The following is a 101,275-nucleotide window of genomic DNA, read 5'->3' as shown; positions in this document are numbered from 1 at the left end:
AAAGGGGTCAGATCTGAGAAGAATGGGGAAAGAACTTCCCAGGCAGAGAGGAGCTGATGTGATGGCCCTACGGCAAGAAGGACTCACTTTTGAATGGCCTTTGTGACTACAGGGTGACGGAGATTGATGTTGTTTGTTTCATTAATAGGAAAGATAATGTTTAAAAAGGAGATGCCTCCATTGATCCTTGCTGGGTATATCACCTTGAAATCAGTTCTCAGAAAATCAGAGGAATTCAGTCACCCTGAGAAGGAAAGCAATTCACAGGAAGATGAAAAGGAGTGTTAGCTGGGCCATACCGAAATAATGGGACACGGAGAGGACTTGTAACAGACTTTGCTAGGTTCCTCCCTATTCCACACCTAGTTCATATTGCCCTGTAGTTATTGATGGTGATAGCTCTCTTCCTGGAGCAGGTCCTCGATCTAAATTCTTTCAGGCAGTTAGGGGGAAGGTCAAAGTTTCTTCCTTAGTCTTTGAGGTCTTGCTGGTGTTCAGCTCAAGAGTCATCTGCGTGCCAAAATGGCTGCCTACAGCAGCAATGGTGAGCCATGCCGAAGTCTTTTCTGGAGTACCAGGGGTGCCACGGGGGGCCTTCCTGCAGGAGCATTACTGGCCTTCACTTGGAAACTCACCTGCAGACAGCCATACAGAGATCCAGAGCAGAAAAGGAGGAAAATGCTGGTCCCCACATGTTTATGAGGGAACACGTGCATCAACAGATATGAAACATTACTGGGAGGGGGTAGAGGAGGTGACTGGACTCCTCGTGATTTCAGGTAGTCATGAGGGAGCAGAAGGCTAGCTGAAGACAGAGCAGAAGCTGACACCCTGCAACCTCCCCCACCCGCACCCTCCACTCCTGGGTGGGACATGTGTGACATTCTTCCAGGAATCTCCCAACTATCTTAATGTTAATACTTTGCTAGAGGGGAAAACAACCTTAACATGACAATGGCAAGACCTCTGGTATCTTGTAGGTATCTTGTAGATCTGTCCTCTTTAGCATATGAAAGTTCTTTTGAAACCTCCCTTTTCCTTACTTCCCGCAACTCCCGAGTATATAATCACCCCTCCTCAAGACCCCGGTGCAGCGCTCTTTCTGCCCACAGGTCCTGTCCCCGTGCTTTAATAAAACCACCTTTTTGCACCAAAGACGTCTCAAGAATTCTAGGTCATCGACTCCGGACCCCACCCCACTGAACCTCACCTATATTCCAAAACCCCATCTGTAGGGTCAGAGTCCGAAATATATACGGTTTTGTGACGTTTGAGTTTCTGGTTTTAGCCCTTGGCTGCCGAAGGATGTATAGAGGAAGAGGATGCGGAAACACCTATTAGGAAAAAGGGCTGGGGGAGGGAAGGCTTCCAGGAGAAGGTGGTATTTAAACTAAAGCGAGCCAAGTGAAGGGAGGATAACAGAATAAGGCAGAGAACCACAAATAGTTCCTTAAAACCTGGAGGAGAAGGTAGGAGGGGAATTACAGAGAAATGAGGTTAGAAGAATTGTTAATTATATAGTACATAACTGGACATTCATTCACTGTGTGTTTATTCCCCAGGATTCATATTAGAGTGAACCCAAGGAATGATGTTGTATCTGATGGTCTTTATTTGAGTTGCTCGGTGTTGGGAGATAGTTCTCCACAGAGCTCTCACATTTCTGCATGTCTTGGGAGCAGAGGCACCAACAGCTTTTGTTCCAGACTATCTCTTCAAGGATGTTTGTAGCCAAGGACCTTGGATGGCAGAAATAATGTCTCACTGGAACAGAGGGAAGGTTTATTTACCATCCAGTATAATAAAGTTTGGGTTTCTTAAGCTCAGGGGTCCTCAGGTGTGAGGCAAAACCTCTGTGTATGTGGCATCTATCTGGACAGTTCCATATTGCCATGGAGGGCAAGGGGGACCCACCTAAACAGGAGGCTTGTGCTACTTGCTGTGCTTGGAGTAATAAAGTCCTTTGCCTCAGAGCTAGGAGTCTTCTGCCTTCTGTCAAAGCTCATGAAGCTGTGGTAAGCTAACCTTCAAAGCTCTTGACACTAGGTGTTTGCCTTCTTGAGAAGCAAAAAATTAGTTTTGGGTCTGGCTTTTTTTTTTTTTTTTAACATCAAGAGTTAATGAATCTTATCCATATTGGGCACTTGTGAAGTCCTAGCTGAGGTAGGATTTTAGGCCAGCTGAATAATCCATATCCCTTCTAATACAAAAATACTCTGGTTTATGAATCTGAGCTTTCTGTGGAAGCAAAGGGCAACTAAATACAAGGTGAATATTTCACTGATGTAAAGACAAATGCCAAGAAGCCAGGCAGTGCTTGGCTTACCAAATGGAATAGGCTATGACCTCAGCCTACAACATGGAACACACACCAGCTTAAAATCAAAAAATAGTCTGCTATCCAGGAAACAATGACACAGAGGTGATGGTAGCCAAATGGGGTTTGGCCACAAGATGATTCTGGCAATGCCCACTTTGGAGCTGGGCAATGAAATAGAACAGAAGTCTATAGGCACCTTATATTACCTTCTCAAGTATGTACTTCTTCAAATTATCAAAATCGCAGCTTTAACAGAGTAAGTTAATGCAATTACGCAATAGAAGCAAGTGTTAGCTTTGAGAAACTTGAGTCTTCAACTTGACTAGTGGGATTGGTCAACACATCTACTAATTTCAAAAACAAGCTATTTAAACATTCTAGGTTAGGGGCACCTGGCTGGCTCAGTTGGAAGAGCATGCGACTCTTGGTCTTGTGGTTGTGGGTTCGAGCCCCATGTTGGGTGTAGAGATTACTTAAATAAATAAATAAACTTAAAAAAAATAATAAAACTTACAAAAGAGAAGATCACTGTAAAGTGAACTTTTTGGTCATTCATCTTTGAAACTATCTTTAATCACTCAAAACCTTTCCAGAACATCCCAAGTCTAAATAATGGTTTGGAATGAATAAAGATATGTTTTATGTGACAATAAAATGTTTTCTTGGTGATCCAGTGAATAATTTTTTTTGCTTCTTTTATAATTAATATTTGTAAATAAGACAGACATTGAAGGATCAAAGAGATTATATTTCTTTGTGTCTCTGGAGATGCACTTTATCCAAATATGGCATTATCTGAAAAATAAAAAGAAGTAGTTATTGATAACGTATAATACATTTCATAGTTCCAGAATAACCCTAAAGGCAGAGAGGATGAGTACTGCTTCACAGATACAGAAAGGAAGGCTTAGAAACATTAAATGACTAAGCGCATGACATTAGTCAATGGCAGAAGTAGAACTTGAACCCAAGTGCAATGGACTGAATGTTTATGCCCCCCCCATCACCCCAAATTCTTATGTTGAAACCCTAATGAGAGTGTGATGGTGTCAAGAGCTGGGGCTTTTGGGAGATAATTAAGTCATGAGGGTGGAGTTCTCATAAATGGGATTAGTGCCCTTAGAAGAAGAGGCCAGAGAGCTAGCTAGCTCTTTCTGCCGTGTGACAACACAGCAAGAAAACAGCCCTCTCTAAGCCAGGAAGAGGGCATTCGTCAAGAACCCGACCATTTTGGCACCCCAATCTCAGAATTCCAGCCTCCAGAACTGTGAGAAATAAATGTTGTTTCAGCCATCCCATCTGTTGTAAACTAACAGCCTGAACTAAGATACCTGCATCTTCTGTTTTTAAGGCTAGTATGCCCCTCTTTGGGCCTCCACATCTCCAAGTGGAAGACTGAGAAGAGAGCTTGGAGATCTCCAGCTAAGAAAACCTGTTCCCTGGTCTTTATATCCCTACTGATAGAAGCAAAGAGGAGTCCCCAGAACCCCAAGCACTCTTAGCAAAGTCCCAACCATTCTCAGCTTTAACACTCATGGCCTCACCACTACTTGAGACCATTAAGACTAATCTCATTCTGTTCTTTTTTTTTTTTAAAGATTTTATTTATTTATTTGACAGAGACACAGCGAGAGAGGGAACACAAGCAGGGGGAGTGGGAGAGGGAGCAGGGAGCCCGATGCGGGGCTCCATCCCAGGACCCTGGGACCATGACCTGCACCGAAGGCAGACGCTTAATGATTGAGCCACCCAGGCGCCCCCTCATTCTGTTCTTTATCCCTGTTTACTTGGGCTACCTCAAGAAGCCAGGAGTTCTGAGAGAGAGACAAACCAAGAAACAGACTCAACTATAGAGTCATACGATATGGATACCAGTGGTGGGGGGATGCTTCAAATAGGTGATGGGGATTAAAGAGTATACTTATCATGATGAAAAAAATAATAAAATAAAAATAATGGGGAAAAAAGGAAGCCAGGAGTTCTGGGTTGCCCCACATCTCCTGATGCTAACCACATAGCTCTATGAGCAGCAGTGCAACCCCTACCCGGCACTTCCTCTTCACTCCCATCCTGCTGCTTTATGTTCCTCCATATCACTTACCCACTTATAAATTCCCTGCCTCTATCCACTCAAGTACCCACTGAAATCTAAGTTTTATGAGGCAGGGGTTTTATCTATCACTGTACTGCCAAGCAGAGAACAGTGCCATAAAAATTTGCCGAATGAATGTGCTTCTTCCTCTAACATAGGTATGTACGAAGGAAAAGAGCGTTTTCTAATTCTTACTGTATATATCCAGCAAAATGTACCTTCTTATTATCCTCTTCTATTTCTAAAGATTATTCTGCAACAACAAATGTGCCATGGGAAACTCTAGGTTTGTGAGCCATCGCCCAAGGGCACAGCTACTGGTCTCGAGAGGAATGAGGTAAGATTTACCATTACTTCTGGAAAAATACATTCTATGTCCCAGTATTTATTCAGTCATCAAATGAATATTTTCTGAGTGCCTAATTAATGCCAGACACCATTCTAGGAACGGAATGGATAAAGCAGTGAAAAAACAGACACCATCAAGGAGCATAGGGAGTGACAAACACTGTAGCCAGGTCTGGTGTTACAAGATGGGTGTCTCCAACTCAGGAGAAAGGTCAGGGCCGGAAATAGAAATGTGCAGGATAGAGATGAGATTTTCAAGTTCTGTAACAGTTGAAGACCAGCAATCTGTCTCATTGAGATCACCTAAAAACTAAGTGTAGGTGATGAGAAGTGGACCATCTTACAGAAAAAGGATGTGATTTTACAGTTAATGATGTTTATCATTCAACTCAATACATATTTGTTGATGGTTTACTGGAGTAATATGTTCATCAAATTTTATAAGGAATGTCCCATCTCCTTATTTTTACAAATGAGGATTTTTTTTCTGGCCTCCTGGGGGAGGAGGTATTCTCTCATATCTGTTCTCAGTCTAGTGTGGTGGGGCTGAACTTTTGGTTTGGAATGTGGTAAGTTCTCTTTTGGGCTGAGTTTAACTTTCACTGATTTTAAGCCAATTTCTCCAGTATAGATAGTTTTCCAGTGACAAAGTGACAAAGCCAATTTTTACCTCCATCCGTCTCTCAATTGATATAAACTGAGGAATAGAAGGATATTATTGTTTTTTCAAGCCTCTACAGTATTCAGAATAAAGTAGACACTCAAAAAAATGTCAGCACCCTTCTCTATACCCACATACTTTCTACTTGTGGGGGGAAAAAAAAAAAGCCCCCAATATCTCTTATTTATCTAAAGTTGAAACCAGAGACCTTAAGTTTCAAGTAGAGATTAATGGGGAAAAAATTCTAATGAGCTTTTGAGAATACACAGTACTGGGTCAATAATTACCTACCATTTGTTCAAACAGGTGGTTCTCAAGCTTTTTGGTCTCAAGATCCATTATATTCTTAAAAATTATTAAAAACCCTATCAGGGGCGCCTGGGTGGCTCAGTCGTTAAACGTCTGCCTTCGGCTCAGGTCATGATCCCAGGGTCCTGGGATCGAGCCCCGCATCGGGCTCCCCGCTCAGCGGGAAGCCTGCTTCTCCCTCTCCCAGTCCCCCTGCTTGTGTTCCCTCTCTCACTGTGTCTCTCTCTGTCAAATAAATAAAATCTTTAAAAAAATAAAAAAATAAATAAATAAAAACCCTATCAAAGTTTTGTTCATGTGTGTTGTACCTCTCAATATTTACCACATTAGAAATTTAAATGGAGAAAAAATTTAAAGCTCAAGAATACAAGTCAACATTCCATTTAATGGTCAGAAAAATGATGTGATTGCATATTATACTGCTTCTGGAAAACTCTATTGTACTCCCATGAGAGTATAAAAGGTAAGTAATATCTCAGCATTATTATGAAAATAGCTTTGACCCTGTGGGTCCCTGAAAAGACCTGAATACACAGGGGTTCCCCAGACCACCCTTTCAGAACTACCAACTTAGACTAAAAAAGAAAAAGCATGTATTTACATGCCAATTACCATAACCTTTAAATTAGGTCTATGCTGTGCGTCTGGGTGGCTCAGTTGGTTAAGCAACTGCCTTCAGCTCAGGTCATGATCCTGGAGTCCTGGGATCGAGTCCCACGTCAGGCTCCCTGCTCAGCGGGGAGTCTGCTTCTCCCTCTGCCCCTCCTCCCTCTCATGCTCTCTCTCATTCTCTCTCTCAAATAAATAAATAAAAATCTTAAAAAAAAAAATTAGGTCTATGCTTATTCTGTATCTCATCATCATAAAATTGAATTTCTGTTTGAGTCTGCTTACTTAAAAGAAACAAAGAGCTTTTCTGCAATATTTAAAGGTTTGTTTCAATGTTCCAGAATTGTTGGTTTATAACCTCGATATCATTAATGTTGGCTATGGAAATTATGTTTGTTAGACTCTGTTTTGTAGAAAACCATATGTATTCACGTAAAGTGGTAAACTATGTTTGTCATAGAAGGTGGATATTACCAACCACCATTAAACTTGTGAGAATTAACCTACTAGTTGTGGCTTACCTCATCTAGTTCCAAGTAATTCAAGCAGAATAAAAGATTGTGCAGATCCACTTAGAATTAGAACACTAGATGCACTCCTCCTTGTAAAGAGTTATTTTTTGAGTAAAATAAACACATGGCTGTTACAGATTAACTTTGAAGCACAATGGAGAATCTCAGTTTCCCATGCCACACTGTATCACCTCTCTATCCCATTTACTAAGAGCTTGGGGCAAATGAAAAGTCACAACTCCTTCATCAAGTTAATCTTTTTGAAGTTAAATCTCTAAAATAGTGATTCTTGGGGCGCCTGGATGGCTCAGTCGTTAAGCGTCTGCCTTCAGCTCAGGTCATGATCCCAGGGTCCTGGGATTGAGCCCCACATCGGGCTCCCTGCTGAGCAGGGAGCCCGCTTCTCCCTCTCCCTCGCTCCCCCTGCTTGTGTTCCTGCTCTCGCGCTCTCTCTCTCTCTGTCAAATAAATGAATAAAATCTTACAAATAAATAAATAAAATAAAATAAAATAGTGATTCTTTTGTTTCTGATCTAACTTAATCATGTGTTGTTTGTATTTAATACAATTACACTCTTTTTTCTTTTTACATAAATGACAAAATGCCATCAGTTGCTTATCTTGACTTAGGAACAAGTGTTCCCAATCAATAGTAGTTACCCTTTCTCTTCCTCCTCCTGCAAAATAATATCACTACCACCACAAACCCCCATGCCAACCTCCTTCCACACTTTATTATTGTGACTCAGGGCTTCTTGTTTGATATTTGTCATCAAAATAGTTTCTATTGTATCTCAATTTTGCATGTGAAATTTTTGCATAGGCAACAGAAATTGGTGAGAGGAGGTCTCTGGAGTTTTTGTGGTCTCTTATAATTATCTACAACGGCTTTTCTCTAAATATGGTTCTCAGGCCATCAGCATCAGCATCTCCTTAGCCTGCTGAAAAATGCAGATTCTGGGGACCAAAGGAGAGCCTACTGAATGAGTCAGTCTGGAGGTGGAGTTTGGGATTCTCTAAGCACAAGAAACTGAGAATCTCTGATCTCTAGTAGATCTTATATCAAAGAACCTTGTTTACTGATGCTTTTTACTTCAGACAGATTTCCTTTAAACTATCCCAGAGAGATACTTCCTGAAACTCTCTCAACCCCAGAAATTCTCCCCAAGTTTACTTATAAATCCCTCCTGTCAATTGGGTGGGAATCCTACCACAACAACTTACTTTTTGCAGGAAAGTGCTTTTTCTCCGTGTGAGCAAGGAGACTCAGTGTGAGCCAGGAGCTCCTGCCACTATCAGGAACATATTCTTTGATTTGGGTGTGAGTTGAGGGCATATAGGCACCACTGAAATGCCTCTTTTGAACTCTCAGTAAACTGACTTGATTGCTTCTTTCCACAAGGCAGTTGGATTCACGCTTTTCATTTATCTCCTTCAGGAGACATTGTTCGCTTTCTTTGAGCTTTGTAATTATTTCACTGGTTCTGTTCATAGAAGTCATTATGCTGACAAACCAGTCATCAAGTGATTCTTACTGTCCTGCAAACAAATGACAAAATACTATCAGTGGTTGCTTGACCTAGCGGCCAGTCTTCAGTCAGTTCCTCTTTCTCCTCCTGTAAAATACCACTACCGCTGTGCTGTGCCCCTCACTCCATATCTCACTCCATTTTTATTATTGTTTCCGAAGATCTTTTTGGTTTTTGATGTTTCTTCAGGAAAAAAAAAAAATCATAAAAAGAGGATTTTACATTGAACACTACATCAAAAACTAATGATGTACTATATGTTGGCTAATTGAATTTAAGTAAATAAAAGAAGAAAAAAGAGGATTTTAGTAAGAGAATATATTTTGTTTTTGAAACTAACGCTATGTATTGATTCTTGCTTTAAGGGACAATGAGAGTCCCTTAAAGCGTATTGTAATATGACTAATACATATTCATTGTAGAAAATTAAGAAAATGCATAAAAGCATAAGGTAGACAAGCTAAAATCACTCTCTTTTTTTTTTAAAGATTTTATTTATTTATTTGACAGAGACACAACGAGAGAGGGAACACAGGCAGGGGGAGTGGGAGAGGGAGAAGCAGGCTTCCCAAGGAGCAGGGAGCCCTATGTGGGGTTCCATCCCAGGACCCTGGGATCATGACCTGAGCTGAAGGCAAACGCTTAATGACTGAGCCACCCAGGCGCCCCACTAAAATCACTCTTGATCCAGAGACAACCAAATTAACATTTTGGATGTTTCTTTCCCAATAAATATCCAAAGGGATTTTATTATAAAAAGTACAGAAAAAGACATTAAAATGGCTATGGCAGAACATAAACTTAAAAACGTAAAATGTTAAGTATTTAGGAAGATTTTGCTTGTTAGGACTATCAATTTGTCTTTTCAGACATATGAGTGCTTAAAAATCAAATATGTTCAATTTACAAAGGAAGTTTAAAATATTTAAATATTTAAAGCATTAACTAAGTTTGTAAATGGACTAATTACTTAGAGGTGTTTAGTCTTTTCAACTTGGTTAACTGAACATTAATTTCAGAGAAAATGAGGATATTCTATATATAAAAATAACTCAATTTATAGATAGAATATAAGAATTATATGTTGAAATCAAAGGCTGACAGAAAGGTTTTTAATGTTTTAATTTTATAAAATCAATATTAATTTGAAATCCAAGTAACTATATAGTCCTTTCTACACACAAAGGCTACTCTCAGACATTAAAAAAACAATCTCACATAAACATTTTATATCGATGAACAGAACTTTCTTTTAAGTGACTATGGTGGACTCGATTATTCAGACATAACTCCCAGTGAAAACTACTAAAAATTCTGGGGAAAATTTTTTTTTAATTTGTTAATAATGAAATGATAAGAGAGTTAGAAAATATCAGGTCCAAAATGAAGGAAAGCAAGAACAAGGACATAGAGAGGTAGACAGAACCTGCGCTTGCCTGAGGACATTTTCTAATCCTGGAGGTTAAAGAAGTCATTTTGCTAGCCTAGAGGGCAAGGGACAGAAAAATCAAAGCTCAAAGCCTATGCACAGTGGAGACCCTAAAGTAGACCTTTTCCATATTAAGTTGGCATCCAAAGGGCTACCCCCTCAGGGTGAGAGTGAATAAGAAATAAACTCACATTCCATCACGAACTTGCAGGAAGAATGTTGCTTTAGCACTAGGCACAGCTCTGGGGGAAAATCCCTCCATGAAAAGTTGTAAGTGCTTCCTGACTCTCACATTGATTTTCAACCCAAATTCAAAGCTAGGGCGGTTACAAGAAATGTCAAGCTGAAAAGCAAGAATGGTGCAAGAAACATCAAGCTGTGAAGCAAGGGTGGTAACAAGAATTTAGCTAAAGGGGTTCCAGGCTGGGAGTACATCCAAGTGACTGACAGAAGCAAACTCAAATCTTTTCTGGAAGAACTTCATCCTAGGCCTCGGGGAATCCCCAATACTTTTTCAAAGACAACAAAGAGCACACAGCCAAGGATAAGCAATCAAGCACAAGGGTAGATGAGGCATCATAAAGTGAGAACAACAGTAACAAAACCATGAAATCTACATACGGGAGAAGCATCAGATGAATTATAGAACAATTACACAGACTACATCTAAAGAAACGAGAAAATAAGTTTGCAGCTATCTTCAGGAAACAAGAAGCCAAAAAGAATTTCTAGAAATGAGAAAATGTTATTAAATAACACTTCATATAGGTTTAGCAGCAGATACGGATTCAGATGAAGAGATAATTAGAGGACTGGGAGATAAATCAGAAGTCATTATCCTGAATGCAGCATAGAAGGACAAAAAAGGACAAAAAGTATGAAAAAGCTAAATATGTGGAGGACACAGTGAGAAGGTCAAACCTACAGGAGATGGGAAATCCAGAGAACAAAAATGAGGCAGAGACAAGATTTAAAAAGATGTTTGAGAAATATCCAGAACTGACAAATGATACCACTCCAGAGACTCAAGAAGCTTAAAGAATAGCAGTCAAGATTTTATTTTATTATTTTATTTTATTTTATTTTACTTTTTTTAAAGATTTTATTTATTTGACAGAGAGAGAGAGGTAGCAAGAGCAGGAACACAAGCAGGGGAGTGGGAGAGGGAGAAGCAGGCTTCCCGCTGAGCAGGGAACCCGATGCGGGGCTCGATCCCAGCACCCTGGGATCATGACCTGAGCCGAAGGCAGACGCTTAACAACTGAGCCACCCAGGCACCCCTAGATTTTTTTTTAATCCACATTTAAATTATAGTGGAATTTGGAAAAAAAGGAAATCTTATAAGCAATGAGAGAATAAAAGGAAGGGCAGTTAAACTAACAGCTGACTTTTCAAAAAGGAACAATAGAAGCCATAAAACAGAGAAATTATATTTTCAATGCGGTAAAGAAGTTATACAGATGGTAAAGTCAGCACACAGAGAGATGCTCAGCATCATCAATCATTAGGGAAATGTAAATCAATACTACAGTGAGATACTGCCTATCAGTAGAATGGCTGAAATTAAAAAGATCGACCAAATCAAGTGCTGGTGAAGATGTAGAGGACTGGAACTCTCAGACACTGCTAGTGAGGTTGTAAAATGGTACAACTGTTTGGAAAACAGTGCGGTAGTTAAAAAGTTAAACATTGGGGGGCGCCTGGGTGGCTCAGTTGGTTAAGCGACTGCCTTTGGCTCAGGTCATGATCCTGGAGTCCCAGGGTCGAGTCCCGCATCAGGCTCCCTGCTCGGCAGGGAGTCTGCTTCTCCCTCTGACCCTCCTCCCTCTCATGCTCTCTGTCTCTCATTCTCTCTCTCTCAAATAAATAAATAAAATCTTTAAAAAAAAATAAAAATAAATAAATAAAAAGTTAAACATTGGGCGCCTGGGTGGCTCAGTCGTTAAGCGTCTGCCTTCGGCTCAGGTCATGATCCCAGGGTCCTGGGATCGAGCCCCACATCGGGCTCCCTGCTCTGCGGGAAGCCTGCTTCTCCCTCTCCCACTCCCCCTGCTGTGTTCCTGCTCTCGCTGTCTCTCTCTCTGTCAAATAAATAAATAAAATCTTTAAAAAAAAAAAAAAAAGTTAAACATTTATCTGCCATACGTTCTAGTCCGGAGTATTTACCCAACAAAAGTGAAAGTCTCTATACAAGTGTATGAAGAAACTATTTGTACACAAGAAAATTTATATATGAATGTTCATCACAGCTTTATTTTTATGAGCCAATAAGTTCTACCAACCCAAATATCCATCAACAGTTGAATGGATAAACAAATTATCGTATATCCACACAATGGACACTACTCAGTTATAAAAAAAGAATATATTATTGCTACACACTATAACATGGATGAATCTCAATGTAATTATGCTGAGTGAAAAAAAAATCCAGACAAGAAAGAATATATACTATATGATTCCCTTCATGTAAAATGCTAGGAAATGTGAACTACTCTACTGGGACAGCAGATCAGTGTTTGCCTGGGAATGGGAAGGGGTTGAGGACAAGGGCAGCAGACAGGGGTTATAAAGGGACATGAGTAAACTTTTGGGGGTGATGACTATGTTCATTATTTTGATTGTGGTGATGGTTTCATGGGTGTATATATATGTCAAAGTTTACAAGATTGTACTTTAAACATGCACAGTCTATCGTATGTTAATTACATCTCAATAAAACTGTTAAATAAAATTGGAATCAGCACCTAGCACATTGCCTAATGCATATCAGGTGGTTAATAAATATTTGTTGAATGAATGAAAAGTATATTACTTATAAATCTTGACTCCTATTCACTCACTATTATATCATGAGAATTTTTCATGCCATTACATATATGTCATTCATAATAAAAATGAAATATTTGATGACAGTGTGGTAGTCTTTCATATGGACTTAAAATAATATATTTGATTAGTCCATTTATTGTTAGACTTGTAGGTTGCTTACACTTTGAACAATACACTTTGAAACACACTGAAGTGACAAAAATCACGCAAACACACACTATTTTAGGAAACCTGCCAGAGTCATCGTTTGTCATTCCTGGATACACAAAAGGAGAAGAGGTATGTTTCAAAGTTCTCTGGCTAACACATAAATCTTACATGTGTTTGTACTTGCAGAAAATAGTTGTCCCTAAACAAAAGGAAATGGTTTAAGGGAGAATGGAATTTGAACTTTTTTCCCCCTCCCCCTGTCCAAAGCCCAAGGAAGACTAGAATTTTCTGAAAGATGGTAAAGAATTGTCTCAGGCAGTTATTGCCACAATAATGCTGCAAAACGCAACAGCATACAACAATAAACATTTATTCTCATGCTCAGTGGTGGATTGAGCTGGGCTGGGCTCACCTGAGAACTTGGCTTCTGGCTTGAAGGTCTGGCTGGGCTTGGCTCCCCGGTGAAGGTTGAGCTTAGGTCTGCTCCCAAAATTTTAGGACTGGGAAAAACAAGAAAAGCTATTTTCCTTTAATCCAACATGTCAGATGGGATCTAAATCTCTTATCCTTATTTTGTTTCTAGGAATTTTAATAGCATAAGAGAATTTTTTTTTTTTTTTAAGGTAAAGTATATGAGAAGAAAACAATTTTTTCTTGAACTGCAGTTTCATTTTCCCACCTCTGGCAGGCACATCGTTTCCATTTCCCATTTCTGTTTCCTATCTCCCTGAAAAATCCTCAAGCTTAGGCAGCATATCTTTCACAATAAAATTGGAGTTCAAGCTCATATAATGTAGGAGCCCAATAAAAAGCAATTGAAAAATTGACCTTCTTAAATATATAAATCCAGTAATATTTGCTCACAAATATAAAAGATAATACACAACCCACCAGAAAATGATCCCTTGGTATTCAAATGATTTAAGTAAACTTTCTCTTTAGACAAGATGTCAATTGCAGACATGAAAAGAGAAAAGATGCCTTTTCAGCATTGGATCTAGCAAGTTTAAATTGAAGGAAGACAAAATATTTTACACACTCAATTAACACTAAAGAATTAAATTGGCCTCAACAAAGCTAACTCTATTCCAATCACCAATTATTATCCAGTGTAGTGGAAACAAAATATGGTTTTATTCAAATAGTTTAAATACCTGATTGTTGTCATCAGTTTCAACTTACTTTTACTAGAGATACTAATTTATCAGAATTTAAACTTTTTGAATTATATCCTCTCTAACACTTTTACTGTTTATCCTCTCTAGGGGTTGAAATCAAATTGGGACATGACTAAAGGAAAAGAAAAGAAAACAAGGTATGTTTTTATATGTCATACAAAATAACTGTATGACCTTAGTTAAGTGACCTTCTCTGGGCACTCAGTTTCCTTATATGTTAATTGGAAATAATATCCAACTCACAGAGTGTCATAAGGATTAAATGACCTAATATAGCCAATCCTCAATAAATGGTAACTTTAATATATCAATTAGGCACTGTGAAATAAAGGATTTGTTCAATTGGATAAGTTGGGGAAATTTGTCCCTCCAGTTATTTTTTGTCCCTCCAGTTATTTTTTGTTTTGTTTTGTTTGTTTGTCCTTCCAGTTATTGATCTGTTTACTTGCTATGCAACCAGGATCAGCTACATAATTTGTGGGGCCCAGTGAAAAATGAAATTGTAGGGCCCTTTATTGAAAATTCATTGAAAATTTCAAGATGGCAACAGCAGAGCATTAAACCAACTGTGGGGCCCTTTTAGGCATAGGGTCCCTGTGTTAGTGCAGAGGTCACATGCCTATGAAACTGACTCTGTGTATTATATAGTAACAGGATGACTTCTATGATTAATTCACCCAGTTTTAGTCTTTTAAACAGAGATAAGTAACGTGAACAACCTATGGCTCTTTAAAGGGCTTTGAGTGGCGCCTGGCTGGCTCAGTTGGTGGAGCATGTGACTCTTGATCTCAGGGTTGTAAGTTCAAGCCCCACATTGGTTGTAGAGATTACTTAAAAAAATAAAATAAAATCTTTTTTTTTCTTTTTTAAAGATTCCACTTATTTATTCATGAGAGACAGAGCGAGAGAGAAAGGCAGAGGGAGAAGCAGGCTCCCAAGGAGCAGGGAGCCCGATGTGGGACTCGATCCCAGGACCCTGAGATCATGACCTGAGCCGAAGGCAGACGTTTAACCGTCTGAGCCCCCCAGGCGCCCAAAATAAAATAAAATCTTAAAAAAACCCAAAAATTAAGAAAAGGGCTTTGAAAATATTAAGGATTTACAGAGAGAACATCTTCATTATTCATGGAGTCCATATTAGCAAAATTGTCTATTCATAAAAATTTGTTATCTCAAAATCAATACTTGTGGCATTTTCATCATCATTCCCAGAAATGCACAGAGTAGCAAAAATTTTAGTCTCCTTGATGTGCATATTCCCAGCTAAGGTCAAACAAGGGGATACTCTGCATTCTTGCTTCAGCTTTCATACTGTAAACAAGTGTCCTTTTCCTGATCTATTTAGTGTCATTATTTTTTAGGATGCCCCCCAAGTATAGTGCTAAAGCGCTGTCCAGTGCTCCTAAGCAGCAAGAAGGCTGTAATGTGCCTTATATGTGTTAGATAAGCTTTGTTCAGGCATGAGTTATAATGCTGTTAGTTGTGAGTTCAATGTTAATGAATCAATAGTATGTATTAAATAATGTTATATACATAAAATAAGGTTACGTATTGATTGGTTGACAAAAATGTTATGACCAGAGGCTCACAAGAACCTAACCCTGTATCTCCCCTAGGAGCAGTGGCTGAGTATTTGATAATTCGATGTTTGGGGCCACTTTATAGAACATACCTACTGCAATAACAAGAATCAACTGCATATATATAGAAAATATACTACTGTTTCTACAGGTATGTTATTATAAATTACCTTTAATGTGCAGCAACCCAAAGCCTATTTGAAATCCACTGGTTTGGATCAGCCTACTGAAATGTTACCCTGGTGATGGAACATTATGATCTAAGCCATTCCAATTTTGTTCTATTCATAGAACCCTAATTAAGAGAAATTTTGGAAGTAGAGAGACCATTTACTAACCAGCCATGTATCCTTGAATAAATCATTCAGTTTCTCTTAGTATCAATTTCTTCATCTGAGATAAAGATATCTATTCCATTAAGTTGTATGTTTGTGTGTATGTGGTAGGAGGTAGGGAGGGAGTTGGAATTAAATGAGATATACATGTAAATTAAATGAGATATTACATTTTTACATTGTGCCTGGTATCAATTTATTACATGTACTGATATTTCTTGAACATGTACTCTGTGCCTGGCATTGTTCTGGGTACTAGGGACAAATGGGTACCTACCCCCATGAAGCTTAGAGTTTAAAGGTTTAAGGTAGGTACTTAGTAAATCATAGCTATTTTTATTGATTTTATTAAAACTTCATATTTTACTTAGGAATTATTTTATTCATTTATCTTTTTTCTCAGAAGAGGAAGCCTCCCACAAAAACAAATCTTCAGAAATACATTTTAGAAATACAAAAGTCATAATTTCTTTCTCTCTTTACAAGAATTTGTGATAGAAGAAGTAAGATTGGTATTAAAGAAAGTAGTTCACAATACCAGAGAAATGAATTCCCTAAAGAACTATATGAAGGGTCAGCAAAAAAAGACCACCCAACTCTGATGAGACTGTAGTAAAAAAAACAAAAACAAAAACACAACTCTTGAGCCTAATGCAGGGCGGCCCCTGAAGATGAGAAGGTATTTTGCCGATGTTGGGTTTTTTGTTTGTTTTTTAGCAAAGTTCCCAGATAATCCAAAAGGCTTATCAAGAGACCTACTTGGTTGGGCACAACCCTGGCACCTGAGGGCTTGGGGCTATATTCAAATCCTCTCTTCTTAGAGTGCAACCTGGAGGAAGATTTCTACATCTTTGGACTTCAGTGTCCTTAGCTGTGAAATGGGCTGATATCACTACAGAGCTATTGTGAGGATTAAATGAGATAACAGATAAAGGGACTTGTAAACCATAAAGTATATAAAGCAAATGTTGGGGAGAAAAAATTTTTCTCTACCCTCAAGCTTCTTCTGGCTGGTCTAAGAATTAAATTGACATGGACAGTTAACAGGAAAGAATCAAATTTAATTTGTACATACGAGGTCCTACAGATATGACTAAGGCAGGCAGCTTTTTTTAAACAAAGAAACGATAAATTGCAATTGACAGGATAAAGAAAACTTATGTTTGGGAACTTCAACTAGTAAGGAATTCTAAACAATTTGGATGGGGGTAGTCAGTTAGTAAAAGTAACAAGGTTTGTTTATATAGGCTTCTTCATCCTAAATTCTCTCTCTGATGATAAGGATGTCTCTCTACATCCTGATACAGGGAGGGAACCATGCACATGGGAGGTTAATTTCTTGCTTTCTGGAGACAAAGGAGGGTCAGTGTGTCCTTTTTGCACGGGCTGTTTCTTTCTTCTTTTTTTTTTTTTTTAAGATTTTATTTATTTGACAGAGAGAGACACAGCGAAAGAGGGAACACAAGTAGGGAGAGTGGGAGAGGGAGAAGCAGGCTTCCTGCGGAGCAGGGAGCCCAATGTGGGGCTCAATCCCAGGACCCTGGGACCATGACCTGAGCTGAAGGCAGACACTTAACAACTGAGTCACCCAGGAGCCCCGCACTGGCTGTTTCTTAAGTAACTTTAATTCAAAATAATCAAGATGCCAACATAGCATATTTTAGGGTCACCTACCCTGAGCCCCAACACAAGCATTATGAGTTTTTCTAAAATGTACATTGGTTAGATTAGATTATTAATTCAGAAAGTTATGTGTGTGTTGTATCCAACAGTAATTCTCCATCATTATTTTACAATGCAATTATTTGTCACATAAGAAAGCCAATTTGAATAATTCTTAAGCCAACAATTTTCCCTCACTCAAAGGTTACTCTCCCAGTAAAGATTTCAGGCTACATTCTAAGGTATCCTATCCCCATTTTCCTGGATTCACTCTGGTTTGCTATCATGAGTTTAGGGTAGGCCACCACAGGATGTGATGCTTTAGCGTGAGCATTATTTTGAGCCCCAAACAATCAGTGCACATAAGCATGAGGGCATACCCAGTGCTATAGGGTCTAACTGGCATGAGAAATATACTATAGGTTGTACCTGAGAGGCAAGATTGTCATAGAATGTTTATAGCAATGCCATTATTTTCAGGGGAGTATAGATGTAAAGGTTTGTTAAAATTAGGTAAGCCTAGAGCTGGGGGTGTTGACAATATTAATTTCCAGGCTTTAAAAGATGGTAATGTCTCTGAAGGCCAGGAAATGGGCTGGGGGCGGGGTAGGGGTTCTCTGGGAGAAGAGCATACAGAGGTTTAACAAAGTCTACAAAATCAGGAATCCATTGGCTGCAATAGTCAGCTGCCCCCCAAAATTTACATAATAACCACTTATTTGTTTTGGGGAGAGGGATGAACAAAATTGACTCAAGGTGTTTTGGAGTCAGCTTTTGAATGCCTTGAGATATCTCAGGTCCTAAGTAGTTAACAGTTGTTTGCACCCATTGAAGTTTAAATCTGGAGGCTTTATGGCCTCATTCAGCCTTTAGGAGGATGAGGGCGACTATAAGAGCTCCCTGCTTAGTTTGATTCCCCCTGATTAGAATCAGAGGTGACAGGTAGAGATAAATCCTCTGAGCAGATGGTAGAGAAAGTCACATGAGTGCCAATTAAGAAATCCAATTCCTGATCCTCTGTTTTAAGGTTAATGGTGGGCTTTGGGGTGTGACTGAGGCCTGGCTGACACTGTCATTTAAGGGGGAATTGTCTCTCAGGAGAAAAACAAATTTTCTCAGGATGATGGGGTTTAGGGAAATTGCTTCTTAAACTTTACTTTTTCTTAAGTACAGGACAATTTCTCTTCCAGTGACCTGCATTTTTGCAATATCTGTGATTGCCTAGAGGCAAATAGGGAGAGCTCTGAATGGGCCTTGAATTACTCTCAGTCATGCTTTCACCTTTCCAAAGACTCAAGTTGCAAAGCAAGAATTGCTGCTATGAGTTCTTTTTTCCTCCTGCTTTCCGGCAAGCTCTTTTCAAAGAATTAAGTAGCTGCCTCCATTATTATGCTTAGTGGTTGCCCTGACCAACCGACCATGTGGATTTGTTATTTAATATCAGGGAGAAAACTTCTCACTAAAGCAGAAATTAAAAGATTCCTATGTTCCAGGGCTTCTGGATTTAACAGTTTGCCTTTGAAAAGTTTGTATATACATTCAACAAAGGCTTTTATGTGCTCTTCTTTCTAAGTACATCGTTCAACCTCAGACCAATTTACTTTGAGGGGTAACACCTCTAATATAGCTCCTATATTGAGGCCTTGGATATCAGCCTCCGGCTGAGCCGTTTCTGGGTCATGCGCAGGAAGGCCTGGGAAAGGCTCAGGCCGTCTGTTTCCTCTCTGAGGGGGTTTTCTCCAGGGACCATCTAGCTTGTCTCCTAACCATCATATAATCATGGGTAGGAAGAACACCCCTTCATAGCCAGTCTAGGTCCCTGGGAGTGGGGTTGTAAATAACCACTAATCTTTCTAATTTGTCTTTAAATTTGGTAGGATCCTCCTGATGTGGAGAACAAAGGCAAAAGAACAAAATTAAATTTACTTACAACTTACAGTCCATTGACAAGTCCTTGATATAGGCAGAGTGACATTCCTCTTGGAACTCAACTGCCTCCATGTTAATACTTTGATATGGGCAAAAGGCAACCTTAGCTTAACATTAACTCCAGGATCCTATAAGTCTTCCTATAAGTCTTCCTTAGAGACTTAAGCTATCCCTAACGCCCTCCCAACTTGAAAGTATATAATCAGCCACTCCTCATGACGCCAGTGCAGCTCTTTCTGCCTGCGGGTCCTATTCCTGTGCTTTAATAAAACCACCCTTTTTGCACCAAAGACATCTCAAGAATTCTTTCATGACTGTTCGCTCCCGAACCCCAACATTTTCACATCACTCCAAGAGCAGAGGTAAAGGGATTTTATAATTTAAAAGATCTGCTGCTGTCCTGGGGACGTGAATTCTTTGCCCTAGGGGTCCAGGATACATCCACAAAGGACTTGGCATAGGAATGCCTGAAACTGGCAGAGGTTGATTACAGAGCCCTGGAAAGTAGGAGGAATTGAATTATAAGGGGTAGCAAAGCAAGCCTTGTTGCTCTTCCTGGGCACTTTTGCTAAATTCACTTCCTGACATTCAGTATTTACATAAGCAAACTGTATTCCCTGGGCCTGGAGATCAGGCAGAAGTGCTCTCTGCAAATCTCATGAAGAAAGGGAAATTATAACAGGCAGCTGGTTGTTAGAGGTTTTTTTTCTGGGGAAGGTGGAATTTCAGGATTTAAGGAAATTGGCTGAGGAGATGGGGCTGGGTTTTGAGAAAGGGAGTTTAGACCAGGGGCCCAGATCCAAAATATCTAGAGGGTCAGGGACAGGGAGTGGGGGATAAAGGAGAGCAAAAGGGGGATTTATGTCAGATTTGTTTAATTTCTGTTCTGACTTTTATTCTTTCATTTTATTGATTCCCTGAGGCTAGCTGTTAAAATTTTATTGTGTTTTCCTTTAAATTTGATCCTCCCATAAATACCGGAAGGGCAACTGCTTGGAATGAGAGTTCTCTAAAAAATTTTCCAAATATAGAAGTTTTTCCAACTCAAAAGACCCATCATCTGGCCATTAATGAGTAGGATCTCCATTAGTATATTTATTCTAATAGTGACACAATCCAATAAGCCTTTTTATGGGAAGTCCTGGAGCTCATTTCCAAAGCTTAGAATAAATCTTCATTTTATTTTATTTATTTATTTGAAAGAGAGACAGCAAGAGCGAGAGAGGGAACACAAGCAGGGGGAGTGGGAGAGGGAGAAGCAGGCTTCCCGCCAAACAGGGAGCCCAATGCGGGGCTCGATGCCAGGACTCCGGGATCACGACCTGAGACAAAGGCAGACGCCTAACTACTGAGCCACCCAGGCGCCCCAGAATAAATCTTTACCATGGACGCAAGAGGTGGCCCTGCAGTGACTGCAGACAGTATAGCCCCCGTGATCCAAAAACTTCACTCCCAAAAATAAACTATGATAGCAAAGGCCTTTGTTGTTGCACAGGCAATAAGGATGGTGTCATGAAAACGGTGTCTCTAGTCTCCCACAGGAACATGGAACACCTCCAGTCACAGATCACTAATCTGTGACACGAGCAGGTGCTACTGAAATGGGACTTTTCCAGCACTAACAAACAACAAAGTTTGAGATAACAAATGCCCAGTATGTTCTGGGACCCCTTATGACAAACTCCTCTGATTGCTGACACAGCCAGCCCAAGAGCATGTCTTGGAACCCCACTCTATTCAACTGGCTACCAGGTACACCCCAGTAAGTGCACCCTCCAGATGGTGAAGACTAGAGAGCGTATTTTTACTAGTCATAAAAATAAGCAACAAAGGCCTTTACTTCATAGTCTATCTTTGGAAATGAACTCTCTAGATCTTGTGAGGGCGGCATATTTTACATTCTCTTGTGGGATGCCTCTTGTATCCTTGGTTAAGCCATAAGAAGGCTTAGGTTTGACTCACTATTGAGATGAATACATCCTACTCATCAATGGCCAGACAATGGATCTTCTGAATCAGAGAAACTTCAATGTTTGCAAAATGTAACAGGGCTCTCTCATCCTAAAGAATTGTCTTAATGGCATCTATGTAAAGACCAAATTCAAAAGTGGATACAAAAGAATGTAACAGGCTTTTACCAAGGGAATCCTTGGAATCCTTTTTCCAAGATGAAAAAAACAGAAATTAGAACAAAAATTAAAGCTCCACATGTAACATAGGCCTCTTCCCTTCCCTAAGAAGGATGCCTCCTTCTTAATGATGAGGGAGCAGAAGGCAAGCTGAGGACAAAGCAGAAGCTGACACCCCACAACCCCCGCCCCATGGGATATAGGTGACATTCTTCAGACACTCCTGGTTGCCCTAAAGTTAAGGAAAGGAAAAAAAAAAGTTAATTTATAGAGATCACAATCCTGCAAGACATGAGTCTCCCTCAGTTTACAAATGTCTTAGCAATCTACAAGAACAAAGCATTTCTATCAATAATGTAGCTTCCAGAAGGAAATGTAGATACAATTTAATGTCCTTAAAAAGGTGTGCCAGAAGATGGTGCATTTAATTGTTTGGATCTTAATGATGGGGTTTTGGAATATAGATGAGGTTTGGTGGGGTGGAGTCCGGAGCCGACGACCAAGAAAGAATTCTTGAGACGTCTTTGGTGCAAAAAGGTGGTTTTTTTAAAGCACGGGGACAGGACCCGTGGGCAGAAAGAGCTGCTGCCCCGGGGTTGTGAGGGGTGACCCTGAAATAAAAGGTTGCTTTCAATTCCAGAGGTCACCCCTTTAGCTATGGCCTGCGAGATACAAATGAGAATGTTATCCTTCCCGGCCAACGCCAGAGTCAAGCTAAGGAAAAGGAGAAAGGGTTTCATGTTTAGTTCAGGTGTGAAGTCTTGACCTGTTGTCTTGGGCAGAAGCAGTTTACCTCGGTGCCAGCTACTTCTTTCCTTGCCAGTGTGACTTGGAGATCCCCAGCATCTGTAGAGGGGTCGGGGGGGGCCTTCTTCAGCTGTGAAGTGTGTACCCAAGGCTCAATGCCTTCTACTTTTGTAGCAGTGTTGGTCACCAGGAGCACTTGCTAAAGTCCCTTTCAATGGGGCTCAAGGGCTGTCTTTCTCTGATAACATTTTCAGAACACCTAATCATCAGGCTCTAAACTGGGACCAACAGAATCCTTTGAATTGGAATCTGGGGAGCCCCCTTTTTAAAAAAGATTTTAGGGGGACCTGGGTGGCTCAGTCGTTAAGCATCTGCCTTCGGCTCAGGTCACGATCCCGGGGTCCTGGGATCGAGCCCCACATCGGGCTCCCTGCTTTATTTGTTATAATAAATAATTTATTTGACAGAGACACAGCGAGAGAGGGAACACAAGCAGGGGGAGTGGGAGAGGGAGAAGCAGGCTCCCCACTGAGCAGGGAGCCCGATGCGGGACTCGACCCCAGGATCATGACCTGAGCCGAAGGCAGATGCCTAACGACGGAGCCACCCAGGCGCCCCCAGGGAGCCTTCCTTAACCTGTGGATGACAGACATTAGAGACTTACAGTAGCTGGTCATGCTTTCATGAGACAACCAAGGTCAGCAGAAAGTAGTACACTGGTAGAATTTTAAAAAGTTTGTAAGGTTTTTATTAAGGCTCATGTGATTTGCCCGGTGAAGTGCCCCAATCACCAGAGATTATAGAAGGTGTACCCCAAGTGGGAAGTACATTTTTTTAAACATTCTTTTTTTTTTTTTTTAACCCATTTTAAAGGCACCCGACTTGCCATGGGGAAAGGCTTCAACCCATCTGGAAAAACATACAAACAGTAACAGGAAGATATTGATCACCCCTACGAAGTGGCAGTTGAATGAAGTCCAGCTATAGGTGTTCAAAGGGTCCAAAGGGAAGACGTCTGAGGCCTCTGGAGACAAAAACAATTTTTTTAGGATTATGCACCTGACAAGTCAGATATTGCCTGTGGACTGTTCTTGCAATATTATAAAGTCTCCCCACCATTGTCTATTTATAACTTGCGTCATCTTAAATTCCTTATGGTGGGTAAAGGAATGCAAAACCCAAAAAATGGGATTTGCCAGGGACCTGGGAAAAACCAAGCAGCTGTCTTGGTTTTCCCATATCCCTGACAGTTTAATTTACAGCCATTGTTCAATTTCTCAGATTCAGGATTGGACTATTGCTAAGTTACAAGGGTATCGGGATGGCAAACGTCTGGTAGTGAGGGGCCATTGTTTGTAGAAGCAGAATGGGCTTTCACATGTGCCCAAATCTTACAAATACAACATAAAGAAAACTTAGTATTACTTCTTATTTGGCAATGCTTCCTATATAATTTAACATATCAAGTGAGCCTACTTAGTTTAGGAAATCTTTTGGAATGTTCCAGGTTAAAAAGATTTAAGCAGACCAAAAGTCTAAACAAACAAACCAACAAAAAATACCCTTTGTCCTTTTAACAGAGAGAAAACCAAATTTTTATTTTGTACCAACTTACTTTTGATATTAAAACATACTCATTTTAATCTTAGTCAGTCCTGACCACCCATAAAATTCCTTTCCAACGATTCCTTTTTCACAAATCTTCTGCAACTTTGTTTTTTACATTTGGATTTTGTCCTGAGGTTTCCATCTTCAAATAACCAGCCTCACTTTAGGACGGGATTACTTTCTTCTCCCTCAACTAAAATGTATTCGCATCCCTCTTATTTATTGTAACCAAAAATACACATCTTACTTCTTTTGCATGGAGTGTTGTTTCCCTTACTAGAATTTTTTAGCTCTTAGAAACCTTAGTTTCGGGCGCCTGGGTGGCTCAGTTGGTTAGGCAGCTGCCTCGGCTCAGGTCATGATCCCGGAGTCCCAGGATCAAGTCCCACATCAGGCTCCCTGCTCAGTGGGGAGTCTGCTTCTCCTTCTGACCCGCTCCCCTCTCATGCTCTCTCTCACTCTCTCTCTCTCAAATAAATAAATAGAATCTTAAAAAAAAAAAAGAAACCCTTAATTTCTAGTGAAAGCTAGTAAGTAAGCAATGATAAACTCTGTTACACCAGTATTTTTTTAAGTTGGTATACTGATGAATATATTTCACAATTTTTAGAAATGTACTTTTTCATAGTACAATCTTTTTCTTTTTGAAGATTTTATTTTTAAGTAATCTCTACCCCCAACATGGGGCTCAAACTCACAACCCTAAGATCAAGAGTCGCATGTTCTCTTCCAACTGAGCCAGCCAGCCACCCACCATCATATAATATTTAATAAATCCCAAGCATGTTTACTAACAGACCCAAACATATCTTTAGTTTCTGTGTAATAAGGAAGCCAAAAAGTAAATAAATCTATGTCTAGTAATTGATATTTCAGTATTTTATATTATTTAGAAATGATCTAGATATTTAATGAATTTAACTAAATTTATCATTTAATGTAACTCAGCAAAACTTTAGGGTTTTAGGTTACCAAAAAGATTTGGGAGACTACTTAAAAGTTTACCTAAAATTTTATTTTATTTTGTTTACACCTATTTAATTTACTTGTTTTTAATAATTATGTTTAGATTACCCCCCAAAAACTTCATGAGACATTAAGGTCAGTTAATTCTCCCAAGCTGGGTTTTTCTTTTCTTTTCTTTTCTTCTTTTTTTTTTTTTAAACATTTTATTTTTTATTTTTTTTTTAAGATTTTTAAATTTATTTTTGAGAGAGAGAGAGCACGTGGGAACACAAGCCGGGGTTGGGGTGGGGAGGGACAAAGGGAGAAGCCGACTCCCCGGCTGAGCACGGAGCCCCATGTGGGACTCAATCCCAGGACCCTGGGATCATGACCTGAGCTGAAGGCATACGCTTAAACAACTGAGACACCCAGATGCCTTTTTTTTTTTTACATTTTATAACAGAGATCACATCAACTTATTTGACTTTTTGTAAACCCAGGCAGAATTAAAGTTTTAATTTTAATGCTGTTAACTCTAAAGCCACATCTATTTCAATTAAACCAAAACCCAAACCAATATTTTTCCAGATCACGAGAACTTGAAAAAAACACATTTTGGTTAGTTTTTATCTGAGAGTTTTAGAATGTCCAGTCCTTATAAGCTCTTGCCTGGGCAAATTAATTTTAGCAGTACCGTCCGGAGGTAGAATAGTAACTCACATTTACTACATATATACAGAGAGAGACATATACACAGATAGTTGCAAAGACCCTACAGTGGAGGATCTTTGTGGAGAAAATTTTTAAGATTTCTATGTGTCCCTGGAATTAATCTTTTTTTTTTTTTAAGATTTTTATTTATTTATTTGACAGAGAGAGACACAGCGAGAGAGGGAACACAAGCAGGGGGAGTAGGAGAGGGAGAAGCAGGCTTCCCGCCGAGCAGGGAGCCCGATGCGGGGCTCGATCCCAGGACCCTGGGATCATGACCTGAGCCAAAGGCAGAGGCTTAACGACTGAGCCACCCAGGCGCCCCTCCCTGGAATTAATCTTAAGGAGACTCTACTAGAGTTTGGGCACAAGAGCCCTTTCAGCAGTTTGTATGTGAAAAGGGCCTCTTTCCCCTTTTTCTCTTTCAGTCTCAGGTAATTGTGAGCTGTGTTTATATTTTAAATACGTGATAAGATGTATAACTCTAAGCGACAGAGAAAGAATGCAAGTTGTTTTGTTTGTTTGGTTTTTTTTTTGAAGGACTTTGGTTTCCTAAAGCCAATAATTTAAAGTCATGTAATAGGGGAAGTTTTGGGATTGGTAAAAGAATAGGTGAACTTCGAATTGCCTTTTGAGTTGCATTTCTAGTTTTGTAATCTATTCAACTACATTATCTTCAATTTACTTTTTCCCTCTGCGTACATAGTGTTAACTTTAGATATTTTTGGCAGTATTGAATAACTCCCCTTTGGTGTAAGAGGGGTCCTCAGACAGGGTGCAAAGGATATTTATTACTTTCCCCAAATCCAGAGTTGCTCCCAATGAGAGCCAAAAGAGAGAATCAGCAACCTGCCTGTCCCAGGCAGGTAGAAAGCCAGGCCCCGTTATGAAAATGAGTCAAGCAAGAAGACAGTAGCTTTCCCTGGGAGAGAAAGGATCAGTAGTCAGTAGGTCTGGATTTGGAAAGGAAGGGACAATGGAAATGTTATTGTCTTCTCTTGACTGTGCACCACAGACAGAGATTAGGAAGAGCAGATTCTGATAAGGAATTTCGCCCTTTGCTGGCTTCTGCCAGTTTTTTTGGGATCCCCTCTGCAGGTATTTACCAGTTTCTCTTTGGCTGTTTAAGGAAATAACATAGCAGTGTTCCAAAAAATTCCTCAGTTTTGACAACTCTGGGAGGGACCCATATAGGGGCTCTACTTTGAAGGGAGATATGGGGGTGTCTATAAGGCCATTCACTTGGTGGACTTTTGTTCATGGTTGTGTAGTCTGTTTAGAGCTGGAAAAACAATTTAGACAGAGAATTAGTAGAATGAGCACTCCAAAGAGGAAAGAGAGAAGCAGTAGGAGTTACATCAGTCTTACGGTCTTTTGTTTTAAGTACCATTTACAGCTTTAATTTTTCATTAGCCTTTTGCAACGAGAGTCATTTGATGAAACTACTTTGGAATTTTGATAACCTTTTGGAGGCTTCTGCTTGCCAATGAAAACAGATGTCCCATTTTGCTTAATTTGGGAACCTTGCTTTGAAGTGCACTTCTTAAATGATTGTAGCTAATTGGAACCTTCCCCATCATGGCCATTGTGCTTCTCTGTTGTAATTCTCCTAAGGGCTGGCAGCACTTTGGCAGGACCTTGGCCGCAAATGGAGTTAACCAACATTTTTGTCCACGCTTATTTTGGGGTCTTCAACCTGATGGTTACTGACCGAAGTTCCTCAGGACACAAAACCAGCTTAGTAAGATTTGCTGTTTTTGCTACACATCTACACTTCCGGGACTATAGCTCTTAGACATAAAATGTGCTGAAAGGTGGCACACTTGACTCTAGGATTTAAGGATCCCATTAGCTAAGCCTTTGGGTTTCTTAGAGCCGAAGTAATACTTAAAAGGAACATGCCACTGGATTGGGGGTTGTGTTTGACAGTGTACCTCATTGCACTGAAATTTTCTTGAGGTTGGCAGGTGACCTAGTGTCAGTCTAACCCATTCTGTGACCTACTTATCCTATCACAGGAGCCTTCTTGAGGTGGCCAGAGTTCCAGCAGCCTTTAAGTGCTTGACCCATGCCCACCAATTTTTGTGGCTTTTTGGCCTCTGAGATCCCCTCTAGCAGTAGCCTTTATCTCCATAAAACAAGACAAACAAACATGTGCACCTTAAAGTATTGGCAGTTACCAAGAGATGTTACTTCATCTTGACGACAAGAAGGCCCTGTGCGCATACCATCAATTCCCATGGAACCTTGCTGAGGGTTTTCCCCCCGGGGGATCTATGGTCTGATAGGCTAGGGCCTTGGCTCTGGGCAGACCTTTCTGCCAGCTCAGTCAGTCTTCCAAGCAAAACTGCCAGCCCTCGTGAGCTCTAGGCAGAACTGACAGCTCAGAACCAAGAGGAACTCACCTATAGCCCTTGGAAATGTGAGAAAGAGAGTGAACTCAAAGTGTTTGTGGGTACCACACCTGTATTTCTTGTTGTCCCCAAATGCTGCCAGAAGTTCACTTTGGATCCCATAACTGCCACCAAATCTGTTAATAAACAAAAATTCAACTGAGGAAATTTTTGAAGGTGTAATTGGCTTTATTTAATCAATTCATGAATCTGGCAGCATCCCATCTAGCAAGTAGAGGGGAGCTCCAAAGGGCTGCAGAAAAGGAAAAAGGTTTTTAAAGGGAGAGAGGGAGTGGGAAAAAAGGAAATTATTAGCAAAGAATCCATTGTTTTAGGCAAGGTCACCGTCCTAAGTAAACTTACTAGTGCTGACCAGGAAATTCCCATGTTGACTGGTTAAAAATTCTGGGGGGTTGGGGCGCCTGGGTGGCTCAGTCGTTAAGTGTCTGCCTTCAGCTCAGGTCATGATCCCAGGGTCCTGGGATCGAGCCCCGCATCGGGCTCCCTGCTCAGCGGGAAGCCTGCTTCTCCCTCTCCCACTCTCCCTGCTTGTGTTCCCTCTCTCGCTGTATATCTCTCTGTCAAATAAATAAATAAAATCTTAAAAAAAAAAAAAAATAGTTGCATTTAAAAAAAAAAATTCTGGGGGGTTAAAGAAACTGCAGTCAGGTTAGGTATTAAGCCTTGGTTTACTGACGTGGGGCCTTAACCTATGTAACACCATTTTGGGCCTGTGGTTTTCTTTTTAACAATCCAGAAAAATAAAGCAAATTGGAGCTAATGTAACTGGGTGGGCAGATCAACCCCTTGTTATTCCTTGGGGAAAAAAATGGAGAGCAATTATCCTTATATTACAAATCTTTACTAAATTAAAAAATGCAGCTCTAGATGCAATGCAAAGTCCATCTATTCCTTTTTACCAGTCCTAAAACTTCCCCTATTTTTCTCATAAGGCTTGTAAAATTATTGGCCTTAAAAAACCGAAGTCCTTCTTGGAGGAACTTACATTCTTTCTCTGTCCTTTCAAGATATGAATCTTACCTTGTATTTGAAATATAAACACCCTGGGAGGTACCTAAAACAATGCCAAGCCTCAGACTACATGGGGGACTGGGTTAGGGACCTTACAAAATACAAAGTGCTCCACAGCTTCTATAAGATTACTTGTCAAGGACAAATATAAATCATGTGCCTTCTCCACAAATATTATGAGTAAAAAGCTGTAGCTATCCAAGCAGATAAACTTAACTTACAAACTAGTGAGTTTTTATATTGTTATACCTGATTCATAGGTAAAATTTTAAAATGGAAAGCTATAAAAACCTCTGTTTTATATATTATAAATATGGTATTTTTCTTTTTTTTTTTAAGATTTTATTTATTTATTTGAGAGAGAGAGAATGAGAGAGAGCACATGAGGGGGGAAGGGTCAGAGGGAGAAGCAGACCCCCTGCCGAGCAGGGAGCCCGATGCGGGACTCGATCCAGGGACTCCAGGATCATGACCTGAGCCGAAGGCAGTCGCTTAACCAACTGAGCCACCCAGGCGCCCCTAAATATGGTATTTTTCTACCTCCTGATAGTATTACCAAAATTAATTAGTAAGAGAGCTCTATTTAATTGGCCTAAAATTAAGCATTTATAAATCAAGCATTTCTAAATCTCAAAAATATAATAGAAGGTAACCTGTTTTTCAAGTTCCTGTGATCTAGGAAAATTTTCAGTAAATAAAATCTAAGTTTAAATTTGTTGGTTTAATTAATATAAGAAATACAGACAGCCAACAGACACATGAAAAGATGTTCAACATCACTCATCATCAGGGACATGCAAATCAAAACTACAATGAGATATTACCTCACCCTATCATAATGGCTTAAATCAAAAACATAAGAAACAACATGTGCTGGTGAGGATCTGGAGAAAAAGGACCCTTCATGCATTGTTGGTGGGAATGTAAACTGATGCAGCCACTGTGGAAACAGTATGGAAGTTTGTCAAAAAATTTAAAATAGAACTACCATATGATCCAGGAATCACACTACTGGGTCTTTACCCAAAGAAAATGAAAATGCTAATTTGAAAAGATATATGCACTCCTATGTTTATTGCAATATTATTTACAATAGCCAAGATGGAAGCAGCCCAAGTGTCATGCCATAGATGAATGGATAAAGAAGATGTGATATATATGTAATATATACAATGGAATATTATATAACATACAATATATGCAATGGAATATTACTCAGCCATAAAAAGAATGAAATCTTGCCATTTGCAATGACATGGATGGACCTAGAGGGTATAACACTAAGTGGAATAAAGTCAATCAGACAAAGACAAATATCATATGATTTCACTCATATGTGGAAGTTATGAAACAAAACAAATGAACAAACAAAAAAAGAGACAAACCACAGACTCTTTTTTTACGATTTTATTTATTTATTACTATTATTTCTTAAAGATTTTATTTATTATTTGACAGAGAGAGACAGCGAGAGAGGGAACACAAGCAGGGGGAGTGGGAGAGGGAGAAGCAGGCTTCCCGCCAAACAGGGAGCCCAATGCGGGGCTCGATCCCAGAACCCTGGGATCATGACCTGAGCCTAAAGCAGGTGCTTAACGACTGAGCCACCCAGGCGCCCCCAAACCACAGACTCTTAAATACAGAAAACTGATGGTTACCAGAGGGGAGGTGGGTGGGATGGGTGAAATAGGTGAAGGGGATTAAGAATACACTTATTGTGGGGGCACCTGGGTGGCTCAGTTGGTTAAGCGACTGCCTTCGGCTCAGGTCATGATCCTGGAGTCCCTGGATCGAGTCCCAATTCGGGCTCCCTGCTCGGCGGGGAGTCTGCTTCTCCCTCTGACCCTCCCCCCTCTCATGTGTTCTCTCTCATTCTCTCTCTCTCAAATGAATGGATAAAATCTTAAAAAAAAAAAAAAAAAAGAATACACTTATTGTGATGAGCACTGAGTAATGTATAGAATTGTCAACTCACTATATTGTACACCTGAAACTAATGTAACACTGTATGTTAATTACACTTCAATTAAAAAAGAGGAAAAAAGTGTGATGCAGATGCTGAAAAAAATATATAGACATGTCTTTAGAGTTATTGGCATAAAGTATGATACTTTTCCACTTTGGTTTACTAAAAGTCAAACAAGTTCATGTTATCTTTGTTACCAAATGCGTCAGCAAAAAGTAAATAACTTAAGATGATGGCTAACTGCTTTAATGTCTCATGAAATTTTCATAAGCAATCTAAGTATGATTATTAATAAATGAATTAAATAGATGTAAATATCCATAAAACTGGGTAAATTTCCTTAACCAATGAAAAAACTGAATTCAAGCAGAACAAGAATTATATGGGACTAAATGAACTGATGAGGACGATTATAATTTTTATGACTTTTTATTTAAAATATAGTTGGTTCTTTAATGTTCTCTTTTCCAGATAGAAGGAAGCCTTTCCTCTTAAGCTAACTATGACTTAACAGCAATTTGGTAAAATGCACCTTTGTAAGCAGAATTGAAATATCTTTTTCTCCCTACCTGATCTCTCCAGAATTCAGAAACTCTCAGTGAATAGTCTTATATTCTATGGCTATATAGTTATTTGCCCAAGTTCAATAAGAATCTGTTCTCCTTGTAACAGGACACAATTGGAAGCTGGTTATATTACCGAGGCTTTGCCTGGACTGTCATATTTAAAAGAGGCATGCATAGACTCAGGTGTGACCAGATAGCTTTAAGGGACTAAGGTTGACTTTATGGAGTCAATTAAACCCCTTGGAAATATCAGCTTGGTACCTTGCTCACAGGGTTCCCAGCAGCCCTATCAGATGAGTAAGGAGGTCACTTCCTGGCAGGTACAAGTACCTCAGGATATTTGGGAGACCCCAAGAAGAGAGGAATTAACCCAAATCTATAGGTATTACAAGACTGATGGCAAGTATTTGGTTTGACCTCTTCACCTTGAAAAGTTGTTAGGAGTTCAACCTGGAGATTCCTTATGAAAAGTTCCAGCAAGCAAATTTAAAGGAGCCTAAATGATCAGTTGCTATTCTTGCTAGTCTTTATGTAAATAATCAGGCCAAGTTTATTCAAAGTAGACTTATTTTGCAAACAGATTAGTCTTAATTTGGCTATCTTTGGTAGAAATGACAGTATTTATAAAGAGAAAAATTATGTTTCAATAACACACCTTTGTGGATATTAGAAGCTAATACTATTCATCACAAACTGGACTGGATCCAAAAGTCTTCTAGCTACAAATCTCCAAACTCATATTTCCAATTTTTCTCCTACTATCCTGTCTTAGAATCATTAAGAGCTAAAACTGTGCTTTTCCTAAAGCCATGCAAACTAAATTTGGACAACTTGATACATGAACTTCAGGGGAATTACCACAATAGCTCATGTATGGACCATCCTTGTTGCCTGTTGCTGTGGGGGCCACTCAGAAAAATTACCAGAAACATTCAAGCTGCAAACTAGGAAAGTCTATCAGATGACCCCTGGCTGCCTTCACTCTATCTCGAAATGCGTAAGCCTGACATCTAGAAATCTTCTCAACTGGTTACCCTCAGAACTCAGAAACTGGTTTAAAATTTACTCCAATCATTAACCCATTAACTGTTGTTTTTCTTTGTTCCCACAGAAATGCCTCTTACTCAATACTTTATTGTTTGCATAGTACAGGCCTAACTTTGGGAGTCTATCGGCAAGATGACCTACTGAAAGGAATTTAACTGAACTGACCTATTGTCAGGACTACGAGTCTAGTTCGATGAGATGAAACAATCTACCAGTTCAACTTCTGGATGATGAAACTTCTTGGGGAAATTTCAAAGGCAGGACTGCAGGGGAGCGAAATCTGCCACCCCAAAATGTGTCTCTAGCTCAACAAGGAGGAATTTGTAATCATGGGTGAAAAATGTCACTTCTATGTCTAACTTCAATCTGTTAAAAGAAAGGATTAGTAATTTTCATCAGATAAATTAAATTTACCCACTATATGGGACTGACCTATTCCCAGGAGTACGAGACTTGTCTAATGGGGTGTGGGGTAATGGGCTTCAATTTGTTCTTTTCTGTTTGTTTATCCTTATTCTATTTGTTGTTTTCTCCCTTTATGGATCTCTTGCCACTCAGCTACTAACTCTCCACACTCACCAGCTCAGCTTTCAATATATGAAACTTCTAAGAAAGCCTCAGAGGAAGAAACTATTGAGGTTCAGGACAGGCCACCCAGGATGTGCTGCTTTGGCATGCGGATTATTTTGAAATCAAGGCCCAAAAGGCACAGGAAGAACCTTTGACCTTCCCCCTGTCAACCTTACAAATAAAATAGTCAGTTACTTTATTTGGGAATGGCAGAGGAATTGCAATTCAGGACAAGCAAGCTATGGTGAACCACAGGCAAGTCCAAAGAGACAAAGGGAAGGTTAGCTTTTATTAGGTTTTAGAAGGAAATTGGGGAGGGTTGTTTTGAATAAAAGTTCATGGGAGAAGAACAAGAGTTTGGGGTTGTGGAGGGCTCTCATTGGCTGTACACAGTGACTAACGCGTTGTTGCTGGGGAACAGAGGGCTCTTTCTTATTTTTCTTAAAAGCAGGAGATAAATACCTAGGCAGAAAATGTCCTCCCTTATCAAGATAATTCTTATCTCTCTTCTTTTCCCCTACTGGTTATGCAGGCTGCAAGGACGTGTGAGAGCTCCCCGCCCTTCCCCCACCCCCAACAGTGCTTCGAGACTCCATTTGAAATGAGGTTTCCTTTACTCATTTTCACACCCCTAACTTTCTAAAAGAATTGAGATAGAGGACCTGCTCCACAGGCAACTACATTATAATATGGACCAGGTGTGGTAGGAAGGGAGGAACCAAGCCAAGATTGTTAAAATTCCTGTGTCCCAGTGTTTCTGTATGGCCCAGGAAACATCTGCTCACCAGACATTTGCTCTGTTTCATCTTCCTGTGAATTACTTCCTTTCTTTTGAGTTACTAAACCCCTACCCCTTCTCCTTGGTTCTGGATGGCATATACACCTCGTTTTGTCTGACTGTCTTTGGAATCTCTTATGTTTATGTGGATTCCCCATGTGCACATTAATTAACTTTGTTTTCTCCTGTTAATCTGTCTTACATTGTTTTAATATTTTCATATTTTTAACTAAGAGGGTAAGGGGGAAATTTTCCCCTCCCCGATAGCTACTCACTTCAAACCTCACCAAGGCCTTACTTCATTCCTCCTCTAAGGTTATAAGATACAACACCAGGCGTGCACAATCATGGCCAAATATGTAAAATTGAATTTAAAGTGTGTTTAGGAGGGAGGGGGAAGATGGTGAAAGAATAGGGGACCTGTGCTTCATCTGGTCCCTTGAATTCAGCTAGTTATCTATCAAATCATTCTGAACACCTGTGAACTCAACCAGAGATCTAAGAAAAGAATTGCTGCAATTCTACAAATAGGAAAGAGACCACTTTTTGCAAGGTAAGAGGGGCGGAGACGTGAATCTGAGGGGAAGGTAAACGACGGAGGGGATGGAGCCTCCAGAAGCCGGCTACCAGAAAGTGATATAGCCCTGGAGTGCAAAATCGCAACTTTTAGAGGTCTGCTTCTGTGAGGGACATCCCTGCCTGAAAGGTGCTCAGGTGGCAAAGTGGGGCAGAATCCTAGGTGGGACAGTGTGGTCTCAGGATCCCCGGGGTCACAGGAAGACCGGGGGTGCCTGAGTGTGGCAGAGTTCCCAAGCATTAGAGCGGGGAAACTGGCTACAATTAGTGAGCCCCTGAGTGGCCTCTCACCTAGGTGTAGCCATAAGCTGGGAGCGCGGCATGATTGTGCAACCGCTCTCCAAGCAGAGGCCCAGCAAGCGACAACCCCTGGGAGACCCTGCTCCTTCCCCCAGGGGAGCGGCCGCGCAGGTGCGTGCAGAATGCGGCAACCGCTTCCCGAGTAGGGGCCTAGGCAGCCGTAGGGCCCCGGTGAGACCCCGCTCCCCTCCCTGGGAGGATTGATGCAGGTGTGCATCGCAGGACTCTGCGGAGTTTGGCGCACGTGAAAGGGACTGACTGCCTTTCCCTGAGGGTGCACTGAAGAGTGGGAGCCACGACTGTCTAGCTCCGGGGCTGGAGATCAGGTGCTACCATTTTTACTTTTTTTTTTTTTTCATCCTCTAAAGCGGCAGGAAAAGCCTTCAGGCAACAAAAGCCACATAGAGCAGCGAGAAGCAGCTTACACTGAGCCCAGCCCCCTGGGAAGGGGTGCTGCAACTCTGCCCAGGCAAAGACACCTGAGAATCAGTGCAACAGGCCTCTCCCCCAGAAGATCAGCAGGAGCATCAGGCAAATACCAAGTTTACGGATCATTCAGAACTGAAAAACTCCTGTGCTGGGGAAAATAGTATATAGAAATCGAGGGTTTTTTTCTCATGAGTCTTTAGTCTTTCAGTTTAAATTTTTCTTTTTCTTTTTCCTTTTTTTTCCCTTTTCAACTAGTTTCTTATTTTATCAACTCTTTGTTTTTAAGTCTTTTTTTTAATTTTCATTTTTACATTTACATTTTATAGATATATTCTTCATTTTTGGCTTCCTTTCGCTGCTTTTATATATATATATAAATATATATATAAATATATTCTTTCTTTATAATTTTGGGATTTAGTATCTTCTAACAAACAGACCAAAATACACCCAGGACCAAGTGGATCACCCTGTTTTGTCCACCTGTGAGGTTATATTCTCTCTTTTTTACCTTCTTTTTTTTTTTTCTTTTCTTTTCTTTTCTTTTTTGGTTTCTGACCTCTTCAGATTTGTCTAGGGTGTATTTCGCTGGGGTTGTGATTGATATTTTTGACTATGTTCTCTTCGTCATCTATTCTTGTCTGGACAAAATGACTAGAAGAAGTTCACAGCAAAAGAAAGAACCTGAGGTAATACTCTCTGCCATAGAGCTAATCGATATGGATATAGGTAAAATGTCAGAAATTGAATTCAGAATAACGATTATATAGTTACTAACTGGGCTTGAAAAAAGCATAGAAGACACTAGAGAATCTCTTAGTGAAGAAATAAAATCTAATCATGCCGAAGTTAAAATTCCTTTAACTGAGATGCAGTCTAAAATGGATGCTCTAACAGCTAGGGTAAATGAGGCAGAAGAGAGAGTCACTGACATAGAAGACAAAATGATAGAAGGGAAGGAAGCTGAGGAAAAGAGAGGAAAACAACTAATGGACCATGAGGGGAGGCTTCAGGAAATCAGCAATACCATAAAATGAAAAAATATTAGAATTATTGGGTCCCAGAGGAAGAAGAAAGAGAGAGAGGGAGACAAGGTATATTTGAGCAAATCATAGCTGAGAATTTCCCTAATCTGGGGAAGGAAACAGGCATTCAAGTCCAGGAGACACAGAGAATCCCCCTCAAAAATCAATAAAAATAGATCAACACCCTGACATATAATAGTGAAGCTTGCCAATTTCAGAGATAAAGAGAAAATCCTGAAAGCAGCTCAAGACAAGAGCTCCCTAACCTACAAGGGTGGGAACATTAGACTGGCAGCAGACCTATCCATAGAGACCTGGCAGGCCAGAAAGGGTTGGCATGATATATATATTCAGGGCACTAAATGAGAAAAACATGCAGCCAAGAATACTTTACCTAGCAAAGCTGTCATTCAGAATGGAAGAAGAAATAAAGAGCTTCCAGGACAAACAGAAACTAAAAGAATTTGTAATCACTAAACCAGCCCTGCAAGAAATATTAAAGGGGATCCTGTAAGCAAAGAGAGCCCAAAAGTAACATAGACCACAAAGGAACAGAGACAATATACAGAAACAGTGACTTTACAGATAATACAATGGCAATAAATTAATATCTTTTGATAGTTACACTGAAGTAAATGGGTTAAATGCTCCAATCAAAAGACACAGGGTATCAGACTGGATAAAAAAGCAAGACCCTTTGGGGCACCTGGGTGGCTCAGTCGTTAAGCGTCTGCCTTCCGCTCAGGAAGTGGTCCCAGGGTCCTGGGATCGAGCCCTGCATCGGGCTCCCTGCTCAGCGGGAAGCCTGCTTCTCCCTCTCCCACTCCCCCTGCTTGTGTTCCATCTCTCGCTGTGTCTCTCTGTCAAATAAATAAATAAAAATCTTAAAAAAAAAAAAAGCAAGACGCATCAATATGCTGTCTATAAGAGACTCATTTTAGACCCAAAGACACCTCCAGATTGAAAGTGAGAGGGGTGGAGGACCATTTACCATGCTAATGGACATCCAAAAAAAAGCTGGGGTAGCAACCCTTATATCAGACAAATTAGATTTTAAACCAAAGACTGTAGTAAGGGATGAAGAGGGACACTATATCCTACTTACAGGGTCTATCCAACAGGAAGATCTAACAATTATAAATATTTATATTTATATAACTTGGGAGCAGCCAATTATATAAACCAATTAATAATAAAATTAAAGAAACACATTGGGGGCACCTGGGTGGCTCAGTCGGTAGGGCGTCTGCCTTCGGCTAGGGTCATGATCCCAGGGTCCTGGGATCAAGCCCTGCATCAGGCTCCTTGCTTGGCGGGGAGCCTGCTTCTCCCTCTCCCTCTGCCTGCAGCTCCCCCTGCTTGTGCTCTCTCTCTCTCTCTGTGTCAAATAAATAAATACAACCTTAAAAAAAAAAAAACACACTGATAATAATACAATAATAGTAGCAGACTTTAACACCCCACTCACAGCAATGGACAGATCATCTAAGCAGGAGATCAACAAGGAAACAAGGACTTTGAATGACACACTGGACCAGATGGACTTCACAGATACATACAGAGGATTCCATACTAAAGCAACAGAATACACATTCTTCTCAAGTGCACATGGAACATTCTCCAGAATAAATCGCATACTGGGTCACAAATCAGGTCTCATCTGGTACCAAAACATTGGGATTATTCCCTACGTATTTTCAGACCACAATGCTTTGAAACTTGAACTCAATCACAAGAGGAAATTTGGAAGGAACTCAAATACTTGGAGGTTAAAGAGCATCCTACTAAAGAATGAATGGGTCAACCAGGAAATTAAAGAAGAACTTAAAAAATTAATGGAAACAAATGAAAATGAAAACACAACTGTTCAAAACCTTTGGGATGCAGCAAAGGCGTTCCTAAGAGGGAAGTACATAGCAATACAAGCCTTTCTCAAAAAATTAGAAAAGTCTTAAATACACAAGCTAACCTACACCTAAAGGAGCTGGAGAAAGAATAGCAAATAAAACCTAAACCTGGAAGAAGAAAAGAAATAATAAAGATTAGAGCAGAAATCAATGAAATAGAAACCAAAAGAAGAGTAGAACAGATCAAGCTCTTTGAAAGACTAAGATTGATAAATGCCTAGCCAGACTTATCAAAAAGAAAAGAGAAAGGGCCCAAATTAATAAAATCATGAACGAAAGAGGAGAGATCACGACTAACACCAAGGAAATACAAACGATTTTAAGAACATTTTATAAGCAGCTACATGCCAACAAATCAGGCAATCTGGAAGAAACAGATGCATTTCTAGAAACTTATAAACTACCAAAACTGAAACAGGAAGAAATAGAAAACCTGAACAGACCCATAACCAGCAAGGAAATTGAAGCAGTAATCAAACATCTCCCAACAAACAAGAGTCCAGGGCCAGGTGGCTTCCTGGGGGATTTCTACGAAACATTTAAAGAACTAATACCTATTCTTCTGAAAGTGTTTCAAAAAAATAGAAATGGAAGGAAAACTTCCAAACTCGTTCTATGAGGCCAGCGTTACCTTGAACCCCAAACCAGAAAAAGACCCCAAAAGACCAAAAAGGAGAACTACAGGCCAATATCCCTGATGAACATGGATGCCAAAATTCTCACCAAGATACTAGCCAATAGGATCCAACAGTACATTAAAAGGATTATTCACCACGACCAAATGGGATTTATTCCTGGGCTGCAAGGTGGTTCAACATTCACAAATCAATCAATGTGACACATCACATTAATAAAGAAAGGACAAGAACCATATGATCCTCTCAATTGAGGCAGACAAAGCATTTAACAAAATACAGCATCCTTTCTTGATTAAAACTCTCCACAGTGTAGGGATAGAGGGAACCTACCTCAATATCATAAAAGCCATCTATGAAAAGCCCACAGTGAATATCATTCTCAACAGGGAAAACCTGCAATTTTTTCCCCTAAGGTCAGGAACAGGATAGGGATGCCCATTCTCACCACTGTTGTTCAATATAGTGCTAGAAGTCCTAGCATCTGCAATCAGACAACAAAAAGAAATAAAAGGCATTCAAATTGGCAAAGAAGTCAAATTCTCTCTCTTAGCAGATTACATGATACTTTGTATGGAAAACCCAAAAGACTCCACCACAAAATCGCTAGAACTCGAACAGGAATTCAGAAACATGGCAGGATGTAAAATCAATGCACAAAAAGCAGTTGCATTTCCAGGGGATGGGATAATTGGATGATGGGCATTAAGGAGGGCATGTGATATGATGAGCACTAGGTGTTATACACAACTGATGAATTACTGAATACTACATCTGAAACAAATGATATATGTTGGCTAATTGAATTTAAATTAAAAAAAAGAAATCAGTTGCATTTCTATACACTAACAATGAGACAGAAGAATAAAAAATTAAGGAGTTGATCCCATTTACAATTGCATCAAAAACCATAAGATACCTAGGAACAAATCTAACCAAAGAGGTAAAGGATCTGTACTCTAGAAACTATAGAACACTTATGAAAGAAATTGAGGAAAACACAAAGAAATGGGAAAACATTCCATGTTCATGGATTGGAAGAATAAATATTGTTAAAATATATATGCTACCCAGAGCAACATACACATTCAATGCAATCCCTATCAAAATACCATCGACATTTTTCACAGAGCTGAAACAAATAATCCTAAAATTTGTGTGGAACCAGAAAGGACCCCGAATAGCCAGAGGAATGATGAAAAAGAAAACCAAAGCTGGTGGCATCACAGTGCCTGACTTCAAGCTCTATTACAAAGCTGTGATCATCAAGACAGCATGGTATTGGCACAAAAACAGACATGTAGATCAATGGAACAGAATAGAGAACCCAGAAATTGACCCTCAACTCTATGGTCAACTAATCTTCAACAAAGCAGGAAAGAATATCCAATGGAAAAAGGACAGTCTCTTCAACAAATGGTGTTTGGAAAATTGGACAGCCACATGTAGAAGAATGAAACTGGACCATTTTCTTTCTTTTTTTTTTTTTTTAAAGATTTTATTTATTTATTTGAGAGAGAGCATGAGAAGGGGGAGGGTCAGAGGGAGAAGCAGACTCCCCGCCGAGCAGGGAGTCCGATGCGGGACTCGATCCCGAGACTCCAGGATCATGACCTGAGCCGAAGGCAGTGGCTTAACCAACTGAGCCACCCAGGCGCCCGAAACTGGACCATTTTCTTACACCATACACAAAGATACACTCAAAATGGATGAAAGACCTAAATGTGAGACAGGAATCCATCAAAATCCTAGAGGAGAACACAGGCATCAACCTTTGTGACCTCGGCCACAGCAACTTCTTGCTAGACACATCTCCAAAGGCAAGGGAAACAAAGGGAAAAATGAACTATTAGGACTTCATTAAGATAAAAAGCTTTTGCACAGCAAAGGAAACAGTCAACAAAACTAAAAGGCAACCTATGGAATGGGAGAAGATATTTGCAATTGACATATCAGATAAAGGCCTAGTATCCAAGATCTGTAAAGAACTTATCAAACTCAACACACAAAAAACAAACAATCCAGTCAAGAAATGGGCAGAAGACATGAACAGACATTTCTCCAAAGAAGACATACAAATGGCCAACAGACACACTTGGCATCAGGGAAATCCAAATCAAAACCACAATGAGATACCACCTCACACCAGTCAGAATGGCTAAAATTCACAAGTCAGGAAACAACAAATGTTGGCAAGGATACAGAGAAAGGGGAACCCTCTTACGCTGTTGGTGGGAATGCCAGCAGGGCAGCCACTCTGGAAAACAGTATGGAGGTTCCTCAAGAAGTTAAAAATAGAGCTACCCTACAACCCAGCAATTGCACTAGTAGGTATTTACCCCAAAGATACAAATGTAGTGATCTTAAGGGGCCCCTGAATCCCAATGTTTATAGCAGCAATGTCCACAATAGCCAAACTGTGGAAAGAGCTGAGATGTCCATGGACAGATGAATGGATAACGTGGATGGAACTGGAGGGTAGTACGCTGAGCAAAAGAAGTCAGTCAGAGAAAGACAGTTATCATATGGTTTCACTCATATGTGGAATATAAGAAACAGCACAGAGGATCATAGGGGAAGGGAGGGAAAACTGAATGGGAAGAAATCAGAGAGGGAGAAAAACCATGACAGACTCTTAACTATAGGAAACAAACTGAGGGTTGCTGGAGGGGAGGTGGGGGGGGGAATGGGTTAATTGGGTGATGGGTATTAAGGAGGGTACATGTGATGAGCACTGGGTGTTATACGCAACTGATGAATTATTGAACGCAACATCTGAAACTAATGATGTACTCTATGTTGGCTAATTGATTTTAAATAAAATAAATAAAGAGAATAAAGTGTGTTTATTTACATTTTGGGCCTGATTTAACTTCTGATATAAATTAAATTTTACAATTTTGCAATAATGGAGCTGGCCATTTTCCTATTAGTCACTGTCACCTAAAAGCATTTGTTGAGTTAGATGCCAGTGACTCTGTATGAAATGAATTGTTGTCCAGGAGCAAAAATTTTCCTGTACCCTTCAAGTTTCTTTTATCTGGTCTAAAAATTAAATGGACATGAGACAGATTAACAGGAAAAGAAAACAACCCCAAATTTTAATTATGTGCACATGGAGGGTAATGAAATTGAGACCTAAGGAAATTGAAACCTATGGAAATGACCACAACAAGCAGTTTTATACATTTTAGTCAAAGAGACAATAAATTTGTGAGGAGTAGACAGGAAAAAGAAAACTTATGTTCAGAACTTTCAATTAGTACGAAATTCTAAACAGAATGCGGGCCGAGGTAGTAAATTAGTAAAAAGTAACAGAGTTTGTTTATATGGCCTTCTTGGCTCTAAATTCCCTATTTCTGGTGATAAGGATTCCCTATCTCTCTACCTCCTGGTACAGGGAGGGTACCTTTCACATAGATTTATTTCCCGTTTTCAGCAGGAGAGAGGAAGGTCAGAGTGTCCTTGCACTGGCTGTTTCTTCAGTAGCTTTAATTCAAAGTAATCAACATGCCACTGTGGCCCATTTTGGGGCGTCCTGTCCTGGGCCCCTACACTGCCATGTAAAAAGTTTTTTTAGGTACTGAGGGTGTTATAAAGTAAAATCCAGTCCCTGGCTTCAAGATGCTAAATTCTAGGTAAGGGCTAAAATATGCAAAGAAAAGCTAGGTAACCACCAGGAAATGTTCAGTGAGTAGCTCCAGGGGTGTTAATAGTCAGAAGAGGATGGTATCTCTAGGGGCTCCAATCATGGAGATAGACTAAGGAAGGGAGTGGGAGTTGAGCTGACCTGGACCATAAAGGATGGGTGGGATTTGGCTAAATTAAGGGAAGATGGAGAGCAGATCATGAGTCAGATTGCATAATAAATGTGAAGGTGGCGTACTAGAGGCACTGAGTGGACTAATGTGGTGTGATTTCTTCCTCCCGGTGCTAGTCCTCCTCTGTGGTTGGTATGGCCTCCGTCTGCACACTCAGCCACACCCAGCTCCTTTGGTAATTCTGACCAAAGGGGTGGTACGTTAGCAACCTCACACTCCCAAGCCTGGGGATCAGGAATTAGCCTTGCTAATTCATACCAGCTACAATGCTGATGTGTTTTTGTGATTTATAGTAAGAACAATATATTTGGCCTTCAGAACAAAGTTTCTTGCACAGAGCTTCTCAAACCTTGGGACTTTTCTGTGATGATTTCCTTGTAATACTAATGAAATGACTTGGAAAGTACCTAGGGATGGGGTTGATTGCCAGGGGAACAAACCAACTGATTAAAGGGTTAGAAATTTCAGTCTCCCACCCCATCCCTTCCATTTGGTTTCTTTGTAAGAACCCAAGAAGCAAGACAAAAATACACAGAAGGGAAAACCCTGGGATTCTTGTCTACAAGTGTTACACACACACACACACACAAACACACACACACACACAATGTCTCGATGGGGAAAATAAAGTACACATGGGAGGATTCTGATTTCCAGCTTCCTCTACTCCTCCATTCCCAACTTAATCCTTCCACAGAGTACAACAGCAGAGATTTGGCCACTCAGGTGGACAGGGCACAGTAATAGTGATGTAAACTGAAGTCAAGGCTGCTAAAATCTACGCCCCTCCCCCTAATACGTGGTGGATTTTACATCTAGTAGCATTGTTCTGGTTTGCATCTTATCCTCTTAGACTGCAGGAAACCTTTGCTCAGGAACAGCCACATCACACTTGATAGCATCTTGGACCTTGGTTCCTGGATGCTATTCAGATCTCATATTGCTGAACGGTTACTTATTCAAGTCTCTTTCAGACTTGGCATTCCACACCCATAATGTAGCTCAATCTCCTCTCCACTCCCAGCCAAGTGATGCTCCCAGTACTGTCCTCTCTGGCAGAGAGTAAGGTTTATGTTTTATACCTCTAAACATATGATATAAAGTATGATTCATACCTAAACTGGTTAATAAGTATCTATCATTGAAGCTTCAAGAGAGAGAAGGCAAGGTTAAGAGACTGGAATGATACTACAAAGAGATACTGCTGGTTTTTCCCTTTCTGTACTCCATTCTTTACTTATGGAACTTTGTCGAACTAAGCATATAAATTTTGTCTAATCCTTTCTTTGGAAATATCTTATTTTACTTTTCATATATCATAGAAATTTAGAGTCAGAAGACATTTTAAATCTCACATAGTTCAATTTTCTTTTCTTCTTTTTTTAAGATTTATTTATTTGAGGGGGAGGGGCAGAGGGAGAAGGAGAGAGAATGCTCAAGCAGACTCCCCACTGAGCATGGAGCCCAAAGCAGGGCTTGATCCCATAACCCCAAGATGACGACCTGAGCCAAAACCAAGAGTCAGATGCTCAACTAAATGTGCCACCCAGGTGCCCCACATAGTTCAATTTTCTATGGAATTCAGGCATCCTATCCACAACACACCTGGTCCAACACAGATAGCATCTGTTGCCTGGATATTGTCTGTTCAAATGCTGACCACCTCTGATAAGAAATCTACCTCTTGTTAGGCCAAGGGTAGTTAGTATACACCACTGTGTATACTAACATTCTCAGAGTACCTTCCAGAGAGGGGCTCTAAAATCATGAATTCAGTCGGAGAGAGCTTGGAGTAACTCCAGGACAATGCAAGCAAGCTTCAATAGGCAAGATGGGGTCAAATCTAAGATAACATGAGAACAAGATATAACTTTGAGGTCAGACATGAGTTGATAATAGCTTTGGGTAACATTTACTGAGTATATTACTGATTACTACAGATCAGAGGTCAGACACTATTTAAGCACTTTGTACTTATTAGCCATTTATTTCTCACAACAATTTCATGAAGAATATGGTCTTCATTTTCTAGTTGTAGAAACTGAGGCACAGAGTAACTGGTCCAAAGTCATCCAGCTGGAAAGTGAAAGAGCTAGGATTTGAATCCAGGCCAGTTGGATCCAGACCCTGGACCACTATATAAACTACCTTAAAAACTGTAACTAAGAATGTCTAAACCATGTGCCAGGCATCATTCACTCCTTTATTCCTCATAATAGCATGTACTATTATAAAACAGCCAAGTAACTTGCCCAAAGTTGGGCAGCTAGTGAGTACTAAAGTTGGGATTCAAATCCAGGTAGCCTATCTCTAGATACGCTTTTCTCCACTACTCTAAACCTCCTTGATGCTATGCTCCTTCACATAGATGGTGATCGTTTCAGATACAGAGCTTTGCCATGGGCAGGAAAGGCAAATGACGAAGTGGGTGAGAGTAGAATAGGTACCAGCTGGTAAAAATGTGGAGGGAAATTAGATGCTGACTGTTATCCAGGATACCCAGAGGACTCTCAACCCCATCCTTCTTGCTAAGGACACAGAAAAGGCAAATTATCTCTAGACGGAAGAAGCCTACACAATCAGAAAGAATGGCCTCCTTGCAGAAGTACATTCAGGAAGCTGCCTCTGTGCAAAGAGGGAAGTTATCGTTCAGATCTAGCAGAAGACAATCGCCAACACACACCGGCTAATGGGGAAATGAGAGGCCTAATATAATCTGCCAGTTTCTGGTTTCAGGAAGCGGGTGGGAAGTTTGCAGATATCTGAATGATTACTGTGACTATCTGGAATGGAGGTATGACTGGCACAAGGAAAGAAAGGTCCATTTAAAATTCTACCCATTGGATTCCCTTTCTAAACAACTTTTCTGCAAGCTATGTAGAAAGTTTCATGGTACATGAAGGTATTTTAAAAATGCTTCTGAATGTTGAATAATAAGTTGTGTGGAATATTAAGCAATTCGATCAGTATCTTTTTCAGAAACCCATAAAACAAACTTCTTAACTAAGATTGAAGTCCTTTAGATTCCACATTAGATTGAAGTCCTTTAGATTCCACATTTAGTTGTTTGTTCATTCAGAGAACATAGCTTCATAATATGAAATATTATCTAATCAGTGTTTAGAAAATCATTTGCAGGGGAAATTTGCATGTTTTAAAAAAAGAAATGGATTCATTTGCAAAGCAAGTAATTATTTAAAATATTCAATAGTAATTCAATGCTTGTTAGCTGCAGTCATTTAAGAAATAGCAATAAATTTTCAGACTTGCCCTCATGGAGCTTACCTTCTAGTGGGGAGGGAGAAAATAACCAGAAAAAAAATAAGTAAAATATAGGACATTTTAGATAGTGGTAAGCACTAAGAAGAAAAATTAAGCAGGGAAGGGGACTAAGAAGGAGGGGGGTGGGGGTTGGTGGCATGTGGCAATTTATATAGGGTGGCCAAGGAAGACATTAAAATGCACATATTCCTTAAAGTTTAGCATTACGTAGTATTTCCCCTGTACTGAGAGGCATCTGATATATATCTGAGGCATATATGGGATATACATCACCTCAATAATGATATTAAGAGGCATTAAAAAGAAGATGCAGAGGGTTTTAGGCTTCTAGATAGCAGCACTTTTTTAGATTAAACCCATAGTTAGATACCCCGGGTTTCAATTTCACTTTAATAATGAATATTTGGAATCTTTCGGTTTGTTTTGTTTCAAAATTAGTTTCCTAAGGAGCAGCAGGCGGGACATTTTCTCTAGAAGACTCTCAGGGCTGCGTATACGTACTCTTGAGAGCAGAAACTTTCATTCCCTAGGGCACGACAGTGTCTGGAACATACATAACAAGGCTGGTACCTGGAATCCAGAGCCCCCTGAATGTGCGTGTCCAGTAAGTACTAACTACAGGAGGTGGTTCAAGTCCAAGCGAGAACGCTGAGTCACAGGGTCTGCTCAGGCACAGCCCGCCTCACCCGCCTCCGTCACCAGCCGGGTGGAGGATTCCAGCTTCACCACGGGCAGATTTCTGACGAATCTCTTCATTTGGACTGAAACGCCTTTTAGTATTTTTCCTCTGCCGAGGTGGCACGAATTTCTGCAATGTGGTCCTGTCTGCTCTAAAGGCGGGGTCCGATCTTGACAGCCAGCTGTGCTGGGGCGAGGCCAAATTCGTCCTCTGCCCGAGTGTGGACCTGGCCCTAGGGAGCCCCTCCGGGTGGAGAGGCCGAGGCCTACCTCTTGGTCTCCCCGGTTTCTCCCAACCCCTCGCTCCTAGTTCCGAGGGGCCGAGTTGCCCCGGCCGCCTCGCACCCTCCCGCTCACCCTCCCCTCCCCCTCGGCACCGCCTCCCGCCCTCTTCCCAGGTAGGTTACTCTCGGCGACCGCATCACTCCACGGGGGTGAACGCAGGGCCTTACCCTTCCAACCCGCCTTCCTCCTCTAGTCCCAGCAAATTTGCTCCGGCCTCGTCCCTGACAGAAGCGCCCCATTGGCTCTCCCGCCGATTGGTCGGGTGACGTTCTTGGGGCGGGGCCTGGCTCAGGTTGACCGCGGGCCTGGAGGGGCGCGAGGACTTCTGCTTCGCCTGCGGCCTGCGGCGGCGCGGGCTGCGTTTCGCGCCTTGCACCCAGGCGCACCCGGCCAGGGAAAGGGTCGCATGAGCGGTGGGCCAAGGGGTTGCGGCTGGGGTGCAGGGAGGGCCTCGGGTCCTGGGCCGGGGGGCGCAGGGAGGAGGGCCGGGGCGCGGGGGAGCGCGGGGACATGGCAAAGCTGGACGATGAGGAGGGGGCAGCGGTGGCACCCGGGCACCCGCCCGCGAATGGATACCTCCTGGTCCCGGGGGGCGAGCCTGGAAAGCGGAGCTCCGAGCCGCAGAACGGACCCAAAGCCGGCTGCCTGACCCCGAAGGGAGTGTCTCGGGACCGCCTCGTGGCCGCCGCTGAATCCCTCGGCAGGCCGCAGACTCCGCTGGCTCCAGAGGAGGAGACCCAGACCCGGCTGCTGTCTACGGGCCCCGGGGAGGAGACCCCCGGGGCCGAGGGCTCCCGGGTGCCCCAGACGGCGCTCTCTGCGCGGCGCTTTGTGGTGCTCCTGATCTTCAGCCTGTACTCGCTGGTGAACGCCTTTCAATGGATCCAATACAGCATCATCAGCAATGTCTTTGAGGGCTTCTATGGCGTCTCCTCCCTGCACATCGACTGGCTGTCCATGGTGTACATGCTGGCCTACGTGCCCCTCATCTTCCCCGCCACGTGGCTGCTGGACACCAGAGGCCTGCGGCTCACGGCCCTGCTGGGCTCCGGCCTCAACTGCCTGGGCGCCTGGATCAAGTGCGCCAGTGTCGAGCGGCATCTCTTCTGGGTCACCATGCTGGGCCAGTGCCTGTGCTCCGTGGCCCAGGTGTTCATCCTCGGCTTGCCCTCCCGCATCGCCTCGGTGTGGTTTGGGCCCAAGGAGGTATCCACAGCTTGTGCCACTGCCGTGCTAGGCAATCAGGTAAGAACTGGAGTGATAGATGAAAATCGGATCCTTAAAGGACCAGATAAAGGCATAGGCTGTATGAGCTAGGCGTGTGGATGGACCCTCAGGAGGCGGGTGTGTATAAATGAAGGAAAGGAGACGTGTAGTCATAAGACAGGAGGCAGTCTTGGATTAAAGAGGGTATTTGATTTATTTGTAAGGACAGAACTTCAAAACCAGTTTGAAGTGACCACCTTATCTTCTTGTTTTGAGAATTACCCGTAAAATAATTAACTGAACTGGCCCATATATCCCTAGCATCATAGAAAACTTGTCAGTGTAATAACCAGTGAGACTTAGGTAGGTATTTTTGTCGTTCCTAGTGTATTCTTTGTAAAAGGAAGGTGTTGGATTCTGGGAAGTTTGTTTTCATTTTGAGTGATCAATGTGAACAGCTCCTGTTTTATTTTATTTTGTTTTGTTTTACTTATTTATTTTTCTAAAGTTTTTTTTATCTTTCGTAGTAGTCTCTACACCCAAGGTGGGGCTGGAACTCATGACCCTGAGATCAAGAGTTGTACACTCTTCGGACTGAGCCAGCCAAGTGCCCTTCCTGTTTAATTTTATATGTTAGCAATCAGCAGAGTGCCTGGTACACAACGCTTATAAATGACAGCTAAATAAATGTTCTGGTGGGAAAGACCTCACAACATTACTGAGTCCAATTACCAATTTTTAACAGTCAGAAAATGCAAGACAGATCGCAGATCATGGAACCCATGGTAAAAGGGTGGCTTATTTTGCCAATTCTCCCTTAAAGTGCTTCCTAGTCCTTCTAACACCATAGGTTCAAATTCCAGTAGCATTCCTGTAGCATTACTAAGTAGAATGTTGTGTGTGTGTGTGTGTGTGTTGTAATTGCAGATTGATTCTTTTATCATTTAAAATTTGCATATGGAATTCTGTGATACTTTATGTACATTGTATTGAGTGTTCATTCAGCTTGAAGAGAATGTAGTTAAAAATCACCTGTCTCTATGCCTATATTCCTACGTGCTATGTAACAAAAGAATGTTACTCTCTTACTTCCAGTCTAACACTTGTTTCAAGATCACAATAAGATTTAGCTAAAATCCGTAAAGAGACTAGTTCTACATGTTTACTACTTTATGTTTATCTTCTTTCTCTAAAAGTACAGAAGAAAGGGTAGCTTGAACTTAGTTGTTGTGTATTCAAAATAATTTATAACTGGGGTGCCTGGGTGGCTCAGTCGTTAAGCATCTGCCTTCGGCTCAGGTCATGATCCCAGGGTCCTGGGATCGAGCCCCGCATCGGGCTCCCTGCTCGGCGGGAAGCCTGCTTCTCCCTCTCCTACTCCCCCTGCTTGTGTTCCCTCTCTCGCTGTGTCTCTCTCTGTCAAATAAATAAATAAAAATCTTAAAAAAAAAAAACAAAATAATTTATAACTGATATTTGAGTTGGTTGCTTCCATATATTTAGGTAGGAACCGTTTTCTTAAGGTATTTTTCATTAACAAAATTATATTCCATATTCATACTTCATTGAGCATGGCAGAAATATTATTAACTCCATACCTATGGATTATCTATTTATGGATAATAAATGGAAATGTTTTCTCATAGGCAGATTTCCCTCTCATGTTCAGCCCACCTCTGCCTTCTTCGTACATTTATTGTCCCTAGGTGTTCTTGTCCTTCCTTGGCTGCAGTAACTGTGCACTTTTCATGGCCCTCATTTTCAGCCTAAATTATGGAGTGATCATTTATAATAATATTCCACATTATTGAGCATTCACTAAGAACCTGGCACCATGCTAAGTATTTTACATGCATTGTGTCCTTGAATTTAATAATATAAGGTAGGAACCATTAGTCTCTCCGGTTTATAGATACAGAAACTGAGACTTGAAGGGATGAAATTATTTTCCAGAAGTCACACAGCGAACTGGTGGCAGCATTCACACCCAAGTCTGTCTGATTTCCTGCATCCTGGCTTTTCACTATTCATCTCTATTGCCAGGTCTCTAACCTGAGAAACCCTTCTAAAACATGGATCAGATCCTGTCATTGCTCTGCTTTGGACTCACCAATGATTTTCCATAGTACTTAAAATCTAAACTCTTCACTCTGGGTTGCAAAACCTTATTCAATATGTCTTCTTCGGCTCCTTAAACAACACTAAGCTTGGATTTTGCATAAGGGCCCTTGCAGAAGCATTCTCTCTACCTGGAATGTTCTTCCTCCTAGGATCACATTATTACATCCTTACTGTCACGCAATTCTCAGTTTAAATTCATTTTATTTTATTTTTTATTTTATTTTTTAAAAAGATTTTATTTATTTAATTGACAGAGAGAGACACAGCGAGAGAGGGAACACAAGCAGGGGAAGTGGGAGAGGGAGAAGCAGGCTTCCCACCGAGCAGGGAGCCCAGCGCGGGGCTCGATCCCGGGACCCTGGGACCATGACCTGAGCCGAAGGCAGACGCTTAATGACTGAGCCACCCAGGCGCCCCTTAAATTCATTTTAAATATCATTTTGTGGCATTTCTTGAGGAACCCATTTAGAGTTGCCCAGTCACTCTCTTATTACATCATTATAATTTATCTCCATATGGCGCTTATCACTATCTGATATATTTATGCTTATATATTGTTATTAGTCATTTCCCATCCCCACCATTAGATTGTAAGTTTCATGAAAATAGGCATGTGGTCTGAATGTACACAGTTGTCTCACCAGCATTTAGTATATGTGCTGCCGAAGCGAGCACGTCTCACCAGCATTTAATACAGTGCCCAGCACGTTATAGATGCTCCATACAAATTGGTTGAATAAATGAGTGAGCTTCAGATTCATGTAGATACTGGCTAGCTGATATTTCCATATGCTGCCACCCATCCAAATGCACCTAGCTCATTTCTCTTCATTTCTGCTGCCTCTGTCTTGGCTTTGGCCACCGGCAGCCCTTACCTTGAGATTGCTGGCTGACTTTCCTATCTGCAGCTCTTGCACTTTTCCTATTACTCTTCACATTTATCCACTGTGGTCTTTCTGATGTGCAAATCTGTCCAGGACACTCCCTTGCTCTCTGCAGTGGCTTCCATTGCCGAGTATAAAATTCAAACTGTCTAATGAGACAGTGTGAGTCCTTTTGGATCTGGCTCCTGTCAACTCTCTGGCTTCACCTCTCCACACCCCCCCATTCCTCACATCCACATTTCTTTTCTGCTCTGAGGGGAATTGTCCACTACTTACAGCTTCTCACAAGGTCATGCTCTCCTCCTTCCTTTGTACCTGATGTTCCCTTGGCTGGGAACACACTGATTTTACTTGGCTAACTCCAGTTTCTTCTTCAGATCTTTGCTCCTCCAGAAACTTTTCCTGAACCCCAAGTCTATACAAAGTGCTCCTTCAAAGTAGTTTCTTAGCTAGGGTGACTGTATGTTCCAGTTTGCCTGGGATAATCCAGGTGTGGAGCTGTTCATTAGGATAACTACTCATTTAGTCCCTTTCACTTTGAATAGTATTCTCATTTGGATGATAGATCACATGATCATCCCAGTCTTAGCACCCTCTACCTCTCCATCACTGTATCACTGTACTTACCAAACTCTCTTGTAATTACCTGTTTAATGGTCTCTATCCAGCTTTTTGTAAAGGAGCAAATGAAGTGTTTGGTGACTCTTCCTTTTGGAAATCAATCTTGGGCCCTTCCTTCTCATCTCCATCCCCGTTACCTTTCTCCATTGAGCTCCTTTAATACTTTAATTTTATTTCTTTCATTGTGATTATCATATTCAACCTTATGTTTTTCTTACTGAGGTGAAATTCACATTCACCATAAAATTAACCATCTTAGATTATAGCTCAGTGGCATTTAGTACATTCATAGGGTTGTACAACCATCACCTCTATCTAGATCCAAAATATTTTCATCCACCCTCAAAGAAGACCCAATACCCAACACTAAGCAGTCACTCTTCATTCACCCCTTCTTCTGACCCCTGACAACCACTAATTTGCTTTTTCTCTCCACGGATTTAGCTGTTCTAGATATTTCATGTAAATGGAATCATTCACTATGTGACCTTTTTATGTCTGGCTTCTTTCACTTAGCATGTTTTTCAAAGTTCATCCAAAGATCATCCATGGTAATATTTCATTCTTTTTAGGGCTGAATAATATTTCATTATATGGGTGTACCACGTTTTGTTTATCTGTTCATCCACTGATGGACATTTGGGTTTGTTTCTACCTTCTGGCTATTGCAGATAGGGCTGTTATGAATATTCACGTATAATATTTAATATTTATTTGAATACCTATCTTTAGGGTTTGGGGTATTTATTTAGGAGTGGAATTGCTAGGTCATATGGGAATTCTGTGTTTAATTTTTTAAGGAACTGCCAAATTGTTTTCCACGGTGGATGCACTGTTTTACAATCCTGCTAGCAGTGTACAAGGGTTGCAGTTTTTTCACATCTTGCCAACGTTTGTTATTTTCCAGTTTTTTGTTTGTTTGTTTGTTTATTATAGCCATCTTTGTGGGTATTAAGTGGTATCTCATTATGGTTTTGATTTGGTTTCCCTACTGATTAATGATGTTGAGCATTTTTTTTCACGTGTTTATTGAACATTTGTATATCTTCTTTGGAAAAATGTGTATTCAAGTCCTTTGCCCATTTTTGAATTGGATGTTTGTCTTTTTGTTGTTGTGAGAGTTCTCTATATGTTCTAGATGGTAGACCCTTCTTCGACATAGGATTTGCAACTATTTTCTCCCATTCTGTATATCATCTTTTCTCAGCCTTACTCTGCATATTCTTATTCTTCTTTTTGATTGCAAGCATCTAAAAGGTAAGAACGGTATCTTATATCCTTACAGCAGAATCATTCAAATAGTAGGAGCAACTACCATTTAACAGTACTGTAGTAAAAAACAAAAAAACAAACAACATTAGAACATGGTGGGTTTTTTTTTTTTAAATAGTTATTTATTTGGGTAAACTTTACACGGTGTGTGGGGCTCGAACTCACGACCCCGAGATCAAGAGTCCCTTGCTCCTCCAACTGAGCCAGCCCAGCATCCCAGAACATGGTGCTTTAGAATGTACACCTTACACCTTAAATACACTAGCTGTTCTTCTCTATATTAATTGCCAGTATGTCCTTTTTTTTTCCCTCTTATTAATAATAACTATTAACAGGATTGTTTATTTTACAGCTTGGAACTGCAGTTGGCTTTTTGCTACCACCAGTTTTAGTGCCCAACACACAGAATAACACAGATCTTCTGGCTTGTAATATCAGTACCATGTTTTATGGAACATCATCCGTCGCCACATTTTTATGTCTTTTAACAGTAATTGGTAAGCAAATTATTTTCCCTATTACTTAAATAGATAAATGCATGGCAAACATACGGAAATAAAAATAGCTGACCCTGAACATTTTCATGATAATATCTCCCTTTGCTATTTGCCTGTTTCATTCTTGCTGTTGCACCTGTTCAGATAATGAATGCTACACCCCTAGGGATGTGTTATGGGCAGCTATATCTATTTTAGATATATCGCAAAGGGTTTGAAGACTAACTCATTTAATTTCTCTCCCTACTAACTTTTCTTCCTGGATAACTGTTGTTTCCAACATGCTACCTGCCTCCTGTTTGCATCTTCCTCTACGTGTTCTGCAGCTGAAGCTAACATAGCCAGGAACGAATTCTTGTTATGCTTGGAAATGATGCAAAGAGGCTACCAACCTTTTTCTCTTTTTTAATGAGAAATCCTTCCAAGGATCCCCATTTTAACAATTAACTGGATCCGAACATGTTGACCAGTGAACGATCCTGGGCAGTGGCAAGCTGTTCAGCTGCTCAGCAGAGCTTGTTAGAGCACTTCAGCAAAGCACTGTTCTCTCCACCCGTCCCTGAGTCCTCTCGTCTGGGCCTGTCTCTTGAAGCAGTCAGTCAAAATCAGCTGCAAGCAGCCACATCATCAGTTTGGAAGAAGATTTGGGAAGGTCTGCTTTTTAAAGTTTATTTTTAATGGGAAACAAGTTTGCTTGCAGGGCAAAGGACAGGTTTTTTTAAGTAATGTGGTTGGTAACATAACTGGAATATTGCCCTTTGGGCACTCAGGGTATCGTAACTTGATTTGAGGAAGAGAGCAACTTTAAAGTTGAAAGGCCATCTTTTAATCATTAATATTTACATTAAATTGCATGATAGCTGGAGCTTTACCATTTTTACCATGACTATCATAGTAATGAAAAATTCAAATTTTGTGATCTCCAGATAGGAAATCCTTGGTTTTCAAAGGCATGTAGGTTGAAGACTGTTCTGATAGAGACTGCCTTCATAGATGAACTGCCCATACATTTAATTTCCCTTCAGATAATGAAAAAAATATTCTCTTGGTAGCATAGAAAGTATTCTGACATGCCAAATCTACTCGTGGTTGGTTTCTATGTTTCAATTAGGGGGTGACATTTTTGCTGTGTATAGACTATTGAAAAAGGACAAATTATCCCTGTACTATTTCAGCAGTTTAACAAAGTTTTAGAAGAAATCTACAGTTGACCCTTGAACAACATGGGTTTGAGCTGCATGTGTCCATTTATACATGGATTTTTTTTATAGTACTGTAAAAGTATTTTCCTTATGACTTTATTAGTAAGATTTTCTTTTCTCTAGCTTACTTTATTTTGAGAAGACAGTGTGTAACACATATAACGTACAAAATATGAGTCAATTGACTATGTTATCAGTAAGGCTTCTGGTCAACAGTAGGCTACTAGTTGTTAAGTTTTTGGGGAGTCAAAAGTTATACATGAATTTTCAGCTGTGTGGGGGATTGGTGCCCCTAACCCCCATGTTGTTCAAGGGTCAACTGTATATATATTTTTTTTTAATTTTTATTTATTTGACAGAGAGAGAGACAGCGAGAGAGGGAACACAAGCAGGGGGAGTGGGAGAGGGAGAAGCAGGCTTCCCGCGGAGCAGGGAGCCCGATGCGGGGCTCGATCCCCGGACTCTGGGATCATGACCTGAGCCGAAAGCAGACGCTTAATGACTGAGCCACCCAGGTGCCCCTCAACTGTATATTTTTTAAAAAACAAACTCTTAAGTCTACTTCTCTGGTATCCATATTTGATTTGCTAAGTGACATATAGTTTGTATATGTTTTGTATAAATGGATCCTCTATTAGCAATAGGGATTATTAAAATGTAAAATCCACCTTCCTATGATTGCTTGTGTATCTTCACATCAATTCTGGTTTTCCTTTTTTTATTGTCTTTCATGGCTTTATCTCTTTGGAAAAATATAAGATATCTATACATGTGAAATCATATATATGACACATGTGTTTAAGCATATCTATATGAGATGCTACAAATGTAAGATTTTATTTATTTATTTGACAGAGAGAGACACAGCGAGAGAGGGAACACAAGCAGGGGGAGTGGGAGAGGGAGAAGCAGGCTTCCCGCTGAGCAGGGAGCCCGATGTGGGGCTCGATCCCAGGACCCTGGGACCATGACCTGAGCCGAAGGCAGACGCTTAATGACTGAGCCACCCAGGCACCCCAACAAATACAAGATTTTTATTTGTGAAAGGAAGGGGACAAAAAGGCAGTAATAATAGGTTGACCTTTGACATAGCACCTGTGTTACTTGAGAAATTAAAAGAGACCTATTCATGTACATTATTACTTATTTATGCACTCCTAGCTTCTGAGGAGACCGTGGAGATGGAGCAGGGAAGAAAGGGCTCACTGTCAAGTTTTGCTTGGTGACCTGTAGTCTTAACCTTATGATACCAAGCATAGTATAAAAGCAAGATAATATACAGTTGTGACATGAATGTCTTGGGTTGAAAATCGTGACATTTAAGCAAAAAAAATTTATCTGTTTTCCTTATACTCAAATATTTGCTATTGAGGAAGATAGGGATTATTTTAAAGGTCCTTAATTACTAAGAGACAATCCTACTTCCCTCTGAATACTTCCCATAAATACTTTGGAAGCCCAACCAAATTTTATAAAGTAATTTGGCTTTGCTGTTGCTTTTCAGCAACGTGACATATACTAAATTGGTATTCAGTAGTCTTTCAAAAATACTATCTTGAGGCTTCATGCCATGTAACCCTATTGCCCTCCCTCATGGAGCTTATTCATGAATGTAATCCATCTAGCATTTCTAGGAATTAACCCAAGCCTTCCACCAGATCTCACACTAATACCTCATTCTTCATACCCCACACGATTGTGGCCTCTAACATTTGGTGGTTTGGTAAGTACCAAACATGTTTAAAGTAGGCACACTACATACTGCGTCATCTAATCCTCACAGCCATATGAGGGCGGTACTATTCTCATTCCCATTTGATAGATGAGGAAATTAGGACACAGAATTGAAGTAAAGGTAATCTATCCATGGTCACAGTGGATACTGAAGATGAAATTTGAGCCTAGGTACCCTAACTCCATATTTAAAATGTTATATATAAAAATACGGCATTTTAATTTTTAATTAGTCTTGTTTTTGTTCCAGTTCAAATTCCGCTTGTATAAGTGGTAATGCAGTTGTGTTTGAAAACTATCCTTGTGCAGGAGGGCAGTAAACTCTATCACGTAACTCAAATGTGCAAATTAAAATCCTTACCTTCCTGATTCACTAATGTGAGTGGATGAGAGAAACCAGAAGTAAAGGCAATCAAAATATTTAATGTTAAGGTACTTAAACACATGAGTATATAACATGTATGTATAATTCTACTTTTGATTCTTATATTCAGGGTATTTATAGATAGACTGCTATTGTAAACATTTAACAGAAATATGTTTTACTTAGTCTATAAGAATTTCAAGCCCCTGAGATAAAGTCTCTGACTTTTAAAAGTAGGTATTCCTCGGGGCGCCTGGGTGGCTCAGTCGTTGAGCGTCTGCCTTCGGCTCAGGTCATGATCCCAGGGTCCTGAGATCGAGCCCCGCATCGGGCTCCCTGCTCAGCGGGAAGCCTGCTTCTCCCTCTCCCACTCCCCCTGCTTGTGTTCCCTCTCTCGCTGTGTCTCTCTCTCTCAAATAAATAAATAAAAATCTTTAAAAAAAATAAAAAAATAAAAAATAAAAGTAGGTATTCCTCGGGGCACCTGGGTGGCTCAGTCGATTAAACATCTGACTTCAGCTCAAGTCATGATTTCCGAGTCCTCGGATCGAGCCCCATGTTGGGCTCTGCACTCAGAGGGAGTCTGCTTCTCCCTCTCTCTCTCCCCCTGCTTGTGCTCTCTCTCTCAAATAAATAGATGGATCTTTAAAAAAAAAACCAAACCAAGTATTCCTGAAAATGACACTGTATTCTGTGTAGCATTCAATAATTACAAGATTATTTTGCATATATTATATCATATAATCCTCATGACAACTTGTTATTTCCATTTTATATATGAGAAAGCTATAGTTGAGAGACAGGAATTGACTTCTTCTGCGTTATACAAAGATATGAGGCAGGCCAGCATTCAAACCTCTACATATCTTGTAATAAGTTAATATGTGGAATGTCTGCTTGAATCATACAGGGACAAATAATGAAATCAAAAGATAATGTTATTATTTAATTCCAAAAGTAGAAGTAGTCTTAAACACATAGATTTCCTTCTTATTCATCATGGGAGAAAAGGTTTGAATGTGGTGCCCCAAAATCCTTTGGCTACTTTGGAGAATAACTGCTTGAATAGTTTTATTATTATTATTATTATTATTATTATTATTATTATTATTTATGTAAGCTCTCTGCCCAGTGTGGGACCCTGAGATCAAGAGTCGCATGCTCTACTGACTCAGCCAGCCAGGGGCCCCAATAGCTAGTTATTTTATTGGCATACATTTTTGGTGGGGAGAAGAAAGAAGAAGGCTATTGTTTTCCAGTTTCAAAGGAGAAAGAAAAAGCCATATTCCATCCTTTAAAGGAAGCAGTGCAGAGTAAACAGGGTCATAGACCAGTGGTTTTCTGTTCCTCTGTTTCCTTTTCTTCGTATAGACTGACACCCAACTTTAGTGTATTGTGTAGCTGATAGATACGGGTCTGATTTTGTCCAACAGGGCAGATGACTACCTGAAACGAAAAGATAACACATGTCTTTAGAAAATAAATTCAGTGGAGTTGAAGACTAATAGGCATTGTTTTCTCTTTGCATTTGAGTTCAAATCTGAGCCACTTATACTTACTTTACCAGAGTAAATAAGAACCTAAGTAAGAGACTGAAGACTCAATCCCCACGATTACCTTATAAGCACGGTTTTTACTTTCTGAAACTTTGTTTTACAACCGCGTGAGTTGTGTATTGCCACTATTAACAAAAAGAGATATCTCCTATCTTAACTAGGACCCAAAGAGACTTTCAGGAAAGGACAACAGGCATCCTCAACAGTGCAAGGAGCAGATAGGGTGAACGAAGAGAAGGGATTGCAACAACTTAAACATTTTGTGTCTACCAGTCCTCCAATATAAGAACATTCAAAAGTAAATATTCATGAGTATGTCTCCTCTTGAATTAGTTGTGACATCTGTAAAAATAGAAGTCTGTTTTAGTTTGATAAGTTTTCAGTATATCCTAATTAATCGATGTTTTGGTGAGCTCTGCTCCCGTGAATCTACCTGGACCTTTTCAATTCTAGAAATCATATCTAATTAGATCAGATGATAAATTTTGTAGCAAATAGTAGAAGAAAACAGTTACTAACTCAGGACAGTCCTCTAAAAGGTAACATAGCCCGGTTTGCTCATCTCTGATGTTACCTGTAATTACAAGTTGAACTAAGTTTAGAAATGGAATTGTTGAGTACTTACTAGAATAAAAATTAATCTTGCTTGGGGCGCCTGGGTGGCTCAGTCATTAAGCGTCTGCTTTCGGCTCAGGTCATGGTCTCAGGGTCCTGGGATCGAGCCCCGCATCGGGCTCCCTGCTCAGCGGGAAGCCTGCTTCTCCCTCTCCCACTCCCCCTGCTTGTGTTCCCTCTCTCGCTGTGTCTCTCTCTGTCAAATAAATAAATAAAAAATCTTTAAAAAAAAAAAAAATTAATCTTGCTTAACTAAGAATGGACTGATCAGTTGTGACATATTATTGAGATGGTTTTGCAGTTATGTGAATTGACCAAATCTCTGAGTTGTAGTCCGCTTCAGAGGACTGAGAGGATATTCTTCAGAAATTCATGAAAATGAAAGACTCACTATAAGACTTTCACTACCTCTTTAAGCTTAAACTGATTTAGTCTGCTCACTAAGGAAGATCCATGTATTTAATTACCTTTCCATGTGTGTTTCCAGCATTCAAAGAAAAACCTCAGTATCCACCAAGTCAGGCTCAAGCAGTTCTTCAAAAAAGTTCCCCTGCTGAATACTCCTATAAGAAATCAATAAGGAACCTATTTAGAAACATTCCTTTTGTCCTTCTCTTGATCACTTATGGTAAGTGGTTTTCTTTTACTTTGATTTCTGTATAAAACTTTGAGCATTGTAGATTCTTTTCATTTAATCTAGTGGATTGAGCTTTAATTAATGAGATAGGTTTGTTAACTATAAAAATAATGATGGCATAGTCATAAACTTAAATTTTGAACTAAAAGCAAAATTTCTTAATCCAATTTCTTAATAATTTCTTAATCTAATTTGTTATTTTTTAAAATAAAATATAATAGACAAGCACTGTCTTCTTTTTTGTTTACACCAAGTATTTTAAGTCCTTCATAAACTGCTGTAAGCATATGGGAAATGTCATCAACAATTCCTTTCTCTGCTCCTGTGCAAACTGGCATCTGTTTCGACTGCTCAGTCAAAACTAGACATTAATGCGATCACCTTAACCAGTTCTAACTTGAAAAACAATTCTTATCCTTCTAGGTATTTCAGGATAGCTGACAGATACTCACTCTGATGCTGTAGGTTTGACTGCAGGCACCAACCCATTTGGTTCCATTCAGAGTTTGCTGACAGTTTATTCTTTGTTTTTTTTTTTATATCAACACCGTTTATAATAACTGCCAACACCCCCTATTTCTGTCTTACTTGTCTTCAGAAGTCACTCACTGCTGTTCTTTCTCTTCTTTACATCTTTTTGGGAGCACACACCCTAGTACATAACTGTTTTACGGGTTATAACAAATTATGCCCTGACCTAAATGCTCACTCACCCCTTTACCATGGTTACTTGATCTTTTTTTTTTCTTTTTCAGTGAAAATAATTGAACACAAAAATAAAACATTTAATATAGTGAATTCCTATGTGCCTATCATCACCCAGCTGCAATGGTCAACATTTCACTATTCTTGCTTTATCTCTTTCTTCTGCTTTTTTCCTGGAATTTTTTTTCCCTGGAATATTTTTAAGCAAATCCCAGATGTTATATCCTATCATCATTAAATACTTCACCATGCCATAGTTCCTTTTCTTAATTTTGCTGGTTCCCTCCACTGGTTAGCTTAAACCTAAAACACATAACTAGGAAGTAGAGAAAATACAGTGGGCGGTTATTATTTATAAGAGCAAATTCATTTCTGTAGCCTGTCGTTTAAGGAAGAAAGATTCCTACCTTCTTTATCTCTCCCTGACTCCCAAGATAAGACTTTCTTTGAGCCAATTTATAACCAGCCCCTTGTCACAGACAAATGCTCACACACACAAACATGCCTCCACGGGCATATATGCTGTGAATTCTAGTCTCTGTAATTTTGTGCCATTATTCCTTTTACCTGAAATGTACTCCTTTTTCCCCTTAAGCAGTCCTACAAGAGCTGGCTTAACATTTGCCTCACTTACTCTCTAAAATAAATAAATAAATCTTCAAAAAAAAAAAAATTCAGAAAGAAGGCATTGGGAAACACTGTGGAGAGTTCCCCAGGAGAGTTGGAAAACTTTCTTGACCTCATATTCTTTACTGAAGGGGTGCCTAGTTGGGGATCATGGTTTTGAATGAGTGAGTCACATCACACCTTTTGACAGTGCACCTGTCTCCCTCCATGACTAGTATTATATATATAAAGTTGGAGGGGCGCCTGGGTGGCTCAGTTGTTAAGCGTCTACCTTCGGCTCAGGTCATGATCCCAGGGTCCTGGGATCGAGTCCCGCATCAGACTCCCTGCTCAGCGGGAAGCCTGCTTCTCCCTCTCCACTCCCCCTGCTTGTGTTCCCTCTCTCGCTGTCTCTCTCTGACAAATAAATAAATAAAATCTTTTTTAAAAAAAAATTAAAATATAAAGTTGGAGCAGACTTGCACATGGGATAGTCTAGATAGGGACTATACTCCTAGGACAGGTTTTCAGGATTATATACAGTGTCCAAAACTTAGGAACCAAATAGTCAAAGGTAACATTTTCTTGAGGTAAGGCTATTTGGAGAAAACGCGATCCTTCACAATGCCACTCTTGCTATTTGCTGTCTGAAACTCAGACAAATAGTCTAGGCTCAGATAACAGTATTTCTTGCTCTTATGATCCTTTATCCTCACTCTTGCTATCTTTACTCCAGTCTGGAATAGATGCAAGATCAGCAGAGGGTAGAGTGCAGTAGGGTACCCTTAGACCTGTTTTCCTCGGCCTCCTCAGGCTAACCACGCTGGGTCCCTATATATATCTGAACTCAGTGGGAAGTGAGCAGCCAAGGCCAGTTACTCAGGGTTTTTTGATACCATCTTTAGACAGCTGTATGTCTCATCCTGCAATCTTCCATTTAAACAGGGTTTGTAAGGGAACTTGACTAATTGTAAAATTCCTGCAAAAGAAGTACGGGCCAAGAACAACAAAGATAATGTCAATGAAGAACAAGGTGAGGGACACATTCTCGGATACCAGAATTTATAAAACAATGATAATTAAGATGCCACATATAATCAAGGGATAGACTATTAGATTACTGGAACAGAGTAGCAATCCCATGACCTACTTCTCTGTATCCATTTGCAGGCTAGTTCGTATGATAGCAATGAAATTCTGCTAATAAAGAATCTCAGCGGCCTAACACGTCAAAAATTTACTTACTGCCAGTCAGTCCTGCATGTTCAATGCGAATTGGCAGCAAGGTGCTGCTCACCAGAGTTAACTCAGGGACCCAGAATGACATCTTTGCACATGCTATCATGATTACTAGGGCAGCAAGTGGGAAATGTCACTTTTGCTCACATCTAAAGTCAAATGGCCATGTAAGTGTCTGGAAAGAGAAAAACTAGAATACAGCGATCCTCGTAGTCCTAGTTCACTTTCTCTGGTTTCAGTTACCCGTGGTCAACCACAGTCAGGAAGCAGATGCTCCTCCTTCTGACCTATTACAGTGGGTCAACAGTAGCCTGACTCTACATCACACGGCTTGTGTCATTCACCCCACTTCATCTCATCACGTAGGCACTTTGTCATCTCAAATCATCACAAGAAGAAGAAAAATCACAGTACAATAAGATTTTGAGAGTGACCACATTCACATAACCTTTATTACTGCATATTGCTGTGATTTTTCTATTTTATTATTAAGTATTGTTGTTAATCTCTTACTGTGCCTAATTTATAAATTAAATTTTACCACATGTATGTGTATATATATATATATACAGGAAAAAACATGGTATATGTAGGGTTTGGTACTCTCTGCAGTTTCAGGCATCCTCTGGGGGACTTGGAACAAATCCCATGCAGATAAGAGAGGACTACTGTATTTGCAAACAGCTCTAATGACTAGAACGTGTATATATGAAAACTAGATGTTTTGTATAAGAGAAACTATATAGTAAATTGTCCTGGGATAATTGATTATCCATATGGGAAAAATAAAATTAGCTCTCTATATCAAAAAAATGAATTGCAATGGAGTAAAGACCAAAGGGTGAAAATTAGAACTTCCAAGTTTTAGAAGTACATATAGGAAACTGGCTTTAATATTCTTAAAAGAATTTATTGGGGGTGCCTGGGTGGCTTAGTCAGTTGAGCAGCCTTGGCTCAGGTCGTGATCCCGACGTCCTGGGATCGAGTCCCGCATTGGGCTCCCTGCTCAGCAGGGAGCCTGCTTCTTCTGCCTGCCGGTCCCCCTGCTTGTGCACTCTCTCTCTCTGACAAATGGGTAAAGTCTTTAAAAAAAAAAAAATTTTCTTGGGATGCCTGGGTGGCTCAGTCAGTTAAGCATCTGCCTTAGGCTCAGATCATGATCCCCCAGTCCTGGGATCGAGCCCCATGTTGGGCTCCCTGCTCAAGCATGGGAGTCAGCTTCTCCCCCTGCTTGTGCTTTCTCTCTCTCTCTCAAATAAATAAAGACATAAAATCTGGGTTGTTTTTTTTTTTTAAAGATTTTATTTATTTATTTGACAGAGCGAGAGAGCATGAGCAGAGGGAGCGGCAGTGGGAGAGGGAGAAGCAGGCTCCCCGCTGAGCAGGGAGCCCAATGCAGGGCTCGATCCCAGGACCCTGGGATCATGACCTGAGCTGAGGGCAGATACTTAACCGACTGAGCCACCCAGGCGTCCCATGAACTAAAATTTAAAGTATTAACTCTGATAAATCTCATAACTGTAATATTGGGTGATAAGAGCAAGCTACAGATAGATACAAATAATATATTATTTATATATAGTTCAATTACATGCAGAATAATTCTAATTGTTATTTATGGATGCACATATAATTAATATCTAAATGATAAGCACTGGGGTACCTGGATGGCTCAGTTGGATGTCTGACTCTTGGTTTTGGCTCAGGTCATGATCTCAGGTTCCTAAAATCCAGCCCCCTGTCGGGCTCCCCACTCAGCGGGGAGTCTGCTTCCCCTCTCTCTCCCTCTGCCCCTCGCCCACTTATGCCCTCTCTCTTTAAGATAAATAAATAACTCTTAAAATAAAATAAAGTAAATACGATAAAATGATAAGCACTAGCATGAGGTTTGGGGTTACCTCAGAAAGAATAGGAGAGAAGAACAGGATTAGAGATCTAAAAAATGAATCTGAAGCAAAGATGGCAAAATGTGAATGTTTGACAAAGCTGGGTGATGAGTAAGGGTATTTGTTAAATTATTCTCTGCGCTTTATTCTATGCTTGAAGTATTTAATAATAGAGAGAAATAACAAACTTGCCTCGCTAGGTTAAGAGGCTTACCTAAAGTCCTACAAATGTGGGCGCCTGGGTGGCTCAGTTGGTTAAGCGACTGCCTTTGGCTTAGGTCTTGATCCTGGAGTCCCGGGATCGAGTCCCACATTGGGCTCCTTGCTGAGCGGGGAGTCTGCTTCTCCCTCTGACCCTCTCCCCTCTCATGCTCTCTCTCTCAAATAAATAAATAAAATCTTTTAAAAAAATAAAATAAAGTCCTGCAAATGTGCCAGGAATCCACAGGATTCAAACCTAGTCATATGCTTTCTGATAACCAAGTATTTTTTATTTTTCCTTTTTAAATATTCTGTAATTAATACTATCTTACTAATTGCCTTGAAGTCTTTGATGCAGGGGTGAGATCTCTGAGGCAGAGTTTCTGTCTCCTGTTTGAACATTCACTAGCTCGAGTACATTGTAGGAGCTCAGCCATCCGTTCAGTGCTTCATTGCTGTATACAGTGTTCTGCGTGGAGACAGAAGTTATGGTTGGCATATCTGAGTCTAAATAATAATAAATGGTGTAATGACAGAATTTTACTATTGTAATCTCTAGTAAGTTGAGGTGTTAAATTGATCATTCCAAAGTCTGAGATGGAAGGGCAAGGGTTTTTAGTTTTCTCTGGCAGCTGTCTGAGAAATACGTTATATGTTCACCATTGTCACAGAGTACTCCATATCACGTTATGAACTAGTAAATGGTACGTTTATAATTTTCTGTTTATTATTGTAGGTATCATAACTGGAGCATTTTACTCAGTCTCAACATTATTAAATCAAATGATACTGACATATTATAAGGTGAGTTTCTGTCTATACTGTGTCGCATGCCCGGCCAAGAATGTTTCTTAAACAGTGTAAATCCTGATAGCATGATCATAAGATTAAAGATTTATTGGGCGCCTGGCTGTCTCAGTTGGTGGAGCATGCAACTCTTGATCTCAGGATTGTAGGTTCAGGTTCTATATGGGATGTAGAAATTATTTAAAAGTAAAATCTTAAAAAAAAAAGATTTATGACCTTGTTGCTTTAAAAGATTTTCATTGGGCGCCTGGGTGGCTCAGATGGTTAAACGTCTACCTTCGGCTCAGGTCATGATCTCAGGGTCCTGGGATCGAGTCCCACATCGGGCTCCCTGCTCGGCAGGGAGCCTGCTTCTCCCTCTGCCTTTCTCTCTCGCTCTGTCTCTCACGAATAAATAAATAAAATCTTTAAAAAATAAATAAAAGATTTTCATTTGTTTTCATTGAGAATACATTTAATCCAGTTTATAAAACACACAAAATGGAAAGCAGAAGGTATTATTGCTGTGACAATGCCTGTCTTTCTTCAGTACTTTTTTTTTTTTTAAAGATTTTATTTATTTATTTGACAGAGACAGACACAGTGAGAGAGGGAACACAAGCAGTGGGAGTGAGAGAGGGAGAAGCAGGCTTCCTGCGGAGCATGGAGCCCGATGTGGGGCTCGATCCCAGGAACCTGGGATCATGACCTGAGCTGAAGGCAGACGCTTAACGACTGAGCCACCCAGGCGCCCCTTTCTTCAGTACTTTTTAAAAGAAATGACTGGTTATATGGGAAAAAGAACAAACAATTTTAAAGGAAATCAACCCAAATATAAAGAAGTAAATATCAAGCTGTGACCTGTCTTAGCTATTGAAAGGAGAGAGCAGTTGTAATATGTAAAAACTATCAGATTAATCTCCTTCTCAGACTTCTGTGAATTACCTGAGAATTCTAACAAAAATCATTGTACTTTCTAACCATGGAGGATCAAGAAAAATTTCTTGGGCGCCTGGGTGGCTCAGTTGGTTAAGCGACTGCCTTCGGCTCAGGTCATGATCCTGGAGTCCCAGGATCGAGTCCCGCATCGGGCTCCCTGCTCGGCAGGGAGTCTGCTTCTCCCTCTGACCCTCCTCCCTCTCATGCTCTCTGTCTCTCATTCTCTCTCTCTCAAATAAATAAATAAAATCTTAAAAAAAAAAAAAAGAAAAATTTCTTTTATTTTTCCCACATTTCAGGTTTTCTTTTTTTTTCTGGTTGGAAAATAGAGTGTCTTTGATATGGAAAATAAAGTGTCCTGCCCCCCACCCCCTTCACCCTAACAGATGTACTAAATTTCCTACTGTATTGTATGCTTAATTTATCCGATTATTTCCATTGACTGTGAAAGGTATGGGAATGTGAAAGATCTATTTGAGTTAGAAGTATCTGATTAACTTCTTTTGAAAAATTTTTTTAAGGGAGAAGAAATCAATGCTGGAAGGATTGGGCTAACATTGGTAGTAGCTGGAATGGTAGGCTCTATTCTTTGTGGCTTGTGGCTAGATCATACCAAAACATACAAGTAAGTGGTAGTAGATAAACGTATGGTATACAACCCAGGGTATTCTGGGTTTAATGGAAACTTTGCTTTTTAATTTGAGAAATTTAAAGAGTGTTATTATTACTAAAAGACTTGGATTCTAGACATTTGTAGATTCCCTTCACTTCTGAATGAAGTCTATATATTGTCTTATTTTATCGGACATCCTTATTTCGACTTTGAGAATTTGGATACCTTACGAAGCTTCTTCCCCTCTAATAATAACCATGCACACATATATCTTTAGAAGGGATCATTGCTATTCTACAAAAGCCCTTTCTGAGAAATATTTGACTTCTGACAGAGACTTTATCCTGTTCTTTTCTCATGTTGTAAGCTTAAAAACAAACAAAAAATTTTGTCTCTCCTACCAAAAAATTGTTATTGAGCATAAGGCATTTTTGGTAAGAAGTTTTTGTGTAGGAGTGCCTGGCTGGCTCTGTTGGAGCATGCGACTCTTGATCTCAGGGTCATGAGCTTGAGCCCCATGTCAGATGTAGAGTTTACTTAAAAAAATAATAAAATAAATAAATAAATCAAATCTTGAAGAAAAAGTCTTTAAAAGCCTTTGCCTAAAGTGCTCCACACTATAGCACCACTTAACTATAATATAATACATAATACGAAAATACTGTATTAATCATACATTTATATAATCAAAATGCTAATACAAAAGAAGAACTTAGGGTGGCGCCTGGGTGGCTCAGTCGTTAAGCGTCTGCCTTCAGCTCAGGTCATGATCCCGGGTCCTGGGATCGAACCCCGCATCGGGCTCCCTGCTCCGCGGGGAGCCTGCTTCTCCCTCTCCCACTCCCCCTGCTTGTGTTCCCTCTCTCGCTGTGTCTCTCTCTGTCAAATAAATAAATAAAATCTTTAAAAAAAAAAAAAAAAAGAAGAACTTAGGAATACCAACTGGGAAACTGAAAAGGGGTTTCAGGGGCAGCATCTTTTGCACTGAGCCTTAAAAGAATAGCTATTTGTATATATATTTATGATGTATGATTTCATTTATCTAAAGCACATTTGTTAGAAGTCAAGATAGTGGTTACTCTTGGAGGCAGGGAAGCAGTGACTGGGGGGACCTGCTGGGGGTAGGTAGTGCTTTTTTCTTTGGTTTTGTTTTTTGTTATTTTTTTTTTAATTTGAAGTATAGTTGACTATACTATAGTTGAATATAATATAGAATATTATATTAGTTGCAAGTGTGCAGCATAGTGATTCAACAACTCTATAGTTACTCTGTGCTCATCAAGATAAGTGTGCTCTTTATCCCTGTCACCTATTTCACCCATCCCCCCACCCACCTCCCCCTGGTAACCATCAGTTTGTTCTCTATAGTGAAGAGTCTGTTCCTTGGTATTCTCTCTCTTTTTTTCCTTTGTTTGTTTGTTTTGTTTCTTAAAGTCCACATATGAGTGAAATCATGGTATTTGTCTTTCTCTGACTGACTGATTTCGTATAGCTAGATCTCTTCTCTAGATCCATCCCTAGTGTTGCAAATGGCAAGATTTCATTTTTATGGCTGAATAATATTCCATTATATATTTATACACCACATCTTCTTTATCCATTCATTATCGGTGGACCCCTGGGCTGCTTCCATAGTTTGGCTATCATAAATAATGCTGCAAGAAACATAGGGGAATGATTATTTTCATTACTCAGTGCCCCCCACAGTAAGTGTAGCTGCCGTCTGTCACCATACAAAGGGATTATAATATTATTGACTATATTCCCTATGCTGTGCTTTTCATCCCCATGACTTATTTATTTTATAACTGGAGGTTTGTATCGCTTCCGGTCTTGAAGGAGTGGCCTTATGTAGGAACGTCCCCCATGTAGACTCTGTGCCTGGCTACTTAGGCTCATCAGCTGGAGCTGGATTTGGTCCAGGCCAGAGGTCGTGGGGTGCTCCATGCCGGAGGCCACCCTGGTGGGAGGGCTGGACTGGAGCACATTTGGGCCAGGTGGTCCCAGGGGCTTCATGCCAGGTCCACATTGGCAGAATAGCTCCACCTGGAGCAGGCGTGAGCCGGGGGCCCTGGGGCATTCGTAGGCAATCTGTGCCCTGGCTGCCGTGCAGGGTGGCCGGAGCTAGAGTGAGTGCTGCTGGGGGTGCTCTGCACCTTGACCTGGAGCAGATGCAGTCTGGGAGGGCTCCCCTTGCAGGACAGATGGAGTTAGTGTGGGCTAGTGGACTCTGTTCCCATCTCTCAAGGGGGAAGAGCAATGTAAACAGTGGCTGTTACCAGGATCTCCAACTCCAAAGTGAGTCCCAGCAATTTCCCCACTGTTCGGCAGACACTCTAGGGCTAGTAAATGGATTTCCTTCACTCATAGTCTAGTTGCCCCTTAAACCACTGTTGTTTTGTTTTTGTTTTTAGCTGTGCCCCCAGGGCAGGTGAATCTGCACGGGCACAGCCCAGTGATATCTCTCCCGACTGCAGGTCACTGGGTCTACGGTGGGGTTCCTACTGTCACCCTGTCTCTGTCTCTCCTGCTGTTCTCTGTGTGGTCCCTCTACCCTTTATTATGCAGAAGCTGTTCAGTCAGTCTTCAGTTCTTCTTCAGGAGGAATTGCTTTCTGTGTAGATTCTATGTGTCTGTGGGAGGACATGCATTCAAGGTCTTCCTAGGCTGCCATCTTGGGCCTCTAAGCCAAGAATAGCTACATTTTTTAACAGGTAGAATCTTCCTATCTCCTTGGGAGAAATGAATGAATGGAACTATGAATAAGTGAATGGAATGAAATAAAATGAATGAATGAAATATGGAACTGTCACCTATGTATCCTGTGTACCTGTCAGGGCCCAAGATATGTTTGATATCATTATGTTAGCCCTTCCAAAGACCTCTCATGTTGAAATTCTCCAAGATAGCTCTCCTATAATTTAATACAACACTTGCTGTGGTTTCATTATTATGAAATGGTAGCTTACAGTGAAACCCATTCAATCTGTAGATAAAGGGAACATATGGAAAGGATTAAAGTTATTACGAGCCTTTGATCCACTTTAGAATTAGAAAACTTGATAGGCATAGGAATGTCTTCTTTGTTGTCCTGATTTTATTCTCAGAGTAATTGCCATTCATTCACCAAACCTGTGTTGTGGCCATAGTTCAGCTAGGGATTGTGACAAGCAATATAGGGTCCCTGTCCTTGAGACATTTGTGGTCTAAATGGGGAAAATAAAGCATTCATATATGAGAAATAATAATATAACAGACTAAAATAGATATCATACGCCCAAGAGATGTCTGTCATGTGACAGTTATTTAGATTCTGAGATGATAAGGGAATTTGGAGGAAGAGACAATGTTGTAAGCTGCAGTGGTTAGGAAAGGCATTTTGGAAGAGGTAGAACTTGAACTCAGTCTTGAGATACAGTGAGGGAACTATCCCACTTGGTGGAACAGAAACAATTTGATCCATATGAATATTCCTTCCTGTCTGAACATTGGATATGGTGTGAGTTTTGTCGGTTGCTGCTGTTGAATCTTAAATGTAAGCTTTAAAGTCCATGCTTTGGTGGAAACATTTTCCATACAAGAGAAACCCAATCTTGAAAACCAAGGCATTTATTACCATATGGACAGACCAATGGTTAGTGACATGATTTTTATATACCTAGGAAAATCAGGCAAAATACTAACAATTTTGTTTTTGTTTTAGACAGACTACTCTGATAGTTTACATTTTGTCTTTTTTGGGAATGGTTGTATTTACTGTCACGTTGGACCTTGGACACATTGCCGTCGTGTTCGTTACTGGAGGGGTACTCGGGTAAGCATCGGGTGTGTAGGAGGAATGGATAGTACGCTGTTACAATTCTGAAGTATTACTACTGTGGTTGTACAGTTTTAGTTCATTCAAATGTCCTGTAATATTTTAAACTTTAAAGAATCTATCCTGTGTACGTAAATGCGTAATTCTTTAGAAATTAAAAAGAAGTAGTTTAAAATTGGTTTTTTTTGGTATATATAATAAGTGAAAAATGGATAAGCCTTCCTTAGTCCAGGTAACTTTATTTAGCTAGAAAAACAACCGACTTCGCAAATTAGAGGTAAATTTTTCTCAGAAAAAGAAAAACTTAGAAACTGCTTTACTTCTCAGTTCTTCTGTCCTTGGGCTGATTGGTGAATAATAATAGGGCCTTACTTTCACACGTTAAGTTCAGAATATTCAGTTATCTGATCACTAGAATAGTCCTGAGAAGTAGAATGATTGCCTCAGTATGTGATATTGTCCCTCAGTTAATTGTATCTATAATTCTGGATTTATTTTCCTAGTTTCTTCATGACCGGTTACCTCCCATTGGGTTTTGAATTTGCTGTTGAAATCACTTACCCAGAATCTGAAGGTACTTCCTCTGGTCTTCTTAATGCTTCAGCACAGGTAAACCTCTGACGTCTCTCAAATCTGAGATGATTAGTTTGCTGACTGTTCTAGCGGGTAACAAGTTTAAAAATAGTTCTTGTTTGAAAAATTCTACCTTGCAATGTTTCTAGAAGCTAAATCATATGAATGAAATAGTTAGGAAAAGTTCTGGGGAAAACATTGCACTGATTTCAAAGAAGCAAATTTAACAATTATTTCTCTTATTTTAGATATTTGGAATTTTGTTCACATTGGCTCAAGGAAAGCTCACGTCAGCCTATGGTCCTAGGGCAGGGAATGTTTTCCTCTGTATTTGGATGTTTCTAGGCATCATTTTAACAGGTAAGTTAGGGCATTTTCCTGGCAAAATTACTTATGTCATATTGTCTTTATATTTAATTTTCATGTCTGTTGATTCTCAATGGCTTGGCAGAATTCAAGGGGAAAAAGATAAAAAGCAGGATATTACTTGTCTTTTTCCAAGGATATGAATCTATTCATTCATTTTTCAGATTTTAGCTTCAATACTGCTGTTACTATGCAGAGAAAACAAAACCATTGTATTAAGAGTCGGTAAAGACTCTGGAGTGGACAGACCTGCTTCTCACTGGCTGTGTGACTTTAGCCAAGTTACTTCACCTCTCAAATCCTCCTTTTTTCACTCATATAACAGGGTATCAAACAGTCTGCCCTACAGGGCTCTGCTACACGGATTAACTGAGGTGGTTCATGAAAAGCTTCCAGCATGTGTCTGGCACCTAGAACGTGCCTAATCATGTCAGCAATTATGATAGTGTGTGGTCATGGAAATAGCACATGGAATGATTAGCCAGTTCTTACCCTTGTTAGGGATAATCAGAATAGACACGGGCAGGAGCGAGAGTAGAACCCAACCTGCCCGACCGCCAGAGAAAGAGCACAGAAACGGGCTTTTTTTTTTTTTTTTTTTTTTTTTTTAAAGATTTTATTTATTTATTTGACAGAGAGAGAGAGACAGCGAGAGAGGGAACACAAGCAGGGGGAGAGGGAGAGGGAGAAGCAGGCTTCCCGCCGAGCAGGGAGCCCGATGTGGGGCTCAATCCCAGGACCCTGGGATCGACCTGAGCCAAAGGCAGATGCTTAACGACTGAGCCACCCAGGCGCCCCCAGAAAAGGGCTTTTATTTGTGTTTGTCCGGGCGCATGAATGTAAAAATGGATTTAGAAGCAAAGCTTAATGTCCAGCAGTGTTTCTGCACCCACGTTGCTTCTCCTGTTAGCTCCCTTGGCTGATTTCTTTCTGCATTCCTTTTCCCTATCCAGATGGCAGTGTAAACTGTTTTTATACAATGCACCTACCAACCAAGCCACATACCCTGCCTCCTCCCCCTTGTCCTTGATGCTCCAGTGATCCCAGATACCGCCAGTGCCACATTCTTGGCTCTTCTGCTCCTGTCTCACATTCTGTGCATATACCATTTCCCGCCCGCCCAGAATGCCTTCCTCTCTCTTCTTATCGCTTGACAAGTTCCTACTCATTTTCCAAGTTTCGATTCAAATGTGTCTCCTCTGGCAAACCTTCCGTGATTGTGTCTGGACTGACAGAGGCATTTTTCCCCCCAGGCTCCCACTACACCTTCTACATAACCTACGGGGCTGCAATGACCCTGCAGTATTATAATCGTTTGCATGTCAATATTTCCTTAGACTGGAGGGTGCTCTAGGGAAAGAATTGTGCTTCTCATCTTTGTATCTTTGGTTCCTAGCATCTTGTATTTGTTCACTAATGAATGAATTGCTAATTAAGTTAGTGGCTTAGAGAAGCACTAGCATTTTTTTCTTTTTCTTTTTCTTTTTTTTTTTTAAGATTTTATTTATTTATTTATTTATTATATTTTATTTATCTCTGTCAGAGAGAGAGAGCACAAGCAGGGGGAGTGGCAGGCAGAACAGGCAGAGGGAGAAGCAGACTCCCTGATGAGCAAGGAGCCCAATGCGGGACTCAATCCCAGGACCCCGGGATCATGACCTGAGCCGAAGGCAGATGCTTAACCGACTGAGCCCCTCAGGCGTCCCTAGCATTTTTCATGCTATGAGGATGCTATTGAATATGATGGTACTACAATGTGCTAAATGTGACAACATCAAAAAAGACTTGGTACTGCTTAGAGAAAAATATATTCATATATACTCTTTGGTAACTCCACTGATGTTTCTCTGTTTCAGCATTAATCAAATCTGATCTCAAAAGACACAATATAAACATAGGAATTGTGAACGGTGATATTAAAGCTGTAAGTAATGAATATTTTTATGATTATACTATTGAGAAATGTGTGAAATCAGTCTGTCTAGTCAGCTATTTTGTATTCCCGAGCCAACTGTTGATCTGTCATAATGGCATATGCCAGATGCGGTAAGGTTTTTTTTATCTCCTGATTCTTTTTATAGGTACCAGTTGAAGATAGTCCCACAGATCAAGAATCCAAAACTATGATGATGTCCAAGCAGTCAGAATCGGCAATTTGAGGTGGAAGAAAAAGTTAACATCATGTGATAGTTGAGCAGTAAGGCTTGGTTTATACATGACAGGAGATGGATACTTAATTGAAAATTATTATGTGACCTCTGACTATAGTTACTATCTTGCTTCATTGTTAACGTAAGCAAGATTTTGCTTAAAATACTTTGGCTCACATCCTATTAACACTACCGTTTATCTACTGAGCATCCCATTGTTAATCCTCTACTGCTGATCAGAAAGTAAGCTTCTTGACGTGTATTTTCCAGAAGTGTTTTCTTTTTTATGGAAAATAGACGGTCAGAGACTTTCTAAAATACTAATGTGGAGCTCTAATCCCCTTAAGTTACAGAGGAGTATATACCACTTAGAACCAAGCGTGCAATATATCCCTAATTGGCTCCCTTTCCATTATTCTGACCAACTGTCCAGTCGGCCTCAGTGGGAGTACCAACATGGCACTTCTAAGCCCTCAAAGGACAGCACTGGGATGAGACTTCCACGGAACCTCTAAGATTTTTCTGGCTTCTTCTATTCTTGTTAAACAGTGCTTTGTAACATGTACTCTCGATGACCATCAAAACTATTCTGTGTACACGTTGAACCCACGACTTTGGTCTTAGACTCGTGTTCTAATTAAGCTAAGGAGCCCAGACACAGGCTCATTACCTTGAGTTCTCTGCACTGCCTTCCTATCATGGCCTAAATGCTAATACCGTCTTTTTTCACTCCAACTTGAAATAGAATGATTTTGTACCCATTGCCTTGTTTACTCTCTTTTTTTCAATGCAAGCATGCCTTGGAGATATTGCGGGGTCAGCTCCAGACCATTCAGAATAAAGCAAGTATCACCATAAAGTGATTCGAATGAATTCTTTGGTTTCCCAGTCCATATAAAAGTCATGTTGACACTATTCTGTAGTCTGTTAAGTGTGCAGTAGACTGAAAGAACAATGTACATACCTTAAAGGAAAAAAGACCTCTTGCTAAAAAGTGCTAACCATCATCTGAGCTCTCAGCAAGTCATAACTGCTGATCACAGATTACCTACTAAATAGAATAATAATGACAAAGTTTGAAATACTGCAAGAATTACCAAAATGTGACACAGAGACACAAGCAAGCAGATACTTTTGGAAAAATGTCACCAATGGACTTGCCTGATGCACGGTGGCCCCAAAACCTCCAATTTGTTTAAAAAAAAAAAAAAGAACACAGTATCTGTGAACAGCAGTAAATGAAATCACAGTAAAACAAGATATGCCTGTGTATAACTTTCTAGCAAGAAAATGCCATCCTACATGTCTGTTGGCTTTTTCGTGATTTCTCGCATCACGCCTAATACTTTGGCTTGAAGGTTGTGGAGATAAATCGGGTACCGAAGCCCAGGGTCTCATTTAGTGGAGACCTCTGGAAATGCTGTCTTCATTCTGCACTATCATGCGTATGATTGTTCTCCTTCGAGGAATACTGTGCCCGGGTACGTGCTCCCTCGGCGTGTTGGGGGGAGTGTATTCTTTTCTTCGCCAGAGTGTACGTAGTCTCCACGCTGTTGGAAAAAAGTCTGCTTTGTTACATGCTCAGGGTAAGGAAAATAGGACCAAATGTGTTTCTACGGTGCCTACCACTTCATTTTGTTTACAATGAGAATTTAAATGTTGTTTCTGTCCTGACTGTCGTAAGCTGATAGGGAAATATCTTTACAATAATGACATCTAAGCAGCCATGATATTTACATTATGTCCACATCAACCAAAAAAAAAAAAAAAAGTCAGATATACCCTTGAATATTCTTGACGTGAATTAGCAATTCTGATTTGGGCATATTATATGCATTGCTTTATATTGAAATGATAACATTCTCTGTAATCAAACGACAGTAAATTATATAGACTCTTACCCTGGAGAATGTGTCACCAGAAGAACGTAGCTGGGAATCAGGAGCTCTGGGTCAGTGACCTGGATCTATTTTTAGCTGTCCTGTCACTCACCGGCCAGCATTTTCCTCATCCATATAATGAATGTGTTCACTTTGATCTCAGAGATCTTTTTTGAATCTTAAATGCCGTCCATCATGGGCTAGACCAAATCACTGGACCACAGGAACTTAATTCTAGCTAGAGAAGAATCCCCTGGAGAATTGGATCAACAGCTGTGATGGATACTTGGTGGATATGGGGACTTTAACATCTGTTTTTGCTTTTTCATTCAGTTGGTGATGGTGCAGGCAGAATATGCTGAATCATTAACTTCCTTAGATACTTACATCACAGGTTTTATGGGCAAAAATATATTCTAAGATCCCTCCTAAATAATTATTTTTATTTGTGAACTATCAATTGTTTAAAATAATCACAGACTTACTGAGTTCCTGAGCTTTTGAAAAAAATTACAGATAAAAGTTGGGCTACTTTGTTTCTGAAAAGCAGCGTATGCATATGTGATGTGTGTCTTTCTTTGTTGATTAGAAAAAGGATGAAATATTATGTTCCAAAACACAAAATGGATTGATAATTTTTTCTATATTTTGAGTTAAAGTTGTAACATGTCAAACAAGAATGTCATATAATTCTGTCTTATCTTTGGAAAATGGAGTTGGGTAACCAACACTTGTGTAAGTTTTAATGAAGTGCTTTTAGAAAGAAATTGGATGCTTTCAAAAGCTGTTGCATTTATAAATGTGGCAAAACAAACAAACACTAGCTTTTGTGAATGTTGGAGCAATGTCTTTAAAAATATGTTTGTGTATAAACTCAGAGCATTGCCAGAAGAATGCCTGTCTGTATTAAGTCATCTTTCATGTTCTAATTTTTGCTTTTTGTACTATTGGTCGGTATGCTTGTCCTTCAGTGTTTCAGACCTGAAATAAATTTATTTTTTTAATGTTCATTTTGTATGGCTTTTTTTTTTAAGTTCTGATGCTTAGGTACACATAGGGAGTGGAAAGGGACTGTAAGATTTCAGAGTGGGCCAAGGAGGGAGTTTTGTGGAGCACAAGGAGACAAAGTCCCCCAGGGTCAGGACGAAAACAGCAAAGTAGCGAGGGCTTAATCTCCTCTCCTTTGTGCCTAACTCCTCCTTGGGCAGATAGGTGCCCAGCATGAGCCATCTGGGGATGGCTACATCTAAGCTGCAGACTTTCCCTTTTTCTCCTGGTAGCATGTACCTGTATGGGACCTGATATCCCACAGCAGATGTCATTTTTTCCTCAACGCCTTGCTGATTAATATCATAAAACCAAACTATAACTTTCTTCATTGAAAAATCGGGTATGATGAACGCTCATTCTTTAGAAGCTTCAGTGAGATTATACATAAAGAACATTTAGCAGAAATACATAAAGACATAGCCGGCACTCAGAAGTTTTGGCTACTATTTTTATGCATTAATGACTGGTAACTAGCACCATATTACCACTTAAAAGTATTTGGATTTGAAGAGAGAAGTTCAAGTGACTTACATCAAAAGAATATCACTGAGGAAAATTTGAGGTCCTGGAGAGCGGCCAATAGAGAAGATATTTAGGGAGGAAGGGAGTGGTAACCATATTATTCAAATCAGACCTGGCAGGGGGCTGCCCACTCCACATCCTCCTGAAGCCAGTCCTGTATGCAAATAAACTGGTTGGTCACGATTAAGGAAATTGTCATTGAGACTGGAGGCTGGATGAGAGATTAGGGCGGTGAATCCCAAAGGTTTTGGTCTCAGAATTCTTTTACACTTAGGAATCACTGAGGAACCTGGGATGCCTGGGTGGCTCAGTTGGTTAAGCATCTGCCCGCAGCTCAGGTCATGATTCCAGGGTCCTGGGATCGAGTCCCGCATCGGGCTGCCTGCTGAGTGGGGAGCCTTCTTCTCCCTCTGCCTGCCGTTCCCCCTGATTGTGTTCTCTCTCTCTCTCTCCCTGCCAACCCATAAATAAAATCTTAAAAAAAAAAAGAATCATTGAGGAACCCAAACAACTTCTGTTTTTCTGAGTTATGGCTGTTAATATTAATCATACTAGAAACTAAAACAAAACTTTTATTCATTTAAAAATAACCTCATTACATCTTAATAAATTACATTTTATGAAAAATAATTATTTTCCAAAATAAATGTAGTGAGAACAATGACACCTTTTAATGTTTAAAGAGGGCAAAAAATTTTCCACATCTGGCTTCATAGAAAGCCCCGGGTTCTCCTACCAGATCCTACATTCAGTCTGTAGGGATAGGCTGTTTTGACATGTTTGAAGAAAAGCTTTGCACACATGTGCAGTTGGAAAAGAAGTATTTTAGTGGCCTTTTCAGAGAATTGTGGGTAGTCTTTAATACAATAGCAAGTTGGAAAGGGTAGTATCTTTTTTTTTTAAAGATTTTATTTATTTATTTGACAGAGCAAGAGGGCACAAGTAGGGGGAACAGTAGAGGGAGAGGGAGAAGCAGGCTCCCCGCTAAGCAGGGAGCCTGATGCGGGGCTCGATTCCAGGACCCTGGGATCATGACATGAGCCGAAGGCAGACGTTTAACCATCTGAGCCACCCAGGCACCCCTGGAACTGGTAGTATCTTAAAGATTAGTTGCTATGTGCACTCTGGAACCATATCAATAAACCTTTCCTACTTTGTTAATGTTAAAATTTAATGGTTTGTCTTGTCCTTCCAATAGGTCTTTAACCATGCGTGGTTGTAATATTATGCATTGGCGTTTGCAAAGTATTCTTTCACTGAGTTATGCAGCTCTTCCAACTTTGATAAATCTCATCATATGATGCCAGATAAATCACATTTGTTAATACCTCTGATCTCATCAGAAAGTCTCAGTGCTGGGAAGCCGTCAAGCTCATACAAGTCTCTTAAGCCTTGTTTTGGCAGATGCAGGGTTTCTAGAATGCTAATTTTAGTTTGGAAACTTGATTCTTGCCATTGGGGTGGGAAAAAAAAATCTGTCAGTTATTTTCTTGAAGCGAGGGACTCGCTTCATTGCTTTCTGAAAAAATACCTGCCAAACACCCATCTGAATAACCACATTTTATCTGTCAACCATCCTTTCAAGTAAAAATTATGTTCTTTGACAATAAACCTCTCGTTCAGCTTGCATCGCAAATAAATGTACCGATGCTTTTCCTCGAAACGAGCCTCATACTTGGGCGTATGCAGAAGTGTGTCATGCGTCCTTGCCATTTCATCACACAATATTTAAAAGTCATGTGCCCAAGGATCAGCATTCAATCGCTTTTACTTTTTTCATCAAGGATATTCTTCAGTGGCTCTGACTTTCTTTTTTTCGCTGCCGCTGAATGGCAGGGAAGAACCCAGTGGCCACCAGAGCAGCTCGGTGCCTGGGCCTTGACTCAGTGTGAGGGTACAAGCACTTTCTTCCATCCCTGCCTCTGCATCGTCAGAGCAAACGTCAGTGCAGTGAAAAAGGCAAATCACTTCTTTCTAGGATTACAAAAGAGTTTGACATGGGTCTTGGGGACTCCCAAGGTTCCACCAACCACACTCTGAGAACCACTCTTCTGGAAAAGAGATTGGCTGTCATCAGCGCAGATCAGGGATCGACAGCATGAGAAACCAGGGAGAGTGGACAGGAGAGCAGGGTCAAAGTTCAAAGGCCTCTAAAGAGGAGCTGAGATGGAAGAAGAGTCACTGGAGACACAACAGAGCCTGTGGGGAAAGAAAGGCAAAACCCCGGGTAGTTTTGTTAATGAAGCCAAAGAGAAGAGAGCAGGCAGGTGCAAACGAAGATGCTACCTGAAGCCATAAAAATGTTACCAGTACCTCTTTTCATAAATTATAATCAATGTGATATTTCAAGATGAAGTTTCCAGTTTTATTTAGCTTTATAGGTAGCTAAAAGTTAAGGCCAAGGTCATGAAACTGAAATAAAACAACTATAGGGACACCTGGGTGGCTCAGTTGGTTAAACGTCTGCCTTTGGCTCCAGCCATGGTCCCGGGGTCCTGGGATCAAGTCCTGCATCAGGCTCCCTGCTCTGCAGGGAGCCTGCTTCTCCCCCTCCCTCTGCCGCACCCCCTGCTTGTGCTCTCTCTCTGTCAAATTAATAAATAAAATCTTAAAAAAAAAAAAAAGCTGACTATATAGCATTGTATCTGTTACCATCACCCTATAATAAACAGGGGCTTTAAAATCTAAGACCTGGGGCGCCTGGGTGGCTCAGTCGTTAAGCGGCTGCCTTCAGCTCAGGTCATGATCTCAGGGTGCTGGGATTGAGCCCCGCATCGGGCTCCTTGCTCAGTGGGGAGCCTGCCTCTCCCTCTGCCTGCCATTCCCCCTGCTTGTGCTTGCTCTCTGTCTCTCTCCTTCTGGCTCTCTGTGTCAAATAAATGAATAAAAAATCTTAAAAAAAAAAATAAAATCTAAGACCTTTCACTAGAATTACAATCATTCTTATTTTCCACAGCAGGCAAAGCTCTCGAGGTAAATAACCCATTTCCGAAGCCCGTTGTTTCTCCTGTAACCCGCCGGCCAGTCTTGGGTTCTTGGACGGAGACCCCTGCCTATACCACACTGGCCCTCCCTCCCTGCGAGGGGAGCTAGCCATCTGTGTAGGTGACAACCTGCCCTGAAATGACTTCAGGGTTCTTGACGGGATCCTGTGCCTGGAAGATGCATTTATGACACCTCACAGGAGATAAAATATCTTTGGGTCCCCAAAGAGAGGCAAGGTTTCAAAGCACACTGACCACCAAGAGGGAATACCTTATCTGAAATCTGAACTAGGGTCTAGAGATATCCTTGAGCAGGTTTGAATAGAAGGGAGGTGGGGATGTGATCCGGAGACCCTAAGCCTTGAGGAAGGAGGAGAATGATATTGGTGGTGGGGGGAGAAAGGGGGAAGACTCATTAAGATAGTGAGCTTCGTTTTCCACTTAGACAAATGTTGTATTAGGCCTCTGTCTAATTTCGTTTGATGTATTCATTTGCAATTCCCCTTTCATTTGTTACTTTAAGCCCATGATGAAATGGTCATTGTAAAGAGAACAAACTGTTAAAAGCCAGTAGAAACTTGATTTCTGGCTGGAGCCTCCAGGTCTTGATTAATAAAGGCTGCCTGAGCACCTCTCTTTCTCAGAGACATGTCTGTTTCCTCCAGGGACTGAAATGGCCCCTAACCCCTGAGATTAGCTGATAGATTAAATTTTCATAAAGCCTCATCATGCATAAAAGTGAGGCTGAAATAAGAGTGGCAGTGATTTCTTTTTCAGTGAAAAGCCTGAATCCTTCAAAAGTTATCCTGACCCAAAACGAAGACTGATAAGCTCTGGATCATTCTGGCCAGGGCAGGATTTATGCGAGGACAGAGGTTCCCAACACACAATCAGATTAGTATTAGAACATGTCCTTGGAGGGGTGACGCATGGGCATAGATTCCTTACCTGGAAACCTATGCAGTACTTGGTACTATTATTCATAGGACATTTTGGTTTCCTTGTATGGCTAGATTCTGTTATTGATATGCATTATTTTTTTGCATTGTAGGCCCTTGGAAAGCATCCCACATGGTGTGTAGGGTAAAAACATGTCCTCTGGGAACCTAAAGTCTTAATGTGTGAAACATGACTATGATCTTGGGAAAGGAATTTAAAATGAATTTCTGTTTCTTCTCTTACTAACTAGAATAGTATTTCCTAATTTGCAGGTTTGTGGTGAGGATGAAATTTAACTAGAAGGCACACAATAGATCCTTAACAAATCAGACGCATTGTTATTCCCATTGTGAGAAACAGTAAAGGTAGGGACTGACTGCTGATAGCACTTGAGAAGCAGTTGACTGATTTGGGAGAACATGTGTTTAAGTGTTTGAACTTGACATTATTTATAGCAGCTGCCTTTAAAATCATTGATAGCCAAAGTACTTAGCCACTTCCGTGTGCGTGTGGGTGCAACACTGGGCTTGGTGCAAAGAAAATCAAACAAAACTGAATTCTAAAGAGATGGTGAGATCTGGAAAGATGGGGTGGAAGCCAAGGTACTTGGGCACCAAAGAACAAAACTGAGACGCTCAGGAAAAAGCGGTTTCTGTGTTTATTGCACAACCCACAACAAAGGAGATTAAACAAGTTAAGAAGGAAGCTACCTGTTAGTCCTCCACCCATATGCAACTATTTCTCCTTATTTCCCTTTCATTCACATGCATGCAGAATCTCACACAGGTAGAAAGCAACTTGTGTATTTAATATAATATCCTAGGCATTTTCCATGTTGCTACATGGCCTTGATAACCATTATTTTATTTTTTTCCAGTTTTATTGAAATATAATTGACAGAGAACATTGTAGTAGTTTAAGGTGAACAACATAAAGAGTTGATATATATGTATATTGTGAAATGATTGCCACAGTAAGGCTAGTTAACATCCAACCCCTCACACAGTTACACGTTTTGTTTTTTTTGTAATGAGAACTTCTAAGATCTACTCTCTTAGTACCTTTCAAATAACCATTATTTAAAACAAAACAGGGCGCCTGGGTGGCTCAGTCATTTAAGCGTCTGCCTTCGGCTCAGGTCATGATCTCAGGGTCCTGGGATCAAGTCCTGCATCAGGCTCCCTGCTCAACGGGGAGTCTGCTTCTCCCTATGCCCTCCCCCCACCCCCACTTGTGCGTTCAATCTCTCTCTCTCTCTCTCGCAAAAATAAATATATAAAATCTTTTTAAAAGTAAGTAAAACAAAACAAGACAAAACAACAAATAACCATTATTTAAAATAACTGCATAATAACCCCATCAGGCTGATATACCGTACTTTAATGTTTCTCTGCTCACGGACATTCATTCATTTACCTATTTGATGTGTATAGAGCACATACGATTGTGTCAGGGTTTCTGGTAGGAGCTGGAAATACAAAACAGTGTCCTCTCAAAATGCTCTAAGACAAGAAAACAAACCATCAGAGTCCACAGCACTTGCTCAGAGACCTCACATGAACAAATAAAAAGGGAACTCTAGGGAAGCGGCGCCCCCTCCTGGGGGGACACCAACATGCAGCCTCTCACCCTCGGAATCAGGCAAGGCTTTTCTCTTGTTTTGAACAGAGGAGGCTCCTGATACTTGGGGAGCACCAACCTCATTGTTTTATGCCCCTTACGCCTCTTGGGCCACCCTCACCTCCGAGTTTGTCAAAACCTTCTCTCAGCTCCCTTCATCTCACTGAGATGTGAAATCCTGACGTGTAATCCTGGATTGTATTTGTATTTTATTTTTTGAAGATGTTATTTATTTATACAAGAGAAAGAGCACGAGCAGGTGGAGGAGTAGAAGGAGAGGGAGAGACAGAATCCTCAAGCTGACTCCCCACGGAGCGGGGAGCCGGACACGGGGCTCCATCCCAGGACCCTGAGATTATGACCTGAGCTGAAGTCAGATGCTTGAGCCACCCAGGCGCCCCTGTATTTGTATTTTAAATTGGTCTAGGCTAAAAGGATAAAGCTCAGACAGCCTCAATTGTCCAGTAAGATTATGTGAGGCTTTGCACCCCTTTGTGTCCCTGAAATCATTCTGCTTTAGGCTTGTGCCTCTAACCTACCAGTACATCTGGCTTTTCCTTATTAGCACTGAAAACCTAGCTGCTGGCCCTTTGCCTGGCCCGGGGCTGGGAGACCCCTTTCCACTCCAAAAATGGGACTGGCACTCCCTCTGTTGGTCATTTCATGAACTGCTCTGGACTCATGGCCGCAATTTCACTGGCTTGCTGAGGGGATGTGTGGGCATGTTTTGGGGAGGGGAGACAGGGATGTGCCAGTTCATTTTAGCCGTATCTCCAAACCAGTAGGAGTCACTTGCCCCCTAACACACACACACACACACACACACACGCACATGCACACACAGGCTAAACAAGTGAGTGTGTCCTCACACTCCCACTGTGTGGGCTACATTAGCCATTGACAACTCTCACATGTTTACTGGCACTTTCGAGGCAAATACAGGCATATCCTATTTTATTGAGCTTCGCAGATGTTGCATTTTTTACAAACTGAAGGCTCGTGGCAGCCCTGCTCCAAGAGCAGGTCTCTTGCGCCATTTTCCCAGCAGCATTGGCTCACTTCGTGACTCTGTGTCACATTCTGGTAATCCTCGCAATATTTCAAACATTTTCATTATTATTACCTGTGAGTTGCTGCAATCTCATGACAAAGCTTGAGAGGATGAGGCTTTGCTTCTCAAGGATGAGGACAGAGAGTGGCTTCTCGAGATGGACTCTGCAGCTGAAGATGCTGTGGAGATTGTTGAAGTGACCACAAAGGGTTTAGAGTATTACATGAGCTTAGTGGGTAAATCAGTGGAAGGGTTTGAGAGGATTGACTCCAACTGTGAAAGAAGTTCGACTGTGGGTAAAATGTTCTCAGTGCTAACACAGAAATCATTCACGAAAGGACGAGTCAACCAATGGGGCAAACTGCGCTGTTGTCTCATTTTAAGAAATTGCCACAGCCACCCCAGCTTTCACCCCAACCCTCGCCCCCCTGATCGGCCCGCATCAAGGCCAGACCCTCCATTAGCAAAAAGATTCGGACTCACTAAAAGCTCAAATGATGGTTAGCGTTTTTTCTAGCAATAAAGTATGTTTTAATTAAGGTATGTCTGTTTTTTAGGCATGATGGTGCTGCACATGTACAAGACCACAGTACCGTGAAAACATCACTTTCAGAGGCACTGGGAAACCGAAACATTCACTGGACTCACTTTACTGTGCCAGTCGAGCTACCGTGGTGGCCTGGAACCGAGCCCTCGGGACCGCCGAGGCAAGCCTGTTCCGGCGAGGTTGGTAGAGGCTGACTCAGCTTGTGCAAGATGGGAAAGGTCAGGGTGTTTTGGCCGGAGACTGCACCCCCGTGGAATCTGTGAGCCCCTCCCGTGGCCCCGGTGTGCCCTCCAGCCATGCTGCCCCAGGCCTGTCCCGGTGCCACCGCGGTTGGGGGGGGGGGCTTGCTTCCTCCCATAGGCAGCCTGCAGCTCGGCCGCGTGCTTTCTCCAGCCCCCGTCCCTGCTGACGCAAAAGCAAGATGGCTGAGGCTGTTGTGACTCGAGTCCCCTGGGTGTCACACACAGTCCCCTTGGCCCTGCCTCCCAGCCCAGGGCTCCGGGCTCACTAGCATGGCCTACTTTAACCAAAGGCTCTCCAACTCGAGTGTCCTCAGAATCACCTGGACCGCTTATTAACACATAAAGTGCCAAGCCCCGAGCCCAGAGGTTCTGATTCGGTAGGTCTGAGGTGAGGCCCAAGAGTACATATTCCTGATAAGTCCCCAGGTGACGAGAGGCTGCTGATCCGAGGACCACACCTCGAGAACAGCTTTCCAGCAGTTGCCAGCTGGCCTCGCCTCCCCAGATGGGCTGAACACACACATGGCCTCGTCAGGTGGGTCTACCTGGGCTCAGCGCCCCTCCCCCAGAGGCTCCCCTTAGCTGCCCCAAATGCTTCCTCGGGCTTGATTGGAAACATGACCTGGCTGTTCTTTTCACTGTCCAGATGGGAGGCTTTTGTGTGTCCCCAGTGAAGAGGAACAAGGTAGGGATCTGGTTTCTCAGACACGCAGACGGTTCTGAGCCCAGCAGGTGCGTCTGGGACTGTGGAGGGAAGGAAGGCAGCTGGTGCTGCTGGCCTGTCTCCAGCCTGCGGGGACCACAGCCAGCCGGGCTCCACTTCTGTGCAGAAGCAAACATCCGCCCCCACGGAGTCCAGGGAGGGCCAGGCTGAGCCCCGGCCAGTGCCAGCTGTCACTCCTCCCCGTCAGCCCTGTATCCTCCTCCCCTCCCCTTTCCTCTGGACCGCTTCAGGAGACAGGGTGGTTACAGGTGGGCGCAGGGCCAACGGGGTTAGAAGAACTGGCTTCTAGGAAAGCAGTTTCCTCCCCGGTGAAGACGGCAGACACCGCATCCCCACAGCCCCTGAATGCCACGAAGCCGGGAAAGCAAGCGACACCCTTACCTGGTCTGGAGGAAAAGCAGCAAAGGAGAGAAGAGGCTCTACTTCTGGAACTGGGCAGGGAACCCACCACTTCCAACAGGGAGAACTCCTGGGCTTGAAGCAAAGGCCTCTTTCTTCGGAGAGAGTAGCTTGGTGAGGACAGACATGGGGAATTTGAACAGTGAGAAGGCGTGTGGGGGGGTCTGTGCCTGGCTCGTGCTGTGGCCCATTAGCGAGGGTGGCGTCTGTGGGCAGAGGTGAGGCGGGCAGGGAGCAGGTGCAGGCAGGCTGCCCGCAGAGTAGGTGCTCCAGCTGGGTCTGACCGGAGCAGCCGCCTGTGCCCCTTTCGAGACCTCCTCTCCTTCCCTGTCTTTTCCCACAGAGCCAGGACTTTCTGTCCTCAGCAAAAGCTCCAAATGCACCGAAAACCTGACCTTCCCCCGTCCTCTGAGCTCGAGTTTCCTGCTGCACCGTCTGGGCTGACTTTCCTTCCTAAAGGACACGTGGCCGGAATGTTTTGCATGTTCCTGTCACTTCAGCCCCCTCCCCGGACAGGTGAGCTCTCTAGAAATGGGAAAGATTCTCCTGAAATAGAAGGGTTGGCAGGAAGTCTGTCCCGCAGAGCGGACCAGATCCCATGATCATCCCTGTCCAAGACTCACACGTAGTTTCACAACAATAACCAGGGATGCCTTCGATTAAGAAACCAAACCAAACAAAAAACCCCACAGATTGTTCAAGCCCGCTCCCAGAAACTGACTCCTCGGACCCGGAATGGGGCTGTGGAAGTTTTCACAAGCATCTGACGTGTTCCCGAAGCAACTGGGCTGTGGCCATCCTTTGTCTATGCAGGCTCTTACCGCCCGTTTGGGGGACTACCTGGGCTGTTGATGAGTGGGGAGATTCCTCCTGAAACAGTGCTTTGGGGGCTTGGAAGATCTAACCACATCTCTGGGTTAAGAAGGAGCCCCCAGATAACCAACCGAAGCATCGTCCAGGGCAGGGGAGAGTGTTCAGTGGTGGCCCCTCTGCAGAAGGGCCCACGGGCAACATCACTGATCCATTAGCAAGCAATGCTGGCCAGGCTCCCGACTAAACAGTTAGGGTCCTACTTTAGGAGGGGGTAATAATATGCTCCATCTGTTGAGAACAATTCCCAAAGGCATTCATCTACGTGATCTCATCTGACCCCCGTGACGGAGGCTGCTTTAGATCCTATAACCACAGCAGCACCAAAAGATGGCTGGGCTTCAGCAGAGCCCTGCCTCGAGTTCCCCGATTCCCCCTCCCACCCCAAGCCTGCAATCTAAGTAGAATGGTGTATATGTGCTTATAGACAATTTCCCAGCACCCCCACCTCCTTCCTGAAGGCCCCCTAAGTGCCTCCTATAAAAAATTCTGGAGCCTCACTAATTACAACCATTTTGCAGAAGAGTAAACTCAGACTCAGCCTTGCCAAAAGTTGCATAGCTAGGAAAGAATGGAGTCAGGGCCTTACTCCTCCCTCACTTGGGCCTCACTCTTCAGATTGCCCAGGGAAGGCCTCTCTCCTAGGTTCTGCTGCCTCCTTTGGAAAGGGGAGGTGAGAAGCCCCGAGTCAGGAGTGCCTGGTGGCAGCTCCAGCCCCAGACAAGAAATTTCTGCCGCCCAGCATCCATAAGACAGTTGCCTGGATTGGTCCACAGAGACCCTCAAGAAAGAAGGCCTCCCACACCCAACCTGCCTGGGGGTAGCCATCCCTGGTTCCCCCAGGGAAGCTCCCTTTCTAAGTCCGCTCCATGCCCTGGGCCTCCCTGTGAGGATGTGGGTCAGTGACAGAGGCTGGGAAAGACGTTCCTGGCATACACAGGTAGACACTCTAGGCTTCGAATAATGATGAGGAGAGTGAGCCACACAGGTGACCCCCAAATTTGGGGGGTATCTGGAATCTTTTGGCAAGACAAAAAGTCTAACAAACCAAACCCACATCCTCCTGAGCCAGACAACCAGAGAAAGTGTGAGATTCATCTGTTAGGCTCTTTGATAACAATTGTATATTGAATAAAGTTTAAAGTATAAATCCTAGCATGCTTTTCTCGTGTTTATTTTAGCAACGGCTATGTAGCTTCAAGTCTGCAGCGGAATATTTATCTTAGAGCAGCCCCTGGGTTTTGGGTACCCTTACTGTGAGGTGGCTGGGTCTCACCAGTGAACTCAGGAGAGCAGGGCATTGGGGAGCCACCATCCAGACTCGGCTCAGGACTCACCTGCGCCTGGGGCTTGTGGTGGCCGGGCCGCTCCCGGGACCCCAACTGTCCCTCCTTTGGATACATTGAGCAGTGGCTTTGCTCCCGCTTCTGCCCTCCCCCTCGCAGACCCTGCTCTGCATCCCTGGTTAGGAGCCCCGAGGGCAGAGATGGGCACCCTCCGGACCTCAGCCTTGCTCCAGGATGGAGCGGCTCCCCACCCGCACCTCGGACAGAGGCCAATGTCCCAGTTCCTAAGTTGGCTGGAGCCTCCTCCCTATCAGAGATGCTCCTGAGCCAACGAGGGGCCTGGGAGCAAAGGGCAGGGCAGCTACGCAAGGAGATGCTCTGTCGCTGTTGGATCCCATGGGTTTCTGGATGCAAGAACTATCTGGCACGACAGCCAGCCCAGAGGAGTTCTGCGTGGGGAATGGGCAGTAGAGAGTGGTGGACAAAGCATACATAGCTGTGTGACTTTGGTCAGGTTGTTAAACTCTCTGAGTTTTACCGTGTGTGTGGATTGAATGAGACCACGACTTCCCCACACAGTGCAGGATGCCTACGGACACTGGTGCCCTTCCTCCTCTCCCAGAGTCTGCCTGCCAGGCAAGCTGGGCACATCCCCTGGGAACCCCATAGCTACTAGGTCCTTCCATAAAAATGCAAACTCAGAGTCAGTCTTCAGGGTGCTGAGCCTCCTGCCCCTGCTATGTCTGAGGCCGAGGGATGAGGGAGAGAGCACGTGGTCTTTGTCTCTGGACATTTCCTCCTCATTAAGCTCAGATGTCACCCCCATCCCTGCAGTTCCCCATCACAAAGGCAGGAGAGGGCTGCACCCTGAGGGTTCATCACATTTTCTCTTCTACCTCCAGCCTCCCCCTGCCGACCCCCCCCCCAACATCCCCAAGCTCCGGGCATAGCCAGGGAGTGCCACACCAGGCCAGCCCTGGGGCCTCAGTGTTCTAGCTGGCAGGGTCCCAGGTGGAGTTCTGTGCCCTCTCAGAGAAGAAGGACCTCTGTTCCTTCTGGTACGTTGTGAGGACAATGGAGCCTGCCCCTGATGGGGTCATCAGTCTGATGGCAGAGGCCTCTCCAGCCGGCTATGTCTGGTCTCCAGAAAATGTAAAGGCAGGTGGGTTTGGCCTTCTAGCAGCAGAGTTTGGGTTTGGCTCTGGGCTGGACTCTAGGCTAAGTCTTAACAACTGTCCATGAGGCTAGATTTGGGTGAGTCCCCTGATACACCTGTGGATTCCCTGTGCTTTCCAGAACTTGCTTCCTAACCTATATATTAGCACGCTGCCTCCTCAGCCTGAGTTTGTCCAGACTTGGAGGCTGGGCTGTTGTTTGCTCTGCAGCCACTGGGTGGCAGTGTGAGGCACACGCCTACCTGCAGCCGGGATGCTCAGCCGTGTGCGCCAGAATCACCTAAGGACTTGTTCAAGCACTTTTGTCCTGCTTCTTATGAGCTGTGTGACTTTGGGCAGGTTACCAATCTTTCTGAGCTGGTTTTCTGATTCAGCATGTCTAAGACAGTGCTGAGAATCTGCATTTCTAGCAAGTTCCTAGGTGATACGGTTGTTGTTCACGGACTGTATCGGGGCTAAGAGCTCTCCCAGGTCCTTGGGAACCCAGTGGCCTGACTCTGATTTCAGGAGGCAGGTGGCGGTGGCCACAGCTCTTCTCCCTGGAAGGCTCCTCTGCTGACGCCCCCCTCCCCCGACATCCTTTGTCACTGAATCTCTAGGGCACCTCTCCACCAAAGCCCTCAATGGCCGAACAATTAACCTTTCTCCAACCACAGGAGTTCAACAGAGGGAAGGTGCCATTGGAGAGAGAACGGGAATTGGAGGCAAGTAACTGGAGAAGGTCAGAAAGGAAGAAGACAGCAGGAGGGGGCCCTATACACGCACAGTGGTCCCAGGGCCCATCCCAGATGGGGTCAGCGCCACGGGTGCTGGGCGCCTGAGATCAGAAGACAGACCTTGCCAGCTCAGAAGAGAGAACCCCTGGGGGCCAGGCGCTAGAGGCCCCCACCCCCCCACCCCATGTGCTTCTTCCTGACCCTATTCCCAGGCTCTTGGTGGCATGTGACTGTTCTGACCAGTGGAATGGGATGCCCTTCCTGACCTGGCCCACAAAAGGCTCCCTTGTGACCCTCTGCTCTCCCAGCCTGTGTGGCACTTGGATGTCAAAGTCCTGGCCTTCCTCGAGGGTGGCAGAGCCTTTGGCATCCTACACGACTGCATGGGCAGGGCACCCCCCTCCCTCTCCATGCCATTAGACTGCACAGAAGCATGAACTCCTACTGAATGAAGCTGCTGAGATCCCAGGACCTCCCCGTTACCACAGCTAGCGTTCTCCTGACCAATGTATCCGACGCCTGCCCTGTCGGGAAGTGAGAAAGAGAGCAGATGCCACCACAATGTACAACCGTACAACCGTGCTGGTCTCTCCAGAAGCCTAATCAGAACAAGCACGCCTAAAGTCTCCCGCTCAAGGACAATCAGAGTCCCCGCCTACTGAGAGTTATCAGGTGCCAGACACTGCTTTGCCTTCACGAATTCATTACTCCTCACAGCAACGTCAAAGGTGGTGCTGTTATAATCCGCATTTGTAAGGCGCAGAGCTGAGAGGGGCAGTTAGGGTGCCGTTCGGTACGGTGCCCAGATCACATCGTGATAGGCAAGAGGCAGAGCTAAGATTGAATCCAGCGTATCTGTCTATAGCCCCCACACTCTGAACTACACCATCTGCTACCCCAAAGACTCAAGGCCCCTCAGCTGTGAGGGGCTTACACTGAATTGGGAAGACATGATGGATACCCGGGAGTATGAGTTTGGGATCGGGGAGAAGAGTTCTTCTGACCCGTGGGTTGCTTGCTGTGATACTGTGATCTATAAAAAGAAATATATATTTGGTCTTTGTCACTGTTTCTGGCACTAGAATCCTGAAACCCTTGGAATTTCCTGTGATAAGAGTGATAAAGTGTCCTTGGTTATGGTAATGAGAGACTTTTGGAAATTACCTAAGGATGGGAACTGGTTGCCAGGGGAACAAACCATATGATCAGAAGGATAGAACTTTTGGTCTCACCCCCCCCACACACACCTACCTCTGGGAAGGGGAGAGGGGGCGGAGGTTGCATCAAATGCCAACGGCCAGTGATTTACTTAAGCATGCCTATGTCATGAAACCTCCATAAAACCCCAAAAGGATTGGGTTCTGAGAGCTTTGTGTTGGTGACCACGTGGGGATTTAGGGAGAGTATCTCACTTGGGCATGGAAGCTCTGAGCCCTTTCCCCATACTTTATCCCATGCGTCTCTCCAATACGATTGTTCCTGAGTTATATCCTTGTATAATAAACTGGTAGTTTACTAGTAATTAAAATGTTTCCCCGAGGGGCGCCTGGGTGGCTCAGTCGTTAAGCGACTGCCTTCGGCTCAGGTCATGATCCCAGGGTCCTGGGATCGAGCCCCACATCGGGCTCCTTGTTCAGCAAGAAGCCTGCTTCTCCCTCTCCCACTGCCCCTGCTTGTGTTCCCTCTCTCGCTGTGTCTCTCTCTGTCAAATAAGTAAAATCTTTAAAAATTAAATAAAATAAAATGTCTCCCTGAGTTTTGTGAGCCACTGTAGCAAATTAATCAAACCCAAGCAGGGGATCATGGGAACCTCTGATTTATAGCCAGTTGGTCAGAAGTACAGGGAACTTGCCACTGATATGTGAAGTGGGGATGGGGGCAGAGTCTTCTGGGACTGAGCCCTTACCCTACAGGATCTGACCCTATCTCCAGGTAGATACTGTCAGAGTTCAGTTAAATTGTAGCACACCCTGCTAGTGTCCGAGAGTTGCCTGGGTGATGTTGGTTACCACCCATCACGCCCCGACATGTTGGAATTGGGTGCCAGAACCGACTTGTTAAATGCGGAGACTGACGGCTCCACAGTGGAAGGGGAAGGAGGAAAAGAAGGTGGATTAATGTAACAAGGACAGATCCGCTGTAACCTCATCACTCAGTTCTATGAAATGATGTGTAAGTTTGGGGAACTCTGTGTGAATCATCAGATTCCCAAACTTCCCTTCCCTTCTGGCTCTCTGCACCATCCTGCCCCCTCCTCTCCAGCTTGTGGTTTCAGATCTGTCCCAAGAGTTGAACACAAGAGAGGGTCTGTTCGCTGTTGTATCCCTAGCACCTTGAACAGTGCCAGGCACATAGTAGGTGCTCAATAAATACTTCTGGAATGAATTAAGGGAGCAAGAAACACAGCTGGCTGGAACTTGGCACCAAGAGCCTGACTCTCCCCTTGGAGTCTCAAATCATGGAATCTTATGGGCAGGGGAACTCTTAAGAGGCCATTTGGTCCGTGCCTTGCTTCTACTGAGGACTGCCTGCCAATCATCCTCTCTCTCCTTTCCTCAAAGTCTTAATGAATGGCAGGGCTGAATGAGGCCTTTAGAGACCATCTAGCCCCGAGGGTCTCAAACTTGGCTGTGGACAGTATTCCAGGTTGTGGGAGACTCATGCCTGGATCCACTCCCAAAGAATGTGATTTCATTGGTCTGGGCTGCAGTCCCCCAGGTGGTTCTAATGTGCAGCAAAGGTTTAGAACTAGGGATCCAGTCCAGCCCCCCTCATTTTACAGACTAAGCCTCAGAAAGGGGGGAGAAGGAGTACCCAGGATTATTTAGCCTGCTCGTGGCAGGCCTGAGCCCCCAAATGAGTGCTCTTAAAAATTCATTTAGGACAGAACACCCTTCCCAAGGTCATATCTTTTCTTCCTTTTTTTTTTTTTTAAGATTTATTTATTTATTTGAGAGAGAGAGAGAGAGAGAGAGTGTGTGTGTGTGTGTGAGTGGGGAGGGGGAGGGGGAGAAGGAGTGGGAGAGAGAGAGGATCTCAAGCAGACTCCATGCTGAGCGTGGAGCCTGAGCCCCATGGGGGGCTCGATCTCATGACCCATGAGATCATGATCCCAGCCAAAACCAAGAGTCGGACACCTCACTGACTCAGCCACCCAGGCACCCCATCCCCAAGGTCACACCTTTTAAACCCTTCCTTGATCAGAGTGGATTTAGATTTAACCCGAGTTTCAGTGCAGCCCAGAACACAGCTTCACCCTGTCCTCCTTCCTGCTCCATGCTGCCCTCCCTCTAGAACCACGTGCATCAGTTCCCTGGGCTTCTTGGGGAGTCTCCAGCATACCTCCCCTGGAGCGTCTCTAATTCCCCTCCCCTCCCGTGGCCAGTTCATTTCTGCTCTTTCTTCCTCCACCTCGGCTGCCTTGAACCCACTCATTTTTTCGCCGGCCCAAATCCTCCCCAGAGTCTCCCACCCACACTGAGCTGCTCCCCAGAAAGACCTGGAAGAAAGGGATTTCTGCCTCCTTCTATTTCATCCTTCTTATTGGCACCGCCCCCGCCCCCCCCACAACCCTCCCACCGGCTCTGCAAGGGGAGGGCTGGCCCCAGAGGACCCTGCTCACAGCTGGCAGACAGCTAACCTGGGTCACAGCCTTGGAACACACATAATCTGCTCTCATTTGTTAAAAAAAAAAACAAACCCAAAAAAACAAACAAAAAACCCCCAAACACCAGTAGCCAAAAAAAAAACCACTGATAAAGGCTTTGGTGAAAGATGATCCAGAGTAGATAAACTGTTCCTTAATCGGTGGTACAGTAAATAAATCCCCTCCTGGGGGGCCTCCCTGGGAGTCTTTTGGGCAGAGTCTGGAGAGTTTTTAACCCTCATTAGCCCCAACTAAAAATGGACCTCCTGGAATTTTTACAGGCAGCTATTAAGCCTGAGTAGAACTTTTGGTGCATTATTACAAACACTCTTCCTAATTATGCCTCCAGACCGCTCAAGGGCAGAGGAGGCTGTTTTGTTCCTACCTCCCAGGGCTGGCATCTCTGCTGCTCTCCTCCCTGACAGTTCCCCCTCCAGCTCCCAGCCATGCCCCGGGCCTCTCCAGATCACCCTCTGCTGCCTTCTAGAACCTGGCCAATTGTTTCTGTTTCAAGCATGTTACAGCCACGGAAGCCCAAGTCTGCTATATGTAAGCAGCTCAAACACCTAATATTGAGGCGCCTGATGAAGGATGGAAGCACTCACACAAGGTCTCTGAGCCCCAACAGGGGCTCTCTGCCCTCTGCCTTCTCACGCCCAGTCGTATTTAAACCTTCCAGAACTCCTGTGAGGCGGGTGTGACTGGACCCACTTTCAGAAGAGGAAATGGGCTCAGAGTCACGTGGCTCAACTGAGCCGACGACATAGGGCTCTGAGCACTGACTGTATCTTAAAACGTTTTCTGGATCATGGTGGTGCTCATTTTTTCTCAAGGCAGGGGGCTTAGAGTCCGCACACGGGAGGGAATCTGGCCGAAGGCAAAGAGTCATGGCCCAGTGAAGAGGCAGGAGGAGAAAAGTGTGTAGAAAAAAATCATCTAGTCCCAAGGGGGCGCAAACTGGACACTGTACACCAAACATGGCCCAGAGACAGGTCTTAATTAGCCTGCACACTGTTGCATGATGGAATGCGGGAGAAATCGTGTTTCCTAAAAAAGATCCAGATGTCAAGTCTGTCTTGAAAAACTGCAGATCTGAGCACACCAGCCATTTGGCCAACACGTTGTTGAAACAGACAGAAAGCTGCCCTCCCTAAAGGGACCTGCCTTCTTCAGTTGGCAAGGGGCCCTCTCAGCCAGCTTCCCTTGTTTCTATTATCTGCCCGACTCCTGTTGACATTTGAGTTTAGGCCCCCCAATCTGTTTCCACCCACCCCGTTCCTACAGGAAAAGCAGGACCCCAAGAGGTGAAGAGACCAAAGGCAAAGGCAAACAGGGTGACCTTAAGAAGACCACTTAGCTTCCCTCTGCTGCAATTTCCCCACCTACACAATGGGAGGAATATTGATAGGGCCTGTCTCCGTCAGCTCAGGCCCAGACTGAGGGCCTTAAACAACAGATGTTCATTTCCTCGCGGTTCTGGACACCTGGAATAATCAAGGGGCCAGCAAATTTGGTTTCTGGTGAAAGTTCCCTTCCTGGTGTTGCAGACCACGGCCTTCTTGCTGTGTCCTCACATGGCCTCTCCTCAGCGTGAGCACTGGGGGGAAGGGGCGAGCTCTCTGGTGTCTCTCCTTACGAGGACACAGCCCCTATCAGATCAGGGCCCCACCTTTAGGAGCTCATTTAACCATAATTACTTCCTTAGAGGCCTCATCTCCGGATAAAGCCACACTGGGCGGGGGGGTTAGGGCTTCAACATACGACTTTAGGGTGACACAAACACTCAGGCCATAACAACACCACCCACTTCCTAGGGTGGTTGTGTGAGGGCGGAATGACTACATGCTTGAAAAGCCCTCAAAAAGGTGTCTGGCACGTAGTACATTTTCAGTAAATATTAGCAATAATATATGATGATAATATTGAGGGTGTGGGCTTCCTCTTGCGTTCTGTAGTGCTGCTTCTGCCAAAAGCTACGTCATCGTCATCGTGAGCACCCACTCTGCTCCCAACAGCTGTCGTCTTCCATAAAGCCAAGGAGAGTGTTACAATTAAGAAAGGAAGATGTGTTGGCACATTTCTAATGTGGATCCCTTTCCTCAAAGTGGACACTCAGGGAGCACCAAGGGAGATGGTCAACAAGAGACGCCTGGGGGCTCTCGTCAGGGAACGTCCAACCGCCTCGCCGCACAACGCTGGGCTCACATTCTTTCTTCAGCTCACCCAGGAAGACGTTCAGCCTCTGAACGTGCTTATCTATGGTCTGGATACATGAATGCCTTGTTTTCCCACGTGTGTGAAGTTCTTGTTACATCTTACGTGTCCTTGTGTGAGATTCCCTGGAAGGCACCGGGGCCTCTGCCTGGGCCCTGAAGGTCGAGGTCAGCAGTCATCTCTGTCCACCCTGACCCACTTCCCGCTCCGTCCTCTGCCCAGGAGGCTGCCCTCGGTGGACGGCACACCTGTCTTCTGCTCTCACGGGGCTCCTTCAGCTCTGGGGCTCCTCATCATCCTCGACGGTGCCCCTCATCTTCTCAGTGCCTCTGCCGACAGACCCTTCAAAAGGTTTACTTCCCTTAAACCTTCTTGAGAGTTCCACCTGCTTCCTGCTTGTCCCTGACCACTGCAGGAGGAACCTGATCCGCCCAGGGCTTCGGAGGGGACAGAACAGAGAGCAGAACCCAGAGAAACTGTTCAGTGACCAGGTGTGATAGGCTACGCATGCACTCATCCTCTTCAGGGAAGACTGTCCGACTCCAATTTCCAAGAATATTCATAATACTCATCTTGAGGCATTCCCTAAATACCAAGAGGTGGCTACCTGCCTCACCCAGGATGTTACGGGCAGAGCTAAGATTAGCAGGTGGTGTCCCCTTCATATCACAGAAGGTTCCTGGACCATCAGAAACTCCCCAGTGTAGCTCCTGTGTGACTCCAATCACGCGCCTCCATAGTAACTGCTTTAGGTCTCATTCAATAGCTGGGCAGGCCTGGGTTCCTCCGGGACACAGAGGCTATATTGTTCAGCTTACTTCATTTTCACCTTCCTGAAGTACCCAAGAATCAAAGGGGGGGCGTTCTCACACAGCCCGGCCATCCCACGGCATCTGAGCCGTTGCTCCTCTCCGTGTGGATCTCAGGAAAATCCCACAGAGGCCAAATCCAAGTATCTGCAAGATGGTTGCTGCTGCAGAATGAATGTCTGTGTCCCTCTGAAATTCATTCGTGAAATCCTAACCCCCGATGGGATGGTATTGGGAGGTGGGGCCTTTGGGAGGTAAGGAGGTCATACGTGTGGAGCCCTCATGGCTGGGATTGGCACCCTTACAAAAAGCTCCCTTGTCACTTCCGCCATGTGAGGACACAGGGAGAAGAGATGGCCGTCTGTGAACCAGGAAGTGGGTCCTCACCAGCGCCCTGAATCTGCCAGAGCCTTGGTGCTGGACTTCCCAGACTCTGGAGCTGTGAGGATGAACGTTTGTTGTTGAAAAGCAATGCAGTCTATGGTATTTTTGCTCAGGGGGAGGCACAGGGCCTCCAAATGCTCTGTCCGGAGGGGGACAACCGGCTTCTCTTCTGAAAGGTGCCATTGTGACAGAAGGTAGTAATTTTACAGCAGATGATTCTCTTATTCTCTGGGTGAAAAGTAGCTGTAATCCAAGAAAGTCTTAAATTTCTGCTCCGTTGGGCCAAATGTCCTCAAAGGACCTTAGAACCCTAAACCTGGTCGGAAGGACCATTGTCCAGGGTCCCGGCTGCTGCCAGCGCAGTCCCTTCCCTGGTAGCTCGCCTGGTCTTGTTCATCCTGTTTCTCATTCTCCTCCGTGCTCCCCACCCTCTGGTACCCCCTCTTCAGAGGATAAGTTAGAAAAACAAATAAGCCTGAAATACAAGGGACTCCCCCTGAGGGAAAAGTTTGAAGCATTAGGACAGTTAAACTTTTTGGTCATAAGGACATCTGGGAATTGTCTGTGATTACCATTTAAGTCCATGTTCTTCCTATTTAAAAAAAAAAAAAGTGAAAAGAAAAGGAAAAGAAAAGCACTGGATCAGGAGGATCTAAGTGTAATTCCCAGTTCTGACACTTACTAATTATATCATCTTGTGCAAGTTACCTAACCTTCTAAAACCTCGGCTGCTTCCTTTGTAAAATGGAAATGATACCACCTATCTCACAGGCTTATTATAGTAGACATTTACTCTGTTCTCAGGGGTTATTCTTTCCCCCTCCTTTTTAAAGTGTTTTACTTGGAAATAACTTCGAACTTACAGAAAAGTGGTGAGTATAAGAATACTACAAAGAATGTCCATATACCCTCTGCCCAGATTCATCTACTGTTAACATTTTGCATTATTTCCTCTCTCATTTCCTCTCTGTACACATGGGCACGAGCACACACACGTGTGCGCACAGACACAGTGGGTTTTTTTCTGAACCACTTGAGAGTCAGTGGCCCTTTCCCCCTCTATACCTCGGTGTGTATTTCCCCAGAATAAGAATTGGGATAGTCCCTGGGTATCACTATAGTAGAGTTTATCAACTTCAATAAAATTAATATAGAAACAATACTTTTTTTAAAGATTGCATTTATTTATTTGAGAGAGAGAGAACACGAGCCAGGGGAGGGGCAGAGGGAGAGGGAGAAGCAGATTCCCCACTGAGCATTGAGCTGACTTGGGGTTCCATCCCAGGACCCTGGGATCATGACCTGAGCCAAAGTCAGATGCTCACCCAGGTGCCCCTTAATATAGACACAATACTTTTATCTACTTGAATATCTATATTACTATATTGTCACTTGGTCTAAGAATATCATTCACATCACTTTTTCCCTACAGGTCAAGATCTAGTTTTTGATCAGGTGTCACACTTAGTTGCCGTGTCTCTTTGGTCTTCTTTAATATGGAACATTTCCACAGATTTTCTTTGTCCTTTATTACATCGACAGTTAAACCATACAGTTTTAAAAACAGAACGTTCCTTATTTTGGATAGGTCTGATGCTTGTTCATGATTAGATTCATGCTATGGATTTAGAAAGACTGAGTTCCCATCAATACCTCTAACTCCAGTTCATCCCACAGGGTCCTTCTTTGCCTCTCCCCATCCCACGTTGGTATGTTCCCTCTTCCATATGAGAACACTGTCGCCCCACACTATAAGGGCATGGACTCGTTTGCTTAATCCTATCAGACATCCCCAATAGTTTCAGAGTTGTGTAGCCTCTTTTGAACACACTGGTTGTGTCTGGGGGGATTTCCCACCATGTGAATCTTTTTTCTTGAAGATAAAATCTGGAAAACTTCCTCTCCAATTTTCTTTGCAGGTAGGGCACAAAGAGGTGACCTGAGTTCCACTAGTCACATCCACTACATTCAACCAACATGAAATACTGATTCCCAACAAGACAGGGGAGGACAGAGGCTCTGCACTAAATGTCCATGTTACTGGTGAGGGTGGGTGAACAGTCCGGATTTGAGGATTTACCCTTTTTCCAAGACAGATACAAATCCCTTCAGTTATGAAGTTCCCCTTAATGTTGTGGCGAGTTACGATCTCCCAGAAGATCGAAGGGAAGAGAGTCAACGAGTAGAGCTACAGTCAGCTTGATTCAAGCTACCAGAGCTGGTCCTAAGGCTGTGATTAATATTCATCGTCTCCCTTCTCCGTGACCTATTCTAGACTTCCCTCACTCTTGTCCAACACTTCAGCTGCTTTATCCAGATGGGTTGCCTGATTGGGTCATCTTCATAGGCAGGAGAAGGTCTGACGCTCTTAATTGAACTGCCTTTATTGAGTTTAGTTGCTATCACTGCCAAATTATTGCTTTCCCAGGAGCTATCCCAGTGAGTTCCTTGGGTTCCCTGCCATCCAGGCCCCTCGAGGTAATTAGAATCACTATACTTTAACTCCTTTCTTTGCCCTCTGGCCTGAAGTGGCCAAAAGAGCCAGGTAGCAGTCTCAGCTCCAGGGCAGTGGAACCTTACTGCATACCCTGGCAGAGTGATCTCCCTGGAAGCCAGAACCACTTACCTAACAGAGTCCAAAGCTTCAGGGACAAAAAGCACCAATTCCTGAAGTGGGTCACAGGCGGTAATGGTGAAAGATGCCACCTCTACCTCCGTCCCTTAGTTCCGGGATTCATTCTTTCTAGCTATTAAGGATTAAGCGCCACACAGTTGTCTTTAGCTCAAAGCACATTACAACCTGGAGGACGGCACCACAACTCGGCAAAGCGTTGTACCCTCGCTTTGCCTGAACTGAGTTTCAATAAGCTTTTTTACTATATTATTATTATTTTTTTAAAGATTTTATTTATTTATTCATGAGAGACAGAGAGAGAGACAGAGGCAGAGGGAGAAGCAGGCTCCCCGCGGAGCAGGGAGCCCGATGCGGGACTTGATCCCAGGACCCTGGGATCATGACCTGAGCCGAAGGCAGACGCTTAACCGACTGAGCCACCCAGGCATCCCTTTTTACTATATTATTGGTCGGCTGTTTCTGGGTGTGGGATTCATGCTAAGACCAGTAGACCATGGTCATGAGCCCATTGTTGGCCCATCTTTCACCATAAAATGGGTCTCCTGTTCTGAGGGAATGTTGTCTAAGGTAACATGTCAATGGATAAGGTATTCTGGAAGCTCTCAGATGGTGGTACACCCTGAGCCCTGTGGGCAGGGAAGGCAAACCCATATATGGTGTTTATATTGATTGTGGTCAAGTCACCTCTCTGCTATCTCCAAGGTAGAAGGTCCATATAAATTTACCTGCTTCCAGGTGGTTATCTGAGCAATGTTGTGAGACTGAGCATCAGTCCCTGCAGGGGGCCAGTTGGGCTCACTCAGCAATGGCAATAGCTCTGGGCCAAATTTGGCCCAAATTTGGAAATTAGGTGAGGGTCTATGATCTTTCACTATGGTGACCAGAGTCAGCCTTCTGCTCACCAGCTCTTTTTTCTGATTATACAAACCAAGCAATAACCTGAGTGGCTGCTCCTCCACCCCACCCTTGGTTGGGTGACCATAGGTGTCAATTTGACTGGGGTTGTCCTGGTGTAGACCACGTGTCCCCATGTAATCATCACTAGCACAGCTTCTCCTTCTCAAAAGGAGCTCAGTGTGGACAATAAATTATATGAATCCCCGTCCCTTAGGAACACCATGATCTATTAGCCAGCATGAGTCCATGCAGAGAAAGTGACCCTGATCGCTCTTCCACCCTGCTGTTTCTTGTGATATGTTCACCTTGTCCTTGTTAATTAAGTGCTCCCACCTCGCCTCTGCAATTTGGGGATTTTTGTCATCTTTGCTAATAGTAGGCAGCCCACTTACACAGCACCCTTCCGCCTACCATCACCCCTGGACTACGAGGATAACCACTACCAACTGCCTCCTTATTCATGCATCCTTTATTGCCTTAGTGAAGTGAGTGTCCTAGTGGCTGGCCCACAGAACTAGTCAGGTGATCGGTCCTCGAACTTAATAAAACCTTCTACTATTCCCTCCTTCCTGACTCTTCTGAGCCTTCCTCTACACTACACAAGGAAGTCTGCTTTTTCCACTTTGCTTATTGTTGAGCCCAGGCTTCAAAGACCCAACCAAACAAACAAGGGGATTAGGACAAGCTCCAGGCATCCTTGCTAAAACATTAAATGCTGACTTCTGTAGGGGTATCCCCAAATCAGTCAATTCTCCCCATGAGCTTTCTGCTTCCCCCTCCACACCCACCCCCCAAATATAACATCTTCAGGATCCACATACGTTTCCACAGTTCCTGCCAGTGCATATTAGCCAAGCCCTACAATATCTTTGGCCGGGATGCTGTTTCTCCCTGGAGTGGGACTTCTTCTTTCCAGTGTGGGCTCTGCTAGCACTTGACCCTGGGTATTGGTGGAGGCAATAAGTGGTCTTGAGGAGAGCAAGCCATGGAGAAGGGGGTCTTCTCTGGGCAGGAGCATTCACAAGGGATTTGAAGGGTCAAGAATGCTCATCCACTGAGACAGCCCTATTCCAGGACCCTGGGTCCCACTCTTTCCCTATCAGGGCTCTGACTCTGACATGGAAGCCTGTGAAGACCATGTATTTAGAATCCTTTGCAGTTCTGCTACTGTGTGATCAGGTCCTGGGTTT

At 42.4% G+C, this 101,275-nt stretch overlaps 2 protein-coding genes and 1 long non-coding RNA gene across 15 annotated transcripts; 2 read left to right on the top strand and 1 right to left on the bottom strand.

The window, feature by feature from the left end:
* Positions 1-2,875: 2,875 nt before the first annotated feature.
* On the bottom strand, positions 2,876-47,164 carry SPATA45 (spermatogenesis associated 45). 13 transcript variants are annotated; one of them, XM_078078137.1, is made up of 7 exons: positions 47,073-47,163; positions 28,080-28,145; positions 23,214-23,375; positions 13,204-13,291; positions 10,001-10,152; positions 8,076-8,390; positions 2,876-3,115 (listed from the first exon to the last, which is right to left on the bottom strand). In XM_078078137.1, the coding sequence occupies exons 6-7, from the start codon at positions 8,350-8,352 to the stop codon at positions 3,096-3,098; spliced, it is 297 nt and encodes a 98-aa protein (XP_077934263.1). In that variant the 5' UTR covers positions 8,353-8,390; positions 10,001-10,152; positions 13,204-13,291; positions 23,214-23,375; positions 28,080-28,145; positions 47,073-47,163; the 3' UTR covers positions 2,876-3,095. The 13 variants fall into 13 exon arrangements, with proteins under 13 accessions (XP_077934263.1, XP_077934264.1, XP_077934265.1 ...); XM_078078132.1 differs by lacking the exon at positions 10,001-10,152 and having other exon boundaries at positions 3,048-3,115; positions 23,275-23,375; positions 47,073-47,158; XM_078078133.1 differs by lacking the exon at positions 10,001-10,152 and having other exon boundaries at positions 3,048-3,115; positions 23,302-23,375; positions 47,073-47,158.
* Positions 4,208-15,695, top strand: LOC144382599 (uncharacterized). Its single transcript, XR_013449871.1, has 3 exons — positions 4,208-4,749; positions 14,057-14,106; positions 15,586-15,695. It is a non-coding gene; the product is annotated as an uncharacterized LOC144382599 (long non-coding RNA).
* A 42-nt stretch (positions 47,165-47,206) lies between the features above and the next one.
* Positions 47,207-76,385, top strand: FLVCR1 (FLVCR choline and heme transporter 1). The gene is made up of 10 exons (XM_036109774.2): positions 47,207-48,150; positions 53,362-53,506; positions 59,465-59,605; positions 64,988-65,055; positions 66,498-66,601; positions 70,293-70,403; positions 70,910-71,015; positions 71,228-71,339; positions 73,202-73,269; positions 73,427-76,385. Exons 1-10 carry the CDS (start codon positions 47,416-47,418, stop codon positions 73,502-73,504), a joined length of 1,668 nt encoding a protein of 555 aa, XP_035965667.1. The 5' UTR covers positions 47,207-47,415; the 3' UTR covers positions 73,505-76,385.
* The last annotated feature ends 24,890 nt before the right edge of the window (positions 76,386-101,275 follow it).

Source organism: Halichoerus grypus, chromosome 7, assembly GCF_964656455.1.
Source record: "Halichoerus grypus chromosome 7, mHalGry1.hap1.1, whole genome shotgun sequence".
Lineage (NCBI taxonomy): Eukaryota > Metazoa > Chordata > Mammalia > Carnivora > Phocidae > Halichoerus > Halichoerus grypus.
The sequence above is the reverse complement of the archived record's forward strand: the minus strand, read 5'-3'. Positions and strand labels throughout refer to the sequence as shown.

Bases quoted from the DNA above. Each gene is read 5' to 3' on its own strand.
- SPATA45 (XM_078078139.1), bottom strand. From the start codon at position 8,352: ATGACTTCTATGAACAGAACCAGTGAAATAATTACAAAGCTCAAAGAA. The intron at 3,116-8,075 runs GTAAGTTGTTGT...TTTATTTTTCAG, and splicing joins AAAGCACTTTCCTGCAAAAA to ATAATGCCATATTTGGATAA.
- FLVCR1 (XM_036109774.2), top strand. From the start codon at position 47,416: ATGGCAAAGCTGGACGATGAGGAGGGGGCAGCGGTGGCACCCGGGCAC. The intron at 48,151-53,361 runs GTAAGAACTGGA...TTTATTTTACAG, and splicing joins CTGCCGTGCTAGGCAATCAG to CTTGGAACTGCAGTTGGCTT. The intron at 65,056-66,497 runs GTGAGTTTCTGT...AATTTTTTTAAG, and splicing joins TGATACTGACATATTATAAG to GGAGAAGAAATCAATGCTGG.